Genomic DNA, 144179 nt, shown 5'->3' on the forward strand with positions numbered 1-144179 from the left:
ACCTCCACCATCTACTCCTGAGGAAATGATGGAATACAGCTGAATCAAATGGCATGCATTTAGGGAGATAGTGGTCAGGAGAAGAAAGTCAGTGTAGAAAGAAAACACCAACTGCAGGTCTTTGCAGGTGTGTGGTGGGGCTGAGGAAATTCAACGTACATGTCTCCAGTTGGGAAGCCACTTAACTGTGTGGCTGACAAAGGCAAGCAGGTTTGTCATTTGAGCCAACCCCCTTTGTCCTGCCTGGGACTGGTGAGGAAGATTTGCTTTCCACAGTGGCAATCTGGAGAAACCCAGAATTTTGTGTAGGGGCCTGTTCTTTATTAGCAGAGGCAATCAGTGCTCTCCATCAGTTCCCCCTGTTGCTGTCCTTATTCTGTGACATTCAGCCCCGAGGATGATGTTTTGTTTGTAACATTGCCAGCAGGGATTTTGGCTGGTGAGGACAACAGCTGCCATAACGCTAAGGTAAGTATAAATTTGGAACAAGAACACACTGACCCCCTGCTTATTCTGTGTGCCTTGGCTGCAGATTGCTCTCTCCTGCATTAGGGGTTTTATTATTGTCTCCTTGACAGCAAGGGTGATTGCCTGCAAGTGTCCTCAAACACACCTGCTGCTGGACACTTTGGTATTCCAAGAAAATGAGGTCCTTGGCAGCCATTTATCAATCCAGATGAGACTACTTGTGTGCACTGAGGACGCGACCTTGTGTTGCAATCCCCCTGCTTCTCTTGGAGCTTCCTAGGAGCAGTGCCTCTCTGGGCAGTGTGCCAAGCTCTCCCTGATGCAGTTTGTGGTAGAACTGGTGGCTGGCAGATATCTCTTTTGCCCCTTGCCAGAGACCTCTGCTCATAAGTCCTGGATCTTGAATTCTGTGGCTTCAGTTGCTTCAGCCAATCTACAACAGATGCCAGAGCAACATTATGCCAATAATATCTTTTCTACTTCCTTTCTGTAAGCCAGGACTGACAAGTTCACCAAGGCAGGTTAAACAGTGAGTGCATGTAAACTAGTGTCACCTTCCTCCTGGTACCCAGAATTTGGCACAAACCCACTGTGAAATGAATGAGGACACGAACAGAGCAATAGCAGTGCCAGTTTCTCTCTTTTCCTTCCATGACACCAGGTGATGATAGCAGAGCTAACCCTCACCTCTGTACTTTCATCTGCTAACTGCTACCAAGGACAGATAAAAGTAGCACGAATTGTGCTGCCAGGTGTGCAAACTGGCCTTGTCTGGAGGACAGCAGTGCCTGCAGTGCACCTGGAGGAGTATTGTGTTGGCATCAGTCCCCTACTCTGCTCTTTCCTGTAAGCAAAACTACGCTTCTCCTTGGGGTCCAATAGAATACAAAAGCACAGGTGGCCTGAGATACTAATTAAGCTGAAAAAGTCTGAAACTCTGAAGTTTAAATAAAACAAACCTTCAACCTGAGAATCTGAGTTGCACTGTTACATGCCCGTTTGTCCAGGACTGTGGGTTTAGTTCTAGGTGAGGGTCCTTCCCACTGCCTGAGTCTTAAACAAGACCTAAGACCCTCATGCTCTGGGCATTGCCTGCCTTTGATCACGGGGTACCCTTTTGTGACAGCATTTATTTTAGGTACTGGGCAGTGTGGGGAGCAGAGATGGGAGAGGTGTGGATAGGCCTAGAGCAGTAGAAATGGGGCTGAAGACAGGGCAGGCTTGGCTCCACTGTGTTTGTTCTTGCCTTTCCCAAGACAACAACCTATCACATTTAAATAGACTTTTTTTTTTTTTTCCCTACTTCTCTCCAGTGATCTAATGGAAAATGAGTTTACTGACACTTCTGATAGAGCCACAAACACTGAACCATTCAGCATGTTACCCTAGATGGACACAAGTTTTCCGATAGCAAAACTAATTCTTCTGAAGAGTCTTGCATGTTGTGAGGTCCATCAGTCAAGCTCATTAGAGCTAGTTTTGGCTGGCAGCCTCTCCTCGCTACAAAGGATCACACTACAATCCCTGAAACAAGAAAATGCAGACACCAAATCAGTGAGAGTTGGTCACTGCCATGGGAGCCAAAATCCACCCTGCAATATGGCATGGTATCAGGGCAAGTAGATGGTAAAAGATGTCACGTGTAGGTGCAGATGTTCACAGGGAGTTAGAAAATTCTGGGAGCTGTTTTCCCTCAACCTAGTTAATAACCAAGAATATGAAATAAGCATGTGAGGTCTGTGTTTTTTGCTCTCACCAAACTGATAGCTGTACTGTCATTTTACCATACAATTAAACCAGTCTGCAGCGGGACAGGAAGGAAAGCAGTCTAACAAGAGTAATTCTAGAAATAAATTATAACTGATAACTTTCTTATCAGTTTTCCTCATACTTCCCCTCCCTGCCCACCTGCCCTGTTCTCTTCTCTATTCCTGGAACACAGCATCAAACGTTATGTTCAGCGCTGTGGCCTGTTGTCCCTGGCAATACACCTCAGACTGCAAGCCAGGCCTCCTCCAAGGCTCAGACCAGCTCCACTGCAGGCACTCACCCATTACAGAGGAACAAGCATGTCCCATTTTGTACATCTAATGCAGTTGTCTGGGGAAAGCTGTAGTGGAGGGCTTGTATTTGCACACATTTACACACATTGTTGTGTGTGGACAGGTGAAACATGGCTGCAGGTACCCCAGAGCTCTGGGGGTAACTCTGGTTCATTCAAAGAACTTTGTCAGTCTATTACTGAAATGCCTAACTTGGTGCCACAAAGCTGGGGGCTTCTCAGCTTGTGACCCTTAGTGTGCAAGAAGAAGTTTGGTTTGCTTTTGAAGCTTTGGGGAGAATTGCTGCAGGTTTAAGGCCTAATCACTGGCACCTCAAGGCCCCAAAAAAACCCTTGCCCACAAAAAGTGAAAGTCATACAAAACACTGATAAGGAAATTTGCATAAATAGGAGATGACAAGATAATTCAAACATCCTGTAGAGCGATAATCTGTATCTCTTTATTCTGTACAAGCGTTTGGCACAAATATTTATTTCTCTGAAAGAGGTGCTGACAGAAATGGAATTCCGTGTTTTAAAGAGAAGCTCTGAAGCCTTCTCAAGAGAAGGGATCAAATACTCAGTTTTAACAGCACACATCACTTTTCTCTTTGTCAATGACCACTCCAAATAAAAGTCCTCGTCAGCGAAACAGCAATAGTGAATGAGCAGAGGTTTGTTTTTACTAGGCATGGTGGATGAGACAGTGAAGTACTTGCCCGCAGAAGAGGAAACATAAGGCAAGGAAACTTTCCATCATTCTCCTGGAGAGGATGGGGAAGGTGATTTAACATTTTTTTCTCCCTCCCCTACACCGTCAAGGCCTGCTGTGGTGATGGAGGATTTGAAACCTTCTGCCTCCTTTCAGGAGCAGTGACAGCTGAGGCAGGGAGCAGATGCTGGCACTGCTTGAGCATACTGCAGCTTTGATTTTTGTAGGATGTGTTTCACTTTGTTTTTTTTTCCCATTTGGCAGGCATGAATACTTCAGGACACCATTCTCAGTGCATATTGTATCTGTAAACTTCTCATGTTTTTTCCATTCAAAATTTTTAAAGTCTTGGTTAAAGATGAATTAAAGACCTCTATCGTGAGCCCCAGAACTTTAAGGATTACACAATACTTTATTAAAAACGTCTTGACTCACTGTGAAGGAATACCTCCTGGGCTACTATGGGACAGTAAGTAATAAGGTTTTTTTGATCAAATAAAATTGTAGAGTGCCCTGTATAACTTGTGATGTCCTCTTCGCTGGAAAGTGTGCTTGACTATAGGAAATTTTTAACGTTGCTGATTTTCTTTTGCTGCTATTTATTAAAGAAGGTTCTTTTGTTTAAAAGCATCGCTCATCCAGCCACAGACAAAAAAAATAAAGAAGCCAAATATCCTAGTTTGCAAGGATGTAAGGCTGAGCAGTAAACAACAAGGTGTAAAACTAAAGAGGTGCTTTTAAAAGAACCTGCAAGCAAATGTGTCGGTGAAGAACTGTAGGGAAACTCAGCCCAAGTGGGGCTACAGGACAACAGACAAGCTCCAGGAAGTTGTTGTCTGGTGGATTCACACTGGACTGCTAGTGAAAAATCCTTGTTTAACTAAATTTTAAGATCACTCAAACACAAATGTTCTCCTTGCTCCATGTATGCGCAGCAGGTTGGACAGCGCCACTGCAAGAGGCAGTGAGTGATGCTTTAATACTTACAATTAAGAGTAGCCATGCAGATCCTCATTCAGCAAGCAGTTAAGTCTATTTTCACAGCCATACTGAGTCCAAGAAAATTAAGACAGAAAATGCTGAGCAAAGTGACACTGTCAAGCCTTTTTATTATTATTTATTGTTGTTATTGTTATTCACACTCAGACAACTTAATTACATAAAGTGATTTAGATGAAGAGCTGTATCAATATCATAAGGTTCACGTATTTATGTGGAAAAGTGTACACAAGACAGTGAAACATTCTGTAGATACGGTGAAGTAGGACCGTTGATAGAAGGGATTATTTCCGAGAGCCTATGTACAAATAAATATAACTTTCATACTATTTACAAACTTATACTCACAGAGAATACAATGATTCAAAGATAAGAGAATTTCATATAGTGAGTAATGATCCACACACATAAACGCAAGAGAAAAACTGGAATTTTCTGGGGCTTGCTTGGACCAGCTTCCATGGTAACAGATTTTTTTTTTATGTTCGAAAGGAATAAGGTGGGGGACATCAGGTTTTTATCACAATAAGTTGAAAATGAGAGATGGAAAAGTATGAAAACTACAAAGTGAAACAAGCTAAAAAATCTGTATTACAAAAATAGCATCTGATTGTCAGTTATAGCATGCTACGGTTACTTTCACATGACAACACAGAGGCCTGATCTGACCACCTTTAATGACAGAAATAATTCCCACTCACGGGAATCAATTCCCCAGAGTCAGGACTGCAAAATTAGGACTGTGTAACAGAGATCTTGGTAATGGAAATGAACACAAAACCAAACAAATTCCCTTTGGCATTATCTAATTTTGACAGTGGATTAAAAGAAGTGTTTGATTTGTGTTGGATAGCCGGATCATAAAATACTTACCTTTTTTTTTTTTTTAGAAAAGATGTGACAGAAATAACCTGGGATTTTACGTGCTTTCTAAAGTATGAGGGCCTTTCTTTACAGTGCTCTTGGTGGGACAAAGTGTTGGAGTAACAGGAGGATTTAATTGCATCTTTGGGCCTGACTCTGCGAGCATTGTATTCCATCTTCTGGGGTGAACAAGGATGGCAGGATTGAGCTCCTGCTGCAAAGGCAGTGTGCAGCGTTTTGTACAGTCTCACAGGGAATCTCAAGAGTATGAGCAAACTCCCTCTGTCTTACTCACAGCTCCACTAAGGCAAAACCAGATCCTGCTTTACTGTACATTTGTTTGATGGTAATTTACATCATACCTTAAACAAAGATGTGAAATGGATTCTTCACTTTAAAATTATTTATCCCCTTATTTAGAAACCCGAAGCTAGTCTTCTGGGCTTTTATGGCTTCTCTTTGCATTAAGACAACTATGTGACATAAAATAAAAGTAAAAAAAGTAGTAAAGTGCAAGATCTTTAAAAACGCATACAAATTTCATTGTTTAGATTGGTTTTGTGTTTGATGAGGGGTGAATTTGCAATTAATCTACATGAATGTAAAGCTCACTTACCATTTTCTACTTACATCATTTCTTACTCAGTCTTGTCCTTGGCCACTTATGGCTTATTTGCAAAAGAGTGCCCAGCTGCACATCTCTTCTACACATGCTCTAAGTGGTTACATGGCTTCTAGGCTGGGGCTGACTTGTATCTGGCTGACCAGGAGCAAGGGCTCAGGTGACTACATGGCTTCTGGAGAAGAGATGGCTAATGTCCAGCCAGGCTGGCTCATGGGCTAGGAGAAAGCGTGAGCTGCCTGCACACATCCAGGTGGACAAGTCCTGAGATGCCATATACTGACAATTAGCAACACACAGCAGGTCCACATTACTTGTCTGGACTATGGGACTGTGATCCATATATGACTTCTGTATCCGATGGTGCAACAACTTCAGGCTGGAAGTTAATGTACCCAGCCCAAAAAGAAATTACTAATATCTCAATAATGATCTTCCCGTGAATAGCAGGAGATCCAAGAAGAAACAATCTTAACATCACCCAGGAGTGAAGCCCACATTTGCTGGACTCTGCTCCATGCCACTCAGTGCAAATTATCCCATCTGCAAATCTGGAAATCACCTTCTGCTGATGTATCTTCAGCTACAGTTTGACGCAAGAACTGCATCAAACTTTTCAGGAAAATAAGAATCACCTGCTCAAAGGAACTAACCATGCCTCTTCCTCAGTTAGTTGTGTCATTGTTATTTAGAAGAGGTAAAATGGTTTCCAAGAATACAAGGGAATGCCTTTTTTCTCCTTGAATACAGCTCCCAGGACAACTTAGTGTGTTGCAGGAGTGCATTTATGAAATACAGGATCCTAGGATAAAAACCTGTCTCTTGTGCAAGTAATTGGCAGAAATCTTCTGGATTTCAGTGGGCTGGTTGGTGGAGAAGGGATTATTTCTTTGTTATAAGTTAAACAAACCCACTTGATACAGACTCATATTTGATTCAGAACATAAGTTATATGGATCCCAAGATGCTATCTTAAGGAATTGCTGCTGAAAGGAGAATCATTAAAAAAAATCGTCTTTCTGCTATTTCTCAAAATACATAAAGAAATAAAAGACAACCAGAGAAATAATCCCTTAAAAAACGCCCAAAAGGTACAGATATTTCTAAGCATCTAGTTCTTATAGTACTTGGATTAACCACACATTTAATCTATCTCCTTATGGACTTTCATCTCCACACACAATGGTACCATGAGTGACAGTTACCATAAACTACTTCAGAGTAGCATATAAGGAAATTACACGGCAGGTTCATTGCCAGTACAAACATCGAATGACAGTTAGATAAGTTTCTTTGTCACTCACTGTGCTTCATGTTTCGTGAGGATTACTCAGACACCAACATCTATTGAATAAATAGGCATAGGCATACAAGCACAGAGAGCCTGTCTGCACTACACAAAAGAACTACATCTCAGTAAAGTAGATATCTAAAAAATGCCCAGACATTTGCTGAAAGCTTTTTCCATGCCTATATGTAGCTCTTGAAGAGATCATCTTCAGATCACACTTCTTATTACACTTCTACCCTACATCTACCCTACTGGCTCTACAACAGTATCTTCTGCAAATAGAAGCTGGCTTTTTTTTCTTTATTCCTCTTTCTCTGTGTGTGTGTAAAATAGCAAATTCTCACAGGACTTTAATGGTATTTTGCATTCTCTTCTTTAATTCCAATGAAGTCAGTGCTAAAAATGCTCACAACAGGTTATAATCTGATTCACAGTCTTACTCGAATGTTACTGGAAATCCCTTCCAAAAATCGCGTCCAACACCAGCTCTGCTCAGATGTGGTGATGCCACTGAGAGCTGGCTACTCAACCTGAAGCCTTATTGTGTACTCTGACCTTACTGCACTGCCAACCTGGGGTTGGCCAGAAAACACTAAGTAATAACAAGATTTTCATTTTAATGCCAATTTTGATATTAATTACACTTTTATGCCTCGAGAGGTTATGCAGGTATCAACTGAATAAATAAGCTCTGGCATATGAGCGCGTGAACATCAGACTTCCATGTGGAGTAACTCAATGCAGGATTCAGGCAGTCTGTGGGACCAGTTCCCTAATGAAGTCATTCAGACCTTTTTCTGATTGAAAATAGCAATTTGATTTCTAGGCGTACAACATTGAGAAATGTTCACACATCCAAGAGTGAAATGGTTATGAACAGTGGGAAACACCTTCTGCTGGGAAAACAGTGATTTCTGAGAGAAAAGGGTGAAGTTTAACTATGACAATTCACCCCTGGGTAAATCTGCTGTCACCGTGAAACAGGGGTGTCCTAGCAACTGGTGTGCTCTGGGCCTCCAGTGACTGCTGCAGCAGCTCTCAGCTTCTTCCCTTTCAGCTCCCCACTTCACAGCTTTCAAATTCCTCCTGTATGGGAAGAGGGGTCACCATTCTCCCCCTCTTTACCCTACCACAACAGCTACTGCCTTATAACCAAAGAGTATGCTGTTGTCCTGCAAGTTTGTTCCAGCAATTACACAAGTGGCTTTCAGAGCCAGCCTCTCCTGGAATCACCACAGACCTGAAATCCCCCCTATCTCCGGAGCTGAGCTGCCGCAGCAGCAGTTATCCTGCTGCTTGAATAACGACCTGCCCAGCAGATGCAAGGCAGTGGGAGCTGTGAGCTGTCTCCTTCCCGAGGGGAGGAAAATTACGTCTAATATCTTCCAAGATAAATGTGTTGATAGGGGCAAGCAGACAAAGACAGCGTCCTCCAGGAAAGAAATGAGTCAGATATTTTAACAGTGTATGGATGCCATTACAGAACAGCGGCCTTAGCCCTCCACGCAGTTACCTCCAGTGTGTAATCATGCCATCTTTGGAATGGTATGCTCGCAGTGCACAGGGCTTTCAACCCTTACTCCTTACTCCCTGCCCACCCTCAGTGGGGCAGCACTTCACTGTTGCTGCCTGAGCTTTGCAGAGCACAACAGTGTGCTCTTACAGCTCCCAGTAGGGGAGCTCCTTTTCATTCCAGGGATTACACTGCGATGGCCATGTATGTGCAGGAGGAAGAAAAAAACCAAACAACTACAAAAAAACAGATGCACTGAACAGAGATCATACTGTTGGCATTCCTTGGTTTGTTGATCTGAAATGTAGACAAGTGCATCTGAGCATTTTGTATATTGTAAGTGGCTATGTACACTGCACAGACAAATCTCAATCCTGCACATGCTCTTGTAGGTCACACTGCCTTACTCTGCTCACCTGAGAAAGAATCACTTGGGTCACACCAAAAGCTGCCATGAGCACTGTCATCAGAAACAGAAAGCATCTGGTGACTCTCCCGGGACAGGCTATACTGCAGAGTCAGCTTTGTATTTTGGGACACCAGCTCCATTTGAGCTCATAATTTGGGTCACAGATTTTCTTTTGCAGAACTGCTGTTCTTTTCAGCAGAGGGCACTGTAGGTATGTCTGTACCTATCTTCCCGTTGTGTACACACATACATAGAAGCAAATGTTAAGAGGTCCGTAGCACTACGGTTAATACAGGTAAGGATTCTGGAGCAATGAAGGATTAAATGCACCTACAGTGTTTTGCTCCCAGTGAGAGAAGCTTGCACCAAAGCGCACTAAGGAGCAAGAGATGTTGCAAGTGTATGCTTAAGATCCAATGCTGATTCTGAGTGTAATTCTTTAAATAGGACTTAATATCTTAGAATAAGACATGAAGAGCAGACATTGTAGCTCCTAGCTTTCTTGCTTTTGTTCAGTAGTATCTCACTTTTTTCATAATATCTCACAATATTAATATTTCAGTAGTTTTTAATATGTATTTCTTAATGTTTTCTCTACCATTGTTTTCTCTCAAGTCCTTGTTCTTTAGCCAGCTACTGTTATATACAAACACGTAACAGGAATACGGTAACGACAAAGGGATGAGTGAAAAGCAAACAGCAAGGAACACAGGCAGGAAAGCATGATGACAGCATCAGAAAAACAGATGAGACAAAATGCGCTGAGCCTTCTGTTACACAGCTGTGAGCATTACAATGTCATTGTGAGCACAATACGAATACAGAACAATGCTGAAACGGGTCACAGATATATACTGAAATTTCATGAACCCTAACTGCAAAGAAAGACTTAAAGAAACAAATACTGATTATCTGAAATAATTTCTTAACACCTGTTCCAGTTCTCCCATTTTTTAATCATCCAGGAAACATGAACACTGCATTGCTTTCTCTCTCCTTACTGTTACTATGATTATATTTTTTGTTCTAGCTTTGGACCTCCTCTCCTCCTCCTCTCAGGATTTCTGTAAAAGAATACTGCATTTTCACTCCTTCCCAGGCTTCTCTGGACATTCACACTTCCAGCGATAATGAAGAATTTTCATGTAGGTTTTCTGCAATTCTACTATATTTAAACTATTTTTTCATACCTACTATAGAGACTTACATGAGCAAAATGAACTGCCTCAGCTCTGTATACCAGCTGAGTATTTCTTCCAGTAATGACTATCTGTAGCTGTGAAGGTCCTTACACTTCAAGTAATGGAGAAAAATAGCTTGTAAAGTATATATCCACTTCAGCAATTAGGCTGCAATTTTACAACTATCTCTATTTTCTGTATGAAATACTATGCATAAGCAAATTAGCATTTTACTTCTGGCATCAAAAGGCAAACTCATCATGGTAACAGCATCTGAAAGCCATTGGTACTGTTGGTAGTATTGCATTAGAAAAAAAAAAGCTGTGTTCACATATCAGTTGTATCATCTCTTTGCATGCTGCATTGGTATTAGAGAAAACAGCAAATCCCCAGTCAGAAATCCCCAGACAGGCCTCGCCTGTGAATAGAGCGGAAGTCTGCATCAGTCACACAATGGCCAGCCAACACAGTCCCTTCAGTGCTAGCGCTGGGGTTTCAGCAGTCTGAAGAGCTTTGCAAGATGTAATAAATCATCACTGACATCCTGCTGATGGCCTCTGTAGCCCTGTGATGCAGAAGACCAAACCACCAGTAAATCCCTGGCTCTGCTGAAATCACAACATGTGAGTCTACCTCAACGAAGAGATGTGCAAGATCTTCCCTCTCTGTGACTCATGTACTCAGCGAATGCTTTCCACTCAGCAGCATCAGGAGATCATCAGATAAATCCCATACCATGGTGTGTGGGACGTGGTGCCTCCCCAGAGTCAGTATTAGCATTCCCCTTTAGAAGATTATAACTTCAAGAAATCAGTACTCTATATCTGTGTGTGCTATGATAAAGAAGTCTGTGGACATGTACCATAGGCATTGGAGAAAGAGTAGCTTTCACCCTCTCGGTGCGTGTGCAGCATCCCCAGTGCTGAGTGGCGAGGTTGCTCTGCAGCCAGCGAAGAACACCTCGGCACAGCTGGCCTCAGCTCCATGTGCCATCGCACTGCTCTGCAGCAATCAGTCTTCACTCCAAGTTCCACTCTTTGTAACATTTTCTTTCTTTCTCTCTTTTAAAATTGAATGACAGGAGATTTACAAATTTTTCCATTGTGGCTTTTTTTTTTTTTTTTCCCGTTTCATTTTGATATATATATACTGAATAAATAAACATCTATAATTTTGTTTCTCAAGAATCAGCACTTTCCACTAGATGGAGACAGGACACTGGATCACTTTGTCCTCCAGCAGGACGCTGACAATCAGGAACACGAAATAAAGCCCAAACATGAGAAAGCCCAGGAATTTGTTCATCCTCCACTTGCAGAAAGCGATGGAGAGGATGACAAAGAGCAGCATGATGAAGAGGAGGACAATCGCGCAGAACAGACCGTTGCTGCTGACAGTTACTGGGGAAAAGTTGTTAATCACAGCATACAGGAGCCACGGGAGAGGAAGGCTGTTAAAAAGACGAAAAAAAAAATACAGAAAAAAAAAATAGAGAAATTGGAAACACTGCAGAGATCCAGAAAAGGGAAATAGAAAGTTTCTGGAGGCACTTCACAATGCAACCAGAAGCTCATGTATAAAATGAGGCATGAAATCTTCTAATGTGTGCATAAATCTGATTTATCAACATGCTTGTGATTGCATGGGATTCAGGCTCCCCACTTTCCTTCCACCATTACAATAGTGGATGGTATTCCCCCCAGCTGGCAGAAATCATCGGACATCTGCCTGTGAGTAGGGAGACTCTTTTGTTTGTTTCTGGATTTCACACCATCTGCACAAGAACCTACTTCCAGTGCCTTTCCAAGAGCCCACCAGCAGAAGGGTGGCTCACCTGATGTGTCCTCCCCATAAAGAACCAGCACTCCGCAAGGCACTACCCCTGAAGTTCAGCCCTTCAAAGTCATGATCCACATTTTCTATATAAACCTGTGCAAAAATGTGAACTTCAACTGAACCTTAGCTTAATTTCTATTTCTGTGTTTACTGTCATTACATTTCTCATCTCTGATGCCACAGAATGAGGCAACATCCCTCAGGAAGATGTCAAGCTGAAATAAATATTTAAGCCTACGATCGGAGCTTAGCAGGCTTAGAATGCATGAAGAGAGCTGTCAGAAGCTCACAACATTCAAGCTTTGAATAAGCAGCTCAGGAGAGAATAATTCACTACAGCCTCAGTGCTAACTAAACCAAACTGCAGCTACACTGTGCCATTTCAATTGTTCAGGCGTTAAGTCTAGCAGACTGTGCTACAGGACAACAACACTTGTGCTGCCAGGAAGACTGAAAATGTATTACAGAAATGAAGTACTGCAAAAGAGAAAAGTTCTGCCATGCACCTTACATGCTCTAGATTGCAAAACTCTGTAATGAAAAAGGTTTTCAAAAGTCTGGCAGGTCTGTTGCTAAAAGAAATTATTTCAAACACTTCATGTTTCTGGATTAACAGAAAAAAGATGGCCCATTTTTTTATGCAGTTTCCAAAGGTACTGCATTAGCAAAGAGACAGATAGAAAAGCTGTTTACTTAAACTTTAGGATCTCATTTTGTATCAGTGCAACTGCTGGTATATTTTCAGCAGCTCACACTATGATCTGTTCTACAGCTGTACCATTTTTCTCACTGGACTCTGACCACAGAGAAGCCCGCTCTTCTGCTGGAAAAACAGAGCATGGACATGATTCGCAGTGGCTGTACCTATGCTGAAGATGGGAAGCTAGGAATAGAGACAGTTCTGTTTTTACATCTTGTGCACAATTTTGAAGTACTCAGGCATAGATTATAACATGGGATGGACCAAGTCTAGCTTGATCTCGATGGGTCAAATAGGAACTTGAATTCCAACTGCATGCCTCACATCATTTCCCTAGGGCTGCTGTGAAGCAGTAAAGATTTCCACAGAATTCTGCATTGCTTCACATTGTTAGAGCTATCCAAAGCATCTTGGTGTTAAAGAGAATTGGTTAGTAATTTTTTTTTAACAACAAACACACTGAATACTGCAGAGACAGTGAATTATTTGTTGATCAGTGGTCAGAAGCCCTAGCTGACCAGTTGTTCAGAAGTAGCTCTTTGTTGACCAGTTGATCAGAAGCCCTAGTACAAGTTCAGTGCATAGTAACTCAAGAGTACGACCAGACAAAAGCATAAAAAGCTTCAAAAATTCTATCTTGGAACAAAGCCTTTGGATTTTTTAAAGTGTAATTTACTTGCCTGGGCAGCTTTGCAATGCATGAGTCAGGCATCAAGTTTGTAATAAGTCCATCATTCAGATGTCTATAGACTTCTGAAAACTTAAAATTGTAACATCCATTGCCTATTTTCATCACTTTCTTTTTAAAACACCAATAGCAGAAAACTGTTACAGGTAACACCTTCACAAATCTAAGGCAACAATGCTAAGAACAAAAATTTTTCTAAAACACAGTTTTCTTGCTATAGGACTTACCCCACTGTGATGTCAAATATGTTGCTTCCAACAGAACTGGATACAGCCATGTCCCCCAGACCTTTGCGTGCTACAATAACACTGGTAATAAGGTCAGGAATGGATGTGCCAGCAGCTAAAATGGTCAAGCCCATGATTTCTTCACTAATACCAATGGTTTCTCCAACCTAAAAAGGTTTGAGCAAAAACAGAAAGAAACATGAGTTGCAGTCCTGTGGTGGAGAAATGTTTTCTGCTGTAAAGCTGCTTACTAGGGAATATTATCCTGGAGCTTCCTGACTATCTTGGAGAATACAGTCAGGATTGGAGAATTACTGTTTTCACAGAAAATCAGTAGGCATTGACAAGCAGCTGCTGATGGTTCATGTGTTACCGGAATGATCAAATCCTGTGGTCAGGACAACCACAGCTCTCTCAACTACTTTCCATTTACTGAGTAGTGATTTAGTTCGTCCACTATTGCAGCTCCTGAAATAGAGGGCTACCCAGCATGAGAGACAAGATGGACTCTGATTCTAAATGGTTTCTCACCATGCAGAACACAATGCAGGGCTTGTATTTTGTACCAGCATCACTCTCTTACCTGATGTGCCCACCAGACCATCAAGTAAGAAAAAAATGCAATCCAACTGATTGAGCCAAAAAACGTGATAGGAAAAAACTTTCTTGACCTCTGCAAAAGAGACAAAGAGGAACAGTGAACACCTATGTTAAAGGCTGTTTTGCTGAACTCTTACTTATTCTCTAAGTGACTTCTTATTTCTTCTGATCACCTGTTCTATCTATTCTGATCAACATCAGATCATCAAGATAAAAGTCAAGAATGTTAGGAAACTAATTTTCCTCACTGGTGTGTGTTTACCTGTACCTCATTCTTGTATTGGCTTCTGTTGCAAAGTAGTCTATGACAAGATTCATCTCCAAATAACAGCTTTCATAATGAATGGCAGATTTTCTGTTGTCTATTTCTATCACATGCTGTTACACTACAGTTTGCTAATGTTGAGCTGAATGGAGGTTTAGAATCTAAATTTATTAATAACTTCATGCCTATTGGGAAAGAATGTTTTCAAATTTACAAGTACACATACACTTCATTCACACATTAATAACTTCCTGCAACATCACTCACAGCCACTGTAACAAATGTTGTCATATGGTGGAGTTAGAAAAATACATCTCCAAAATTTATTAGGGTATTAACATTTCTTGGGAAAACAACCCTCTTTTTCAATTAGAACAGAAGGTACATTAAGGATACATTTGCAGCACTTTGCTTTATAGAGAATTTTGTTGTAAAAAAATTATAAAATGCTCCCTGAGGCCCCTCATTGAATTCCAAAATCTGTATCACACCAGAGAAACCTCATTTTCATTTTCATTGTCTCCTTTACTAATATCAAGCTTTGAATAAATAGTATGACTGCAGCCAGTTAATAGGTTGTATTCAGATTAATGATTTATTTTGGTTTTTGTTCTTTCCAGTCTTTTTCATCTTCCATTTCCCACTGGCTTGCTAGATCTATGTAACAAAAATAGATAACTACTAAAAGAAGGAAACATGACTGCAGTTAAGCAGCAGATTATCATTGTCTAAACCGAATTACTGTTTAAAATGAAATATATACTGTGAATGAATGCTAGTGATCTTGAATGAAACCAATTATTTATGGCATTCCCCAGCTGAAGAAAGATCTGCACTGCAGAAGACTTCTGATGTGCTGTTAGCAGAGTCCTACAAATTTTCTTCAGTAACTAGTGGGACTGCCAGATGAGGTCAGTTATACCAACCTGACCACTTGTTTGAGCTGTTTCTTGACCCTATGCTACCTACTCCTGATAAGCTCTTGGTCCACTTCTTGCTGTGCATACGGATCTCCATAGAACTGCACCTTGCCTGCATTGCAGGATGTGCCCCTGCAGCACCACCAGACCCTGCTGGGTCCTATGGGCTCTTCCTGGGTGTTCTGGGAACAGACAGGACTGAAAAGCTTTTCATCAACACAATTTCTGGAGGAAAATGCTATTTGAATCTCTCTCAAACTGTGACAAAGCAATGGAAGCATGCACATCCACCTACAGGAAGGGACAATTAAGACATCTACATCAGCTTAACAGCAGGTGCCCTTATAGGTTGTACTGTAGAACACTTCCTCACTCCCTGTAGTACTTCGCATAAAGCTAAATGTCCTCCTGAGAGGTGGGTTGCAAACGTTGACTGGCATGTCCAACATAATCCTGAAATTGAATATTCACAGCAACACACATTTATGATGAAAATTTAACAATGCTCCCCAAAAACATGCAGAAATACTTATTATAAACAAGAAACCAAACTTTAGTTAGAGTAAGAAAATCATTCCAGCAAACTGTTTTTCATGAATTATGTTTAAATTCAGGGATAAATAACCACAATAGCACCTGAAAACTTATTTTTAATATATATTTCACTATTGTCACAAGCACTGTTTCTAATCCAAACAAATTTGGTTGATCTGCTTCTTAACTCTTTATGGAGCAGAGTGACTTTTTTGAAACAGAATTCTGAACTTTTATTAATTTAGAAAATCTGGCAATGAACGAACTTCCAAGGTTTAAACTCATTCAGAAATCTTATGCACTTCTGATTTTAAAATAAAAATTTTAAATATACTGGGGGACAAAGGACCTTAGTCTGAGAAGGAACACATATTTAAAGGAACAAAAGGGTGGCTGATAAGCAGTAATCTGACACCAGAGAGAGCAGAATCAAGTCCAGAAGGGATACATGAATCTAAACAGCACTTTCATTTTTTTAACTTAAAGACTAGCAGTTCTTTTTCAGCATTGCTAGCAGTCACGTCTTTCAACAAGCAACATTTTTTATCTTCTATGTAAAATGGGGATTTTTTTTTGCTGTATATGTGGTGAGTGTGTTGGTAACCTTCTTGCAGCTGGTCACAAAATCTAAACAAGAGCACATCATAGCAGGGGAAATTCAATGATCAATATACAGCACTCCAGAAATAGGCACACATTGGCTTACACAAATTCAATACAGCAATAGCTGTACTGGCCAGTAATAGCTGTCGGTCTAATGAGAGTATGGGATCATATATACCACGCTCTTGCAAAATAACTGGGCATTGCATGAATCTCATATCTGCATAACATGGAAAACTGGATGGCTGAAGATTATCAGCCACTAACTTTGCAGCGTGTGTATTCCTAGTCCCAGTCTTCCCCCAGTAAAATTAACTGACAGGCAGCTGTTCAAGATTATGAGTATTTTGACAGACTTAACAGTTTCATTACCTACTTTAAGAGAGGGGACATTTAAACTCAGAAAGGGAAATATATGAAACTTGTGCACACTATAAGTAATGAAATCAGGAATGGATTGCATAAATGCTGCTACATTAATTTGCATATAGATGAAATTTTTAAAAAGAAGCAATAGGAGTTCTATTTTTTTTTTTTTTTTATTTTCCTAAAAGAATTAGTCAGAGAAAACTGAGAGGAACACTGCTCTCCACTTTTTTTCTGGTAACCATTGTGATGGTTGCCTTACAAAGAGAGAGAGTCCTGATTGTTACCAATTGGTTCTGTTGTGGTCATGATAACCGAGAAAGGAGAAAAGTCATAGTTGATTCAGTTTGCATGCTATTTTCTTTTAATAAAAGAGAAGGAACTTTATAGCTTTGCTGTAAATTGGTTGATTTGGTACTTTTCCTGTCTGTTAGTAACCTTAAGGACATTTTTCTTGGTACGTTTCTGTACTGAATTCATGTTAGTCTCTGAAAAACGGGTACTGAGAACAAGTAGCAAGAATGATAAAAGTATGCTAAAAAGTGAAGATTTTTCTTCTAAAAGTTTGATCCTGAAAGATAGTGAGTCCTTAGTAATTTGCAAAGTATCTGTATTAATTTTAGACAGCATTATTACCAATATCTTTACTTTAACCTGAATGAAGCATGTGTTTGTCTCATTTATCCGTATTGCCAGCTTTGATTTTCCTTCCATACTTGACAGCGCTTAAATCTGATTATTCAGAACCTGTTCCTGTAACTGGATCTGTGAAGGAACATCTTGTCCTTGTCCCCTTGGTAACAGTGCATCTCTGTGTGGCAACAAGAGTTCATGTAAGTTCTTGGTTGGTGATGGGAATTTGCAGAGATACAATGAACCATATGGGTCAAGTGACGAGAGGGCTGGACTACTGATAGCCATTTTTTTGGCCTGTAGCATGAAGGGGTAGACAGCTCAGTATGGATGTAACAAATGAGATGGTGCTCAATATCTGCCACTGGACCAGTGGGTCAGCTGGGTCATGTCACTGTCCCTTCACTGTTTCAATATCCCTAACTTTACAAGGTGGACAGTCACATTTGCGATCTTTGTAGAGTCACTGGGAAGATGTGTTACTAGTACAGGAGAAAGACTTGATTTCTTTTTAAAACACCTGAAACAAGCAACCAAAAAATTTCCCAAAGGCACACCTACTTCTGCCAGTAACACGTTGATGTTACAGTGAGGCTTTTCATGTATACTTGTATTATGTGAACAGGTATAGTTAAGGCACTACGTGCACATTTAAGCAGGTCAGCTGAGGAGTTAGTTGAACTAATACATAATCCGCTCTGGGTATATATAGATCTGCACATCTGCATGACAGAGGGTAACAAGGCAGTGACGATTTTGCAGACTTCAAAACTGGAGTTCTTGCAAATGAAACAATTTCGCTAGAGCTTCTGGGTCTCAAGTAGAGAAGTACAGCTTGGTCTAATACTAGTAAATGCAATCAACCCCTCTCCACCAAGTGGAGATAAAATATATTTTAGAAAAAAAACTCTAGGAGGAAAGAAGAACTCATTTTTGAAAAGTGGACACCCACAGAGGATGTCAAAGGCTCCATACGGCCTCTCAAAGCAGCATTTAGAAGACTAGTGCTCATTTTGTACAGCCACATGCTAATCTGAGCATCCTGATGCAGAATTTGGATTTCCGACTAAAATTACCACACTTGCAAATTGAGCCCCTGACAGTAGGCCTACCTACAAAATCTATTTAAATATTGTTTTAGTGTTTCAACTTTTGCCTCACAGGTTTCATGGAAACTTGTTTTCTGATGTACATGCAGAGCAGTGAAATTGTGTTTTCTTTTTGTTAGGAAGGGAAGAGAGGGGATGACACACAGGCATATGTGAGAATATTTTAGAGACAAACACTCTAATGAAGTGTCTTTGAAAAGTTAGACAGCTGGGCACAGAGAGTTTATGCAACCATCTGGTTAATTCTTTGACAGTAATATTCAAAGAAAGCAGCTTGTCTTACTGATACAGCCTGTTACCTCTTTTGCTATTATAACATGTAATTACAAGTTGCATTCGTCTTGCTTCTGTATAAAAGCCTGCACCTTTCATTGAATTAATTTTTAAACTGTTGTTGCTCATTGACATAGCTGGCATATAAGCTGTTCTTACTTTTTATGTTACAGGATGTTATTTTAGTTGCAGAATGTCAGCATGTCCTCCCTGTTGTGAGCAGTATGAGTGTAAATATTCACACACATTACACGCAAGTTGCACAAGAGCTCATAAGATATTCGCTTTCCAAAACCATTGTTGTAACAACTATTCTGATTTGTACTGCATAGAATAATGGGTATGTCAGTCTACATGTTCAAAGGGAAGAAACAAAACTCATACCACAGGTGAGCATAAGTAAAGAAACAAACAATCTAGAAATTCATGTAGATGTTTTTCTGTGTTACCGAACAAAAAGACCTTACCAGAGTTGCTTGAAAACTTGGAGAAAATAAAGCTTGAAGACTGGAAGCAAAAATGTCAGTTTGTATCCTTTGAGAAACTTTTATCTAAATACAAATCCAAGGTCTTCTTTTAGCTTTTGTCTTCTACTGAATTGAAGTCTTTGAGTGTGTGGGATGGGGAATATGATAAGGAAGAAAGAAGAATTCAGGGTGTTGATTTATAACCTTATAATCTGTGTATCCTTCTCTTAAAGCACTTTTAAATCTATTTTTGATCCAGAAAGGAAAAGAGATTAAAGCACTATGAAAAGATTTTTCCATCTTTTTTTTTTCTTTTTCTTTTACTTTCTATGAGTACTGGTGTTATATGGATAGGTGAACGTAAAAGTGGTAAGACTTGACAGCTTGTCATTTTAAGTCTATTTCTATTAAGAAGCAGTCTCACATGGCTTCAAGACAGGCTGGCGATAAAACTAAAAAGTGTTTCAAACATGGAATGGCTTTGGATCTTGTGCTAGTTTGAAAATAAAAAGATGATGAGTAGAAGGCAGAGTTCTAGCAGAAAATACATTTAGGATAAATGCATATTGTTATATATAAATTACAGAGAAAATCTAAAATCTTTCCAGTCTCACTCTTCAGGGCACTGAAGATGGGCAGAATTCCTCAGTACTGACATAATCTTCAGCAGAGATCTAGAAACACATATGTGAAGACCCAGAAGAAGTTTTTTAAGCTTTCATTCTTTTTCATAAAACATTAATGAATAAGAATGACAATATTTATGGAGCTATTACCAGTCAGTTGCCCTTCAGCACCTATCTGAAGATATGAAGATCAATGGTGTTACCTCCTCAAAGAAGCAATTATAATAATAAATCACAATTTCTATTTAAAAAAAAAAAACAACGTCACAACAGTTTCTTTCTGGAGACATCCAGGCGTTTAGCTAGAGAACCCCCCAGCTGTGCAGGACACCCTGACTTGTAACAGCAGGTACTCACAGGATTTCTGACATCTGGGAGGGAAACCCACAAAGGAAAAACAATGGGCAGTACAAGAAGATAGGTGAGCTGCTTGCGTGGGGTGTCAGGCCAGGCCAGGCTGAGCGGCTGGTCCTCGTCCTCTTCGTTCTGTACAAAAAAAACGCAGGGTGCAGAATATGTAAGTGGGTAAATGAGGCTAGGGATTGTTTAAAGGGAGTCCTTAGGAGTGCACTGTATTTCAGTAGGAACCCATGGGGGCTGAAAACATCATATTAACACCATACTCAGCAACATTAGGTAGGACACAGTAAAACAGTTTTGGCCAGACTATGCGGTACCTTCCAGAATAGGCTGCCCAAGGACATCAGACTGTGGCTATGCTGACAGTGATGCTGGTCCCTTGGGATGCATGGAGCAGTGTTGCACCTTCTTCCTGGAAGGGAATTTCGCCTTTTCTGTGCCTCTGACACACCTCCATGTTCTCACAGAGGGAACATACCCTGGGATGTGGGCTTTTCTAATCATTAAAACTGTCTGCACTGTTCTGCATAGCCCCAAGCCTGGCCAAACAGATTGATATATATATAAATATATGTGTGGTGATAGACAAACACAGATATACAAGTATATGCAAAGATATATGCATTATAAGCATGCAAACTAACTATATATATGTGCATATATAAATATATGCATATATATAGCTTTTTAAGCTCTTGTGAGCTCTCTTTCCCTAGTGTGCCTCTGCCAACAAAATGGAGCCCTTTAGACTGCCACAGAAAGAATGCAAAGAAAGATTGATTCAGCCTTTTGGATTTATACATAAAAATAATCTTTCAACTTTTATTACAGGTATGCAATGTCTCCAGAATTGCACATAGATCTATATTATACCATAGAACAAGGCAAGAGGAAAAAAATGTCCTAAATGGTTCTTTCAGACAGGTGTGTGCAATGGAAACCCTACTGAGGCTGTGGAAAGATTTTCTAGGAGTATTCCATGAAAGCTAAAAAAGTCCAAAACAGAGTAACTTGAGGAATGAGCAGTAACTTAGAGACATGCACACCTACAGGGCTACAATCTTATTGCAATCATGGAGCCATAGTGGGATGTAAATTAGTGGGAGGGTTGTAAATTATTCAACAATTAATTGTTGAATACTGTTCAACTCTTCAGTTGCCATGAACCTAGAGAAGCAAGACCAGCTCTGAGCTTATGCTCTTCTGACATAGAACAGTATGACTGTGACAGACCTGACACCAACAGACTGAGGTAAGCTCCTATTTTTCCCTTGACACATCAGTGGACTGCAGCTATTTTGTGGACTATGTGTTGATGTCAAGAGAAGACCGTGTTTTGTTACCCCTACATTTTGTGGAACTCATCTCATGTGATTCTAAGATGACAGTTAAGTGACTAGGTCATAACTGCTACTGTCATTAAAAGATTTAAAACAAAATATGCAGACACAATTTGTAACACTCCACAAAGCACTTAAGGGGCTCCTGAGCAGCTTAAGAGGCTAGCCTTTGCCTTCTGCTTTTAGCTTTTTACCAAAGCCAGCAGATGACTTTTAACTCACAGCCATAAATCACTGAATTCTGACCTTTGGGGGACTGTGTTAGTGCAAGAGTTTATGGGGTTACTTTTCCATAAATTAATCCATTCCTTTTCCTTTCTGGTAGATGTTGCTGAGGTGGGAAAATCAAACTGAGCTAGATGTTCAGCTTTGAAATTTGATGACTGAGGTAAAATTTCAGAACAAAAAGGGCCAATGAAGGGTTGATAGGCAACTTTTTCTAAGTGGCACATCTCTGTGCACTGGGGTAGCATGAGCACGGTGGAAATATGAATGACAGTAGCAAAGCAGCACAAAGAATTATGTCTGGAGGTCTGCCAGATGTGTCCTGCGAAACCTTGCTCCACCTGTTAAGACCTTTCAGGTTGTACTGCCTTATCCATTTTCCCAAGACAACTATACTCAAAGTCTAAGTCCAAATTCAAACTCAAGAGTGGAGTAGGGCAAAACCATTTTCCCTGCTACTGTAACTGAAAGATACGTTACAGGTGCTAGAGACTGCATCTCCAGTTCCTATTTCATAAATTAGAATCAACATTTGGCTTTCAAATGCTGACCTTCCAAATACCAGTGGAAGGAAGTATGTTAAACACAGTTGTAAATATAGCTTGTGTGGAATTCAAAGCATCCATTGAGGATGAAGAAATGAAAGAGAAATAATTTTCACAGCTATAAAGCTGTGAAAATGTGGATGTCATGATCTGGACTAAGCAGCAGTGATACGAAATGACTTAGCATGGATTTATGGTGGAGATTGCTTGCTCTATCTGTGGTTTCAGTCTATCTGCAATATGCATACTGAATACGTATACTACTCACAGTTTGTAGGAACTAATACTGAAACCACATTTTTTATTACTTTTAGATGGTATGACAAAAGCTCAACACTTAGAATATTATGTACAATTCCCTTTTTCAGTGCTAAGAAGACAAACATAATGATAATATCATGAACAGGGTGGAATTCAGCTATCTACAAATGGATATGCTGCTGTCATTTTGGATGCTTTCTGGCATTCCACTTGACCTCCAGATGCTCAATCAGAAGCTTAGAATATTCTGCTAGTTTACAACGTACCTTCCACCACTTTGCAAGAATCTGTTTCTCAGGCCAGCTCAGGCGCCGGTAGCCAATTCTATGTAGGCAAATAAAACCTACCCTAAAACTCACTCCCTTGGTATTTACACTGCAGCTAAATAGGTTTAAAGATACTAAAGATATATAAAGATAAAGATATATTTCCCATATAGTGACTATATGGGAAAGTTGCATTAGTTGGCATTATGAACTCTGAAATTACTCAACTGGGTACACAAAGTTTCATTTTAACCTAAATTTAACTGCTGTCACAAAAAAAACCCAGATTGCATTATAGTCAAGAAAAACCTGAAGCTGTATGAGTTCTCCTACAGTTCAATTTCGTTTCCTTTTTTCAGTTCCCTAAGTTCATTTTGGTATCTGTAAGGATGGTCTGGAATATGCAAATGAACGTGCAATTGTATCCTTATATGTACAGATATAAGTTTATTTATATTACAAATTGCAAGAATTCTAAGTGTTCTAGATAGTCATCGAACACATTAATTCTTGGAGAAACAACTGGCAACAGTTTTCCTTTTCTCTCAATCAGTATGATCACCTGAAAACCTTTTCCCAAGCCACATTTAAAGGTTGATCTCTGGTAGACAGTAAGTGCTTTGGAGGAAGTAGGAGAAGATAAAGTAATGTAACATTTCTGGTTTTTGATGATATGGTAACACTGACTGGACTAGGAAGATAGAAATAGCCAAGGGCCCTCTGTGGTCAGTACCTCGCTTCTGGCAATAGCCACACATGGGCACTCAAGGAAGAAGTACTGGATTTTGTGGTACATTTTCATCTTCCACAAATTAAAAGCCAAGCCAAAAGCTGCATTTGATCTTCATTTATAAGAGTTATTAGTGTGCTTCCATGAAATTCTCATTAGCTGTTGCAATTCTTTACAGTCTTTGTTTACTGTATCCTAGTTTTTTAGTGCTTGTGCTTGGGACTTCTTGTTATGTATACACTTCAGTGTTTAATATTATATGTATATTCATGCCTGGATGGGATACATATGGTGCCCTAGTAAGAATTAATCAATAACTATCAAATTTATTCTCTAATGGGCAAACACTCCCCTTGCATATACAACTGTCCCGATTCCCTATTTTGAAGAAATGAAGCAAGAAGTGTCATTCCGTTATATGCTGTCTTTCAGTATCTGTAACAAATATTCTTTCAACATTTGTTTCTAAACTAACATACACATATTTATAATCTTATTTTTGCTACTTCAGTTCTTATTCTAACTCAAATGGTAAAAAGGGCACCAAATCTCCTGAATGTACATCTTTCACACTTTCTTCAACCAAGAATATCATCTAAAATTTATCTGTAATCCCACAGATGAAATCTCTTACTGGTTTGCTCAGGATTGATCTGACGATTTCTGCCAATCCCCCAAGAAAATCTTTCCAAAGACAGGAAGATACAATGTGTTTCAATTGATACAAGCAACACGAACATAAGGAGATCTTTCACCAATAGCTATTTTGTTTGTAAACAACAGCTTATAGCAAACTCCACCTACTGAAGTCACAGTGTAAGACACTGCTTCTTGCAGACATCAGAATGTTGTTTCCTTGGATGCTCACATTCAAAATTTATCATCTTCCTAAAAACAGTTGCTTATCTGGAACCACATCAAACTGCATTTTTTATATATATTTTTAACTGGTTGTAGTAAAACATGGAAAACAAGTACAACAAACCTCCTCAAACTTATCTGAAATCTTGAATCTGCCACTATATACCAATTAGTCTATATGTTACAAAAGATAGAGCATTTGAATTACAAATATTACACTCTAGGGATTCGTTTCTTAAACCAATTCAGCCAAAGAGCTTAGCTAGAAATTTGCCAAATTGTACATTTACTGTGCATTTTGACTTCTGATATCACCAATCAGCAAACAGTTAGCATCAGGTTTTCAACAGAAAGGAAACTATAGACAGAGACTATTTACAACTTCAATTTCCTCATACAAGTATAGATACAGCACAACCTAAAAAAATGCAATTTATTTTTTTGCCTGATAGCGATGTAAAGGACTGTTGAACTATATTATTTCCTGAGAGTGAGGAGTTCCGTACAATCAAACGCCTTACAAAGTGTGAATCAATAAAAAATTATGTAGTCTCAAAATGTTATCTGTCTCAGATGCAGTACTGACTTTCAGTACTGAAACTGATGGTTGTTTTTTTTCTTTAGAATAGAAATTCTCATATTCATTTATTTCACCAGAAAGGCAAAGGACAAAGGCTACCGGAGCCCTACTGTGAATACTGCAACAGCCTCAACTCTTTCCTGTGTTTATTTTCTATTCCATCTCATTTGGAAATACATGAGAAGGAAAGTGAGATACCAAGGTAATATGATAGCATGCAATTTCTAATGAGTAGCTAAGTCAAAAAACAATGGCTTTCCTCTCCCATCCTGGAGGAAAATTCAAGAAGGGAGTAAAATTAAATCCCTGAGCTTTTAAAATATGTTTAGTACATATGGACTGACATCTTAATGTAGTCAATTTTTATTAATCATCTCTGCACTGTGAACTCACTGAAAATAACTACACTTCAAGTGAAGCCTGTGGGAACAAGTAAGGCACAGGTAGGTATTTGCTCCACATTCTGTTATTGCAGAATTGCAGCCTTTGCCCTCCTGGGCTCTTCTGCAGATAGCTTAAAGCACAGTTCCCAGAGCTTATATGCAGTTTTCTACGCCCACGTAACTACTGCAACTCTTTGGGAAAATTGAAAAGGTATAGTTAGTCTGAAATAGTGAAAAGCCAGCCCACCAGCTGAAGTAACAGCTATAGTGCTATGGAGATACAGCCTTTGTGTGTGTCACTCCATTTTCCCCTGCCCTAGTTTTAATGTAAATCAAATGGCATTCAGCAGAAAAAAAAACAACATGGAATATGTAACTAAGTAGCCTTAGGTAATTAAAGAACAATCCATTTTGATGGCAGTGTAATGCAATGTTACAAAGAGTTATATTGGCAAACAAGATGCTGACATTTATTTTAGGCTGAATGTGGCAACTGAAAAGAGTTTTTTTTTGCATTAGAAAAACATATTTTTAATGATGATACAAATGCCAGGCATGCTGGAATATATCACTGTCTTCCAACAAAGGCTGCTCTCATCTTCTCTACCATCTCTCAACTAAATGGAAACGCTTTATATAGCACAAGAATTATAGCCTATGACAGAGAAGGCAATGCTGCTTGGATTCAAATCATCCTAATTTGATGCGAAGGGAATGAGGCCTCCATGGTAGGGGACAGCTGCCTCCTTCAGAGACTCTGTCCTGTAATGCAGTACTCTGTGCTGCTGCTCTTTGATGGGGAAAGTAAAATACACCTTACCACCTAGTATCTCAGGTAAGTGTCGTGGTTGGCATGTAAACATTTTCCAGCAGTTACCATGGAAACAGGTAAAAGTGTGCGTATGTGTATGTGTGTGCGTGTGTGTGTATGTGTGTAGGTGGGAGGAAGAGGTGTTATCTTCAGCCAGTGAGCTATTTTTAGGAAAGCCACTGGCTAAAACGACTATGACTGAGCACACTTTATCAAATGCTTGTTAAGAAGGTGGCAGTGGGTGGAGGGGAGGCAACTGGACTTCTCAAAAAGATCATTTCTCTGAAGGACACCCTATAAAACATTTAATGAGACACTGCCAGTGTCCTTTTAGTCTTCTTTCATTTCATCACGCACACTCACTACTGCTGTATGAAGTTTAATATAACAGAGTTTTCTCCTTTGTGGCAATCTGCTAAAGGTTAAAAGAAAGAATGCAGCAAGTAGAACAAAATCCCCAAGGAAGATGGAATATTCAGCAGGAGGGAAGGCAATTTCTGACAGCAAATGAAGCAGGAATGTCTTGCAGACTGTATGATGGAAGGAGGTACTGTTCCCTGATGGTCTGGGAAAGAAACCACAGATGTCTGTTCCCCCTGTCCCAAGGGGTGATCTAGGTTTTGTCAAAGTATAGAAGATCAGCTGCTGCTTTAATGGGAGTGTTATGAGTATTGCTGTCTGGGACTGATGGCTGAATTTCTGGAGACGTTTTCTGAAAAGCCATTCTGAATTCCTGAAAGCAGCAACAAAACAGAGTTCACCTTGTTGAGCAACGGCTTGGGCTATCCAGAGGAGAAATGAGGTTTCTGGATATCGGTGGACTGGGGCTGTACTTGTTTGCAAGAGAGAAAAGGATGAAGACCATTACAGAGCCTGACAGTGGGGGAAAAATTATTAGATCTCTATATAAATCTTCTGGATCCTCAGTGCAAACATGTTTTAGGAATACTCGACGACATGCTGTGTGGAAACACCCATATCCTAACCCACAGTTTTCAGGACAGTATTTTTTCCCCAGAGGCATATTTGCAGCCTGGTTCTTCTATATGGACAGCATCTCTAATCTTCTTAGTTCTAAATGAACATCTCTGGGACATGGAGTTACTTATGTTTTCAGTGATTTAGAAGTCTGTCTAAACAAACTTATGAACCTCTTATGAATCATAATACAATGTATTTGGACATACACAAATGGCAGATTGCAGAGAAGTAAATTTTATATTGCATTTCCAAATTCTGAAACCACAGAATTTCCTTTAGCTTCAAAAAATTCACACCACAAGAATAAATTCTACTCCCAAATCAGAAGAAAAACGACATTCTCAGGATAAAATGGTGAATACTTGTACTAAAAAAGATCAAAATTCAAGAGTATTTGTTGGTCAGGACTGAACTGCAATGAGCTAGTTCTTGTGGAAGAAAGAGAAGAAACTACTTTTAAGGTCCAGCTGGCATATTATAATGTATTTCTTATTACTTCCAGTAATTAATTCCCTGATCAAAGCTGCTCTTAGCACTGATATCATTGTCTCCGGAGATATGCCACTTCCTAGCATTACACTGTGTCTGCATAAGATCAGAGAAGGTAGAAGAAAGTCACAACAGAGCAATGACTTATTTCCCCCCCTGTAATTCTAATCTTCATCAAATAACAAGGTCTTGTGAATGCTGTTGCGTGTGATTCCATTGTTGTCTACAGTTCTATAACCACTAGTAATCCTGTTAGTTTCTATGAGGTCAATATACTAAACAGAAAGAAAGGGAGTTTGTCCTTCTCTTTTATTCTCCTTCATGCTTCCTGAGGAGATGAACAGCTATAAAAGCAGCCAGAGGATGAAAATGTGTTAGGAACACACAAACTTCACCTTTCACCAAGCTGAATGTTTTCTCTCTACAGGAAGCACACTTTCCTTAGATATCAGTGGGAGTAGATGAGGATCTTGTTTTTCTTTGCTTTTGTGCCTCTTGACCTTTACTCTTCTTATTGTCTGAAACCTTTTTTTTCTTTTCTCTCTCCCTTTCTGTTTCTAAACTGCTTGCTTAAGATCCACCGTATTTTGTTAACTTCAGGTATCTCAGCAAGGCCAGTGTTAGCTTCAGGGTGATGCCACAGCTTGGGAAGGTGTACCAGGAAACTGTGCACAAAAAGCTAAGCAATGAATTGAGGAAAGCTCCCTGTACAGGAGGGAATAGGCAGGGAGCTTCATAGGGAAGTAGGGTCCTAAGTATCACAGAGATCTATTTGTTTGTTACCTCCATAGCATGAATGAGTAGAACATTTTTATTACAACTTTTTCAAAATTCCAACATATATTTTTAAATTACAAAATAAGTCCCAACATATCAGTAAGTGAAGCAGCCTGAGATAGAAGCAACTGTCAGGTTATCACTGCAAGAGGGCAAAATTAGAAAGGCCACTTGGGAGGGAGCCAGCATGAGCCATCTCAGAATGTTATTAGGAGAATGCTATTTTCTTCTGTGACAGCAGACACTTAAAATCCTTTCTTTCAGATTGATGGAGCTAAAAATGCAGAATCACCCCTCCATCAGTTACAAGCTTCACCATTTGCTCCATCTTGTCATTTTGACAATGATAAACAACGTATCCCACCTCTGATACAGCACAGTACTTTTTCAGAGCAACCTGAAACTTGCTGCAATTAACAAAAAAGTTCCAAAGCCTCTCTCATCAAAAGTTTAAAATATCTAGATGGAGATGGGAGGAAAAGGAAGAAAACATTGCTGAGTAATGTATTCCTGCAACAATTTTCCCTCTTTATCCTGACATTGTTTGAGACTGAAAACTTTGTCTTGAAGGATGAGGCTGCTTGACCTTGCTGATTTCTGAACAAGCTCAGAAACCACTTCATTACAATGCAAAATGATAGCATAAGGACATTGCTGTGAAATATGATTGCTTAAGATTACTCTTCCTTCTTTGTTTTCACTGAGCAGTTTCGGTACAAAAAATGTGGCAGAGCAAGATTAATTTCCTTGTTAAGCTACTGAGTGCTCTTAGAGTCTATTAGAGTTATCATACATCCCACAGACTATTTTGCCAAACTGGCTACACCAGGCTATGCTATCCTTTACTGACCTTTGTGAACAGAAGTTGGAAAACCACACTGCTTTGGATTTTATTACTTATTTTACTGAAGTTAAAGGATGTAGTTTACCTTAAAATGATGAGTATTAATGTGGAATATAAGCAGAGTGCTGAGATTCTTTATTCCATAGATTTTATTCAACTCTTAATTAAGAGTAGTGTTCTGTTGGGATAACAAGGATCTTTTAACTGGTATGTCAGTCTGTACAGCTTATATCAACAAAAACTGTAATGTAATGTTCTACTAAGCTCTCCTATCCACGGCAGACTCATTATCATTACTTGATTACTCAGGAAATTGAAAACTATCCATCTCTATTGACAGATACTGATTCTCCATTTCTATTCTCAAAGACCAAAGTTATCTTCAGTGAGGAACTAAAAAGCCTTCTTCCCTCAGTGGTGCACTAATCCCTCTTGTTGGCCATAACCATCATGCCATTACTCCACCAGTAGCTTTGTAAAGAAAACACTTTTCCCAAAGTCTCATTCTAGGTTTTTTTTTCCTCAGTCTTGTAGACAGAGGCACAAAATCGGATAATACAACACAGATATATTTATGTTCCAGTTAAATTATACTGTTTGTAAAGGATAGTAGTGTTTAGGAAGCAGACAACAGAAATAAACACTGTTACTTATAAATCATTTTTCATTTTTCTTCTATGTCTTGCAGAACCTTTCTAGGAAAGAATTTTACCTACAGTGATATTCCAGCCATGAACAAGGCAAGACGATCTCTAATTTGGACTAGAAATTTTGTTAAACAAAAAGCAAGTGAAAACAGGCAAAATGTTGAAATCTAAGCCTTGCATGATTCAAAACAAAACACAGGCACTGCATTTTTTGCATGATTTTTCTGTATGTAAATGCAAGACAGTTCACTTCATTTTTAGTATTGGGAAGTTCACGTTATGGAATAAACCTCTTTTCAGCCACCTCTAGAAGCAGCTTTCTTGTGTCAGTACATACAAACAAAATCATTATAAAAAATTGCATGTCATGGACTATTTTTAAGAAGGCTTTCTTCCTCTATGCAGGTTTTGCTGCTTCAGCCTAAAAGGAGTGCCCAAGTTTAGCAAAATCAATTCACCACTTTTTTCCACTTGTTTGCCTGCTTGGGTTGAAGGTCAGATTAATAGCATGTTAAAAAGTAAAGTCATTATAAAAGGCCTCGGGAAAGCCTAATTTGTCAGTCAGCTACCCTTGAAAATTACAGCTCACTTCAGAGAGAAACTAGCTAATTTGTATAGCCATTTCAGTCATGGTGAGAGTTACACAGAGTTATGGTGTTACTTCAAAATGTACATGCTAAAATAACTCAATTTAAGTGTTTAATTTCTTCTTTTGTAGATCTTAACCATACAGAAGAAGAGCCATAGAAACACTAACATAGTATATTGTAACTTATTTTTTTATGCCTCAGGATAACAGAAGGCAGAGTTGAAAAGTTTGCACACAGCTCCTCCTTTCCACCTACTTTTAACTATCCCACAAAGCACCACGTGACAAGCTGCCCTCTTAAGAGAACAGGTTTTGTGTGATATCATGATAATCAGACAAGCAATTTCCATTAGCTGTGCTCAGGGCTTTGAACATCCTATCTGATGAGCACAAATGCATTTCCTAAAAGAATACATTCTAGACTACTATCTTACATTGAAGAGCATTGGGCACAAGAGATATATGTGCAAACAGACTTCAGTTTTTATATACAGCAAACCATATTATAATATATTGTGTTAAGTAATAAAGGAAGATAATATTTATTGTAGACTTCCTATTCACAACTTCTTGCTTTTAAGAGGCATGCATTCAGTGAAAAGCAAAATCAAGCATGCAATATATTTAGTAATACGGAAATAAAAATCAGAATTAAAAAAAACACTAACCTCTTCATCAACATTATGGGCGATTCCATTCTGCACTGGTCCTGAATCACTCGGTGGTGTTACTGCAACTTCCACTTTTGCACCTTTCTCTGGTATTATCCATAAATAAGAGCAAGAAAACAACACAGTTTTAAAAAACAAATCTATTAGTGAAACTGCAGTCATATATTCAGTCTGTTTAAGTCATCAGATACTGATGGTGGACAAACATCTGCCTTAAAAAGAGAGAGACCAAAATTCTGGCTTTCATTTGACCATATTTTGAATAAAATTCTTATAAGTTGCAAGCTTGTATTTGAAGAAACCATTGTACCAGCATTCATGTTCTAAGAAAATGTACATCCTTTGCAATACCGCATGCTCTTTGTGCTAAACTGAGCCTAACATTTCAGGTAAAACACAAGATATAATGTTCTACACAGACACTAAAGAATGCAAGCGAGGGCTTACTTTCAATAAGAAATAACTTCTGTAACACACTAACTTCTGCAGTTTGTAAAGTTACTTCCAAACTGTAATAATTTTCCTTCTTCTGCAAAAACATGGGAGAAGAATAAATGGAAGATCTTTAAAACAGAATCCTATTGCCCTTGTGCAAAACTCGAAAGGGATTAAAAGAATAAAGTTGGGCCTTCAGTTTCTGACACTACATTTATTCAAATTTATTCTTACTTTGTCTATCTTGGAATTCTCTAAACAGCAGTCACCTCTTTCAGCACGTACTGGATGAAAATGTCAATGACCAAAAATCCTTTGGACAATTTGAAGTTATGGGGAACAGCAATAAGAAATGTCTTGTACAAGTTCAGTATGCATTACGGTATGCTCTTGTGAATGTAAGTAAATACAGCTGTCAAGTTACAGCACTGCTATCCTGAGATTCTTCTAAATTAAAAATCTGAGATCACAGCCAAAGCGAAGTGCCAGAATGTCTTTAATTATTTCCGTGCATGTGTATTGTCTCTTAACCCCACACTCAGCATTATGGCTTATTAACACTGTCCCATTCAATTGCTTGACTGGGGAAGTAAATTTTGTCTAAACATAGCACAAAGTCAGAAAAAGTATCATCTGAGAAAATGATTCAGCTTTTATCAGACACATTTGCATATGGTTATCTAATGCAGAGAATATGCCATGGTAGACAAAGGATAATATGGATAATGGTAGACAAAGGATAATTTCCTTTTGGTATGGGAACTTTTGAACTGAAAGATAAATTCTTGCCCTCTCTGAAAAGCCACTGCAAGCTAATTCTGCACAATTAGTACAGATGGGCTTAAATAACTTTCAGCAACTAGTAGATACAAAAATCAAATCTTAAATATGAAGGTTGTTTCTTTTTGTGGCAGAGGCTGTACTACATAGAACACTTAGAATCCTAGAGCAGTGGTTCTTGATTTAGAGAGACTACACCCATCCCTCTATAACATAGAAGCTACTTTCATGAAATTTTGGAGAGGTTCCACTTAGAAAACTCACTGGGCTTCATGAAATGAGAACTGGTGAACACTGTTTCTTTAGGATAGGTTAAACATGCATGTATGGCTGGGTTCAGTACACAGAACAACAGGGCAAAGCACCATCAGGAAATGAGCTGGCAATGCTATAAATCAGCTGAGACTACCTCAGCTATCTGTTTGGATTGTGGGGATGGTGTTTATTTTGCAGAACTGATTAACAAAATGTTTCCTTTAACAACACTGCATTGAGACTGAGCTAACAGCAATTCTGTTCCATCTTCTGCTTGTGCAAGTAGTTCAGTAACACAGACACGGAGAAACCATAGAGCTTAGTAATGCTGTTCAGTGCTCTCTTTATACCTGTGGGTTGAACAGGTAGATTACAGGGAAAAACTACAGCAGTCTGCCCCTGCATCAACCTTTCACAACTCAACAAACTCACTGCATTTTGACATGCAAGCTGCAGGTAAGTTTTGTGCCCTAATTTCTCCCAGTTCCTCACTTGTCCAAAATCAGCTCTGCCTTTATCTCTTCAGCCCTTCTGGGAGACTTTCAACTCCCTCATCAGACCTTCTCATCTTGCACTTAACTCCTGTCCTGTATTTGGATTTCATCTCCTTTTCTACAGGGAATCAGAATATGTTTAACAAGACAGTAAAAATGAAGCAGAAGGAGGAATTAACCTCTAAGGATTTGCAAGCAAAATAAAACAGCGAAAAAGAGTATCGAGAACAAGTGATAGATCTGTACAGCTGCACTCACCATGATTAGCAGCTCCATTCTGTCTTTCACTGTCTTCTACCTGGCACTTCTTTTTGGCGATCTTATGCAGAATTGAGGCCCTCTCCTTGAATTTTCCTAAAAGGAAGCGTTGTCATTATTCAGATGCAGATATTTTGAGAGACGGTTTCTTTGCTGTAGCTTAGGATTCAAAAGTCAGTGCTAATAATCAATTTCCACCCCTCCCCAAACAGCAAACGTTATTAAACGCTATCTGATATTCTTACTATTGCTTTTTTTTTTTTTTTCTGTTTTGAGAACACTGCAAGAAGTAGAACAAGAAATGGAAACCAACTTTTCTTCTTTAGCTGTCAGTAAAGTTCCACCTAAAAAAGCACTGGTGTAGGATCTGAGACTAAAGAGAAGATGAACACAGATATTACAAACAAATGCACACAGTTTCAGGTCTCAACTAGTAGCACAGTAAAACAGAATTTAAGATGAACCCATATATAGCATCATGGTGGGTGTGGTCAACCTTGTCACTTTGCACTCAGCTATGTCCCCATAGATTCTACAGATACTTCTGATGGGAAAGAAGAAATCTTCAGAATAAACGATTTCCATGGCAGCTTCTCAAAGGAAAATTTCCTTTTCACCATGCCAAGGAGGTTTTGTCTCTCATGAGAGTAACTGTACAGCTCGTCATATAGACTGCCTTCAAGGCAACTCTCCTCCTCCTAAAAGAAAATCCCAAGTCCTATCACTCTTCGTTGATCACTGTTTCCAAATGATACATTCAAACTAGGCAATGTCAAAGTTGGCAAACTTAAGCAAAACAAATTCACTCCTTGCTCTACTTTAGTTGATCTGACTATGTAAGAGCTCTTTGGATAGCTTATGACAGCATATGTGTTGTAGATGGATGCTGTATGTGCCCTTCTCTATTGCATCTTCATTGATTTTGCTTTTTAGGACTTTTTTTCTCTCTTTCAAAGTATAAGTTGTTGACTACAGTATATACCATTATTAGGCAGTGGTCTTGCATGTTTTAGCTATTCGTCTCCAGTTTAAAATTCCACTGAAAACAACTGAAACACTGAAAATCAACACTGAAATAAAAAAAAGAGAGCAGGCTTAAGGTCAAAAGATGTTTCAGTGGAATCACATAATTGATTAGCAATGGGAAATACTATTGGTCATGGATGAACTCAGGTAGCTAGATAACAGAGTCAGTGTTTCCAGATTAAAAGTCATACAAGAAACAACTGTTGGTTAAGAAAGAAATCCTCTCTTCCTTTCACACAAATGGAAGATTATCAGAAACTACACCATCACAAGAAATCGGTTCAAATCCATGTATTAGAGCTTTCATATGTGCAGAAACATACACACAGCACATAGGGACTAGCAGTTACCATTCGCTTGTAAGTTTCAAACAAACCAAATCAGAACTTGTCCAGCAAAGGGGAAGGACAGAATCACACAGAAGAACCACCCCAGGAAATTTCAGAAAGTCCCAAAGATTTCAGTTTAGGCACAGACTTTGCATGCCTTTTTTCTCTTGACTTTTGGTGGCATTACTAAAATAACCCACAGGAATTTTATGTTACTCTTCTTGTTTCTCGGAGAAGCTAGAAGTGTGTATTCCTATGTGTGGTGGGCTTGACTACCCAAGCATAGTTTTCACGGCAACCAGTACCACGAGAGTTTAGATCAGTGAAAACATTTGACTCCGCAGACCCAAAATAGGATATTTGTTCCAGAAAATACTTAATAAATCTAGATTTGCTGAACTCTGACAGATGTTGCAGTTCATTTTAGTCCAAAAAGAATAGCTCAGAAGGAACAAGAGATCAAGGCCAGATGACTAGCGAAGAAGGTAGCTTAAAACTAAGTTGGTTATATTTGAATATATGCAAACAAATCAGTATTGTATAATACATACACCTTGATCTGCATGAGTAACTCCAGCTGGCATCAGCAGGAAGAGATTCTCTTGCTGATCATGGATTTATTAAAAAATGCAATCCTTTGACTACAATCTAAATTACAGACTACAGGTTCCTAAGGTCAGAAGCCTCTGATTTTACAGAAAAGTAATTTATCTTTAGAAATTCACCAGTTTAAAAAAATTAAGACTTGACAATTTGTCTACTTCTTGGTCTCTCATCAAACACAATTTACTACATCTATGCACCATCAGCAGTAGAGCCAAGCTTTCACGAGTCAGAAGACATCAAATCCATGGCTGCTGAGCAGTCTGAACTGCACGTTCCAGTCCTGCTGGTGCCCAGTTGTGTAACACAGCTAAGGGGTGGCAATTGATCAATTGTGGAAATTCATCTCATGTGATTTCAGCTTGAACTGTAAAATGCTGCAGAAGTGTCACCTGAAAACAAATGTAGTTTTGTCGTGTTCTAGGCTGTTGGTTGAGATTACTTGACAGTACAGGACTACTGCAAGTGTTTGTTCCCATCTGGTATGGTATATTTCTTCTTTGAGTCGGGCGATTGATTAATCAGCAATTAATATAAAGTCAATTTCTGACCAAACCAAAGCAAATAAAATGGAGATCAGTTTCAAAGATGTGGAGCCCAAAGGCCCTCTGGCTGTATCTGCTGTTGTCACCTGTCACATTTTGTCTCTGCTTATGCTGATTCTTAAGCAGAAATGCATGTGCCTGTGCTTCTCCACCAGAGGACAAAAGATCTGCTGCCTATTTCCACTCAGGGCTTGGGGGCTCAGGGTGAGGTTGAATGACATTAGAAAAACCTAGAGATCTGTAACTGATTTTACATGTTTCTGTGGCTAACTTACTCCAGAAGATATATAAAAACCTAATTCAAGGGGAAAATAAAGAAAAGAAAGAGTGAAAGGGATGATGAAAATAAGTGTGATGTGGAGTGATAGAGATTATACCTCTGAATATTCAAATAGAGAGCTGAAAATACAGTGCACTTTGATCTAACTACAGCTTCTGGGGTACTCTATTCATTATTGCTTTATCAAAGACATGAAAATGATGATGACAGTTGTATTTAAGAAGCAGAAGCTAAACTGTATCATAGACTCTTGTCATTGTTAATACTCCTTTAGACAAGGAGCTTCGTTCCTTCTTTTTGTTACTGGAAGATTTTTGCTACTAGATTTTAGCTACTGCTACAGCATGGTCTTTGATTGTTTATTCATGAGGAGGACTTTCTGAGGTGACATTGAATATTAATAGCATTACTTCAGGCACAGTAATAATAAGTACATATATTATACATAGCATACTTGCAAGGATATTTTCCCACAAGTAGCTATATTTAACTACTATAATAGGATTTATACAAATCTGAAGACTACTTACGCAGAAATTGCTTTTGAAATGATAGGTTTAATACTATGGAATAGAACATAGGAACTTTAACATATCCAACTCTGAGGCTAGAACAAGAAATGACATTTACAGCTTGATTTGAAAAAACACTTGAGATGAGACATACTGCAAAATCTTTATTTCTGGTAGCCTTATCTTAATTGCTTCAGTTGACTACTCATTTTGGGTGCTTCATGGTCCTTCAGAAGTGTATTTAAACAACACAGACACCAATGTTTGCCAGGTTGAATGTCCTCTCAAGCATTATCTCTTACCACCCCTGTGAATCAGACAGTGAATCTGTGCAACTAAGGGTGGTGCTCCTAGGCTGCCCTACAAGTTGATAGTCATGCCTGCTCCAGAAGAAACCTGCATCTGCCAGTGATGGAAAGAACCATCTCCTGTAGATGGCCCCAGAATAGTATGGGTTTATTTGAGTAACAGCAGCACATACAGAAAATGTGAAACAGTCAAAAGTTACCACTCATGGTCAGGAATAAATCACATAATGAAAGTTTTCTTAAAACATTTTTAACATCAACCTAAACTAGAAAGTAATCTAAACTTGAATATCACCATGTTTATAAATACAGAGAATATAAACTCTTCACCTTTTATCTCCAGCATTAAAAGTAAGTAGGAATAGGCGGTTAACTTTTCAACAGGCCTCAACCTTAACTCTCTCCTCAGATAGCCCACTAACTACTTAGCTGAACACTCAGAACCATCTGTCTGGCATCATAGCCAGTGAGCAGGACAATGGCCTTGATCTTATAGACACTCAGGACTTAGGTCTGGGAACTTCTGAATTACAGAAATGCTGATGTACTTGGACTGAAAATGCAGGGGAAACTAAGGAACTGCACTCCTGAATCAATATAGTAAACTGCAATGCTTTTTAATTAGCAGAAATATTCTCCAAGATTTCAGTGAGCTCTGATTTAGGCCCTAATTATTTCCTTCTTATATTGTTACAGTCAGGATTTTAAGCTGAATAGTTTTTGCATTGCAATTAAGCATACAATTAATTTTCCATGAATAGTCATGCCTAGTTTTTCATTCATTACTTTTTAATAATACAGTAAACTGAAGTCACTAAATAATTTTTCTTAAGATGAGTGATTTAGCGAAGTGATTTCAACACCCATAAATTATCTTCTTGAATGCATTGTAAAATACGACAAAATGAGCATTTACAATTCATACTATACTGCACTACGTAACTTATGATTGTGGTTTTGCATGTACATTCTTCTTTAACTGTATTTCCTTATCTGAAAGCAGCAAAAGTGAAATATTGAAAATAAAAACCTGAAAAAAACAACCATAGCTGATCGCACTGTCAATGAGGTCATGCAAAAAGGAGTCATTCAAAAATGGAGAAATTGAAAACAGGACAAAGAAAAAGGAAAGAAAAAGTAAACACAGAAAAGGCTTCAAAAAAAGCTGAAACAAACAATTCTAAAGTATTTCTTACCTTCTTCAGTCATTGTGTCATAATATTTTAGGTTTCCATATGATCCAAGCTCTACAACATCACAGTAAAAGACACAAAGATAAGGAACCAGCAGACATTCAAGAAATGTACATGTTTTTGCATGTGGTTCATAAACTTCAACAGTGATTAATGCAAAAAATTCTGAAGGACAGTGACACATAGATTACAGAAATGGAATTGCCTTTACACCCCTCTGAAATTTTGCAAGTCACTGATTTTAGAAGAGTAACTTGCTAGAGTGTAGGAGAAACACAGGAATCTAGAATTCGACCTTGTCAAGGTGATTACCAGTTTGGTGTCCCTATATTTGTGAATACACAATAAACCTTGACAGGACTTGACCAGCAGGAGCTTTGGAAACTAAACTATTTAACAGGTCTCAGGCCATGCATCCAAATACTTACATGTCCTAAACACAGAAAACATATGATGTCAGGAATTATGCATAATACTGTCTCACACTTGTTATTTGTGAAGTCAGAAAAAATGTATTTACTCACTTTACTGGGGGTTATGAGTCCTAAATTCATTAAACTATTAACTAGATCTTAATATAATGAATTATTACAGTTTATCAGGGCAGAGAAAAGAACGCAATGCAGAGATCTTTGGATCTTTAGGGCTATGTTTTTTTTTTCTGTGTGATATAGTTATTTTTTTTAATGCAAATTTTGCTTTACACCACATTTCTGTGTGAAAATATTATTTTTTCTTAAGGTTTTGCATACATATAAATTCAATAGTTAGTATTGGTCTCAACATTCTGCAAAGAGGACTGAAAAAATAAGCACAAGGAAGAGTTTTAAAGCAATCTGTTGAGGAATTTGTGGATGATTTCAGTTGCTAATTTCGTGTAAAATTTTATAGTTGAGATTCTGAAAATCCAAACTTTTGATAGAGGGTAATCATACAAAACGAATACTAACCAGCATGACAGTGATGTTTTCTTTGGAAATACTCTCTCTTCATTTTTATGAAACTGCTTAAGAAATTAACTACAAAATGCTGGCCCATTATTTTGCTTTTAGCTGATGGACCTCATGATCTTTCAGTATTTTTCCACATAAGTGAATTCACTGGAGGTCTGGCCATTAGTTCTTAACTGTAAAATACCATGATGATACATAAGGCTGATGCTTCCAAAGATCCTAATTTTTAATCTATTCTTGGATACCTAAATTTTCCAAAAGAAATTCCTGGGGTAAGGTGTCTGCTGGAGGAGAACGAGAGTGGAAGACAGATGCCAAAAGGAGCCCAAGAGTCATCAGAGAAATGGGAGTACGTGCAGGAGACAACACTGCCAGAGAGGGACTGCAGAAACTCATGGAGAAATGAATAGTAAGAATGCAGGTGAGGATGGACAAAGTTGAGACGAGGGTTGTACCATGGCAACAAAATGAAGAATGAACAGAACAATAGCATGAGGTCTTTTATTTAATGGCTGAAGCAGAACAGGTTTCCGAGGATGGCAACAATAATTGTGAATTACACCACACTTCCAGAAGGAATAAAAGCAGCAGCAGAAGGGCAGGGCACCTGACATACTGGCAATCTGGTTTAGATCTGTTTGGTTCCCATCTGAACTGAGAAATACAAGACAAATAGGAAAGTAAAACAGAGTCTCTGACATTACAAAAACAGAGAAATGAAACAGAGAGGCATGAGTGCACGATGCTGACAATAATCACGTTCGAAGCAATATTCAACACAACAAGGATTAAACTAGGCTAATTCTTGCAGTTGAGAAAATTATTTCCAGGAAAAATCTAATCTTGCTGGTGAGATTACGCTCTTCAGAGCTTTTTAGTCCTCTGCCCAGAGAAGAACATTTTATATGATCAACAGCCCCCGGCTGCAACGCACACAGTAATGATGCTGCGAACTGTCAGCTGCATATTTGCATGGATTATTATGTGGATTTCAAGATTGCTTGGGTTGGTGATGCTCAGCAACACCAGACATCTGCCTTTACAAGTCAGCATCTAATGTACCTGCTTCTGCTATAAAACAAATTTTGCTGCTGTAATAAGATTCTATCCAATATGGCTGTAAGTAAGCTCAAACTCAATTGAAGTACTTTAAAAAAATGTTGGATTTGGGAAAGTTTTCTTCCTTTAAAGTAAACTGATTTTAAATGGTCTTGAAAATCTGAAATACTAGGATAAAAAGTGTTTGAAAAGATAAAAAAGAATCCAATATTACTAAAATTGAAGTACAGCTTCATGAACATGCTATGTGGTTCCCACAGGGAGAACACAGCAGACAGACTGGCTGCCAGCCAGTACCAGAATCCCCACTGGCTGCATAAAACAAAAAGGATGCAGGGATGCAGATTAACAGCTGATCCTTGACAGTGTCAGAGTCAATGAATTAATTTGTTCCTTTCTGCATATTTTTACACTGGGAGAGAACAGAGGGTTCCTGGTAAACCTGTCTGACATTCCTGAGGGATTATGACAACATGTGCCTTATTACATACTGTTCCCTACTGCATATAGTATGACTACTGCAGTGGTTCTACCGTAGCCACCATACAATATCAAAGTAAACAGAAGAATATTGTTACTCAATGGTACAGCACTGATTGCAATTTCAAACAGTACACCTAATTACGTTCTTTTTGATGCTCATAAATACCACCTGTGGTGAAATACTCATTTCTGCTATTGTATTGCAATGCCACAGGCTCCCACGGAGGGAAAGACAATATTTCCAGAGCTCTTTGATCTCCTGCCACAAAAATCTCAGATACTACAGGTGTCCCTAGTTACGTCTGAAATTAGCCCAGCCTAGAGATTCTCAGAATACTCAGAAGACAGAGAGCTACTCTAAAGTCAGCAACCTAGAGATGCGTACCCCTTCATGAAAAATATGAATTCAAATTGTCAGAACAAAGTGATGCACTGTGAGTTTCTTAATCAAGCATAAGACTTGCATTTCCCATAAAAATACACATTTGCATAAAAATTCATTTCATGCTTCTTCAAGGTAATTACAATGACTCAAAATTGACATTTCTTCATCATTCTTCAACATCAGTGGCAACTTGGCTTAAAAGAAATTTGTAGGCTACTGGAACAAACACAGGAAAAGCACAGATTTTGCCAGAATTTTCAAACACAAACTCATAAATTCAATAGGCTGAATACAGAAGACAGAGGGAGGAGTGAAATGAGAGAGTAAGGGCTAAAGACTGATAATGATATCAAGAATGAGCTTGTGGCCAAGAACTGCAACTTAAAAGCAAGCAAATGATTATTAAAAGTGTTGTAAACATGAAGTCTAACCAACTACTGGAGACAGAAGTAAATTTTTGTACAAGAGTTGCACATTTGGTTCTGAAGGTGAGTCAGCAAGTTCCCGAGAGCCCATCTGAGGATGCAACAAGAACTTTAGTTTGGTCATCCACTCTCATTCTTCTGTGTTCTACTGTGTACAAGTGGGCACACGGAAAAGCCAAATAGTATATGAAATCAATATGCCACTAGTTGGACCATGCCAGATTTTCTTCTTACATACTCAAAATCTCATTAGGATAAAGGGGTTATGTCTGCCCCCCAAAAAACCCATGAATTTTTGCTGATCTCTTTCATTGAGACTTAAACCTCATGTGGGATTGTCTTCTCTTTCTGAGTGGGACAGGATGGACAAGAAAGAAAACCAAAGAACCAGGGTCCAAGTGAGAGATACTACAGAGGATCCACAACTGGTGATTACTGCTCCCTGCCTGCTTCAGCACTGCAGGTTCTGAACATCATTGACTGATGGGCTTCATGGACCACATGAAGATGGCTTTTGTTTAATTTCATGTTTAGAAGCAATTTTAAGGATGTCTTTTTTGGCTGTGGTATTGTTTTTTATTAAGTCTTTTGCATTTATCATAATGATTTTTTCCTTAGTTACATTTTGGATGGATTTTTGTGATCAGCCATCTTAGGAATTTCCTTTTTGAAGGATATTCTTCCCCTTTAAACCTCCCTGATAAGACTTCTGATTTGTGCTTGCTGTTGTCACATTTTATAGCATCTTCTTTTATTATATAGGTTTTTTTTTTAAAGAAAGCTGAGGAGCTAGGCTAGAGGGCTTAAAGAAATTCATGTTATGACATCAAGTAGGTTTTCTTTCCCTGACCTTTTCTGTTACTTCTTCTAGCTGTCATAGTCTTGAAAATTCAGTCTAGAAAATTCAATTAGATAACAAGAGAGCCAGCCATAAACATAAGAAGGCCGCTTCGAAAGTATTGCTAAATAAATTGCAGTGGCTATGCAATCTAAATTTAAATCTTTTCATCAGTGATGTTACACTAGGAACAAAGAAGTTATGATACTATAAGCATGTGAAGGATCTAGTGGAGATTAACATTACACATTGTGATTTTTAGATTTCCTTTAAAAAAATTACATTCACTGAATCTCAGTTTAAATTTGACTCCCATCTTCTGTCTACTACACAAACATCTTAACTTTCTTATAGACTATTCATATCCTATGCAGGACAGAGTGGAACTGCTGTAGAAGTTAGTATGTATTATCACCGCAGTATGCTGAATAGAGAAAGCGGATGTTGTAAAAGGTAAAAAAAAATGTTTCAAACTGCCTCCAGATAATCTAAACTATGCTGTTTATAATTCAGTGTTGTAGCCTACATTTTTACTTGTAGGTTTTCAAGCTGTAAGTTCTTGTAAAAATGGAAGCCTTGCCATTGAGATGGCGCGGTGTTAAATATAAGTGGATCTCTTCCAGATCTGAGTAATACAGTAAATAATAATAATTGCACACATTTTAGAATTATATCTATTAGTTGCTTTATTAACACTCCTAAGCAAATAAATATTTTAAATGAAGATTATGAGGCAAAATCTTTTGTTGATACTTCTAGCTGATGTTCAGTTTCTTGAGCAGTAGGCAGCACATTGGGCAATAACAAAATTAAGTAGTACTGGCCCTGGGCTCCATAAGGAAATGTAATCAACTTTCATCTTGTCTGTTGATTATGAGTCTTTATTCCTTTTTCATCTCTTTACATGTCCTTACCTTGTTTTTTCCTGTAGGTGTTTTTGCCCTGAAAATAATCTTATTGAAGATGTCTATTTTTATTACAATTAGTTTACTACAATTGTATGTAACTGCAGTGTGAGGAGAAACATAAATAAAAATGTATACATTCATATCAATAGAGCTCTGAGCAGCTCAGAAGCATGCCCCAAAACAAAATCTGTCTGTTCCTTTACTCCTAGTGCACCATTTAAAATGAAGGCTGAAAACTCACAGCTCTTACACACTGTACTATCCAATAGATCTTATGGTGCCAAAAGGAAGTTTGTCAAAGGATCGATGGAGTTTTGTGACCAGTGGCCTCTTAATAACACAAGTAACAGAAAGTCTTTTCAATGTATACTGTGTGTCAGAATGTGCTTCTGACACTTCTAGGTGACTATTTTTTTATTTAAAAAAGGCATCAAGAGGCTTGTTCCTGATGGCTTTGTTTCCTTTCCCACCTTCTTTCATTCATGTGTTGTCTTTGTAGCACCTGCCATCACACTCAATGGAGACAGGTGCCATACATTCTGGAGAACATAGTAATGCTCTAAGGACAACCAGTAAACCAACAATGCTGCCGCTGCCTGGGCCAGATACAACCCCCCACTATTTCCTTTGAATGAATTTTCTAATATTAATGCAAATGCACTTCTAAAATGTAGACATGAAAACTTTATCCTACTAATGATGTTGGGAGCTTTACCAATGATTCTGAAGGTGAGAGGGTTTTACCTCTTGTCCCTGATGCTCAGCACTGTGGCGTGCTGGACACATTCGACTCCAGCTGCAATGAATGGCTCTTCTCATTTTCAGGATTTCTGAAGAGAATACTGCAAGGGCAGTGTATGCTCCTCTCACAATCTCGTTAAAAAATCCAGGCTTCTTGTTGTTGTTGTTGTTGAGGATGAAGTAATCTGCCATAAGCAAACTGGACTAAAGGAAAACTTCCATCCTCCCCCTCAAGAGAAACTCCCTTTTAGCTACTATTACACCCTGATCTATATAGACTTATAAATTATTCATGTTCTTCGTTGTTAATATTTTTAACAAGAAAATTCAGAGTTAGGAAGAAACTTAAAATGAAGCTAATGCTATTAAGCATGGAATTGCATAGACAGGACAGCTGTACCCTGCGCTGGGATAATGCCTGCACTTTAATATTCATGCCTTCTTTTCATGCTCTGTAGGGACTCCCATGAAGAATACGCTTCCTGAAGAACAGAGCCTTACTGGAAAATATCATGGGAGGTGAGACAAGAATGTTGCCTGCAGCAAGCAGCTTGAGTAGATTTTAGTTAAAAGAATAAAACATGACATATAGAAATAAATTGTTGAGAAAACTAACATTTACCATAAAATAAATACAAGGGATACAGTTCAAATTTTCAAAAATAAATTATATAAAGGCACCAGAAAACTTCCATTATGCAGACTTTGCTACTGACCCAGAAGTATATGGATTTTAAATGTGACCTATGGTCCTCATGATAGAAATTCAGGATGTTTATATGATTAGAGCCTTTGCCAGTATAGAAATAGTAACTTAATAAAAACAGGGAAAACAAGGATATTAGAAAGGAAAGACGTGTTCATCTGAAGTTAAATCTTGTGATTTCCTAGGGGAAACAGCTACTTATCTCTCAACATTCTGACAGGTATTAACAAGGCTATCTAGGATACCGTATATAGCATCTCTGTTTATTCACATAGACCTGCCCTTAGCTATTCATAATTCATGATTTCAGCTTTACTTACGAGGTTAATTGCACTGGCAGTGTGGCGAGTTCTACCCACAGCTTCTGAAATCAGTTTGATGTTGGAAATATCTGTGCAAATACTAATCTCATCAACATTTCCCATGTAACCTCATCATGTACCCAAATTAGGAACAGAATTTCTGTGGTCTCTGTCATAGCTGAAAACTAGAGAAAATGGAAAGAAGGCCACACTAGAGAGAGATCTTACTCATCACTAATAGCTGTGCTGAGAACCATGCCACTGAAATCTGAGCTAGCAATATGAGCTTGCAGCAAAGAAGACTAATATCTTGCTGGGCTGCATTTGTTCGAGCACTGTAGCAGGCTGAGGGAGGTAACTTTTCCCCTCTACTCAACACCGGTGAGGCACATCTGCATGCTGGGTCCAAACCTGGGCTCTCCAGTGTAGGAGGGTCACTAGAGCGAGTCCAGCACTTGTCTACAAAGATGATGAAGTACTTAGCTGCTTAGCCTGGAGGAGACAAGGCTCAAAGATCTTATCCATGTGCCTAAGTCCCAGGTGGGAGGGAAAGAAGGGAGACGGAATCAGAATCTTTTCAGAAGAACCCACTGATAGCGAAAGAGTCAAATGGCACAAATTGAAAATGAGAAAATTCCATTTGAACACAAGATTTGATGCTGGTCAAACACTGCAATGCGTAACCCAGAATCCTGGACGGGACTCAGTCCTGGGTAACCAGCTCTGGACAATCCTATTTGAGCAGAGTGCTGGCCTAGGTGAATTAAAGAGCTCCACTCCAAACAAAATGAAATAATAATATAAAAAAGATTTTGTAGGTAGCTGCAAAAAGGGGTTGAGTATCTGCCTTTGTAAGATATTAAACTCTACTGTGAAGGTAAGCCTCGTTGCCCTATATATTGTTTTCCTTTTATCAAATCAGACTGAGTTTCCACAAGATGGAGATAAACTAGATTATAACTAAGAGCTATTAATTTGTGTGTGAGCCTGGCAGGGAGCCCCCATCTTCTTTGGCAGAAATCCCTTGCAAACACTTCAGCCTTCAGCAGAAGGGAAAGCCAGAAAGCTCGTTTTCCTGCTCGGAGGGCTGTCTTTCTATGGCATGCCAGAAGAGGAAGCAAGAGCTTTTCCAAGCTGGGTGAGAACAAGTGTGCAAGAGGGATATTGAGCTCCTTTTGAAGCACACAGCTATGACTAAAGGACACTCAAGAATGATGAAGTATCTAAAGTAGAGAATCATACATAGCAATTTTTGTTAATTTTGTCCTTATTAGCCTTATTTTTTACATTAGATAAAATGCTGTTGTGGTTAGAAGCCACAAAAAAATTAATTCTTTCATCTCTGGCACAGTAGTAAGAAGTGCACTGCAGTCCTGGAACATTTACGTGCTGGAACTGAGGAGACTGGAAGTACTCGGGTCACTTCAAGAAGTTGAGAAGAGCCCACAGGCAGGTGGAAGATGTGCTGCCTGGCCTTTTTCTTTTGAGGACATAACAAATAAACATCTTTAGCTATAAAAGAGGTACCCAATTGGGTACCTAGACCAATGGAAGAACTACAACGCAAGGTTTTTGCAAAAGGAGGACAAAACTGGAGTTCTGCTGGGTGACTCGTCAAGTGAGAAATTACCCAACCTTTGACAGTTGTCTTTGAGGTAACATGACATTTTTCATCACATCTCAGGAAAGAACACGGGTAACAGCAGCAAATTAAGCAAAATAGCTTGAGGTGAATGGAAAAGCTGAGAAATTGGATATAATTAGTAATAATTTACTACTGCGTCAAAAATTTTGAGAATCATTTTTTTTATTTTCCTGAGAAGTATGAATGCAGGTTGCAGCTTTTCCTTTGTCTAAGCAGACAGTGACAGTAGTGTGTTTTTCTGCATTCACTGATGGAAGTGACAGGTATGTCAGTTTTATGCAACAAAAGGTTACTTCTCTCGCCAGTAACATGCATCATATTTATGTTTTAAAAAGTAAAGTATATAAGATAAACAAAAACTTTTCTGCAGAAGTACATCCTGTAGTTTACCATTTTGGAAGTATGGCTAGAGAAGGGAATAGGAGAGAACTGCCAAAGACGTGTATCTATGACTGGGGACTGAGCTGTGACAGAGATTTATATCACACTCATTTTCATGCAGAGAATGCAATTTGCATATAAGTTATACGCTTGTCACACAGTGGCAAGGGAGTCAGTACCTAGCTAAATCCTCCCTTGTCAAGGAAGACATTTTGTTGGCCTGTGGCAGCCTATAAGAAGACAGAAAAGTGGCATGGTAAGCTTGTCGTTTGCTAAAGCTGTGCAAGAAAAGCAACATAGCCTCAGGTTGCACTGGAACTCTGAATCCCCACTTCACCAACTACACCTTCCCTTTTTAACAGACCACTTGTAGCAGCTTCCACGGTCCTGAAGGTATAGGTCTTTAAAGCAACAGCAGTAAGAGCCAGAGGTTCCACAAATGCAGAAAGATCCCAGTCTTCCCCAGACCTCTCTGTGTTGAGCAAGCTGTGTAAGCTACAGGCTGTAGGGAGATGTAGGGAGACGGTAGGCTTTCTATTCATAGTAGAATAATATGGAAGCCACTTTCACAGAAAAATCATAGAATCATAGAATGGTTTGGGTTCGATGGGAACTTAACGACCCTTCAGTCTCAACCCCACTGCTGTGGGCAGAGCTGCCACCCATCAGATCAGGCTGCCCAGGACTCTATCCAACCTGGTCTTGAATGTCTCCGGGGTGAGACACACAAAACTTCTCTGGGCAGCGTGTGTCAATGCCTTGGCACTGTCTGAATAAAAGATTCCCTCCTAATATCTAACCTAAATCTCCCCTCTTTTAGTTTAATCCACAAGAACCCCCAAGTCCTTCTCTGTAGGGCTGCTCTCAGTGAGTTCTTCCCAGAATCTGTACACATGTCCAAGATTCCCCCGACCCAAGCGCAGCACCTTGCACTTGGCCTTGTTGAACCTCATTTGATTCATGTGGGCCCACATCTCAAGTTTGTCGAGGCTCCTTTGGATGGCATCCCTTCCTTCCATCATATCAACTGCACTGCTTAGCTTGGTAACATCTGCAAACTTGCTGACCATGCACACAATCTCACTATCCAAGTCATTGATAAAGATGTTAAAGAGCACTTGTTCCACAATGGATCCCCTGGGGCACTGCTCTGCACCTTGACATTGAGTCATTGACCACAAAATACTTTCCAGGATTTTCCTTCATGCAAAACAAAAGCCCTCTTCTATTAAGAAAAAAAAAAAAAGATGGAAATCTTAGTAAATCCTACCCGTTCATAACCCAAGAACGTCCAACTCAGTACCAAGACTCAGACAGAGGTACCTCAGGACTCAGAAGAAAAAGATCCACAAATGATAAAGGACTGTTCTGGTTTATGATTGAGTTGCTTGGATTTTGGACTGGGGTTTGACCAACACAGCAGGTCTGATGATGCAATCCTAATTCGTGTGAGTAATGCTGCTATGAACAGTCCAGGTTGCTGCTGGGTGAATAAAGGACTGCCAGACCAGCACTTAAGCAGAAGCAAATTTGGCACAGGATTTCCTGGGGATTATTGACTGGCTAGGAGTAGATGATAGCCCGATGCATAGGCAATCATTAATCTTAATCTCCAGGAAATGATCTCTACCAAGGTCATTATATCTGTAACAAGATAAAAGCAAACAAAAATGAATGTCATATGGATATTTATATTTGTAATGAACAATGAGGTTTCAACTGTAAAGTTTATGTGCAGCTAACAAATAACCTACACATACACCTGTTCAAGCAGTTGATCTCTTATCTTCTTAGAAGCTTTAAATTGAGACCAAGATATCAAGAAGAGAAGCCTTTCTTGTCTTAGATTGTTAAGTCTGCAGCGTGTCTGCACATCTGCCTGAATGCAATGTTCCAAACATCCAGTGACTCCCACTGACCTCAGATCTTATTCATCTGTTACAGGCGGGGTGAACAATTTGCAACCCACTGCTCTCCCAGTTTTAATAAGCTGCCTTCAGCAAGACTTGCACAAGTCATGGTAAAGGCACACTTGAGGGGAACAGACTGAAGAACAAGTTCACAACGTGGAATTTTTTATCCTGATCACTGTTTCTCTATCATATCATATTCTCCATCTTACAATCACATTCATTTTCCAGAGGCTCTCAGTTAAAGCAGAATACACAAATGAATTATTCAGAAGTAAATAGAATGAATTGGTTTTCCATTATATAATAATACATAATACAGTGCATGATAATGTAAAAATAACACTGTAGGCCAAGCTGACCTTAAATAATCATGTCATCTGTTTATACATCCTATAACACTTATGCTACCACTAAGAGGGCTTTGATGATACTTCTGCTCTGTCAGCTTTACAAAAGCATAGGAATGACAAAATATTTTGTCCTTGCAGTTATTAAAGAGAAAGTAATAGTTTGTTTTATTAATGACTGAAAGAAAAGCTGGATATTCCAGCAGCATGGTGAGAACAAATTTTAGCTCTGATGGCAACATTCGACCTGGAAGTTGTGAAGGGTCAAGCACATTAGTGACAGACTTCACAAGAGCTTTTCTGGAGATCAAACATCTGGTTTGTTTGGCTGGACCTGCTGAAGGGCTGCCGGTGTCCACTTGGGAAGTGTTTTGACTGAAGGAAACAGCAGGACAGAAGGAATGCAATTGCTGAGGAAGTCATCCTAATGAAATAGGGTGAAAGGAAGCAGGTGCAGATGAGAGAAAACAGTATGAGGGGGAAAAAGGGAAAAAATAAAGAAACTAAATGGTAGCAAAACAGGGAAAGAGAAAGCACAGAAGAAGAAGAGAGTAATAATGAATGACAGAGGAAATGAGACAGGAAGGATGACAGGAGAATGCCCAAATGTAGTGAATGCTGGTGTGCTTACATATGCTTGTACTTTAATTTACACCTTTCATACTTTCTTCCTGTGAGAATGGCACTTCAAAATGTTTTCACATACTGCACTTTTGCTGCAAATCCAAAAAATATGATCAATGACATAAGGACTTTTTGACACATTAATCTAAGTCATCATCTGGTAGAAATATTGTGGGGATCTATGTCGATTATGTGTGGAAAAAAAATGCTCAGAATCTCCTTCTGCTATTCTCTTTAATCTGATGCGTACTTGCCTTAAGTAATTTGGAAGAAATCTTTTGCCCTCACAGGTTGTACACCAGGCCTACTGTCTTTCATTACAAGTGCAACAGAATTGGTTTCATTCAGCTTACGCAAAACTCTGAAATAACACAAACTACTTGATTATTTGTTCATTATGTACTGTTTTCTGATGCAGGAAAGTGCTTGTGAAGTGGAGAGTGTAGTATGGGCTAACGAAGACACCAGAAAACCCTTTACACTTCTATATCCCCTGAAATGATGGGATTGTGTAATAAAAGTTTGTACTTCTCAGGTGGTTCTGGTAAATGTTAACCCTTCTTTTAGTTTCTAACAATGAAATGCAATCAGTTTTAAAAATTACTCAGCACGGCAGAGAGCTATTAAAGTAAGCACAGTTTGTATTTGATGGTTTTTATACACAGGAAGATTAAAACAGAAGAACATGTTGATCGTTTGGTATAAAACTTATACAAAGCCAAAGAGATAATCAACATCGTATGCAACAGTTATCACATATATTTTTAAATTGAATACAGGATTCAAGTACAGTGTCATCTATATTTGTTAACTAGTCTTACCTACCTGGGGTAGCCACTGTATTTACACCCAACAATCAAATTAAACTACATTTTCTCTTATGGATGGCTGCAGAATTCTCTGACTACAGATTAATTAATTTGGCCACTTAAAAGCTCAAAAGTTCAAAATTTCAAGAAACAATATCCACTCAGTGGAGATATCCAGCAATCATAGAAAGATAAATGGTTTGGGTTGGAAGGGACCTTTAGAGATCATCTATTTCCAAATCCCTTGCCATGGGCAGGGAAACCTACCACTCAGCATTTCATCCAAATTGATCTTAAACACTTCCAGTAATTGGGCATCCACAACATCTTTGGACACGTACCTGCATCTGACCCTGCTGATATCAAATAATTTCATCATCCTATGTAATCTGTTGTCTCCTATTTTAAAATTGTCTTTTGTATTATCATTACACATCCAGATAAAAAGTCCTTCCCCAGCTTTATCGTAAGCCCTTTTTAAGTAATGAAAGGCTGCTCTAAAGTCTCCGCAGGGCTATAAAATCTCTTCTTCAGGCTGAACAAGCTCAACTCCCTTAGCCTTTCTTCACAGGAGAGGTGCTCCAGCACTTTGATCTTCCTCATGGGCTTCTTCTGGACTCACTCCAACACATCCAAATTCCTCTTGTGCCAGGTGCCCCAGAACTAAACATAGTATCCAAGATGGGTTCTCAAGAGAGTAGAGGAGGAGAATCTCCTCCCTTGGCTTACTGGCCACGCTTCTTTTGATGCAGGATATAACTGTCTTTCCAGGTTGCAAGCATATTTCTTGCTCACATCAAGTATTTCATCCATTAATTTAGCCAACCCCTTGTACAGTGGGCTCTCTCAATCCATTCATCATCCAGTCAGTACCGATGTTTGGGACTGCCCAGACCCAAGTACAAAACCTTTCACTTGGTCTTGTTGAAATTCATGAAGTTTGCATAGGTCCACCTAGCAAAACTGTCAAAGTCACTCAAAGATATGACATCCCTTCCTTCTCTTGTATCAACAGCACCAGTCAGCTTGGTGTCATCTGCAAGCTTGCTGAGTGTGTACTCAATCCCTCTGTCCATGTCACCAATGAAAATATTAGCCAGCACCAAACCCAAGATGGACCCATGAGGGACACCCCTTTCACCTGGACATTGAACCATTGATTGCAGCTCTTTAGACACAGCCATCCAGACAATTCCTTATCCACTGAACAGCCCATCCATCAAACACGTTTATCTCCGATTTAGAGATAAGAATGTTGTGTGGAACCATATGAAAGACTTTGAATGAGTCAAAGTAGGTAACATCGGTTACTCTTCACTTAACCACAAATACTGTCACTCTGTTGTAGAATGCTACCCAAGTAGTCAGGCATGATTTACCCTTTGTGAATGCCTGCTGGCTGTCTATAATCACCTCCCTGTCTTCTATACACCTTGACACAGTTTCTTGGAGGATCTCCTCCATTATCTTAATGGGCACAGGAGTTGTGTTTTTTTGGCCTTTGTAAATTCAAACTCAGAATGTCAGTTTTAGCAAAACATACGGGTTTTATATCAGTGCCTTGTACTCCTGTAAGAACCACAAGAACTTTAGATTCTGATTTTTGAAGAAGATCAGCTCTAGGACAAATATAAGAGTTAGGACATGGGTGAAAAAAAAAAAAAAGCGAACTAAGGTATTACAAGCAAGCAAACCATGAAGATATTTGTTTCTGTAAATAAGATTTATCCTTTGCAATCATTTCTATCAATCCATATTGACTCAAGAGTTTTACTGACATAATAAGTAATTGCACTGACTGACTTACTTGATATACTTAGTTACAATAATTGATTTTCAAAAGTGCTAGGCTTCTATGTCTCCCAGAACAGATTTCACATTTTGAAAACCTTTTTTCCTGTGCTATCACGAAGGGGGAAGACTCTGGATCACACTGTATGGTAAAAGCTTGCTAGAGGGGAAAGGCACTGGGAGAAAGTCTGAATGCTAAACAACCTGTATTTGGGAAACAAGTGAAATAAGCTTGAGTGGTGAAGAAATGCATACTAGGTGAGAGCTGATCTTAATTGTGGAACCTTTGTTAAGCCCAAATTAAACTCCAGTAAGCACTTCCAATTTTCAGCCTAGATCTTCAATCTGTCTCTGCTGAAGGGTTCTTCCCAACCTACTTTTGGAAATGATTTGAAGATTTCTATTCATTGTTTCTCTTAGCACTTAGTGCTACTTGACGTATCTGGCATATCTTCAGCCCAAGAGCATTGCTTTCAGGGAAAAGAGGAGTGAGAGGGATTGTTAGATTTTTTTTTCTTAAGCAAGTTCTGACTGGAAGTCTGTTCTTCTTCTAGCAGAGCAAAAAGCTTGACTAACAGGTGGGTAAGGATGAGACTTGAAAGGAAAGTTTGCAGCAGTAAGAAAGCCAACTCACCTGCTACAGCGATAGAAATAAAGGAGGCCAAATGTTTATCTCCAATAAATTACATAGTCCTTTTTCAGTATTTATGAGAATAGACAGAGCATAGTCTGTTGATGGCTCCACTCTAACAGACAACAGGCTTTGGCAGTGAAAAGTGCAGCACTAACCAAAGCAAAATGCGTACTCCATTTTCTTGCAGCAGTAGATCATGATCAGAGTAGAAATAATGGTGTGGAGAATGCAAGAGCTAAAATTGCCCTTTTGTTGACAATATAAACATCAGCTTCATCGTTTGAAGAAGGAAATGGAAAAGTAGGGTTGCCTTGTCTGGGACATGGAGAGCAACTTAAAAAGCTGTGTGCAATGTTGCAACGAGAAACATAAATGGAACTTAAATGAAAGAAAGTGCTACATGTAATTTATGATTGGCAATATTTGGAATTTATCACTGTCAGTAATGTGTCTCTCACACATTTTTTGCAATTGCTATTTCTCACAACAATTATTACTCCAGCAAGAAGTGTCATAGACACATATGCACCTAACATATGTCTGGCCTTGAATTTTATTGGAAGTCTACCAAAAGTGGAGATTCAAATCACCCCAAAATTGCAAAGCAGTTATGGTTTCCCTGACACTTTTTCAGACCAAGGCAATCATTGTTTTCCTGCTAACTCCTCACAGAACAAAAATTACACCAAACTTGTACAAAGCAACCAAATTGTTAATACGCGTGTTACATCAAGGAATGTTTGTTGCATTTTCTCTGTTCTCAATGTTAATCCACCCAAAGTCAAACCAGTACAGGCTCATCCTTTTCTATAATTCCATGACAAATTACTCACCGGTTTGGCTTTTATTTTTTTTTAAATTTTAACCCTGGCGTAATAAAATCAAGATTAGGAAAGAAACAAAAACAAACAAACAACTCTACAGAAAAACAAAATGATTGAAGTTTGGTAACTTTTAAGTCGCTGCTGAAAACAGAGGAGGAGGAAAACAGTAATTATGATATGTATAAATCAAGAGATTTATAGTTAATACCACAATGAACAAATTTCCTAAGTTGCAGGTCTTGGTGGGAGTAAGCATATCATGCCATTAGAATGCAAAACACCCAGAAAATGTATACACATTCAGAAAATACGTGTGAAAAGTAAAGAAATATAGAAAATAGCTTAACGAGGAGAAAAAAAAGAAAATTAATAGGCATACCTTCCGCAAGTGGGTCAAGTGTGTGAATCATGAGCTGGAAGATGCTGTTCCTCATCAGACTGTTGTGGAGAGATGCAGAACTTCCTCCCCGCTGGAGACGCGGCTTGGTCTAAGTTGAGAAATAAGGGACAGAAGTTAGGTTTTATTTGTTCTTTGTACAGTAGTTGGCCTGAAACAATGAATTAATCTCACATCTTGCCATACAGTGAAAGATTTTCAAACATCATCTATAGCATATTATTTTGGACCACACACTCTATTATACACTGTCATATGCATAGCCAATTTCTCTGGAGGAGATAGTTCATTAAATTAATTGTTAGTCTCACAATGCTTAGGAAAAGAGCAATGAAAACGAATTCTTCTCTGTGAAAACTCTTAAAATATTAAGAAAATTACAGCCTTATCACGTCATCAGGAGGAACTCATAATCTACTTCTTTGGAGAATCTCGTGGTTGAATCTCAAAAGTAAGTCTAATTTTAAATGCCTCTAGTGCATTGTAAATATGCAGAGTCTTGATACCATTTTCTAAGACTAAAATCCTAAAGTTCAGTCAAACATATGCCTCACTTTGGTTCAATTCAGTAAATAACGATTACAAAAACAGATTGCAAGAGTGGTAAGGCAGTGAAGGCACCATGCAGCCTATGTTCAAGCATCTTCCACATGATTTAAGGAATTTTGAAACATATCCTGAGGTTCTTCTCCCCAAGCCATTGTCTCATACCGTAAGTGGTGTATTTAGCATACCAAGTTGACTAAGACTGCATTGTGGAGAGCTGTTTTCTCAACTGGATAAAGACAATAGTCAGAACCAATGGACTACTGGATAACAAAGTCCTGAAACCCAATCATAGGAAGAAAAAAAATCCAAACTTCACTAAAATAAGGCATTGTTTGTTTTGTAATAAAAACAGAATATTTGCATTAATCTTTGGTATCATACAAATACTAAATGCAAAATGATAGAAAATGAACAAGGGAATTAATTCACAGTTTTGTCATTGGAAATTAAATACTTAAATTCTACAGTAGCACAGGAGGGGAGAAAGAAAGCCCAGTGATACAGACAATTGCTGATGTATGCCAAATCAAAGTAATGTTTGCCTTACCGCTCTCTTGAGAAATAAATGCTCAGATAACTACTAACTGCTGCCTACCGTCAGTGTTTGGTCATCCTTGTCGCCAGCAGTAGGTGACTGCATGAATGGGAGAAAGAACAGAAAGAAGTGTCAGATGGAGCAGACATAAAGTGGAAAGGCAGTAAAAGACCACAGATGTATGATTATCTGAATTCTGTTGTGGCAAGTTTTTGAACCACTTGAATTAAAGCATCCCAATGATCAGGTAAATCACAGTCAATTCACAGTGCAGCGCTGCAGGAGTCCTTCATTCTTGCCAGCTGCTTGGACAGGAGCTGCCACAGTTTCATGGTCTGGTGTACAGCAGCCATGCTACCAATTGTGGTGTTCATTTCATACAAATTACACAGAGAGGCAAACTCCCAGTGTACCAGCCACTATGTGAGAATGAGGACTAAAAAACTAATGTGGTAAGAAACTTGAAGCTGACCAAGGAACTGTTCAATAAAACCTAAAAAGGAATAGAATTACATTGGTATTTTGCAGGAAGGGACTACATGAGGAAACGAAGTCTCAATCTCTAGCTCTGTGCAAATGGCCATGTATCCTAAGCTGGAAGCAACAGTTAAGGAGGGACGAGATGGCACACAGTGCTCTGCCATGAAGGCAAAGGAGATGGTGGCTGAATTTAAAGGCAGTGAATGCTGCTAGGTAAGTGCTGTATCCTGGAAATGATTTGTGATTCCTACATCTCATCCCTCAGATAATAGCAGTAAAGCACAGACATATTTGTATTGAAATCAAGTAGATCCAGTTTGTAGGCCTGAGTTTTGGTTGTATCTTTAATGAAACTAGCACTCGCATTTAATGGGGATACAGAACTTCTTTCATGAAGTTTAGTTTCAACAACATACTGTGATAATGTCATTTTCCTAGTCATTCTGATTAGCTCTGTTGAAAAGCCAACACATGAATTAAGAAACTCCAGTTGTTAAGTACCAGTTACAGAAGGACACAATGCCAACTCCAGCTGTCTCACGTTCATCCTTATTTGATCATAGCTCCTTCCCACAAGCTGACATATAAGTCATTTCCTCCATACCAAGATTCACGGTTGGTGCATCACTCAGAAAACAAATTATGTTGCAACAGTTCTGCGTTACACTTCCCTGTGCAGTGAAACTCTTTTTTTGACATACATGAGCTTTAACTGGCAGAATATGCCTTCTGAGTTAGTGAATTAACCCTGAAGGTTAGTGGAAGACAAGCAATTATCTGCAAACAGTGATAACAGAGAAGGTCTGTTCTGCTCCACAATGAGGAAAAGAATAACCTGAATGAACTCTTTGCGTCAAAAATGTTCCACCAGCTGTCAATACTAACTTGCACATGATGAGCCAGAGAAAAGGGATCTGTGTTCTGATAAAGGTACTGTCACCTCTGAAATTAGACTGCCTTTCTGTTAGAAACAGTGGAAAAAAAAATATGTTCTGTGCATCTATTGATGACAGTCATCAGGGAAAAAAGCTTTTAATGGAGTGGAAAGAAAAGGAAAGAAGAAGAAAGTGCAAAATCTGTGCTCTAAAATGTCAACAGAAGAGTGAAGGCACTGTAGAAATTTTTGACATAATGCATATATATGCAATACAAATACACATAATCCTTTAGAAACAAATTGATATGTATTTTGCTTGTGCATACTTTGAGGGGCCTTCATGGGAGGGAAACATTTTCTTGCAGTAAAATTCACAGGAAAGTAAAAAGAACTGTCCAGGATGAGCGTCTCTTGTCTCTAAAGAAAAGATTTTGGTCTCATAGTTCTAAAGATCAGTGGTTATACACAAGTAAAGTCTGCAATAACGTGAATGAGTGTCAAGAACTAGAACTATTATAAAGCTATAAAAAATATTATTTGGACACAGGAAATTTTGGAGATGATGGTGAGGCACTGGCACAGGCTGCCCAGAGAAGCTGTGGGTGCTCCATCCCTGGAGGTGTTCAAGGCCAGGTTGGATGGGGCCCTGGGAAGCCTGAGCTGGTGGGTGGGAGCCCTACCCATGGCAGGGGGAATGGGACTTGGTGATCTTTAAGGTGTCTTCCAAACCAAACCATTCTGTGATTCTGTGGAATTTGTTTTTAATTTTAATAGTGGAAGATATGAGAATACATTCCTCATATATTTCAGGTTACACGTGAAAAAAGGCTGAAGAGCATCACTTTCTTTAAGGTCAAGAGATGCTGAGAATGTTCAGCATTCCTCAAAAATATTGAGTATACTAGGCTTGAGATGAAGGCATTCCTGAAGAAAGACGTTCAAGTTACAAGGAACACTGTCACTCACTTGAAAGGGAACTGGCTGAAGTTGCATGAGTGTATAAAAACTAAATGATAATTTGTAACATATAATTTAATTTGTGTAAAAGTATTACGTTATAAAGAGAAAGAATAATGAATTACATTTTGCATATTTATAAAGGAAATAAACAAAAAGTGAAAAATACATCTGAAATAATTTAATTTGCTCTCGCAGTACATAACGGGTTATAATACCATGAAAGAGATCTTTTAAATTGTTTTTTTCCACGATTAGTAATGTAATTGTATCTGAGCTTGCCAGTCAAGTTACATCCTAGAAGAGATGTTCAAGACTAAAACATAAGCAGAGTTTTAAGGCAGAAATTTCTCCATAGTTTTAAAAGTAGGAATGTAAACAATGCATGATATTTCAGTGATACTAAATGCCTGTAATGCCTGGATTATCTCCTGGGTTAACAATAGCACCTTAAAATAGTGTTAACTATTTCACTAAGCAGTGAAAAATTAATTTGTAGTGTGTTTACATGAGATATTTGATGACATTTTTTTTCTGCTAGGAGGGAGCAAATCAAACTGTTTTCATATTGATAACGGTGAATTTTGCATTTACAATTTTAGTGCTATGTAATTTGGATATCACACACTGCATGGCTAAGTATGTTAAAGTGCCATTTTTCTCTTGTAGAAACTATCAGACACTTCAATCAACTTTTTCATTTAAGGTCACACTGAAAAACTGATCCAAGGTTAAAATTGTTATATTTTCTTACACTGAGAGTAAAAAATGTATTTTTTTAATATATTGGATCCTGTCTCTTTAAAGACATATCTTCGGTAAAGGTAAGCTTGCTCTTAAATCTTGGCATCTACTGCACTTAGGATCGGGAAGCAGTGGAAATTGAATGTCATCTGTCCATTGTATTCCTGATTAGATTAGTAGCAGAAAAAATCACAAATTCAAGTTATAATTTCTGCAGAATTATCCATTTACTATAGCTATGCAAAATGAAAACAATGCATTCTAGTATGCTTTTTTGCAAAAGTATCTGAAGCACAACTCTGTGTTATGCTTTTATGAGAATTACAGAAAGATTAATCATGAGACACTTTACTATTTTCTTAGAGAATTTACCAAAACATTTGTGGGTTCTCCTATATGCCACGGCAGCACATGAGAATTTGCCCATCCTCCTACCTATGTCAGTGATCATGTCTTCCTCACTCCACGTGTTTTAAAACCCTTAAAACATTTTGTTTCAGAAAGAACACGAAAAAAAATCTACTTGCTAAGAAAAAATGATCTTCAGTTTCTTTCCACACACCCCTTTTTTTCACCGACATAAGTCTATTACTGATAAATCTTCCTTGCCAATGTTTTTATCTTCTGGCCTCTAAAAAGCTAAATACTATTGCTCAAAAGTGCTACAAATATCTTTAATGCACTGCAACACTCAACTGTTTTTCATTTGACAATACTCAGTAAAGATACATTTGATCACTTTTGAGAGAAATTTTTCCAAATTTTTCAAATGAGTATATCTCATCACACAATGGTGACACCAAAGAAATTGGTTCACATGAAATAAATAATAAGTAATATTTCCACAGAAATGTAAGATAATGCCATTCCCACAGCTAAACAGAACATAACTCTAAGGAAGATCCTATATCAGCATCAAAGGCCACGCAATTCTTCACAGTCCTTGATGGCTGCAAGGGTAAGGAAGATATTTTTTCTTTTTCTTTTAACAAGGTCATTCCCATGAGCTGTATGATGACCTGCAATTTATGAAAGAAGTAGCCTGTGTTACACTTGAACAAGGTACTTATTTCTCCCTGAAAATTTTCAGGGCCAAAGTTTTAAAAATGCTAAAGATCATCTACATCTCTTGTAAGACAAATGCAACTGTAGAAATATTACCTAGGGGATAAGAGAATGATTATATTACCAGGACCTCTCAGATGGTTCTGTCTGATCTTGGAAAGTGTTTAATGTTCGGCAATGGTTTGGGAATTCATGTTCTTGAAGAACAGGTTCCTAATTCATGCCTCATTATGTGGCAGGTATCCTCCCACTTTCCTTTAAAATAAAGGGCTACAGAATATTCTTGCTAATAAAACATGGCTAGTGACTTTAACTATATCTTAGATTGTAAGACGTGGTATTGCAAAATCTGGGAAATGACGATCTGCAGCTATACAGATTCCTGCTCTCATTGAAGAGTCACCATTTCACTGGTCCAACAGTCTGAGGCAGTCAGCAAACCCTCCTCCTAGTGCGGGAAAGCAGGCATTTGACTTCAGCTCCACAAGCATCAGAAGACAGCATCAAACAACAGCAGGTAAACATATAAATAGATTTCAGTACTCAACCTACAGTGTGTGTTGACATCTGTTTCCTGTTTGTTAAATATTTTCCCACTATAATAATTACAAAGCTAATTTTATTTATTTATCTTTCTATTTTAATCAGCTTTTATGGGAATAATGAAAGTTCATGATGTTCAGTGGCTGGCAGAGCATGGTGCCAAACGCAATATGGTTTCTCTTCTTATTGTAGAATATGGGCCCAAATAGGATTTTGTTAAAATTACTCAACCATGCATTACAGTGAAGGACATCTGCTAATCTCTCTTATGCCTGTTTTCAAAAGCTGTATCTGCACTCTACAATTTTGTACATATCAGTGAGGCACTGCTTGACAGTCCTGAAGTAAATTACAGGTAGTAGTTTTCTTTGTGTGCACAGGGCTCTCTAATCTTTGCAAGACACTTTTAAGATTTAGGGTTTAAGGATGTCTCTATTTTTTTGCTAGGCTGAACTGCAAAGAAATTAAATGCATTTCAAAGGCAGTCACTGAAGTCAATCTAGTTGACTTACTAGGGCCTGGATCCACTTTAAAAATCAGTATCTACAGAGTGCTACTAATGGACCTGAAACAGAGATGTTATGCATTTATTGGAAAATATAGACAGATTAATGCATTAAGCAGCATCCAAAGAAATCAACTCAGACAAATTAAACCTAATGAGCTTTTTGAAGGAAAGCAAAACAACGAAGAAAGTTATTATTTTATCTAGTTCTCTTACTAAGCAAATGTTAGAGTTTTACCAAATTAGAGTTGATTCTTAGCTGATTCACACAGTGATAAATGGTAGCTTAAGGAATCAGTTGTAAAATTATATGCTAATGACAGGCCAGCTGATTTAAGTCCAGATTTTTATATGTAGTATTATATGAAGAAACACCTAACTCTTACGGTCAGCCAGTAGGACCAATCACATGTTACGTGCAAGAAAATCAGAGTCTGCCCTGTGTCTCTTACCTTTTCTGAACTTACTTAAAAGCAGGTATCTCTGGCTTAGGATGGCAATCTAATAGCCCAAGCTTAAAGACTTGATGAGTTCTTAATCACCTTAGTGTCAGAAGTAATCATGCAGTTTTAAGTTGTCCTCTTATCCTTGTTTCAAGATTTGGCAAAGAAGTCACCTCTTCCTATTTTTTTTTAAATTATATAAATTAACATAATAGTTCCGTATTTCTATGTAACCTTCAGGGGACACGAAAGAATCTTTTGAAAAAAAAAAAAAAGAAAACTAACGTAAGGTACCCACAGCAGACACACACATGCATGCAAAACATTTGCTCACAAGTGACCGCTTAAGTACATCAACATGGCTTTACGTAGGAAGCTTTAAAATACCTGGACTTAAAGTATTTAATATTCTACAACTTCATCAGTAATATTACATGGAAGCATTATTAAATGTTCCAAGATTAAATTCTCAAAATTTAGAGAAGGCCTGAATTAAAATCACCCACAAAACAAAATGGAGGTTTTGGGCAGAGGGTTGGGAGGGTTTTCAGCCAAACTCCAACTACGCTATAAAAGCTACCGACTGCTCTTCATTCCTTACAACTCAATCAAACCCGCATGGCTTATCAAGAGGACAGCAGAAAATCATTTCCTAGGACTCCTGCAAATGTACCTCTTCCAAACACTTTGTTACCTAACAAATATAAAACATCCTTTATTTTCGGTCTGTGGTTCAAAAGATCTGAGATTATTGGTTTAAGGGATTATATGACAATCAATGAAATCAAAGCACATAAAACATCTGTACTTTTTACCTCCAGTAGGAAGTTAGGATGATTCTTCAACATTGTAAAAGGAAAGCAGATGAAATAGTTATTTTTACTTAATTCACACGTGAGCTGGATTCTATTACACTTTTTCAGTTTTAAAATAAGAAACTAGATGTTAAATTTGAGACAAAACGAAGGATTGCTGAAAGCAAAAATTTAATTTTGCATCTTTGACTCAACAGTATTTCAGGATCCCTGTCTTTGTAACTGATGTTGAATGCATTCTGCCTCCAAATTCATCCTTCAGAAAATCATTCTCATGTATTTTCACCACTGTCTCCTAAGTATTTTTTATTACTTGAAACATACTAATGCCATCCCAAGGTTTCTCTTGTACTTGGGGAAGGACTATGAAATGGTCAGGAGAAAAATATTGACAGGAAATAGAAATTTTACCAAACAATTTGCAGGTAAGACATCAGCACTGTACCACTGGCAAGTCTGATAGAACAGTGGACAGAAATGCAATCCAAAATGCCTAATCTGATCTACATCTATGAAGTCAAATAAGCTTGTGTTTTCCTCACACTAAGTGAAGAAAAATGGAAGACATCAGCTTCTGTCTTCCTTGGATTCCTTCTACCTTCTATTTTTTTATAGTGCTCTGCTTTGCATTAAAGTTAAATCAGGAATATCTGTGTAAATTGGGCTTCTGGAGACCACAAGGGACGTGCTATGGAAAATGTGCAGCATGCACAACCTAACTTACTTTCAACTTCTTTGGAAGTAAAACAGGCAGAAAATAACTGAATAGCACTGCTTCTAAATTCTGGGCTACAACATTAAAAAACGCTTTTTGTCTCTTAGTGTTTTGGACACCTCAGTTGGGAAATTATGTCTAGTGCAATGTAGCAAAGGACAGAAAGCTTTGTGCTTATCTTCCCTCATCAATCTGCTATGCCACACTGCTTGTTACACTATTGATTTGTCTCTGCAGATATGAACCAGATGCCTGCAGGCAATCCACTGACACAAAGCCAAAGAGCAGTGCCTCTGTTGGTCTCCTCTGTTAACTAAAATTTTTGGTTCTCCCAAACCAACTTTCTAAAATTTAAGGTAGCCCTGCAGCTCCAAGCACAACACCTGTTGTGAATATAGGAATACCATAAGTCATTAGAGGAGTTAGGGAAGACTGAATCATGGCAGGGAACAGCAGGAGAGTACAGGTATAAGAAGGTATGAGGAGGTTTGTGAAGTAGTGAGGGTGGTAGCCAAGGCAGGTAGCAGGCCTAGCTCAGGCTCAGATCTTTCTTCCAGCTTTCTTTCCCACTTTCAGACTCAAGGCAAAAGCATTTCTTTACCTCCAAGCAGCCAGGTGAGCTTCACTGCAAATCATACAATTTCTCAGAGACTTTTGCTGAGCAATGTTGTATTGGACACCAGCCAAACTTACAGTCTGCAAGGTCTTTCAATTAGAGAAACTCCAGGCAACCCTATCCATCTCTTATGTAATGCCATCCTATCACACACAGCCTTAGAATCTGTTTTCTCTAGGCACTGCAGGAATTATAAGCAGGAGACAGTTAACTTTCTGCAGCTGTAAGCCTCCTTTTAGCTAGCAGTTGCTCCACAAATGCTCAGTCTCTGATTTTTTTCTCTCTCTCATTTTTTTTTTTTTGCCTTCCAGAACCTGTCCTTTGTCATCTCTTGGAATTTCTTGCTGCCCTTTGTTCTCCCGTCTCTTCAGGGGGTACAACACTCAACACCCATGGAAACCTGGCCCACCATACATACCTTTCTTCCTGGGGCTGTAAAACACTTTTATCTGAGGTGGACACTCCTATTGTTTCAGCTGCCTGCCTCCATAAAGAAGAACAACCACGTTTATCTGAATTTACCAAGGAGAGGGTTGTTACACACCACCAATTTCCACCCTGTGCAACCCCGCACAGGCTGTTTTCAGTATAAGAAAAGGAAGGATCAGTAGAAGCCTTTAACACACACAAAAAAAGTCCTTGCATTCAGTGCAGTCACCATGGTGAACAAGAATTGGACTTGTAAATTGCATTAAAATAAAAATGAATACTTTTAGATCTTCAGTATAAGTATGCAAACTATTTGTCAATTTTTTAACACTTCAACCCAGATCCTGTGGCTAGGTTCCAGGTTGGCACGCCTTTGGCTTTAATGACATCCCAATGTAAATCTGTGTTTCCAAGTAATGCTGTCCCAGATATACAAATAATCTTGGTTGTTCCAAGATGGAAGGATACATCTCTAGTACGAGTAAATAAACCATATAAAGAAAACTGTAAGATAAGTAGTAAAAAATAATTATGTTCTATGTAGTTGTAACCAGGCTGGTAAAAATCCGTAAGGTGGTTTTAGATTTTAAAGGAAATTCCCACTGCCATGAATTTACACATTTCTGTTTCCCCACGACTGCAATCACTCTGCAAGCACGTGAAAACTTCAGTAAACAATGAACTTATGTCCAGGTGAACATATCCACTTGAACTTTGGGAAGCTGCAGTTTTTGTCAAGCTGAACTGTCAGGAAACATGACTCCCTCATGCTGGAGGTTGTGAGGCTCTGATCAAGATCTGATGAAATTCAACCCCTTTTTTATAATATGGTGTTTCTATACATGATGTTTTATGCTAACTGACTTTTGTGCTTAGAACACTGATTAAGGGAGTCAGAGAGAACAAAGCGATTCTTGGAATAATATTGTCTTTCCATTGTAAAACAGCACATGGCCAGAATGAGAAGAAAAGCAGATTAAATCTCCTTTAGTTTGCGTCATGTTTGTTTTACCATCAGTTTTACTGAAGGTATCTCTGTGCATGTGAGGTTTTAAAATGCTTCATACAGAGAATTCTTGCAGTCCTGCTGTGGAAGTCTATGCCAATATCTGGAAGGTGCCATTTATACCAGTTCTTCTTTTAATCCAAAACTGTGCTTACTGGATGGGAAAGAATCATTAGGACTGTTACTGAGAAATTCCTGTAAATTTTGTCCCATCTCCCAGACACAATCATAGAAACTTCCTCTCAAACCATTCTCATTTTTCAATATTCTAGTTAGATCTTAATTATCAAAACCTTTTCTTTCTGACTCACAGACTTTTATCAATTAGCTGAAAAAAAAAAAAAGGTAAAATCAAGATCTTAAAACAAATGAAGAAATAACAAAGACAGGGGACACTGGTATGGAAAACCTCCAACAAATCTGGCTCCAAGTCTGATTTCACATACCACAGAAGTAATTCCATGGAATTAGCATTAAGATAGAGGAAATAAGAGGAGGATCCAGTTGAGTCTGCAAGTGAGGAGGTGATACTTATTCCATAGCACTTTGAAGCAAGGTGTCAGTCAGAACTAGTCACATATAAAGCAACACACAGTGAAAAATTTGCTTTGCAAGATGAATGTTTTCTACCCTCAGGGGTCTCCTAACAGATTGTACTGCATTTGCATCTGGAAGAATTGCTAAAGTACTAGCTATCATATGCTACTAAATAAAAAGTCTCTCTCTCTGGATGTTACTGACTGCTGATTAAGCTGTGGTTTTATTTACATTCATCTTTACAAGGTGCTTCTATCTCACATCTTCTCCCAGATCTTCGCAAGGGCTTCGTCAATCACGCAGGCAGGCTCTCTCCACCCTGCTGGCTGTCAGGACTTTGCTGGCTCATCCTGGAGCCTGACCCAGCAGATAACAGATGGAAGAACTTTGAGACCTTGACATAATTTAAAGTCATATATCCCATCTGTGCAGCACTGAAACAACCAGAGCTGAGAAAACCGAAGGCTCTAGATCTAGCTGCTTTCTCTGATGAGCCAGGCCAGACTTGGTTGTGGGTCAGAAGTCAACTGCACTAGCAAGTTCAACTGATAGAATATTTTTGGAAAAACTAACTTTTAGGGTTGGCATTTATGATATCAAACTCTAACAGCAATAACAAACAAACAAACAAAAAAACCCACCACTTTGTCTTTCTTAGTGGTATGGTTGCCCCTGGAGAGCTGCGTCTCTGATTCTCCCAGCAAAGTAATGCCCAGACATTCCATCAGCACACCCGGAGTGGCCACACACAGCGCCAGGCAGTCGCTCTGGGGCCCAGCCACCCCCTGCAACCCTAGCTGCTTTCACTCCTGGCCTCTGCCGCTGCCATCACAGGCGAGTAGGGACAATGTTATAAACCAACCCCCAAGTTCATTAATGGATGGCAAAGCAGGAACTATAACAGGATGCAAACCCTTCATGTCTCACTTCTGGCTGAAAGCTTGTTCGGGTTGGTGATAAACATGAGCTGCACCAGTCTGCTGGATTAATAGTGCCATCTGTGAAACAAGAACTGCAGAATAGATCTGGGTGACAGCAGATTTCAGTGCATTAACAAAATTTACTGCAAGATCATCAATGCCTAGCAACCTCCTGGGCACAGCCAGAGAAGAGCAACATACAGATTCGTGTAGAGTTGGTGTCAGAGGTATTGCACTGCCTTTGGAAAAAGTGCTCTCCAGACTCTGCCTGTCCTGTAGGAGAGTCCTGTATTTGCAATTCTCTGATGGAAAAAAGGTTAGATAACATGACTGTCCAAGTCTTATTTACAATTACATTAATATGTAAAAGGCTCATCCTCTGGTTTAGACCACTGAGAATGACCCCAAATGCTGGCTGAAAACAAGTCAAGAGATAATAAACTAAAAGAAAAAAAGTACTCCACAGAAAACACAGAACACAAACATTTCTGCAAGCATGGGGAAAGCAAGTGTTCTACCCACAGAAGCAGAGGTGCATTTTTTATATATCCTGCTATTAAATAAGGACATGCTCTGCTGACAGCCAGAAAATTCCATCTTAAGAAGTTTTTATTTTATGCTCAAGAATAAATTGTGGACACATCTGTACCTTGAATTCTAACCATTATTTTTTGGGGGGGGGTACTCAACAAACTTGTACTTTATAGCTCTTTGAAACACGGGATAGAAATCTTCCAGAAAAATGTTGACATGTTGGCTAAATCTTTCCAACCATGACTCAGCAGGGAGAATTAATCCTGGCTTTTGAGACTACATATTTTTGAATGAAAATTCTAGTGATTATGAAATACTTGTGGAGCAAGCTAACTATGCCTTCCTCAACCATGAAAAAATACCCAAGAAATGGACCTTCACAGGCCTCTGTTATGAAAGTTATGAAACAGAAAGATATTGCACCCTCTATATCTAAAGACAACACAGTAAAACAATACCATGAAGAGCCATAAGCAGGAATGTCCCAAACAAAAAAAGCCCTCTCACTTGCACTGCAAGAAGAAACTTGCCACTCTGCCAAAAGAAGTTGGGTTACGCACAGAGCTGTGAAAGATTCTGCTCTGGCAATTTGGATTTCAATTACATAAAATTTATTTAGACAGAAAAATTTCTCTACTCTCAACACTACCCTATGATTTTCCTGTAATAATACACTGCTTGCAATTGAATTCAAATAGAGTATTTTAAAACCTTTGCAACATCTTTTTATTATCGATTTTCATTTAATTCATCCTGCTGGAAATTGCTGTACAGCTTTGTTTAATTATTGCAGGCATTTTATCTCTCATAATGTGAACATTAGAGTTTGCACTTTATTTTCTGGCATCTAGAAACTCAGAGTTCATAGTGATATGCGTGTGCCCACCTTCTTCAGAAAAATATATTCACTTTTTCTTAAATCATTTGCAACCTTCTTATACATGATCATAGAATCATAGAATCTTTACAGTTGGACAGGACCTTTAAAGGTCATCTGGTCCAACTTCACTGCAATGAGCAGGGATGTGCACAGCTCAGTCAGGTTGCCCAGGGCCTGATCTTGCCTCACCTTGAAAGTCTCCAGGGACAGGGCATCAACATCTCTGGGCAAGCTGTTCCAGTCCTTCACGATATCCTTATACATTATACAGCATATTCTTACACATCATATCTCATATGTTTTGTATTTTCTCTTGGACAAAAATTCTCCCCTAATAATTTATCTTCCCCCTGGAATCAGCAATAATTTTCACGATCAAGTGTTTCTTAAAAAAAAACAACAAAGACAGTGGGATCCTTTATAGCTGCTGCTTCTTACCTTCTTCTCAGTAAAACCTCTACGAAGCAGGTGACTCACTCTTGTAAGGAATTCAGAACAACAACAGAGAACTTTTCCTATGCCTTTTAAGAATCTTTTCTAGCTAATTCTAGCTAATTTCAGAACCTTAAGCAGAAATGATCCTACTCCACACATTTGATGACTGAGTTTCACAATCTTTTGTAGAAAAGGTTTGATGCAGGATTCTTAGCAAGCTTTCAGTCTTGCCTTCAGACTGACATTCTCAAGAGAAGATTTGATTTTCTTTTGTTTTTTTCTCAACAGTTTCTGAATTTGAATTTCTGTTTTGGTTTAGTTTCGTGGTTTGCTTTCTTTTGATAATGTCTACTAGCATAATCATATTTTTTGACATATTTTGACTTTTTCTTCAGAACTGCCTGTAAGGACTATAAGGACTGTCAGGGACTTCAGGACTAAAAGTTACATACAACCTTTGCAATGGTGAGAAACATCTGACAGAACTTTTAATATTAAATGGAAAATGCAGTGCAAATTTCACATCTTCACAGAGATCGACTGAACTATTAAAAAACAACACATCCCTGATAGTAATTATTTCATTTCCTGCAGATTAAACAGATTCATTTTTGATTAAATGTCACGAAGAGATGCAATTATGATTCCTGTCTGTTCACTCCAAATGTACACATTTATTCCACTCCAGCCAGAAAAGTTTGCAGCAATATTCAGTAATATTCCCTTCACTGGACTACACAACTGAAGGCAAGAAACATTAGGAGGAAAAGCCTGAGGAAATATCCAAATAACAGATATTTCTCAGTGTTAAAACAAATAAACAAAAAACACAGCAGAGCTTTTCAACTGGAGAGTTCTAGACCCTAAGGAATCATGAAGTTGCGTATTGTTTTCATAAGTAACTCTTCATTACATCTTTTTAAATAACTTCAGAGATGGTTTCTGGGCTACAGCTATAGTAGTCCCAGCCAGAAATGTAGTTAAAAGGCAAATCTCCCATCAGCGTTCATTTTCAACATTGGATGAGGAAGTATAAATGATGAGCTCAAGGAGCTCAGCTCCTCAGGTCAAGGAGACTTAGTCTAACATGGCAAAGGTCATCACAACGGGGCATAACAAAAAGCTAGGCTAGAAGACTAGCTACAGCATGAATGCAAGTAGGACAAATATCCTTGGAAAGAGACTGAGTGGAGTGGGACATGATAGTTTTATAGAGTACTCGGCTCCCCTTGGGAATTTCTTGCACCTTCCAGTTTTCTGTAGTGTTTTTGCCAGCACAAGATAGTGATCATGCAGACCCTTAATGTTCAATGGCATTAAATCAGGCAATTCATTGAGGGGCTCATGGAAGTAAGAGTTTTTGGGACTGAGCTCATAATTTCTAAAAGCAAATACATTAGGATTTTGTAAGCTCAAAAAGGCTTGTGAAACTAATAATCCTTAAAGCTTATTAAGCTATTAAGGTAACCAAATAAAGCGTCTGCATTTTGATCGGTCTCCAATCTAAATGCTCAGCATGCAGCTTTCTTAGTGATACAAAGAAGGAGGAAGAAATCATTCTCCATAAGGCAATTTTCTGTATTTCAGTCTCTGTTAGGAAAGGATATAAATCCCATGAACTTATTCCACTTTTACAAGAACTTATATCAGTGCTACGCTTTCAATATTTTAAAAGTCTTCTACATCTTCCTTGTTGAACTGATTTCTCATTCCTTAAGACAGATGACAGAACACAGTAGTTTCTCCAACCTATATATATTTTTACTTATTTGCAATGTCATACAAGCTGCAAAATCTGTCAGGACAGGACTCATTTCTTAGGTTGTCACATTACTCCCAAGGTCAGTACAGCTTCATTTACTACTTGTTATTATTGGGTAATAGTTACTATTGGGTAGGTGTTCTCCACAAGCATTTGTTCCTTCTTCAATTTCATCACTTTCATTTGGAATCTGCTGCACTGATAGTAACAGGCATGTTTGTGACCTAAAAAACCTTGAAATAGTTGTAATGAAATGTGAGCAAAAAGTTAATGAATCGCAGAGTCACAGAATGGCTGAAGTGGGAAGGAACCTATGGGTCCATCTGGTCCAACCCCATTGTTCAAGCAGGACACCCAGAGCAATCTGCCCAGGACCGTGTTCAGGCACCTTTTGGAGATATCCAAGGAGGAGACTCTGTAACCTCTCTGGGCAGCCTGTGCCAGTGCTCCATCACCAGCACAGCACAGAAGAGCTGCCTGGTGTTAAGACAGAACCTCCTGTGTACCAGTTTGTGCCTAGTTTGGTCACTGTGTACCACTGGTGATAGCGTGACTCCATCCTCTTTGCGCCCTCCCTTTAGGTATTTATACACACTGATAAAATCTCTCCTGAGACTCCTTCAGGCTGAGCAGCCCCAGCTCTCTCAGACTCTCCTGAGAAGAGAGGTGCTCCAGTCCCTTGATCATCTTGGCAGCTCTTCACTGAACTCTGAAGTCCACGGCTCTTGTAACGGGGGGCCCAGAACTGGACACAGCACTCCAGGTGTAGGCTCACCAGTGCTGAGTAGAAGGGAGGGACTACCTCTCTTAACCTTCTGCTCATACTTGGCCTAATGCAGCCAAGAATACTGTTAGCCTTCTTAGCAGCAAGGGCACACTGCTGACTTATGGCCAACACAATGTCCACCAGGACTCCCAGGTGCTTTTCTGAAAGGCTGCTTTCCAACTGAGTGGCCCCCAGCATATACTGGTGTTTGGGATTGCTCCTCCCCAGGTGTAGGCCTCTGCACTCCCAATTCATCGATCAGGCAGCAGCATTTGTCACCACATCTACTGTCTGCTGGAGAAATGCATTTAATGTTTCTCACATCCAAAAATTTACTATTTCAGTTACAGAAACGTTATTTTCGTGTCTTCCTGGTAAATGTGGTTAAACTGAAGCCACTCAATCACAAGATAATGTACTGTTTTTTCTCCCTTAACTGCAAAGATAGACATGGGCACTGCAGCAGTAAAGACAACAAAAGAAGATGTCTTCTGCCTGAGGCCAATACCAGGACACAGCTGGTCTACAGTAATGCTAATTTTATTTTTGTTCCCCTTTCCTTTTTTTCACATGCCAGGCGATATTTAATTACCACACACCACACCTTACACATGTGTGTAAGGACAACTCGGATGATAAAACTGTGAGAAGTTTATTTGGAGGACAAATTGAGAGGACAGAGAAATATTGCCTTCACCATGTTTATCATTTTTATTCTCACAGGATAGTGCTCACCATGACAATGGCTGGATACTGTTCAAAATGAGTGAGCACAGCAAGTTTGGATTTCTAAGAATATAAGTACTTGTTAGGGGTATATTTAGATAGGTTTCACATTTTTTCCCACTTTATTCAGATATAGATCCTGCAAATTCATTCCCAACAACACAAAATTTCTAGTAAGATTTTTACAGTGTAAGCTAAAAAAATGTACCCTTATCCCAACACCAAGCCCTAGCTTTGATCATTCTGATGGTTTGCTGAAGGAAAGATTGTAACATTGAAATTTTAAGTAAATTTCAGTTACTCTTAAGTTTCATGCTAATAACTTTGACTGTGCAATTACTTTACAAAGGGTTTTTCAAAAAGTAAAACTAGATTGAAAACCACTAGGCCTTTTTATGTGTTTAAAACAAACTTCAACTGACTTTAATGCCTGTAATTCTCCCTGTCCATCAAAGAAAATCTGTTTACCATTGAAATATCTCTGGCTGAGAGGAAGCTACAATTCACTGCAAAACCATACAATAATTTGAGATAGGGAGAGGCCAAGCAAAAATTTGGGAAAACTGAGTGATTTGGGAAAAATGGGTGTATTAAATATTTATTGAACAATATATTATTTTTCTTCATTTATTTTAGTACTGTTGCTGCATACCTGCTGTACTGGACAGGTCAAGTGCATCTATGTCCAAAGGCAGGGGTTTCATCTTTCCTGGGGGCTTCTCATTGTTTTCTCCTATCCCACATCTTTGTATAGTGAAAGATTATACAAGTCAGCAGATTAGGCTAATGTATTAGAAATTTTATTTAGGCACTTGTACTGCAGATTACCATAAACCACTGAAGTGAGCCCAAGAGCAGTCCCCTAGGCAAATGACAAGCACTGAAAGGGAAGAGCAGCTGAAAACTGTCCCTCCAGTTCTGTGAAGAATCCAGAGAAACACTGAGGAAATTGCACTTCTATCTCTTCAGAATTTGCAGTGTCAGACAAGTCAGACAAATAAATTCTAAGTCATTTTGCATAAATACACTTGCTTCAAACACTACAAAATTAGTTGCAGACATAAGTTCTATTAAATGGAAAATCATGAGGCTCCAAATCACCCTTGCCAGAAGTGCTTTGCAGTCAGCTTAGAGCAGCTGTGCTGTCCCTGTGCAAATGGAAAAGATAAGCAGGATCTGGTATTTGATCAGACTAATTTCTGACATCTCATTCTTCCCTGCAAGCTGTTGAGATACAGCTGGGACAGCTTTCCCTGGGAGGAGAGAGGGAACGAGTCCTTGATAGCTTTTCCTCTACAAGAACAAGCATTTGATTCATCCCTGAACACTTCCTGGTTGCACTATTGCACCTTTCTGGGTACACTGTCAATTTTCTCTTAAAAGCCTCAGAAATCTTCTATGTAGCCTTTATAGATGAAAAGCTATTCCCACACTATAGGTATGACTATCTGTTACAGACTCATGGATCTAGACTTCTGCCATGATGGAATATAAGGGAGCCTAATCCTAGCTCCCCAGTAAGAAAGGTCCTCTCAGTGAATCCACATATCTGTTTATTTGTTTGTTTCCCAGGTTTATTTAGATGTCAGAAAATCGGGCACCCAGAGGAACTCCACCTTGGAAATGCAGCTCCAGATTTCCTATGTCATTGTTAGAAATACAGTTTGGCTCAGTACTCCATATCTTATTAAAATTTTCTTTAATGACGGTTTACTTACTTGCCAATGTATATATTTTGTTCAAAGCTGTTTCTGAGTGAAGGCTGAGTTCCAGATTCATAATGTATGGGTGTCAAAGCAAAGCCCTAGGGAGGCTGCAAGGTGTACAGCAAGTAGCAGTTCCTACCAGTGCTCATATAAACAGCTCTACAGGACTAGATGTAATCTTTGACATTCTCAGTGCCTGCTTTCTTTTGGTCAGCTATGTGGACTGAGTGACGAGCTAGAAGGAGGAGCTAAAGATAACACAAGACCAAAGAAAGAAGAAGATAAATTCCTGAGTTAGATTAAGTCCAGTTTTCCTTTTTCCTGCTAGAAAATGGAACTGGGTGCTTTATAGTAATGCTGAATTTTTTGTTTAAACACCAGTACAGACCATATTACACCACCTAGTGCTGCTGAATCTCATACATCCTATCACCTCTCAATTTTGATCATCAAAGAGGTTGTCAGAAACTTCTCTTACAAGGCTGAGGATAGGAAATGGTCTTGCAAGCTACTGAAATCTCCCATCTTTAGATTTGGAAGTAGATGAGCAGACACTTTAGTGGAATTTGCAGATTAATTTATTTAATTCTTTAAAATTTTTTAAAGATTAAAGTTACAGTGATGAGGATTACTATGTGTAGTAATGCTTACATTCCTCTATAATGATTTAATCAGCAGGAGCTGATCTAAACCCTTCTTAATTTCCCAGTAAGGCAGGTGAAAAATTGTTTCGAAGGTTCTAGTACTTGCAAGGATAATGGTGACTTTAAGTAGGAGAATCTTTATTGAGAGCTTCATTGTTTATCAAGACAGATAAGTTTAAGATGACTTTGGCAGTCCTCACAGTGATTGAGGATGAAAGAGTACAGATGCTTGTGAGCACTTCTTATGAAATGTCTAGCAAAAGCCAGTAAAATATTAGAGCTGAGGAGATACTGCTAATATGGGTTGAAGCTAAGAACCAATTCACTTTCTGCAGGTTCTGCTTTTTCTTTTCTGCCTGTATTTGCTTTTCTCTGGATACTGAAAACTGCAGGGTCTATTCTGAAATTGAAAATCTGATTGTGACTGTGATCCCACTAAAATGCGTGTGGTTAACAATCTTTGTGAAGCAGGTCCTTAATGAGTATTGTGCATTTTGATTAGTCACACAGAATACGAAAGCAAGAGCAACATGCCTTAACTTGAGAACTTAAATTTATATTTTCTATGATCATCTCCCTTCCAAGAGAGGGCTGCACCATCGCTGTACATTTACAGTGAGCTACAGTCTTAAAATCCTACAAATGAGCACTACTGCCTCAAGCCAAAACGTCAAATGATTGAGATATACACTTGGTCCCTTCTTTGATGTACTGTATCTCTGTTAATTTCCCCATCTGCAAAACTAAGATAATGATACTGACTTTCTGTAAAGTGCTTTGACAGTCACACATGGAAAATTCAATGAATGAACTAAATATTTGGTTCAATCATAATACAGTACCTTCAGTATTCCCTTGTCAACTGATATTTCTATTTCCATCTGTTTCTAGTTAAATCCCATGCACCTTGGGCAATATTTTTGGTCAGTGATGAAAAACACTTCAAGAGCTACTCTTTCTAGCAGATGCTCAGAATCCATTTTATTGTAGAAATGCATACATGAATTCAAACGTAAGATTCAAAGTACATCTCAGTCTGACCCTAAATCCCACATAATAGATATATCTGCCTTTGATTCTATGAAATTTACAAAAACAAAACAATGTTTCAATAGTGTACTGGAAGTATGCCTACCAATAAACATGTACCAACAGGTTAAGCCATTATCTGCAGGACATAATTGGTGTAACCAGAATCATTGGCAGAGTAGGAAAATAAATGTGTAAAGCCTTTCTTTCAGATTCTCTTGGGTTCTACTGCTATGTCTGATAAACTTTGAGAAGCAAGTCCTTAATGAATACCTGTTCCATAAAGAAACAAGCAGGCCCCCTTCCAGTCAAAATGAAAACATGAACTCGCTTTCTCTGAAATAACCAGTAAAACATCTACCAATTGCAGCAGGAGCCCATACCTAGAGTTGATATTGCTCTGTAACCTTTTGAGAGTCCTGTGGAAAAGCACGAGCCTGCTCTTTGGCTGTGCTCTTGCCAGTGCCATCTCAGAAATCTTGTAATAAAACAAAAATAAATTCCAAATTAGATCTTACTAATAAAACATAACAATGAGTTCTGAATTCTAACAGCTTAGGAGGACTGATTAGCATTTTTGAAGTTTGTATATCTCAGATTCAGTACAAGTCTCACATCAATTCCTTTAAAATTCTTGGTCTTAGTTGCTTATGCGATTAATAATTATCAGTGAAATTACACCAGAGTAAATATCCTGGCTTAACTCAGCTACCACGATTACTGAAACTGTGTGGCATCATCTGATTTCATCATCTGGTTTCATCATCATCTGTGTGGCATCATCAACACAAAAGCAGTTTTTGTATGGACCTATCTCTTTTGAGAGGCTGAGATATGTGGTAGGAATGTGAATGCTGCATTAACCTTGGCACGGATGGCATAAATTTTCATAGCTGTAAATTTATGGGCCAACCATTAAACGAGCAGCTTCTATTGATTTCAGTCAAAGATCAGCCCTGCTATTCCTTTAGTTAAACATTTCTCCTAGATCTGATGTTGCTCTAACACATTTTTTTTATGTTTATTATTAAACATTTAAAATGCATGTACATTACCACACATACTTCTTGCTTTAAAGAAAACAGCTCTACTGACAGGTGCATACATACTGCATCTTCTAATTGTGGTTCTCAGATTTATTTATTTCACTCAAGAAGGCTCAAAAATACAGTGTCAGGAAAAAGTGAAACCTTACCGTAGGCCTCAAATTTTCTTATTCCTATCAAATCAACAGGGAAAGATTTGTTCAAGAGAGTCATTTCCTTGTCATTTTTATGTAGACAATCCACCCACGTTTCTTCTCGTTTCCAGACCCACTTGGTGGAATTTTAATTGATGCAATGGTTTCCATATTTAAATGAGAAATAATGGAGAATGAGGGTTGTTGATTATTTTTTTAATTGTTTTGTTTGTGTATATACTTTCTGCCTTCTCCTGAAATAGTATAAGGCAGGGTGGTTTCTAGCTTTTTCACCTGTCTCCTACCACCTGGTGATTTGCTGGATGTAATGAAGAATACTGAGGATAAATACTATGGTTAGCAATAGAGGTCATTTAACTGAGGAGTTCTTTGTACAAATGAGGCACTGGAAATCAGCCCATGTCCTTCTCTGCATGTGTCATAGTATGGCTCTTACTGGGCAGATAAGGCAGCCAGCCTGACAACACTGACTGCAGTCTGTTCTCGTTTGATGAAAACAGTGCAGTTGTTCTCCACTGGACATGAAAAGGTCAAAGAAAGAAACAGAATTTCCTCTTAGAAAAGGCATACTTGAGTATCTGTATTTTGTACTTATTATTTTGTGACGTAAAGAAAAAATGAATGAATGCATTAACAGATGAATTCAGCTTCCTTTTTCCTTCTCATTTTTAAAGCTTCTGAAGTATTTCACAGGATCTAATTTACAACCTCACATAAAGTGTCTTTGAATTAATATATAAGAAATATACATTACCAACAACAGTAGACAAAAAAAAAAAAAACAAAAAAAACCCCGCCATTCTGTGCATGTCATCTGCCTTTATTCACCTACTGGGACAGAAAACTGTAAATCAAAGCATATTGTCCCTTTCTGACTTCCTAAGCATTTTTACTTCCCTTCAGTACTGATCTAGATAAACGTGATGGCTGTTCAAATCTGTGACCTCAGTATTGTTTTGCTAAGACATTTAAGAAGATTTTGGAATGCTTTCTCATGATTTCTAGTGAGTTTCTGGTCAACGGATGAGCTTCCTTGCTTTTACCAGCTTGTTCTTAATTCAGGGACATCCATCAGTTTTCAGAGGTGGCCTTCCATACAGTAACAATCACCGAAAATATATTGTTCTATAGATAATATAGCATGTGTATTTTGAATGGTTATCTACAATTATGTCTGTATACAGAAGGGAATTTTCTAGAGACATTCTATTACATCCGTGACATTAGAATTTGTCAAAACTTAGAGGATCACACTTCTGTAAGCAACAATTTTCCACAGTTTCTTCTATCAGCAAAGAGCTTATCAGTAAGAAATGCTGGAAAAAGAGAAAGGTCATATTCTGTCACAGGAGGAGGATGAGTCATCTACATGTTTTCATTATGGAAAAGCTAAATGCTAGGATATAAAAGGTTTATCCAATACAGATTGGCACCTATTCGAAAAGGTACTGAAGAAAGTTCACCTGCAAGATGGTGAACAGTTCTAGTCATCTGCCAAAAGGAAATATAGGTTCTGACTATCACACTGCTGGGAAGGACACACAGATGAAGAGGAGACAAGAAGAGACTGTGGAGCTTGATTCCTCTGTATGTGAGTGCTTTCAGCCCAGAAGGCCAATAGTATTCTGGGCTGCAGCAAAAAAGGGGTATACAGAAGGGCAAGGAAGAGGACTGTACCCTCTGCTCTCCCCTTGTGAGGCCCCACCTGGAGTACCGTGCCATGGGGCCTCCAGCACAAGAAAGATGTGGAGCTGATGAAGTGGGTCCAGAGAAGGGCTATGAAGGTAATCAAAGGGCTGGAGTACTTCTCTTTTGAAGAAAGGCTGAGGTTAGTGAGCTTGTCCAGGCTGGAGAAGAGAAAGGTCCAGAGAGATCTCACTGCGGCCTTCCAGTACTTGAAGGAAGCTTATAAACAGGAAGGGAACCGACTTTTTACATGGTCTAATAGAGATAGTACAAGGGGGAATGGTTTAAAACTAAAAGAGAGGAAGTTTGGAGTAGAGGTTAGGAGGAAATTTTTTACTCAGAGGGCAGTGAGGCACTGGCACAGGCTGCCCAGAGTAGCTGTGGGTGCCCCATCCCTGGAGGTGTTCAAGGCCTGGTTGGACGGGGCCCTGGGCAGCCTGAGCTGGTGGATGGCAGCCCTACCCTCTAACGGGAATGGAACTGGGTGGTATTTAAGGTGCCTTCCAACCTAAGCCATTCTATGATTCTATACAGAAAAGAAACAAGACAAGGAACACAAAGGCATTTTAAAAATGTGTAGGTGAAAGATGGACAGAACAAACTAATATAAGCTGTCCTCAGAAATGATTAGAGATGGAAATGGTTTCCATATGTGGAAATGCTGGAATTCTGAGCACCAAGCAGTTCAGTCTGCCTTTTTTCTGGAACTTGAAAAGTGCATATGAAAGATGACATAGTGTCCTTATCTCTGATTACAAACAAGACACAATAGCCCAGCCCAGTGCCATGTTGTCATGTTTTGCTCTCAGTACTGGCAGTATATCCAGTTGAAAATCTATAATAAGATTTGAATTTTAGTAGGATTCTTAGAAGAGATTTAGAAGAGACTTAGAAGAGTTCAGTAATTATGCAGAATGAACCAGATTCCCCTTTATTACAAAATGGGAAGTTCAAAACACTCCCATGAAAAAACTTCATAATGAAGGAGAATTTGTTTTTATTTACTTAGTCATTTTATTTTAATAAGCAAAATGTACTATTTTTTTTCTGATGTGGCTTCTAGTCAACATAATTCACTGGTGATTCATCACTTCAGCAGTCATTGAAAGACTTCTATGGAGTCGTGGCAGGACAGGTTCTCATCAGCTCTGTTTCCCCTCTTAGAATGTAGGAGTGTATTTATGACAGAGAAGATTAAATATCTGGGCTGAATGGTTCCCTCTTAACGAACTCTGAGCACAAAGGATGCTCTGAAGTTTTTTATTCTTATCTAAAAACATAAAGCTTCACAAAAAGTGAAGAAATTTTTGTACTTCAATGATATGTATCACTCTGGGAAATCTGCTTATTTTTAGGATGGAATAGCAAGAAGATGCATACTGTTTTGTTCTCTCTGTACACTAAATGCAAATTTTGAAACAAGCACTTCTTCCTGATGTAGGCTTTGACCACAGTCAGAACTATTACAAGTGAACAAGAATAGCACGCGGAGTGACAATCACAGAGAATTCAAGTTACAACCTATTTCATCACTATTCAAAAATCTTGTTCGTTCTTATAGTTCCTAGATGAGATATTTGATGCATAAACCACTGAAGACAGCAGTTACTTTGTAGGACTCATTGGGGGACTATTTTTAAATCATTGCCTTTGGAACCCTCCCATCCTAGCAACTGTGAAAGGCCATCTTTATTGTGCTAAAATTGCACATAAAATTGAGGGCAATATATATGTTCCTAGATACAAAATCGTTAATTCCCTCGGAAATCATGTGGCCAATTAAGTCTAGGATGTAAATGTAATACTATATTTAATTTATCAGAACCTATAACCATTAATTAGCCATATTAATAAAATATTAACTACTCACATGAAGAATTAAACGAGAAATCTGCTTTACTTTAAAATGATACTTTGATGACATAGTACTGAATTATCATCTTCATATAATAAACTTATTTCATACTCTTTACAAAATAAGCTGATGTGGCAGAACTAAAAGTTATGTGACAGGAAATAAGAATAAATGATACTCTAATGCTTGTATTTAAAGCCGACTTATTCAATTATAATTTTATAACAGAATTTACTTTGTGTAATACTAAATTGGATGCAAAATGACTATACTGATGAACAGTAATACCTTCAAATGCAAATCAAAATGAAAACATTACATTAAAATAGCAGGAGGGGTCACTGCCTTGAATATGCATTTGTATGAGGATATTTTTGTAACGGTTCCAGGAGTTGGATGTAGCACTCCTGTCTCTCTCCCACAGCCTAACATCTGCACGTACGTGAGCACAAACACACGCATACCATGTTCACACATGCATACACTACTGTCCATTGCTCTGAAACACGACAGCAAGCAAAAAAAAAAAAAAAATTAGTCCAGATGAGTACGTTTTCTCAGATTTTATGATGGACCCTTCAAAAACATTAATATTTAAGTATGTAAGAGCCTCCTTATGCTTAGATATAAAGGTGCTCAGATTTGAGTCAGTGAGACTGAGAAATCCTTAAAACAGTACTGAAAAATAGAGCTGTCATAATTTCTTTGATCCTGTCTTTATTAAAACAAGCAACCGTCCCACCTGGATTTCCTATTTCGAAGCAAGCATTGAATGCACCATTCTGAGTAATGTCACAGGAGCCTGGCCAACATCAAGCTCTGGAAAACAGAAGACTTTTTATACTTCAGAGTTCAGGTTCCTCTAGGAGTCTGGGTGACTAGAGACACTTTAACAATCCATTGTACTACGGCATTTTACTACGGGCTGCAGACATTTTAAACTCCTCCATAGCCACTTACATAGACTAATCCAAGAGGGCACAAGACCTGAGGCCTAGACAGGCCAGGAAAATGATTTAGAAACCGTCCTATCTCCCCCCACATTTATTCAATTTCCACTGAAACTTCTGATAAGGGAAAAGCTTAAAACTTTGGAAGTGGCCTTATGAAAGTTAAAGCAGATGCAGTTTTGTGAAGAGCTGAACATGTAATAATAAATTGCAGAAGAGAATATTCCCTTTGTCATTGGCCAAATGTTCTTTTCTCCTGTTTTCCCCACTCCTCTTCTGCAGAAGCTGTTCTCTTAGGTCTCGTCATCTCAGAGAAAATCTAGGGGTGAAGTTTTATCAGGAAAACCTTTAAGACTAAAACTCTATTTTTTACTTTTTTTTTCTCTCTCCCTTCTCTTCCTTTCAGAAGGGAGGAAAAGTTTAACCGCTGCAGATCAGGGATTCTGTGATGCAAGGCTTCACTCTGTAGTAGCGTCTGCCTCTTTTATTCCAGTTTTTGTGGCTGTTTTTCAAATGAAGGGGGCTACTTGTTAGTGAAATAGCTTTTTGTGATGTTGGAATGTACTCATTTGTTCATTGCATTCCAATGGAGTTACTCCAATGTATTATTAGTTCCTTTTTACTCTTTGTCTGAAAATTACTTGAGGAAAGAATAGGAGCTAAATCTCTCAGAATTTGCAGTCTTGTGAGAGAAGCATAGCCAATTTATTTCTTACACTATCTCTGCCTTGAAATCCTGATTTCGTATTTTTTGAGTTTAGGTATAACTACATTCAGATATTGTACAATGGCAGCTTTCTGATCATGTTTGCCCTGCTGCTTTCAATGGACCCTCCATGGGACCAGGTAAAGAACCATTCTGCTGACTCAGTCCCATCTGTAACAACCTCCTAATATGGTTATTCTGCAGAAACCACAGGAACATTTCATCACTGGAACAAATTCTTCATTAGTGTTACTTCACAAAAGGGCTATAACATGCACTAATGAAATCTCTTGCATATTGATGAATCTGAATGTAGGAAAGAATGATCTGAGTTAAAATATGATCATTTTGAAGAACTACCTGCACAGACTTGGCTTAATCACATGGGAAATCATTTCCTCTCCTATGGCATCAGGATTTTCCTTTAAAGCCTAAGGCTTCAAATAATCCTCAGCATGAATGTCTGAGTGCTAAAAAGACACATAATGTGAGCAGAAAGTGGACAGATCCTTTCATGTGGATCTTCAAAGATTATTTCAGCTTGCTGGCAAACACAAGAAAAAGCAAATCACTGCACCAGGATAACTGCCAGTGATGCACTCTGCAGTGAATGGTAGCTCACTATGTCCACTGGGTGCACAGTGGTCCCACAGAGATCTCCATCACAAGGGGATGCACCCTGTCAGGCAGTCCTGTCCCTGTGGAATGGTACTGCTTCCTTTGCCAAATGGGCCTGTGCAGCTGCAGGGAATTACTTGTTTAGTAGGACTACTCAGTAACTTAAAAGTGAGGGAATAAATCATTTCAAAATGTACTCTGGTCACTCGACAGTTGGAGCATAGTGTTAATTATTTATGGCAACATCTCAGAAAGCACTAACTGTATGTAGCAGACATTATAAACAATAATGGCTTAGGAAGCCTGGCTACAGAAATCTGCTGTTAACTCTTTTCTGCGAAGAGGGGAGAATGTTTTGTGCAGATTCGCAATATGTGGATTATGGTGGTTCTGCTATATTCTCATTTTGAAATCACACTATCAGTTTTGATTCTTTTAAAACTAATTCCCTGGTAAACACTTAATTTAGAAAAAAAAAAAGATCATAAATTCATTTTCAAAAATTAAATAGCTTACCCATTATGAGCAGCTGACTCATTTAGAATCAATTTGCTGTTGTGACATTAAAATCTTCATTAAGAACGCAGTTTATAAAAGTCAAACCCTAATCAGCTGTATTGTTGCCGCCTATTGTCTAGTATAATAGACTGTAATCTTATTAATAGGAGAATATTTTATGGAAAGTGTTTCAATAGCAGGACCAAATTCATTACTTGAAAAAAATCTACCAGAGACGATAAAAGTAAATTGGAAGATCACATCAAGTATTCTCTGTAACTTATGGCAAAGTGATTTTACTTTGAATAAACTGTTTGACATAACACCTAGAATATTCTGTAGATAAAAAATATGTACATGCAAAATATCATTAGATATCTGGAAACTTTTCATTTGCAGAGTTCAGGAAAAACAGGTGGCACTTTAAAGACCCAGGAAGTAAAATAAAAATCATAAAAAATATATAATTGTTAATAATAAGTGCTATACAAGCCCAGCTTTTTTCCTGTCTTACAATGAATTCTGCATATACTTTGTCCATACAGAAATTACTTATAAATACATATATTACTAATTCTTTTCATAGTTTGGGAAATCTTCGGTTAAAAGAGTACTCCACTGGTGATGCAAGAACTCCTGGAGTTAAGTATGTCAGCTTGCTCTTTTCTTAGTATGGGAATATTAATCTAAACTATCCTGTGCTGAACTAATTTGCTAGCAGCTGTGTGGCAGAAAATACCATTGTGAGCTATTTTAGGCATGATTCAACCAATTTATTGCATTTAATGAGGAATTAAAAAAAAAAAAATTGGTTCATCTGGCTCCTATTCTGCCTGTTTATTAGCTACAGAAAGTAACATCACAAAACTAATGTCTGTTTTTTCATCTTCCCTTGCAGTCACATCAATAGTTGTTAGCAAGACAGTGTCTGCATAGCAAGAGAGCTGTATTCTAACATATGCTGAGCAAAAACACAGCGGAGACTGCATGCACTTGGGGACAGCTCCAAGAAAAGGCACGTTAGATACCTGAACCTGGAGCAAAATTTCTAAGTGAGGCCCATAGGCTTCCTATTCAGCGCATCAGTACTTCAAAAAGGAGTCCTGCTGATTCCAGGATCTTGAGAGTTTGAGCCTACAGGCTGGTGGTTCCAGTGCTGTCCTGGGAGCCAAGTGAAACAGCTTTGATCTGTCTGAACTGCAATTAAATCTCCAGCTTGCTTGAGGACACAGAATTGTAAAGGTGTTACGGAGTGATTCAGGCTGGAAGGGATCTAGGTAGGCCTCTAGACCAAGCCATGTTTAGTCATGGTCATAAGCCCATGATGCTCAGGCAACGTCCAGCTGGATCTTGAAAATCTCTGAGTTGTTTTGTTTTGTGAGTGCTCTTGTGTGTGTGTGTATTGTCTAGCTGATAAGACACTCCCATAAGGACATGCTTCAGGCCCTATTTCACAGGGTGGCTGAGTTTCTGCATTGTGACTAGGCATGTGTGCTAACAGCTCAGCCACGAACACTACCAAGAAAGTAGTTACAAACCTGTGCAGAACCACAGTTCAATAACACTGCCACTAGGTACTTCCAAGATTAACAAACACTTTAAAAATTGCCAAATTCTAGACTTAGGCACCTAAACTCTATTCAGTGAAATGTAACCATTTCTACCTAATTAACTCTCTTAACAATAGACTCTTATCATTCAAAAATTCATTCTAAGTAGTCAAGCACTATTTACCTAAATATGATGGGAAAGATCAGCTTATGAATATAAAGGAATCATCACGCTCTTGTTGATTTACAACTCAGAGTATCTGATGGCTAAAACCACTGTGGGATCCAAATGAAATACTGATCATTTCAACTATAACAAGAGTAACATGATAATTAAGAACTTCACTGTTTCTATTGAGAGGCTCAATAGCAATTCAACCGTTGATTGACTTTGTCAAAAAACGACCCACGCCAAACATAGACTTATGCTTAAAACCAAGGAGCTGTTCCTCTTGGTGCAACAATTCCATTCCAAGTTATAATGATACTATGCTGTCACTGCGAGCGTTACAACACCTGGAAACGAGGCTTCAAGTTGCGTAACCAAGCTCCACTCAGCTAAATGGGTATAACACAATTTACATAAAAGCACTGCTGAATGTTAGGTCTGTGTAAGATCACAATCATTGCCTAAAGTGAAGAAAAAATAATACTAAACAAAGTATTTATGTTTCCCTCTGGATGGCTGAAAGAAGTGGTGTTTCTACAGGAAGACATGGACATCATTTGAAAGACATCTTAGACCTGAATTACCAAGACCTAGTGATCTGCTCAGAACTGAACACTTCATGAAATGTGATTTTCTCTCCCTTTGCCATGCTGAATTGTTTTCTTAACCAGCAGGTACCTGATAGATATGTAGATACTTGCTGGTTAATAAAACTGTGCTACTCTAATTTCTAGCTGACATGCAGACACTTCAACTAATGACTAGGCTTTCTAAACTTTTAATGTGACAAAAGAAGCATTATCACTGGTGGCTAGCTTCCTTAAAGTTATTTATCTGCTATGCATCATAGTTTCTTAATTTTTTCAATAGAATAAGATGGCATTACATCTGAGGACTAATTAAAATATTGGTGGCTGGGCTGAACCCCCAGCCTGTGAGCAAAGGCACTGTGGAAGTACTACCCTTCATTCAGTAAAACTTCAAAGATAAGTAACTTTGAATCAGGAATAGGCTTATCCCACTTCTTTCTTGCTTGAAAGGATTCATAGAATAAAACATCAACATCCAGTGCTATTCTTGAGTTCAGAGGTTCCAGTTCCCTTGTCTAGCGCTTTCTCAAAAAACACACAGCTTTAGTGATGTGCTTTACAGAACAACTTCCGTAAAACTAATCCTCTAAATTCCCACACAAGAACTAGCATTCTGAGAAATCTTCTATTTATAAGTAAGGGAAGTCTAGCTTCATTTATTATGTTGTTTACTACAGAATATGACTCTGAGGAAGTTCATGTGCTCCATGCCCTCACTATTTATTCACTCTTGATTTCAGGATTCAAATACATTCTCTTTGGAAACAATGTGCTTTTTTTTTTTTTTTTTTTTTTTTGTTTTGGGTTGGTTTTTTTCTTTTTGTTTTTTTTTTTTTTTTTTTTTTTATTAAGGGAGGTGGATTCCCTGCGAACCTCGAAAAATAAAGTTGGCTTTGCTGTTACACTTTTCTTCACACTGAGCCTTAGCTATCATATACAAGTCTTAATAGCTTACTATAAGAACCCAAAAAGATTAAAGTTTAGGAGTGACTGTGAGTGATAGGGTCATAAATGAAAGGATCTGTAGTATTACTTTGAATTTCTCTGTTTGCTTATCAGATCTCTGTATGCAGGATGAGAGACCACTCTTTGCCTGTGAGGACAGAAGGACTATCTGCCACTCAAAGAACCATCAGATAGTCAGTGGGATTTGTAAGAGCCTTCTTCACAGATTTTTGAACGCTTTCATGAAAGAAGAAATAAACTCCTAACACAGCAGTATTTACTTCTTGTCCAGGAATGCATTTTCCCTAAATATTTTCAGTCAGATACTACTTAGACATAGCTCAATGAAGCTCACTGAAGAAGCATTCTTCTACAGCAGAAATGACTCAGTTTAATAACCCCATACTACCCATCAGCATGAAGCAACCTGCCTTCGGCTGTGCAGTCCAGCAAAGTAGAAGGGATTGGTCTTACAAACATCAAGCAGGCCTAGTTGCAAAGTGCTCTTTCTCCACAGTCCATAATATGACAGTGTGTGGTAGAAAAGCTGTGTTTCTCTGCTATTGTTGAATAACAACCCCACACAGCCCTACCAAGTCCCACTATACTTTAAGCAGAGTGCCTAGTAAATTGCCATTCAGTGAGGACTCTCACACAGATAAATCTCCTCACAAGAAAAAAATCTAAATCTCAGCACATTTAAACTAGCCAGCTGCTTTAAAACTTCCCCTTGATTACTGAATGCAAACAATACTTCAGTGCCGCAGTAGCCACTGCAGATCCCTAATGCCGCTACAGCACATTGTATGTTGTGCGACAGACATGAGAGAACTACAGCTTTCACTGCCCTCTGTGCCATGTCCTAAAGGTAAGGGAGCATGCTGTGATTCCTAAGGAAGTTTTAGTGCTGCTGTATCTTAAGAGGATTTATCATAAATACTTCTATGTTTAGCACATGGGCATAAAGCAGTTAGTAGAAAAAGCTGAAATAAGTAAACTGTGTGTCTATTTCAGCCAAGCCCACAGTAGCCATTGCCTGTTTCTCCCTATTTCTATGTAACCCACTGAAAACTGTAATTAACCCTTTTTCTTGTCAATAGCAATACATCTTGTTTAACTCTTTGGCAAACTATCCCTATTTTTCTAAAGATTTAGGATATTTTCTATCATCTGTTAATTGTAGATAGAAAACAGCAATACTGCATTGTCTGCTAACTCTTCTCTACTTTCTCTCCTTCCCCTTTTGATAATTTACAGTACATTTGGCAGTCACTCATTATAATTCAGTTGTTTTAAGCTCTTCTATTCCTCCTGATGTGGTGATGTGCTTTCTGTTGCAGAATGGAGGGAGTAGCATTTGAAGTGCTTGTAACTCTGAATGCTGGATACTGAAGATAATCACCAGTTCCTTGAAATAACTGAAATTCAGCATGCTCTAAGGCTTCATATCAGTGTCCTCCTCATACTTGCCATATATTAGGTAGAAGACTACATTTTACCTATCCAACCTTGTTGCTAGCTAAAGGCTTACAGGCAAAGGTCAATCTCATATTAGCAAAATTGATCATTCACCTGAGGACTATTTGTACTGCCATATGCAATGAGTCTTACTGGAATAGTGAACAAATCAAAAAGGTGGGTTGCTGCTCAGGGAAGTGGTGTACTTGCCATCCCTGGAGGTATGTATATTTAGAGATGTGGACATGGCACAAACAGACATGGTTTACTGATGGAGTCAAGAGGCCAGGTTGGTTGCTAGACCTGATAATAATCTTGAAGGTATTTTCCAACATCAGTGGTGCTATGACTCTAAAAGCTCTTCATGTTTATAATCTAAGTCATACATAGCCTAATAATTGAAAGGAAAGCATTTGATGCTGAGGCTGCTTAACTGATTACTTTGCTTTAGCCAATTCCTGGTGAATTTGTTGGGAAACTATCAGAAATTGATTGAAATCTCATTCTTTACAGGAAGTTAAGCATTTAAAATACCTATGATCATTTCACAGAGATGGGCTGCATTTGTCCAAGTATAGCAATTTGCCTCTGATCTAATTTGACAGTTTTCTCCTGCACATAATGAAGGAAGAAAAGCATTACCAGGGCACAAAGCAGAATTTTTTATCTTAGATATCCACAGTAAATTTATTTACTTCTCTCCTTGGACTATAGAGAGAATCTGACGACAATACTTACAGTGTAGGAGTCTTATTTCAGACAAATCTCACCTCATTCTAAGTGCAAGCATGCTGATGTGACCTTTCAAGAATTTCATGACTGCCCACCCTACATCCCATAAATGAAAATGCTACTGTAATTGTAGACAAATGTAAAGGTGGTTGTTTTTTTTTCATTCTGAGAGGAAAAAAAAAAATAAAAATCTGTGAGCCACACAATATATGTTGAGGAAGAAACAGCTGGCAAAGGTGATAATAAACATATTTTCAATTCATGAGAGAAAAAATGAACCAAAAAAAAAGAAGCTCAGAAACAAGCTCTTCTACTAGTAATTCCAGCAAAAAAATAAAAAAATAAAAAAAAATGGAGGAGACAACTGAATTTTAATGCTGTGGAGAGTTCTTTGAAAATCCAAGTTATCAATGAGACATCACTCCTCTGGTAAACGTATCCATTTGTGTATTCCTACTTAGTACTTCAGAGATTGCTCACAGAAAAGGCTTTTGACTTCTGTGGTGACAAGTTAGTGTCATCAGCTCATTATGGCAATGTAAAGCAATAAAAAAAAATATTTTGATTTTCTTTATGTTGCACCTGAACAGAAGCTCAGCAGAGATTGGTGTGTTTCGCTGTAAGAATTCAGAGCAGGAAGAGTAATTAGTAGAAACAATTCCTGGAATCTTAACACACCGTTGTTTCATCTGTTCTCTCCCAGGTAATATGGTACATTTCCAGAAGCAAGATATTAACTATTTTTATTGAGTATAAATATTTCTCACGCAGCTTTAAGTTTTTCTCACAAAATCCTTATTTTCTTATGTTTCATTGGAATAATTGATTTACTGTATTCATATGCGTAAATAAAAATGTTACACAATTTGCTTTTCACCTTGTAAACAAGAAGCTTCATAGAAATCAAGCTACAACAAAACGAATATGCCAAACCTACATGTGCCTACTGCAAAAATCAAGTTCTTAACAGACAACAAGTGACTGAGTGCAGCTGTCTGTTTCTGCTGGCAGATTAAAAACTCTTATTGTGATGTACCTGCCCTGCTAACTAATAGATACCAAAACTCCTCAAAAGACTTTCCATTTGTGTCAGCAGCCTTTAAAAAAATGAGTCTATAATTAAGAAAGCAAAATGTCAGAAATGTTGCTGGGTTTTAGACACAATCAGACATAAAATAAAAGTAGCTTTTGTCCTTATTAACCTTGTTTCTTTATAATCCCAAGGACACTTAATATCAGGTTCGTGCACCGAAAGAAATCAGAGATTAAAGGATTTCTATAATGTATGCCACCTCTCCAGAACTGGGTATTAGCGCTGCTTAAGAACACCTTGCTTACTGCTATCTTGGACAAAATCTTTTCTGGCAGCTTTGCACTACTGACTGCTTCTCCAGCAAGCTCTCCTGAAGGGTCTAGTTTGTTTTGTTAAAAAATGATATATTTTAAGTATTTTCAACGAACTTCCTCTATTTTGTGGCCCATTAAGGAAAGTGCCATATTCCATACTCACTCAAACTTTATGTGCACCAGAAGGAGACCTTGTTCTCCTCTGGTTTATATCACACTCCTCATGGAAATCAGTAAATTAGTTCCTTTATCTCCTCTCCATATGGCCTTTTTATGTGTTTTCTCTAAAGTATTATAAATAGGCAGCTGGGACTCCAGAAGTCCAGTGTTAAAGCAACTCTACATGTCATTCTCTTAAACCTAATGATGTACAAAGCAAGCTTTTTCTTTCTGAACAGTTATTTAAGCTGAAATGCATCAGAAGGAATTTATTCTGCAAAAATCAAAAACATTCTTTTGAGACAAGAATGTTGATAACATGTAATACACAGCAAAAAAAGTACTCATTGCTCATTCTTACTGAAAATAATGGGATCATAGAATGGCTTGGGTTGGAAGGGACCTTAGAGACCATTCATTTCCATCCCCCTGCCATGGGCAGGGCTGCCATGCTCCAGGTCAGGCTGCCCAGGGCCCCATCCAACCTGGCCTTGAACATCTCCAGGCATGGGGCACCCACAGCTTCTCTGGGCAGCCTGTGCCACTGCCTCACTGCCCTCTGAGTAAATAATTTCATCTTAACATTTAACCCGAATATTCTTTTAGTTTAAAGCCATTCTCCCTTGTCCTATCACTATCTGCCCATGCAAAAATTTGGACTCTCTCTGTCTATAATCACCCCTAAAGTACCAAAAAGAAAAAAAGAAGAAAGAAAGAAGAGCAGCTAAAATCTGTCCTCTGAGGTTACCAGCATGAAATTTTACCACCTTGACTGAAGAATTCTACGTGTGACTCAGCTTAATTTTATTTTCTGCTTCCTTTTCATTTGAGGAGCAAAAAAAATGTGGCAGTTTTTTAACTAGTCCCACTCAGCAGGCACAGGACAGGGAACAAGGGTATGTATAAACTTAATTGGGTTCTCAGCCCACAGAATATTCATAATTTGATATGATGAAGTCTCCAATAATGACCTAATACATCAAGCATTATCAGCCTCAGGAAAGAGGCTTCATTCCAGAGTTCATTCATGGGGGAAAAAAAATGCAGCAGCAGCAAGGGCATAGATTGAAATACAATAATTTCTCCTCAGCTTTAGGAATTTTTTTTTTTAATTCTTTTTAATGTGAGGATGGTCAGACAGTGGAACAGTATGGATTCCTCCCCTTTGGCGATATTCAAATCCCGCCAGAAATGGTCCTGTGCATCCTGTGGTAGATGACTCTGACTGAAGCAGACACTCAAGAGGCGCTGTCAGAGATTCAGCCATAGCTTGACCTTAAATGCACAGCCTCATTAGAAGTATTTTAGTTAAAGCTTTTTATTTCAATAAGATTCATTCTGTTGTCTGGGCTCAGAGGGGCAATATATCTGAAGACCCTTAAGATACAAAAGAAAGCTAAAACCTGAAACTACAACAGTCTTGTCTTTCAAGCTCCCAGGACGTAGCTCAGATGCCTGACTTCCAGAATTTAAAGTCTTAAAGTTCAAAACAATTTTATAAGTTTATGCCTGCATTATTTGTTTTTACTACTGTTGAAAACTAAAATCATAGTATTTATGATTATAGTCTGCCTATTAAAATTACCTATTTATTCTTTTATGAAGTGTGTTTGTATCTGCAAATTTGTTAACTTACTGAGAATCATCCCACTTACGTCTGGGCCTTTACATCAACTTTAGCATCACTGTACATGAGGTACAAGATGACTGGTCTCTGCTGGCATTTATTACCTTCTAGCCTGAAGTCTGAATAACTATTAATCTACACAGTCTGGTGAAGTAATCACATTCCCTTCTTGTAAATGGATATAGATACCAGGAAGGAAATGCAATACGATATTTTGCCATAACTACAGTGTATGGCAAAACAACCATACTTCCCTTTCTCCATCTTTAAAAATGAGAAGGCGGAAAAAGTGGGAAACTTATCTGGAGAAAATGTTTAAGATCTTTATTTATCCTCTCTGCTGTTGACAAAGATATATTAGCAGGTTTCTCGACTGTCCTTTGAGTAGGCACAACCAGGACACCAAGACAGACTTCCAAATTCTTCCTGTGCAAGGCTAGGAACCTGGATTTGCATTTGATTGCTCTTCTCAGCAGAGAATCTGAACAGGATCTTAAGCCTCACTAGCTAAGGATCAAGCAGGTGACTGTGTGCTATGGCTTGTAGTAGTGTGGCAAATCTGCTGCTCCCAAGGAGATCAGTCCCTACCACAAGTGTCATGACAAGACAGCTCTAATCAACAGAAGCAAGACTGGAGTGCTACAGCATGTGTCAGCCCACTGGCTGGAGATAGTGTTTTAATAATAACACAAATCTAATTTCATCATGGAATGGTCTGGGTAGTGCTGTTCTCAGCTGAAGCAAGAAGCTGCATATGGCTATCATTATATGTAAAAATTGCTCTATTTTTCTCCAGTGTACCATCAGGAAACCAAACACCCTCCAGCATTTCACATTAGCATAGGAATAGCATACTTTCTGCCACCACAAATGGGTTAAACCATATTATTTCTTAATAGGTCTAAACTTTGAAGAACCTTGTATCTAAAAAAAAAAAAAAAAGATAAAATAAGTTTAAAGGTTTTTTGTGTTTCCAAGCAAAATGTCTGTTGAATCACTTATTTTTACTCCATGTTCTGAAAGAAGGTCACCAGATGGCACTATTACACATTGTCTTTCTGATTTCAGTCTCTTAATACACACAAAAAGTTTTTAATCATGGAAGAACAGGCAGTACTGTTATTGGTGTAGCATTACATTTATTTGGGGGCAAGTGAGATAACTAGTATCTCTGTTGTAGTCTCCCTAACCCTATTAAATTCTTCTAGAGAAGCCATCCACTGAGAAGCTCTTTTGTAGATTCAAATACACGTTAAAAATAAAGGGAAGGGTCTGTTCTGTTATTTATAGCTCTCTTTGCTCAAGAACTAGCATGTACCTGTAATTGGAACACATCACAGCAGGAACGTACACAGATTTGGCTATGCTGATTTCTTCTCTTTGATAAGTGGAAACCCTCTGCTGTCATTACACAGAGGAAACGCTCTAGGAATACTGTAAATATGTACTTTTCTCAGTTATACTGACAGAGATCTTCTATATCCAAGCTGCAACTCTGGCCCAATTTAAATCCATCTGCACACCTATCAGCAAATCACTGCATGTGACAGTGATAGTTGGTATTTGAATCTTTCTCTTGACTGTTCTCAGCTCTTCTTTTAATGACATGAGCAGAAATATAAAGCTTATGTCTCCTAGCAGGCATGATACTTAGAAATGGCCTGGGATCTTGATACCTATATTTCATGTCGTTTATAATATCAGACTACTTCTGATTTCTGTAGCTACTAATTTGTGATCCACTACTAAATCCACAAATTTGTGATAAATGAGTCACCATTAATTCCATTAACTGTTAGAAGAGTAACTTATAGCTGTAACTTAGACTTTCTAATCCTTTAAGCTTGTGTTATTTTTTTTTCTCTGTTCAAATATAACATCCCTGTGAACTACATTTTATACACCAACACACTCAGAAATGGTGAACAGTGAGGAAAATCAAGCCATGAACTTTTAAGAATGTGGTAGGAATAGTTAATTACCACAAAAAGTCCCCAAACGATTGGAACTGCCTTCAGTGAATCACAAACACTGCTCCTACATCATCACTGGCATTTACACGATAGCAGCATTACCGTAAGTCTACTTTATGATAAATGTATCATCAGCATACACGCTGTGCTGGAGATGCTAGTAACCTTTTTAAAGAAAAAGATTGGAAAACATCAGAAAGATGCCTGTTTCTGTTGATAAGGAAGCCTAACTTTTCAGTACCATATCTAATCTTACTTTCTGATCTCAATTAAACCTTTTCGCCACAACTACAGTTTGGAGACTTTGTGCTTCTCTGGACATAGAATGCCCAGGTGGCACGAACCAGGGCCATGAGAGCAACACTGTCAGCACATAGTGCAATCATATTTTTTCCTATATTTCTTTACATTTTTATGCCTTTCACAAGCAGCAAAATCACCCACTAGACATACACCTTTGTCTAAACTAGAACCATATTTTAGATGCACACTGAATAAGCAGAATTTCTCGAAAAGAAGCAGTGCTGCTTTTTATTGAAGATAAAATTCATAAACACATATATATTCTGCACATCTTTCTGTTCACAGAAGTCAGTAATTCTCCTCAACACAGAGGTTTAAAACTCACTCTGTAGCTTCACAATGTTAAGTAAGTTTCTTATATCAAGAGCACAGCCCACATCCTACAGCAATATTTTTGTTTTCAGGTCTAGAATAAAACATGTTACCAGGAGAATTCCCTCTGCTAAGTTGTTGATAAGGAGCAGTACAAGTAATCAGCAAGATACAGGATATCATCAAAAACAATAAAGTCCTGATTCTCTTTTCACAACGTTAAGTGCCAAGCAACATCTTAATGATCATCATTTTCTGCACAGAGAAAGCTGTGACTAGATAAAGTTGTTTTAGCACTCTGAATATATCCAACACTCATCAACAGTGGTGATACACAGCTATCACAAAGAAAGACAGTTCCATGCAGTTGGTCAGCTCTGTGCAACATACAGTCCTTGGCTGATGACTGGAGCTGAAGGAACAGACTCTTTCTTGCTCTTGGTGTCAGACAGTCATTTTCTGTGTGGTCTTTCAGGGGCTACCAGCAAGTGCTTCTTGGACCCTACCTTGGGAGGCAGTGACACAACAGTTTCAACTGCTGACAACTGAACTACATAAAAACTAAAATGTTAAGATGTTGGGAAACAGTTATGATTCCGAGTACACAATCTGCTAGTTTGAGTTATTCTCTGTCTCCTGCCAGGGATTTGGTGACCAAACTGCATCCAGTGACAGCCCTTAAAGAAGTGGAGAGTGCTAACTGAGGCTTAGGCATTTGTTGACCCTCTGCACACCAACACCCTCATCCATCTCAGATGGATGCCTAACAGTAGATTTCAGGTTTTCATGGCAAATGGATAGGGGTATATATGGTTCAAAATTTTTAGTTATGCATAAGGATAACTATACGCAAAAGAATGAGATATGGCATCAAACCCTTTATGTAAAGGGAAGAATTTTGCCTTCTAAAAATACCTGTTTACTCATTACCTACTTCCTACCCTTACACCTTACTCCTATATCCTTATACTGATACATGATGGCACTATAATCACCACCTTGAAAAGCCAGTGATCATGCCAAAAATAACAGGCTGGTGGTCAAGACACTACAACTTTAACACACAGATAATGCACTGATGTCATAACACTGATGATTTTAATGCTTATTACACCCAAGGACATTCAGGTGATTTTTCCAGAAACAAAGAAGACAGGTGTACTGTTTCACAAATCTAAGTAAATCTGAGCCATAGTGAATAAAACAACCTTCTCGTGGTCAACCAGCAAGTCTGAAAGAGTAATGACTGCAGTGCTGTATCCCTTTGTTAAGGGACTGTTTGCACGTGTGATTCTTTATGGGGCTCTAATCCCTCACTATATTGTAACATGTTTGAAAACATCAATTAGCAATTAATTGTGAAGAACAAATTTCCAAAAGCAATGAAAAGCAGATGGAGCAAGAACAATGTAATTGAAATTTTCATAATTAACACTCTTTTTCCCTTTGGAGGCAGGAGTTGCAGAATCCTGCTAACAAGGAGTTTCTTGTTATTTTAGGAGCCATATACAATTTAATTCATTCATTGTAAATGTTCAGTCATCTGCGTTAAAGACTAATGCAAAGCAACAAAAGTGAATTCAACCAATACTGTAATACTCTGAAAGCTAAAATTACATCACATCTTATCGAGAAGATGATCCAGAAAAATCTGCTATGAATCATACATGTTAACAGTCTCTGTGGCTGCAGTGCCAGTGACTTTTCTATAAATAACAGTAAGACTCTCTTAATAGCTTATTTGCCACATGCACCTCCTTGGGACCACATGTGACACCTACATAGAGGCCAGTGTCTAAAGGAGCAAATGAAACATTCATAGAATTAATGAACACCTGTTCAAGCATTTTATTTTGCTTAGTGGCAGAGAAAAACAGTAATTTTGCATAACTCCTATCTGAAAGGTGACCCCGTGCAGAATGACATCAGGCTGTCACCCTCACGAGGAACAGGTGCAACTTCAGGTGTTAAAAAAGGGGACACCCTGGTATGTAGTCAGGCTCTTGCTACAAAATCACAGGATATGACTTTTCAGACTTTACTGGCCTATTGCTGTAGGCAATGTTGCAGATTCATTTACTAAATTTCAGGTCAACAGACGATTAATCCTTGTAATTAAGATCCAAGTCACACTTGTAAAATGCCCAGTTCTCTGCACTGATGACAGAAGTTACCTGAGAAGACTATATTTGTAGATCAGGCAGCAAGAATAAGCGGGATAAATCTGAGAATATTAGCTGGGCCCCACCAGTATCTACTGTCTTGAAATTCTTACTGGCAGTTTTGAATGCAGATAAATAAATCTAAAAATTAGTCTGCATTTTTAATTTTTACATAATATTTCTCTATAGTTTAGAGGACAGTTCCCTTACAGTGTACAGTTCACAAAAAATGTGCTCCATGCATCACACTTAACTAACTGCAGAGCAGAAAGTTTCCATTCATTTCAAAAAGTAAGTAACTGACTTGATGCATACTCAGTCGTCTCACTGAAAAGATGACTCCTAAAAATGATGACAGCAACAGTGGTCTCTAAACCTGAGGTGTTTGAGAAGAGTCTGCAAGTAGGCATATCTGAGCTGATGTGAAGACATCTGTTACAGAGCCTTGCAAGCCCCAGATTTGTCAGCCACTTTGTGTTCAAATACTTACGTAAAAGTAAAGCTAAGCTTTCTCTACTAATGTGGATTTATTAAGAAATCAAAGCACTTAAGCATTTGCAGGTAGAGTTAGGAGATTTCATTTGAAGACCTACCACTAGACAAGCATACTCATAAAAGCACTATTCAAAAATGTAGATATTTGAGGCTAAATTAACTTAGAATATCTAGAAATACAATTCAAAATGAATTTTTGCTTAGTATTTTATACCTTTAGCATCATAATAGGAATTTAAAATATGAGGCAGAAAGACTACAAGAAGCCTACCCCTTGTGCTACATCCAGAATTATATTTTTCATGTCATTATTCTAGAAAACAACTTAAGTGTATAACTTCTTCTGACAGTGTAATCCAATAACAACAATATACAGAAAACATGCACATTCACTTTCAAGTGATGCATATTTGAAACTGATAGAGGCAAATCTGTAGGAAACAATAGTTATTCATAACAGTATTTTTGTATCTCGGAATGTATCTTCATCTTCCAGAATACCATTCCTGGCTGCTAATAAATGAGTGCTTTAAAAATCGGCTTTTTTGAGTTATGTTTCTGCACTGCTTCAAAACAGATGAAGGAGAAATGAGATGAAGAAAACAGCTCCAGATCCTAAGGTATTGCCATTTAACAGCTAGACTATCTTGGCCCAACAGCAATATAATAATTGCTTTGAAATCTTTTGATAATCCAAGAACTACCCACATGATGGGACAGATCAGACTGTGGAACACTGAATGCCCTTTTCCAGTCTAAGTCCAGGGGCACAGAAAGCTGATACAACTTGTTTTCCTTGCTCTGAGCCCAAAAGACATTATTTGTTAGGGATGATTTAATATTGAAGAAAGCAGCTCCGAGGCTTGGAATTATGCAGTGGCACACAGGGATCAGAGAAGCAGTAAGACCATAATTCCCCATGTCCTGACTTTTGGGCTTAATTTTACATCCATCAAAATCAACAGCAAAACTTGCCATTGACTTCAAAAGTATTTTGTACTCAGGATAGCCCTTTCCTTTTCACAAAGGAACAAAAATCCCCCACATCTAGCAGTCATAAAGATCTATACTTACAGGTTTGTTCCAGAGCAATTTCACTTTTTGCCATAATATTTCTTCTAACTTTTTTGAGGGGAGACATCAATGTTAACAACGAGAATTCTCAAGCAAGCAATCAATTATCTTTAAAATTTGGAGAAAAAAAGGCTGCTACTAATTTCATCAATTCTTCAAAAATAGTATACCACTAAAGAAGAGCCTTATATATGCTTTGTTTGCTAGCTTCCACCTCTTCCCAGATGCTCTATGTTCTGCCTTGCCTCAAGACCATTTTGTAGTCAATATGCTGACCATTATTTTTCCTGTAGACAGTAATCCAGTCTAGCAAGCAGAATTCCTACAGCTCACTGCAAAATGTTCTACAAGGCCTGAAAGCCACAGGTTTCTAAGAAGATTAAATGAAAGAAAGATCCACATCTCCACCCTTAAAGCCAAGGGAAAAACATGAGTTTGCAATTCATGCCTCTTACTGAGCCCTTTGCCGTTACTTTAAGATAGGAGCCTGTATTTGTTTATGTGTATCTGCATATGAGATTAAAAATTAGCATTTATTTATCATGGCCCTTGATGTGAAGAAAGAGGTTGCATGATTTCGGAGGCTAAGCAATATAATCAGGAAAATAGTTGCTAATATATTTGTAATGGATGAACTGGATGGAAATTTAAGGTCTCTTCCAACTCAAACCACTCGGTATTTCCATATCTTCAGCCTTGGGCAGGAGTGACTTGCTGCTTGGAAGGAGTCCAAATTTAAGAAGTAAATACAGACATTTCTCTGCATAGCTAATGTGGGGAAGAAAAATGAGAAATGTGCTTCTCAGAAATTTTAAATATCTGAGTTAAGTATTATGGAAATGGGATATCAGGCAGAGAACTAGTGAAATGATGTAAGAAGCACGCAAAACACCATTCTATGGATCTGTATTGTATATCATTGGCCTTTGATGTGGTCTACATAGCATTTCTCATTATATGATTTGAAAATCACTGGAAAGAAACTAGCTGTGCCTGTTTCAAAGTTGCATATGTGTCAAAAGCTCATCCTGAAGGGGAGTACTTAATATCATGGTAATCAATACAGAGAGGAAATAACTTCTTTCTAATCCAAACTTTTCAGAGTACTTCCATAACTATTTACATCACTGTGGCATTCCAACACCCAGCCAAGGTGAAGCCTTCCAACAGGACATGCTTCTGTCCAGAAACATTCTAAATTAAAGCAAAAGTGTAACAGATAAATAAAACAAATATTAAGAATAAAGCAGCACTGAAAGAATATTGAACTAGCAATAAAATCATACAAACATTAGCTTCTGTATAGCACGCTTCCAAACAACTTCAGGCAACCGGTTTAAAAATAGCAACAATGACATGGAATATTTATAACTTCTTTTCTCTACCCATGGACAAAGCAGTTTCTAGAGTTTGTCTTTTAGACAAGCAAAAGCGTAGTGATTTTGCTGGAATCAGCCTTGTAGAAAGAAACAGGATTTGGTAATTTGATAGAAGCTTGCACCACAGATTAATTAAAGAACAAAATTAATACTCTATTAATCCCCAAAGTGGTGCTCATCCTCTATCCTTACAAACCCCCCAGACTTCATCCTCCTCCCTCAGGCAAAAGCCTATATAAGTGGACAGGTCTCAAACAGTGCCCTGCAGGTCACGAAGCACAGGCTGTGACAGCAGACACGCCTCCCCTTAGTGCTCTGTATCTGCTGGAGGAGTTTTACAGCAATGTGAGAGGGTGAAAAGTTAACACTGGCTGGTTATGCAATAAATGTCACTGGTAATACTACTGACTTTGGACTAGACTCTCAGCAGTAAGCAGTTAAGAGGTGATAAAGCAGGATTAATCGCTGAGCAAAATTTATGATTGTCAGCAGAGGATGCAGTATGACTTCCCTGCTATCTTTATTCTTCCTTGAAAAAGAAATTATTTTGCAGCAATCTGTCTTTCCTTTCTGTAGCATGTTATAGGGGAGTTAATACCACCACGCGTACACCTCTAAGCCTATTCTCACACACTTACCCTAAAAAAGTCATGCAAGGTCATTGCTATTTATGGCTATTCATGTAAATGAATACAACTTCACTGACACAGAGGGTAATGAAATAGTAACGGAATACTGCAAAATACAGTAACTGAACAGAAACTACACTTTAAGCTGCCCTGATAAAATTGCCTCTATGAGGGACAGAAAAATTGCCCAAAATGAGGCACGGCTCACAGGGGCAGGGGAGTAGTTAGCCAGGCAAAGCTGCTTTGGATGCAGCATGAGCTCCGAACCTTCTCTTGCTGTTGAAACGAATACATGATCACATATTAAAACTCTCATTGCCCTCCCAAGATGTGGGGCTCAACTACACTGTCAGTCAGACAACGACTGGTTTTCCAAGACTGCATTTTTTCATTTCCTCTCTTCAGATAGGAACGCACGTAAACCAACAAAGAATCAACAGTGATGGCAAATAGTAACTATTTCCTCAAAGTAATGGAGGTTGCATACAAAATAACGAAGTATGTGATAATGTACGGTGATTTTTTTTTTCTGTGAAATGTAATCTTTTAGCCAAAAGTATCCCGTAGTGCTGCTCTAACTCAGGATTTTCAGTTTGTCACTGACAGTGACCTGTGCTTAACAATACAAGCGTTTAACGCACAAGTTCACCACAAAAATAAGTTTAACCCAAACTGTCTGTTCTCCCAAAAATGCAAACAGAACATGAAGCCCACAGTTTTGACTTAGGTCCCAGTATACAAAAGATGCTGCCTTTTATTAGATGCAATTTTGACTGACCCTTGCTAAGATCTATCTCTAGGTCATATAGAACAATAAATCATTTCTTTAAATTGTCCCCTGGACAGGTATATGGAATAACCAGTCAGCAACTCAGTGACAGTTTTGATGATGGGAAAGAATTGTCAGTATGAAATTATATCAAAGGCAAAGCATGTATCAGTGTGCATAAAATTATGTACATGATGAATCATACCCTTCTTGCCAGGCACTTTGAATGGCATTTATCTTTTTCCACCATCAGCTACTGAGAAGAGGAGCCATGATTTCATACAGAAGTCGAAGCACCCAGTGAGATGGAGGCCTGATTATCATTTCAGCGCTTAGATAAATTCTATAGCAGTTGAAGCATTTTGTGTCTGTGCTAGGACAATACAGAGTCAAAGCATTCTGTAAGGATAATTCTCAGGCAAGTATGCTTAACTTTGTGCTGAAAAAGGGAAAATTTTGAAGGGAAGAATTTAAGGAGAGGTTTTAGATTGATATCATAAACACACACACCTTTATTTTTCTAGACCAGCTCTTACCTTGTGACAAGAACAGCTGATCCATGCTTAATCTCTTAATTACAATTACCTCATTTTGCTCTGTCTTGTCATTTTAGGTTCTGAAAGCCCACCAGCTCCAAGAAAGAGCTGGAATCTCTAATTCTGTCCTTAGCACACTTACTGCTGCAAAGCTTACTGAACCCAGACGTTAACTTCAGCAGTATGTAAATAAGAACTGTCTCAAATACAACAGAATATGGCTAATCTAGGCTAAGGCTAAGGAAATACTGCTCTTTATTCTACTGAATTACTAACACCACACTAATGAATACCTTGTAGTTTAACACTGTAGATGACTGTGGAAAAATTAAGAAGTCTTATTCATTATGTTTAAGTGTCATTTATAGATAATAACAAAGGTTGCTAAATAGATATGTGTGCCTTAGTCAGTTGTGACTGGTATTATGTCTGTCTACTTTTTTTCTACTCCTCTCTGACACATCCTCTCATCTGTGATACACCAGTTGTACAAAACGCTTCCAGTATTCATTCAGCTCATATGATCTTTTCAACTGTAAGCTTTCAAACTTTGCTTCTGTATTTCTCTGCCTTCCTGACTAAAATTAGATTTTGAATTTCTGAAAGAACCATGGGAAGTTTTTTGAAATACTTCAAATTTATAGTTTTGAAATCCCAGTGCTCTATTGATTCCTGCTTACCAGAACACACTCGCTTGTTTTATATGTTTGCTGCTTGTAGTTACAGGTTAAAAGTTTGGGAAATGCCCAGATCCCACACTGCTTTACATCATCTTCATAAAATATTCAAATATCCAGCCTGAAGTAACAGAGAACAGGAACCCAGACTGTCCAATTTTGGTTGGAGCTGTCAAAAGCTTTCATTTTTTTTTCCCTCTAATTTTTATGATTAAAAAACCCGACTTTCAACAAGCACCAGACAAGTAGGGCACATATCTGATCCTTACACTTCTCCACTTTCACATCAGCTTTGTTTTATCGCTTTCTTCAATACAAACGTACTTTGTATTATACAGTAACAAATTTAAATTAGTTATAATCTTATTCTAACTTTACAGCAGCAAAATGCCTTAATTCTCAGAAAAAAATCAGAAAGAGAAAGGACTCAAAAAGAGGTTGTTCCCATATCTTTAAAGTTAAGAGTGGAATATTAACTCATGATAAAAAAAAAATACAACAAAACCACAGAAAATTAGCAGAACAGAAGCACTTCATCAACCTTCATTTTTTGGCATCTGGCCCTGACCATGTACTGCTGGCTGCCTTGGGAGTATCACCACTGAGAAAGGCGAAGGCCACTGTAAAGTCACTGGTGTTCAGAACTTATTCTATGCCAGCAACCTCAGTCTTAGTAACAAACTCTCCAGTTTATAAACTTTCCTGAGCTTAAGACTGCAGATTCCTGCCTCTTTGTTCATCTTTCTAGGACAGAAGATTTAGTCACATCTGGAGTTCTTCCAAAACACTCCATGGTGAAGGTTTGCCAAGACAGCTGCTTTTATGCAGCCTCTAAGAAGTATCGTTTGCCTTCCTTTTAATTACATATGCTTTTTTATTTATGATATGTTTTCCTCTTACTGTTAAAGGTGGCAGAGTTTTACTCCTCCTTTTCCCAGCATAAACAAAAAGTGCTGTTCAATCAATCTTTTTGGATTGCCGTAATTTAAAAGCATTTAACCTGTACTGCATTTCCACACTGTCATTTTCTGCTCTTTACCTGGACACATACGTACAAAACCAGGAGATTCAAGTGGTGAAAATCACCATAAGCATTGCTTCATCTTCAATAAGATATTGAGAGGTGTTAAGGTAAACTGAAAATAGTAGCAGTTTCACTGCACTAAGCGTTGCATATATAGCATAGCAAGGTTTGGATTCACCAGTAATAACACTAAACTGCTTCAAGGGCTTACTTTTCAATGCAAGTTAAGAGCTACTACTAACAAACTAACATTCTGTTACCACAGAAGTAACTCCAAATTTTTTAAGATAACAAATAGCAAATAAAAGGTAGCACTCAACTACACTTTTGTCAGAATAAAACAGGTAAAAGAACTCTGTCGATGTTCCATGTACATAAAACAGTTCAACTGTCTTTCATGTATTAGTAGACAAGACGCAGATACTTGTAGCTCTGTATTCATCTATTGCAAGCACGTACATCAGTAGACCAACTGAGAAGTGTCTGTAGAATAAAAATCCAAATTCCCTATGAAACATTGCTTTAAGAAGTAGTTTGTTGGTGGTCAGAGAAGACAGGGTATTCTACAGATACAGTTACAACTAATGGGTCTGAGGTTTCAACAAGAAGTCCTGAAGAAAAAATTAAAAAACAATACCTCTTCAGGAGTTCACATCAACTACAATGAACTCGGATCTTTTGCAGACTCCAGATTTTCCTGCATGCATGCAGGCAGGCACCAATGCAGCCAGTAAGGAGAGAATTGCCTAAAAATAGCTCTAACAGCCTTCCTTTAGAATGCAAACACTGCCACTAAATACATTGTGGCAACACTCGGAATTAGCGTGGATTTTGAAATATCACACACAAGCTATTCAGGTTTCTTAAAACAACGAAAATAGCAATAAAATTAATGTCAAACTTTGTCTTGCTGGTAAAAATATCTCATTTTCCAAAAGTAAATGTAAAAAAAAAAAAGAAAAAAAAAGCCTGTGATGGCTTCTATATACCATAGATTGCTTATTTAAATGGTACACTCAGTGAAACAGATGTCACTGCACAATATCTCTGTTCCACCCACATTCAGTTCTCCTAGTTGCCAAACAGAACTGTTTGAGTTATTTACTGAGTGATCAGATTGAAGTATTTCTGCAATGATCTCCACGCTACATGAAAGGAAAAAAAAAAAGTACTTAAAACCAAAAATGGAATTTCACATGATGTTCTGTTGTGACTTAATTTGCTCAACATGCCTTTGCTAGTAGGGACTACCAAAGCAGACCAAAACCTTTACCACAGGGTCAAGAAGTCTTATTTTTATAACTTAATTTCGTACCTCAGATCTCTCAATTTCCTTCTTCCTGATCCTTACATTGTTTCAACCTTGTGTTTTTAAAGAGCATCACTCAACCAAGGAGAATGTAGAATTATCACCAAAGCTTCCTTCCCAGGAAAGAATTGTATGTTCTTGTGTAGGATAACTACAAGCAACCCTAAATCCGTGCCATAATATAACTTAGGTTGGAAGGGACTTTTGGAGGTGACTGGTGGTGGGACCGTAACTCCAATTATTGGGCAAATTCATCCCACAGAGCTCAGTGACACTCTTCAGAGACACACAGCACGCACCATTCTAAATTGTAGAACATATCTGTCTGATTTTTACCCTGTCCTTTCATGGTGTCTTGCTTTTGAATCTTTCCTCCTTCCTTCTCCCACCCTCGCCACAGTGATCTCTGGATCTCCTTACAGATCGCTGTTGGGCTTCCTCAGTGGGATGGGGCAGGAGACTAACCACAGCTCAGACAAAACCCTGCCAACTGCACCCTGGCGCAGAAAGACCAACACAATGCTAAATGCAAAAAAACAACAACAACAACAAAAAAAAAACAACCACAAAACAAGACAAAACCCAACAAAACAAAGCATACATACTCTGTTCTCATCTGTGTCATCAAACTGTTGTCAGAAATCAAGTTACAAGATTTCTCTAAACTTGTAATCTTTTAAGAACCCAAACTGTATTTGGTTAAAAGTTCGTGCAGGAAAATAGTGAGTACGATGAAATTCACATGCTCTGTCCACATTCACAGGGAACTGACATTCAGAACAAAAGAACATTAAGGAAAGTAGCTAAGCTTGAATACTCACAGAATTCATCAAGAAACAAAACAAACAAACAAAAAAAAACAACACAAACACTTTAATTCTCAAACATAAGAGGAATCTAGAACACATCTAGAGATATGTGTGCATTCTGCAACCCAGTGAACGCATACGTAACAAGTGATAGCTAATCAGAAAAACCATATCTATGACCTTTTCTCACAGTAAGTACTGTCCTTGTTAAAAACGTGAAATTTTCTTCAACCTCTCAAGGAAAGAGGCAATAAAACCACTAATATTAACATCAAAATACATTTTAGTATTCCAAAGGTTTTTCATCTCATCAGATTTTTACTCTTCAGTACTTGTTTGCTATTAAGCCACCTAACCCTTCAACTTTCCAGCTTTATGTTGCCTTATTTAGAACTCTTGATTTTCCTGAGCTGCTTTCAGATTACAGCATAAAGTCTTAAGGATAAATACAGCAAGCACGTTTTTTAGCTGACCACTTGCCAGTTTAGCAACAGCAGAATCGATAGTGGATAGGCAGAAGGAGTATGGTTCTTTAATTTTTCATTCCCACCTAATTTTTTCTGCAGCTGTAATACAAATACACTTTAAGAAAAAGCAGAGAATACCTCAAACCATGAGAGTGCTTCAGAATTGAATGAACTTGACTTTTCTTTAAAAGTCAGAGTACTTAAAGCATTTATTCAGTGTTTAGTGTGGATCTAGTTTTCCATCCATCTGAAAATAACTGAGCACTTACCATGCTCTTCTATGTAGCTATTCCACTCAACCCTGAAGCAGAGAGAGTCCAATGCAATTGATTTGCATTCTGACTTTAGTTTCAGACCAATTATATATTCGCATGTGCTGCAAAGCTAGTTTCTGGATAGATGGTGGTGGTTTAATTGTTTACAGTTGCTTCATACTACATATTCTCTTCCTGTTATTGCTCACATCTAGCACGGACTGTGGAAGTACTTAAAACATACTGTGAAAGAATGCATTTTTCTGGAACCCAACTAATGCAGTTAAAGAAGCACTTCATTCATTAGAGCAAACTGTTGGTGTTCACTCTTCATTTTCTTTTAAAATTCCAATTATGCATTTTGAGAAAGATAAAGATGAGCATGCTGATTTTCAAAAAGAATTGGAACAAAGAGGAAAAGATGAAATTACCAGAAAGTGTACATGTGTTAAATTTGGTTAGAATATATATATATATATATATATATATATATATATATATATATATATATCTTTTTTTAAGACAGAATGTTATGTTTTTATGTTTTGGTGGATTTTTCTGTGGTTTCAGTCCTAGAACTGATAGCACCTGTTTGTTCTGCTCAAATATCAGTACCTCTCTTCAAAGTTGAGCATACATGCAGAATCATCAGCATTCTGTAAGTCACAGGCAGGTAGCCTCTCTCTTTATAGGAATGCAGCCTTTCTGTCATTCTGTTTATATGCCTGTACACTTTTATGGAGTTGTGTCTCTTCAAAAGCACTAATATGCCATTGTGAAAAGAAAGAAATGAGTGAAGTGCTCCCCGATACTCTGAGTAATTACTGGATAATAAAAACTTATCTGATGAATAATTATACTGTCAAATAAAACTAGACAGTTTGATTTCATTATCAAGCATTCAGTTAAGATAGTGTCTACATAAGTACGTAGGGGTTCCACTTCAAGAGTCCTTTAAATAAAGCCTGCTTTAAGAAGAGATCTTTTTAAGAGATGATGATAATTTCTGAACATTCACTGATCACTACTGCACAAAAACCTCCTTTTTTCTTTTTTTTTTTTTTAAACTTATGTCAAAGTCTGAAGACAAGAATTAGCTTGCTTAGTTGAAACACTGTGAGAGGAAAACCATCCCAATTAAACAGAGGACCTCTGGGTTTTGCCAGTGTGATCACTGTTTTTCCAGAGAAATTTTTTCATATGATGTCACTAATTACAACAGGATGTTGATATACGATATGAATGTCAGTAAATGAAAAACATCTATAAAAATATTATATATTGCTCAGTGCAATTGCTTTTTTTGAAGAAGGAAGTGCATTAACAGCCTTTAAAAAGCCAAATTTTGTCATGAGATTCCCCACAGCTATTGTTACTGCTGAACCGAAAAGCTTAGGGAAAACAAAAACTATTCTATCTCAGACCTCATCAATGTTGCAAAATGCTGAACAAAGGTTTATGTCATTCCACTGGCATTTTGTCTTGCTCTCTGTGCAATTTGGATCATTCTGGAGCTAAAAGCTATTGATTTACTAGAAAGCAGCTTCATGTTTTGTATTTTCAATCCTATTTGTCTGATTAAACAAAAAGGTCTTTCAGCAAAACATAGAACCTTTTATATTACTGTACTGTACTCAAGTCCTTTACAATAAAGAAGGACTCGGCACTGATAACAGCAGTATTACACTTATGATCATTAAAAATTGACCAACCTTTCCTTCAGCATCTCCTGTAGTAGCCTTCTCAACCTTGTTCCTGTTTAAAATTTTTTTCACCCATTCTTCTACTTGAACATTGAACTTCATGAAAGTCACATAGCAAAAGTATGCTGTCAGGAGCGTTAAGCTTTCCCACCACATGATTAAGTTATCCAGAAAAAAGATGATTAGCAAGATCAAGTCAATGATGTAAAAGGACACATCTCGAAAGAGTGGCCACCAAGTAAGATTCAAGATTTCTCTAGAAAATAAAGCACACATTCCAATCACGAAGAGGATATTAAACACAGCAGATCCCACTATTGTTCCAATGCCGACATTGCTGTGGGATATAAACACTCCTATTAAAGAAGTGAAGAGTTCTGGGGCCGAGCCACCAGCAGCCATGAACGTTGCCCCTGCCACATCATCAGATATGCTCAGCTTTTCAGTGATGACAGTCAAGGAAGGAACAAAGAACTCATCACAGACTATGGCTAAGGCTATGAACATGTAAATCATTCCAGTTACATGGAGTATCACTGCACCCTTTCTTCTTTCTTCAAGAGAGAAAAGGTCCTCTGGGTACTCTCCCTTGGAATGCTCTTCTGTTGCATTGTCATGTTCAGCTTCATGTTTCATAGAAGTAGGTGAACCTGGAGTGCTGCCTTCATTCTGTTCCATGAAATCCAACAGAGTTCTTTGGTGCCCATGCACCAGCTTTTGGCTATCTAGGCTGCTGGCCAACACCTTGCCATGTGTTTCCATCTTGAAAAAGGCACTAATTGAAAGAGAGAAAGTACTAATGGCCACTACACTGACAAGAAGCCCTATTATCCTTATCAGTCTCAGTTTTTTCCTAACATTCTGGTGCCGTTTGCAACCAAACAGTGGTTCCTTCAAACACCACTCTTCCAATACACTACCAACAGTTTTTTTGCAAAGAGCCATTGTGAGTCCTGTGTGGGACACTGAGGGAGTCAGATGGATTGTTCCTTCATACTTTTCTCCAGCTTTGAAGGTAAAGGTGCTTTAAGGGTTCTTCCACCAAGTACTTCTATTCTTCATAGGAAGTATTTTCTTCATTCGTACTAAAAAGGGCAAACAGGTATTATTAACATTAGTAAAAAAAAAAATACATGAAAAAAAGCTTTTATAGACTTGGTTAAATTTAGAATTTAAAGCAGAATATTACTGACTGTAACATAGCACCCTGCCTCATCCCCTCAGACACAGCAACAGTGTGTTTGTTTCAGAATTAACCCTGAGGATAAAAGTCTGTCAGTGCTCAGATCATTTTATGCCACTGCTCAGTGTTAGGACTCAGTTGATGACAAAAAAAAAAAAAAAAAAATCTAGTGGAAAGGAAGAACTGTCTCTAGATGCACAAAAATGAAGAAACCACTATTTTAATTGCTACACCAAAGGTTATCACCTTCAGTAATTACTTTCTTCCATGATCACATAATGCCCAATTCCCCAAACGCAGAGGCAGTAATGTATGAAAAAGCAATCAATGTGTAACAAGCATCTCATCAGGCTTCTATGCAGCTGAAGTAGTATTAATTGAAATGTTACACGCGCATAGAGCAAGTCATTAATGTGTAGGTAACACACCAAATTGTTGGAATGGGATCAAAATGAAGATCTGAGATACACACAGCTTCTTTAACTCTTCTGCAAAATCAACTCAAGTTCACACAAAGAATTCAGCTTACTTCTGACCAGACCTAGGACATTAGTTCAGACTAGATAACGCAAGAGTTTCATTCACCTCTGATTTTCTTTTGATTAATCTCACGCATTCAGCTATCAAAATAGGAAGCTGAACACTTTTTGGCATGCATTTTTTAAGAGCGCCCATCGTACAGATTCTGCTAAACAAAACAGTCTAAGTTTGTGCCAGAGTTGATGCTGAAACTTTGAGAATAGGAGAAGGACTATTCATGTATGTCAGAGTGGAGGATAGTGGAAAGACAACATTTTTGATACAGGAAAGAAAAAAGAAGATATTATGTAACAGGTACTGTGATTACCTAATTCGAAGAATATAATGTAGAAATTAGTTACATACACATTATGCATAGCAAATTGCATTTTCTACAGCACGAAATACAAAATTGACTATCGTTAACTTCTGATTACAGTGTAAAACCACTGTGTTGTGCCACATACTCAAGGCGTTCACCGTAAAAGCTGAATATTGAAGAATATACAAAATGCTGACTTTGTATTCTCAAAGTGAGAGTTAGAACTGCAACACAGAGATTCCGACATAAAAGTTCCTAAGTTCCTGCAGCTTTTTTCTGATTTTACAAACAGCACCCGCGCTAAGATGTCATAGAAACACTCTCCATCCGCAAAAGAAAGCACCACGGTGGATATATTCTATTTTCCACCTGAGAGTTACGCTCACCAGCCTGCCACACAAACATCAAACAGCGAAGGCAGCGGAACGGCATCATCGCATCGCATCGTGCGCCACTCGTGCCGGAGGGCCGACCCCCGACCCAGCTGCCCCATGCCCAGCCTGGCCCCATCACCCCGCCAGCCGCTGCCCGCGTCCCGCTCCATCCCCGCGCCCCGCGGAGATGCCGCACCGCCGCGCCGAACTCAGCCCAAGTTCGCCCCGCGCTGCTCCGCTCCGGACCGCACCGCTCAAACTTTTCTCCTCTCCTCCTAGCGAGCCGGTCCAGCCGGTCGGTCCGTGCCGCAGCCGCTGAGGCACTGACCCGCCCGTCTGCGCGCTGCTGCTTGGGGCACAGGGCGCCCCGCAGCAGCTGGGTACCACCCACGGGGGCGGGCAGACCCGCCCGGGGAAGGCAGCCCCGCTCCGCCGCAGCCCAAGCCCCGCCCGCCCGAGCCCGGCGTCGGTCACCCGCAGGTGCTCTGCTCGGCTCAGGCTTCCGCTGGGGCTCGGGCACCCGCGGCCGCCGCGACTGCCCCTCGCCGTGCTGATTGCGGCGGGCGGCGGCCGCGGGTCCGCACCGCCCCGCACAGGCGGGGCAAGAGGCGGCCTGCTCCCGCCCAGGGCCGCCGGGGGATCTGGCAGCCCCGCCGCACCCACGGCGGGTACGGGAGTGCGGGTAGCGGTAAGGGAGCGGCGGCCGGGGCTGCGCGTTTCCCTGCGTCTTGGGTTGCCGGTTCACGAAGGTAAGTACCATTCACTACCTCCGAAGGCAACGATGAGCTTCGAGGAGAGGGGCAATTTTAAAAAAGAAATGACTTCTCATCAGCGTGTCTTTTATTCCAAATGTTTACTGAAGGGAAATCAGAAAATGAAAGAAAAGAACGTTGCATTTTGGTTCTGACTTTAAGGAAGGAGACATGTCCACCAGTAGTTATGAATCATCAGTAATTTACTTAGAAATGTACGTGTTTTTAAACTGTGTTTCAAAGTTGGCACAGAGAACAATGAACTGTGCTCCCTAGAAAACAGGGGAAGTTCAGATCCAGAGCTTTCCCTTCCTTCATCCTTCAGTACAGGTATATCCCCAGTAAATTGTGGTTTGTTGGGCAATAAACTGAAGATTCAAATGCAGTAGAACTGCTGCAGTGCCTCAGCATCACAGCTGACTCCATGTGCTGAGTGCTGCAGATCCACTAGGGCATACAGGCGCTGCTCTGCTAAAATAAATAACACTTGTGGTCCCTACTTTATGCCTTTGTTACAGAAAGCTGTACAGCAATCTGTGGGTACACTGAGGTAACCTGATGTAGGCAGGCCAGCCCCACAGGAAGATGTTCACTGAGCGAGGGGAGCTGGGAAAGACCTTCATGCAGAAATACCTGAAAAGTGCAGAGATCAGGTGAGAGCACGCAGATGCAGCCTGGTTGAATGGGGGTGGGCAGTACAGCCTTGTAGCTGTGATCTAGGATATGCTTGGTCGCAGCTCACTAACATTATTCTGTCCTGAAGAAGTCTACTGCAAGCAGCGAGCAGATAGTACTCTTGGCCACTTTGGGCTAGAGAATAACTTTGATGTTTCCAGCCTCTGCTGCCTTCATTTCTGAACTCTGATTTCACCAGATAGAGAACAACATAACTGTATTGATGAGGAATACAAGGATGAAAGTATTTTGATTAAGTGGGGGGGAAAAAAAGCAACAAATGTCTTCACCGCTATTATTGGGGTATTGTAGGAAAGATATTGGATGTCCAAGTAGGTCTGAAGCATATCATCTATTTCCATCTTCATGCCTGCAATTTTCAATGCCTAGGCCTTTTCAGTTGCCTCGGCAATGACTAGAAACCCTTAAGTTCCAGAGAGTTAGGAGATGGCAAAAACTTATGCTCAGGGACTTCGTGGACATGCAAGAGATACAAAACGTTCACAAAGTATTTCCAGAATTTCAGAATTTTCCACCAAGGGCAATGTCTTTTAAGCACCCAAAGAAGACAGAGTTGGCACAGGTGGTTTAGTTGCATTTCGCACTGGGAGGTTCTCATTTTAGTGTCCAACAGCTAATGGAAGATGCCTCTTTATTGTCCACAATTGTCCACATTTTTCAGGTGCAGAACAATATAAAAACGTACATGGAAACTGCTTTGACCATCCACCTAGAGCCACGACATACAGAAGAATTTATCAAAATGCAGGTTTGTGGTCTGTATCCACATACGCAAAGCACAGGTGGAGGAGCAGCCTCTCAAATATCCAACTGTGCTGCTACTGAGCAATGGCAGGGGTTAGAGGTAAGTGTGCTTGTGTGAGTTCTTGTGGTTGGTGCATTGTGGGCATGCAGTGTGTGAAAAATGGCCTTGAAAAAGATGTCCAGATGTTCTTGCAGCTTTGCAGATGGCCAGAGGCAGGCTGGGATGTGTGTGTGTAGCATCCCAATATCCATCAGCTTCTGAAATACAAGTGAAAGCAGCTGAGTCTTGTGAATGACCACAGCGAGAGAAGATCCTCTGTAATAACATTATATATATTATAATGCAAAGACTTGAATTGCAGTATCCATATTTTTTTCTGTATTTGTGGCAGTTTTGCTCCCAGTAACAAATGTGTATTGCAGGCCAAGGAAAATAAAAGCCACGACAACAAAAATGATACGGTACCAAGATAGATATCTCTGCCTTAACCTGACCTGTTCTCGCCTATGTGTTGCATAATAAAGATGACAGAAACAAAAAAAAAAAGCTCTGTTAAATTAGTGTTAGGAAATAACTAACAGTAAAGTAGATTCTATATTATTCTCTCAAAATTAAATGCCAGGGCATATCCTAGCTAAATGCAGGATAATTGGATAGTTGAGTGAGCCTGTCTTTGGCCTACACCTGGCTCTGTGTTTCTCCGAAGAGAAAAGACATCTACTAGCTAAATGCATTCTGCACCTATGCGTTTGTGCATATGACTAGGTGTTCATTCGTTCATTTTTATATAAGCAGGACACATAAATCATTTTTAATTTACTATGTCGGATGTACTCTCTGAAACAGTAAAGTGTTCTTCTTTATTCTTTTGCAGTATTTCTCTTGCTGTTTTACATCCTAGACTTGGTATGAGCAAGCACAGATGTGTCTTTTGTGCAGGAAAGGAAAGGAAGAGAGAGCCAAATGAAAAATCCTGAATGACAGCATCTCCAAGTATCACAGCAGTACCTTCTAAAGCTGGAAGATAAAGCTGATGAGGTGGTTACCATGGCTACGGAAGCGGCATATTTGAATGAAAATTGATTTTAAGCTTTTAAATGCTAATTGCATCTGTGAACAGGTGACATTTGAAATATCTTTTTCTTTTTTTTCCCCTCATGTTTTGCAATGTATAATGGGTGGAAGAAGAGGGTGACAGAGGTGACAGTATAGAGGTAAATTAAAACACTGATACGGTCTTCATCACTGAAGTATATCACACCATTTACTTGTATAGTAATAACAGTAATAAGCAAACATGTATACAGAACACAGTGCCTGAGGGGCAGAAACTGTGTGTATAACCCAAGTAGTATACTTTTGATGACTATATTGTGAAAAATTAAACAGCCTTATTTAAATTAATCACCTCAACAACTGTTTCCAGTAGCAATTAATAAAGAGGCTATTAAAACTTTGCATTCAGAAACTACCGTAAATTCTCAGTGATGAGGAAATTTCACAAATGCCTGAAATTAGAAGCATTTCTTATTTTCACTCCATACATCAGGAAATAAAATTGAACTTCTACACAGTGGTAGACTCGCGCTAGAGAACAAAGGGGATGTGTAGACCAGTATCACTAGGTAACTGCTGCAAATTGCTGTCACACCACTGTCTGACCACACTTAGGCCTTTAGTTGTAGAAGACGTAGAAGGTGTAATTTACCTAACTGTAAGCATGGTTTTAAATATGATCTCAAAGCTTTGTAACTTATATGGGTTAAATTCCCCTTGTTAGCACTTGCTTTTTGAAACACTCCTGATATGATTACTGTGTAAGATATGATCATTTGTAATGCAAATTTATATTTTGTTACAAAAAGATATCTTTGGGAAGTTTTGGATTACTTTCGGCTTTTTGTTCTTTTTGGTTTTTAATATACAGCATGAGAAATCTAGTGGTTTTGTCTGTGTTCTGCTTAGTTAACAATGAGCACTGTAACGACCTTCAGTAAGGAGGCTAAATTTTTGATTCAGAGTTAGTGCTAATGATCACAATGAAAGAAATGTAGAAATACTTCCAAAGGACAAAGGCTTTTTTCTGCCATATTTTCAGGAAACTAAATAAAGTGTTTTTCATATATAACATTCAAAATAATGACTAGGCAATCATAAACGAGTATGGTAGTCTCCACAAAGGGCAGCCTTGGTAGAATCACAGCATATTCTGAGTTGAAAGGGATCTGTAAAAGGGTCATCAAGTCCAACTCCTTGGCCTGAGACAGCCATATCAGAGCAGAACCACCACAGCATAACATCTAGTGACATGACAGAAAATATACTGCGTCTTTCTTGAAATCCACTTTTCTAGATATATAATATCCATGTGATTGTTTTTACTTAAACGTTAATAGAAATTGCCAGTGAGTGGGGAATGAGGCAATATGACTTTCTCCTTCAGATGCCTTTCTCTTCCAGACATGCTAATTTGCTCCTATGATATTCCATGTATGTTAGTGCCATTATTTAACCTCCGCGAGGAGCCGTGAAGTCAAAGGGAATGCTTATTTCATTATAACCTGTCGCCTGCCAGGCTTGTTTATGAGAAAAGGCTCCTGAGAGCTGGCAATTCAGGCAGCCTTAGAAATGCTTGCTGGTTTGGTGGATGAACTCCAACATCCTTGCCAGTTTCCCAGCAGTTTCATGTATCTTGCTGCTTGGAGCCTCAACTTGAAATCTCCTGCTCCCTGTGTTTTGAAACACATAGGAGTGCCTCAGTCTCCCCTTTCCCAGTAGGAGGGGGGAGAAAATTGGGAAGAAAACAAAGTGGAACTTGTGGGTTGAGATGAAAAGTATTTACTAAGACAAAAAAGGAAAGGAAAAATAATAATTATTATATTATGTATTTACAAAACTGCTTATCACCCACTGACCTACACCCAGCCACTGCCAGAGCAGCACCTCCATCCCAGACCAACTCCCTCCAGTTTTACTGTTCAGAATGACGTTGTATGGTACAGAACATTCTTTTGGTCAGTTGGGTCTGCTGTCCTTGTTCTGTCCCCTCCCAGCTCCTTGTGCCTCCTCAGTCCAAGAAGCTGAAAAACTGAAATGCCCTTGGCTCTGTGCAGCTCTGCTCAGCAACAACTTAGACATTCATGTGTTATCAATATTGTTATTCTCCTAAAGCCAAAACATAGCATTGTACCACGCACTATGAAGAGAATCAACTCTGTCCCAGCTGAAACCAGGGCAAGGTCAAGCTTGATACAAGCTATAACTGATTACTTACACAATCTATTTTTGCCTAGACCATAATCAAGGCAGAGCTGGAGGCAAACATCTCCCACTGGCCATACCATTCTCACAAATTAAACTATCTTTTCTGCTATGCCATCATGCTGTAATTACCCTTTTCTTTCTTTTCTTCTGTCCATATGTTCAACCTTCTCCTATTTCTTGCGCTTGATGAGTTACAAGCTATTTATCTGCATCTCTGCAGTAATCTGGTTTTCAAGTAAACTCTAACCTTGTGGAACATTTCAGGGAAATAACTCTAAGGTAAAAATTGTCCTTGAATAGTGAGATGTGAAATGGTGAGCATTTATGAAATAATCAACTGACTAACCCACTATGCATGTAGCTGGTGTGAAAAAATACAGAATTAAAGATAAAATGACAACAACAGCATCTTAGGACTGAAGTCTGTGCTAGCTCCCAGATAATTATGAGGAGGAGGGGAAGGGAAAGGGAAGAGGGGAGAGAAAGGAAAGGGAAGGAAAGATGTCAGTTCCCTTGCACAGTTAGGTCCTTGTGTGCATAGTATCAATTAGCACTGCTTGGTTAATGCAACAGGGTAAAACATGTTGAGGCCAAAAAAACAGAGACCCCACCTGTCAGAGGAGTTTCAAAATTTTTGATGGATGAATAGAAACAAAAATATTTCAAAGAATAGATGACATATTAGGCTTTGCGTTTGGTAGTGGTCACAGCATTGACTCATGCTGTATTGAATTTTAGAATCAGATCAAAAGAGTGGTTTAAAGCAGCACTACAAAATTAGTCCCATCAGCTGAAAAAAAACCAGACCTTTCAAACTAATGAGAGAATCTGGAATCACAACATAAAAGGAAAGATGGAACTGAAGTAAATGGATACTCTGAGAAGCTTTCTGAAGATAAGCTTTTTTAAAAGTGGAAGGCTCGATCCTAGACTGACTGAACAATTCAACTATGAACAATTTTTCTACATTCATTACAGCTCTTTGTGGATATTCTTCTCAAAACCTAGCTGTGTTTCCCAAGTTTACAAACTTGTGTTCCTTGGAATAATTCTGAACTTTTTGGGGCACTGTAGTAGTTTTTTAAAAATCAGATAAATGAAAGATTCCAACAGAGTAGTTTGAGGGAAGCAGCTAAGAATTACTTCCACAATTGAAATTCAAGAGAAAATACAATAATGGGATCTGGAATCAACTGTATTTTTGTTTTAAAATCCATCTTGATTACAATACATTTTAATGTGGAAGCTAAGATTGGGATAAACAAATGATAGATAATTTGGAAGATGGCTTAAATATTCAAAAAGCTCAAATGTGTTGCCAGTTAGATATTCTGAAGGTCACTGTAACTTGTTCATTACATTAAGGACAATTTAAGAAGACGGAACACAATTACTTGATCTGGGGCTAGTCCAGATATGTGATCCTTAATGATGAGATTCTCTGCTCTGTGTCAGATCTGAAAGATGTTGACTTTTTGCAGCTGCCTCCAGTTGGAACACTTCCTGCAGAGTTTGAATGTCTTCCTCAAAGTACTAAATGCCTATTGCCACTTAGGATGTCAGAAAAGCTGGGAAGGTGCTGCCTGTGTTGTTTCAAATGTATCAAAGGAAAAGAGTTTGGGACTGGCCTTTATTATGCAAAAGCTATGTCTTACTCAAGTGATGCTTTGGACAGGAGTGATAGAAGTGGGAAATAAGTTTGTGTTGGACAAATACAGAGTTGAAAGTCACTTGGGTCCGTGTGTTTACACAGTAAATCAAGAATTTGGTTTTCACGTGCCTGCAGGAGCGGGACATCTCCACTAAAGTGGCCTGTATGGGCTCGCAAAGCATAAAAGCCAAATGTACTTTGGCAAAATTGTTCCCTTTGTGAATGATTTCTACCACTTCCTAGACAGCACAGAAGATGTGTGTTATTTTATTTAATCTATGGCCTGCTTAGTCCAAGAGTTTAAATTGGAAGAATTAGTTAGGGAAATTACCTCAATTATATGATATTTTGTGGCAGTGGGAGGATGGTGTGGTCTACCTGTTAAGTTACTTTCAAAACAGAGGACTTCGCAGGCAATAGAAACTGGACGTGTTATATGAGACCTGTTCTGTCACTAATTGTCTTAAGCTGCTGATGCATACATTTCAAAAATCAAAACTAAATATGTGCAAATGTTATATTCATGTAAGTATGCTACACCCATTTCTGAAGTTTATCATCTGAAACTTTATTATGGACAGAAGGTGATGATTTCTCATAATAAGTCTTCCTGGTTTCAGATCAGACAGAGCTGATTTTCGTAACGGTGTGATATGATGCTATATTTTGGCTTTAGGAGGGAAAGCAATATTGATAACTGTCATGGTTTTATGATTTTCGGTTATTGGTACTCCACATCATACCATCATGTAGTGAATGTACCTGGTTCTCAGAAGAGAAGAACTACTACATCCCCCATGGTACTTTGCTCCTCTGTTACCATTTTCCAGCCAGAGGGAAAAGATAAAAGCTCGCAGTATAAAAACTTGCTGATCACAAGACCTCGCCTCTTTTTCCGCCGTCTCTCATCTTGGCAGCACCTCGCTCTCCAGCCGTCTTATCGTTGGTAGTAGAGTAAGGCCTACCTTGATTTTGGGACATTCTCTCTCTCTGTATTGGATTTATCAGCTTAAATTGTAATTATATTGTATTATAGTGTATTGTTTTGCATTCCGATATCTTATTTAGTAAATTAGTTTGTTTCTCCTCAGATTGTTGCTGCTGTTCTTTGCTCTCAGGGCCATCTCCTTACCCTTTTCCCCTTTTCCCGGGGCGTGGGCCCGTGGGTCCCCCGTCCCCTTCGTCACGGAACCGGGCCAAACGCCCGTAAACCATTGACAATAACACACTGATGTTGCTGCTGAGCAGAGCTGTACAGAGACCTAAACTGGCTAAAAGGATGTTCCATACTACATGACATTGTGCGGAAAAACCATAAAACTGAAGGGAGTTAGTGCAAAAGACTAATTAAAACGTCCCTCCACTTAGGAGAAACCAAAACATATCATCATACCAGACAATACAAAGAAAATCCACTCTGTCCCAGCTGAAACCAGGACACAAATCAACACAATTTAATACCAAACAGCCTATCTTCTCTCCAGCAAATGTTTTAGCAGAGCGCAGAGGCCATGAGTCTCAATGGGAGTAGAATAAGCAAATGTTCTAGTGAGCTTCTGGACTGTCCTTTGCAGGTAGTCTTGGGGCAGTCTTTTCAGACAGGGCTCCTGGATGAAGCTGGGAGGAACCAAGGGAGGGCAAATGGCCATGCTTTGCTGCATCCCATGCCCTGCAGAGAGGAGGCAAGAGGCAGGGAGGAGCCCTGCTACCAGGTGCTACCTGTGGGCATGAAGGAGCTAACTGGCCTGTGGATGCTACCCAGGACACTGGGGCCACCATTTGGAGTGTAATGCAGTTTTCCCCATACTGTCCAACCTGCTGCTGTGAAGACCTGGGGGAAGCTGTATGCTTTCAAACATCAGTGACCGCAAATTGTTGCAAATCCCAAAGCTACTGATGAATGTCTTTTCCATGCAATAGTTCAACCACTGTAGCAGGCTAGCTCAAGATTTCCTGGGTTTTTTACAGCTCCAGCTCCAGATATCATACCTGATTTTTCCAAAGCATATTTTATTCTCCTACTGATTTATAACAGGCATTGTCAAATTCCTATAGTTAATCTTATTAAGCTTTATGACCATTTTCATTTTATCTATTTATCAACATTTTACTGTTGCTAAAACTTTCAGAAAGTAGTGGTTTTGTTTTTTTCCAATAGCAGATGATGTCCTGATATATCTTGATAGGGATGTAGCTGAATGTGAGTCTCTCACATGCAACATTTTCTTCACATCTCTTCTCCCTCTTCCTTCTAAGAGCAAAGGTATCAGAGATTCTTTTGGTTAGTCAGCATGACATCCTCCACCCTCACACCCTTCCATGAATTCAATCACTGCTCATTTCCGTCCTAAACAGATCACCTTGAATGCAATCACATAGGATGTGCAGAACAAGCAGGGGATCAGACCCAGCCAGCATGGATTCATTAATGGAAGATCTTGCTTGATCAGCCTGATCTGCTTTTATGACCAGGTAACTCGCCTGGTGGATCAGGGAAAGGCTGAGTACCTAGGCTTTAGTCTAGACTTTAGACTGAAGTCTAGACCCTACCTAGATTTTAGTAAATCCTTTGATGCTGTCTCCCACAGTATTCTCCCAGAGAACCTGGCAGCCCATGACTTGGACAACTGTAGTCTTCTCTGGGCAAAAATCTGGGCCCAGAGAATGGTGATGAATGAGGTTAAATCCAGCTGGAGAATGGTCATGAGCGTTGTTCCCAGGGATCAGTAGTGGGGCATGTCCTGTTTAATATCCTTATTGATGATCTGGTTGAAGGGATTGAGAGCACCCTCAGTAAGTTTGCAGATGACAACAAGCTGGGAGGAACTGCTGATCCGCCTGAGGGTAGGAAGGCCCTACAGAGGGCTCTGGACAGCCTGGATTGATGGGCTGAGGCCAAGTGTATGAGCTTTAACAAGACCAAGTGCCAAGTCCTGCTCTTTGGTCACAACAACACCATGCAGCGCTATGGGCCTGAGGCAGAGTGGCTAGAAAGCTGTGTGGAGGAAAAGGACCTGGAGGTGTTAGCGGACAGCCAGCTGAACATGAGCCAGCAGTGTGCCCAGGTGGCCAAGAAGGCAGATGAGTCTGGTTTGTGTCAGAAATAGGGTAGCCAGTGTAAGGAAGTGTTCACCCCCTTCTTAAGCAGCATTGGTGAGGTCACAATTTGAGCGATGTGTTCAGTTTTGAACTCATTACAAGAAAGACACTGAGGTGCTGGAGCATGTCCAGAGAAAGGAAACAAAGCTGGTGGAGGGTCTGGAGCAGAAGTCTTATGAGGAGCGGCTGGGAGAACTGGGATTTTGTGGAGAAGAGGAGGCTCAGAGGAGACAGTATCACTCTCTACGACTCCCTGAAGGGAGGCTGTATTAAGGTGAGGTTCTCCTGTGTTGCCAGGTAACTACTGACAGGATGAGAAGTAACGGCCTCAAGTTGTACCAAAAGAGCTTCTGTTGAAAATTAGGAAAAATACGTTCTCTGAAAAAGTGGTTAGGCATTGGAACAGGGTGCCCAGGATAGTGGTTGAGTCCCTGGAAGAGTTCAAGAAACATGGAGATGTGGCCCTGAGTGACGTCGTTTAGTGGGCAGGGTAGTGAGGGGCTGACAACTGGACTAGATGATCTTAGAGGTCTTTTCCAACATTAATGAGTCTATGAGTCTATGATTCTAAATATGTATGCATATTAAATCTCCTGGAACTGCAAACAGTGTTGGTGTTTTTTTGGTGTTTCTTTTCTTTTTCCTTTTTTTTTTTTCCATCTTGAATACAGCTTTGCATGTTTTTGCATAATTGTACCAACCAAGAGATTTCACCCCTTAGTTTAACAACGCATTCTCATTTTCAAGTTGTTGTCACCAGAAACCTCTGTAGTGGCAAGCCATAATTTAGTTATGCCATCTTATCCTTTAACAATGCGAACTATTATTAAAATCTGACATCAAATACCATTTTTAGTTGGCTGCTGTAATCATTTTATATCATTTTCCACTAACCTGATGAATTGACTTAATTAAGATACATCAATTACAAAATCCACCCTCCATGCCATTTCCTCAACTTATGCCTATTACGCAACATCCCACTGTCAGGCATTATCAGTTGTGTAGTATCTGGCAAGAAAGACTGATGAAATGTAGCACACTGTGTTCTGTTTTCTAGCAAAGCAATCTCTGAGGTGTTAGAAGATGAATTCCTAGTCAACAAAATGGAAGTTCTTTAAAGTGCTAGATTTTTTATGAGATTCAGTTTAAGCATTTTGGTGTTGGCTTTGCACATTTTTCTGCCTCAAAATATACATTTCAATCTATTTATTAGAAACACAGAGACAGTGGATGAGACCTTCTACTTTAGAAACAGTTATACTACATCAACTGTGTGTCGACCCAGAAAAAAAAAAAAAAAGGACCATATTTGCTAAGAAAAGCAGAAAGTTTATTTTAAACTCCTGACCAACAAAACTGTATTGCTCTAAGCAGAATATAGGAATGAGAAAAAAAATGAAAACAACACTTACAGAATAATTTTAGAGAATATGTCCAACACAGAATACATCTTCTATCATAATGCTGATGGCTTCTTTGGCCCCTTTAAAAGTATTTTCCCTGCAAGCATACACTGGTCCAATGCTCATGTGCTCTTCTGTCCTTGTGATGAGGAAATCAAATGAGGTCTTTCCAGGATGAGCACAGACAACAAGAAGATGAGCTTGGATTTTCCTATCATACATAATATCATATGAATTTAAAGGGAAAAATACAAAGAAACCACAATATTTCTCAAGAATCCCATGAGAGCTGTGACATGAATTGGATAATATGAAAGTTTAGGAACAAAATTACCTTTAACAATTTACAATTCAATTTTCAGCCATTAAGATGAATTGAGAACCAATCATTCTACTAAGCAATTTAGGACTGAAGGTAATGTATTATTATATGAAATTATAGTCAGGCAGAAATTGGAGTATGTTAGCTATATAGCCTGCAAATTATGTTTTACAAAATGATCATAGTTGGGCACCATGACCTCAAATGCTGTTTGCTACTCAGTAACTAGATTTTCCCTTATTACACTAACCATTGTAGATCAGTGGTTCCAATCTGATGGAATAAGTGAATATTTCTGAGTAGTGGTAATTCTTTTCTATGACATGTTGAACAAAGTAACTTTGCAGGTTCTTGTGACTTTTCAAAATCAGTCAAAAGCAGATTTCTACATTATTCACCACACTAAAATTTCAGAATAGTTACAAGTGACTCTACCAAGCTTTCGAAAAGAAACTTACAGGCACTATAGTCATAAAAAAGAATTTAGTCATGCTGTCATGCAAGGAGGGAACGCTATGTAACTTCTCAGAGAATGATGGCAAATTATTGCAACGTGTTGATAACAGCAATAACTGCTTTTTTCATCTTTATGTATTCACTCAGTAGCACAATCTGTTAAGGTGACAACTGATTGATCTTGTAGATAAAAGATTCTGTATTTTATGTACTGATATGATATCCTCACACATTCTCATTTGGTGCGATGTTTGATACTTTCAATGGACGTATTGTCTTCACAAGTAAAAGTATGGGGTAGCTGATCTCATATGATTAAGAAAATGTAATTGTCCCTGTTATTAAAAGCACCTTTTGCAGCTTCCTCTGAAAATTTTTAGCAACTCAGTCAACTCTCTTGCAGGCACATTGGCGTTTCAAGAGGGCTGGCCTTTGCTTCAACATCCAAACAGAGCCAAAGACAAACTCTAATGGCTAAAGTCGTGGGCCTCTAACTACAAGAAAGACATTGAGGCCTTGGAGCATGTCCAGAGAAAGACAACAAATCCAGGAAAGGGTCTAGAGCACTGGAGTCTTATAGGGAGTAACTGAGGGAACTGGGATTGTTTAGTCTGGAGAAGAGGCTCAGGGGAGACATTATTGCTCTCTACAATGATCTGAAAGGAGGTTGTTGCAAGGTGGAGGTCAGTTTCCCTGGTAGCAATCATAGGATGAGAAGTAATGGACTTAAGCTGAGCGAGGGGAGGTTCAGTTTTAATATTAGAAAAAATTATTCTCAGAAAGAGTGGTGAGGAATTGGAATAGGCTATGCGTGGTAGTGGTGGAGTCACTGTCCCTGGAGGCTTTCAAGAAACATGTAAATGTGACACAGTGACGTGGTTTAGTGGTCATGGTGGTGATGGGTTGACAGTTGGACAAATGATCTTAGACGTCTTTTCCAACCTTAATGATTCTTTGAAAGAAGGTTAGGATCTAACTTTGATTGCTGAATGATTCCAACTCTGCTACCAGGAAATAATTTCACCTGAAAAACAACCCCTGCATGAGTGGGGTGAAATGGCTAAGGATCACTCCAAAGCAGAGAAATGCTGAAATCGTCTTGCAGCACAGTCTGGTATTGGCAGTGCTATAACCTAGGGCAAAATATCTGTTTTTCTTCTCAGTCATTCTTGTTCTGAACCTCAGTGCTGTTACTTCAGGTTTATACTGAGCTGGAAGGATTGACCTTGTTAATTACTTTAGCTACAGCCACAGCATGACCTCATCCAGAGCAGGCTGAAATCCAGGACAGCAGCCAAGCAGTCTGTCTGTACAAAAATAGCACTTTCAGAACTCTCTGCATATTGAGCTTTTTAGTGCAATTTACCAGTGATATTTTACATCATCCTCATCATTGAAAGCTGTATTATTTTTGGATTTCATAGAATCTGGATAGTGAGAATACATTGATCAAATATCTTTGTTCATTTTACTTCCACTGCTAGCTTCACACTGCAGTCTTAAACTTTGATGTACAAGTAATGTGTTGAGATGGAACATACTGCAGAAGAATAGCTATACTCAAAACACAGGGAAAAGAAACCTGTGGCGGACTACTATTATCTTAGTTTGGGTTTTTTTTTTTTGGCAATCCTGCGTGTCTTTGTCACAAATTAATTTTGAGGCATATCATTTGGAACATATAGACCTGTTTGTTCTGGAATATCTATAATGTATATATAATATATGTATATAATATCTAAAATTAAAAACATCTCTGTTCATCATAATCAGTACTAACATTTTAAAAAGAGAAAACAGTTTTAGAATAAAGCTGGCTAACAAAACATAAGAAATTTTAAACACTTTATTAAATGCATATCTTGGAAACTTCCCATTATTTAAATTCACTTAAGTTTCACTGCTGTAGTAAATTTAAAATGCATAGAGATGAATGAGGAAAAAAAAACAGGTCTAATATCCCTGTCTATGTATTCCATATGTAGGGTATAAATTTGGATCTAGTTACAAGAAATAAATAATATACTCTTTTTTCAAAACTTCCCATGGGGGCCAAAAAGTCAACAAGTGCTGTATGTATACTGATGTATAGGGCCCAGGGCCACTGCAAGACACTATTTCCACCTAGTGGTGTTTGCAAAAGAACAGTATAAGAGTTCATCTGAAGACGCTGCTCTCCCCATCAGATGAACTCTAATCCCATTTTAATCTCAGAGGGCTATATTAAACAAAAGCAGAACGTCTGGATTTTAGAAGAGATTAGCCTTGACCTCATAGAGATCAGACTGACTAAGTAATTAGGTATACTTAAATTGCCACCAACCAGTTCTTCTAATGATGCATTCTGAGTAGCAAATGCATGAAGAAAGTAAAAATTCTGTGCACTACAAAGCAAGAGAGAAAAATACATTAGTCACTGCATGGCTAGGTCATGTGGAAGTTCATATCATTTACAGTAAGGTTCCCCCTCCATATCAAATATTTTACCTATTTTTAAGGAAGAAAATTCAGTTTCCGCATGTATTAGGAAAGAATGAGAAAAAATAAGTGGGAGCTGCACAAGTCAAAGCATCTAGTTTGAGAAGACTTCAATACAATTAGTAAAACATAAATATGTTGCATGAGGGATAATACTTTTTAAAACCTCATTGGACTGAATATGACATTCAGTACAAACACTCCCAACCTACCACCCATCATCTGATTTTCTTTTATATCTTTATTGCTGTAAAACCTGCTACCTATGACTGAATCTCAGGAGTTACGTGTCCCAGTTCCTGGCTATACAATCTATTTATGCACATTGCATTGTATTACAGGCTTCATAAAATGTGTGCTCCCAGGACTTCTACCAGTTCTTCTTTGCCTTAAAAACAGAAAACTTAAGGTACTCTTAAACAAAGGTGACGAGTTTTTATTAAACTTACAACTTGTACAACTGGTTTGTGGTTTGTTCCATTTGCCTCCAAATTTTAACTACTGTCTTCTTCAGAATTAGCTCTGAAAACTTATGTGATACTAAAGTTATTTTACACAATAGACATGGTATGGTAAGTCCACTTTCAGAGGATCAAATACTGGTTTAAAAACTCCATAAATACTGGTTTAAAAACTCCAACTGCAAAGTACCAGATTGTTATTAAATTTCTTTACCAATTCAATTCATTTTTTTGGAAGGATGGAGCTTGGCAGATTTTATTCTAATGTTATCTATTCAAGTATTATCTGTCTTCCTGCAGCTAGTGTAAACATGACACTACATGATATGTTGTCAAATTCAACAGATATGGGAATCACACAGTCCCTCTGTTCCAGTTCAGCTTTCCACTGCCAGATGATCTGTTACTGCGCAAATATGACCTTAATCATCATGTAACTACAGCCTGGATTGGCTTTTTGCTTTTCTTTGGTACAAACACTATTCACACCACTTTGTAGGCACACAGTATCAACTTCTAAAGTGTATTAAATCCTCTGTTACTTGGGCTGTGATTTTCCCTTCCATACTGTCATTCTCATTAGCCATTCCTTCTCTTTATCCATGTTCAGTGTCATTATCTTTATCACACATCGAGTTAAAATACTCATTTTATTTTTGTACATACGTAGATTCAGCTTAATAATCACATCAGCCTCCCACAGATAATTTTTTTTTTCTTTCTGCAGGTAGCACTGATAAATCCAAATACAATTTGCTTCAGAACTTCAATCTTAATTTGAATTTTGGCAATTCTAATTTTATTCCTAAAAGCAGAGGCATAGCTTTATTGGCTGGCAGATCCCTCTTACTTTCCTTGCATTCCTCCCAAAGACTTTTCTATGTGTCTATTTGTTCAGTAAGTTCCCAAGCCCCTTCCTAGAGGCTCACACTTTTTCTGTGTTCAAGTCCTTCAGTGTTGCTGACATTACTAACCAGTCCCTTTCACTTTTTGTGCTAAAGCTGTCTCTGCACATGGACATGGAATTTTATGAAGCAGTGTTTACAGTGATAACACTTTTGAGAACCATATTATTTCCTACAAAGCAAGAGAGAGATAGAGAACAAAGGGTGACTAAGCTGGCCTGAAACAAATTTTACTTTGGTACCTGTGAACAGAATATTGTTTCCCATTTTCTTCATCACATAATACATTAAAATAATTGTTTTCTCATCCTCCTGCTTCTGAAGGCACTCCAGGCAGATACCGTTTAATCTTCTCATTGACCTGTCTGTTCATATACTTGTCTGACCTTTTACTCAACAGACTGAAGCCACTGCCTTGTGATTTTATGCGGTGATCTTCTCCCGGATTGCTAGCAGCTGTCCCAGCCTCAGCATGCTTGCTGTGAATGGTGGGCTAAGAGCTATAGTTATAGTAGGAATCCAAATCTTCTGGTTCTTCTCTGAGCCTTGCGGAAGCTCAGAACTCTTCATGCTTTACTTATCATTCCAGGTACCCTTTTCAGAATGATATTTCTTCTTCGCATGCAACTGTGTTTTTCCGTGTTGAGCAGTGTCCTGGGTACACTTTCCCGTGCTTGCCTTGGGAGTGGATGGGATTCCTCACTCTAGGATGTGAGGTACCAGCTCCGTGCTCGGCACTCCTGAACTCTTGCTATTGGGAATGGCTCTGCTGACTGTATGTCTACCAGCAGTGCAATAGGCAGGGAGACTTTGCAGGCTGGGATTATCTGGGTCTATGACTGTAGGGAAACAATGGCAAGGAAAAGGATCACACAGCTTTTTCTCATCCTTCCAGAGTTTCTTAGAAATGTGAAGAACAAGCAGTGAAGCTCCTACCCATGGTCTCCTACCAGATTCTTACTTCTTCTGGTAGACTTCCTCTGATGTTAGGATCTTATTGAGCCAGTTATGTTGTTATGATAATAGTTGTCATGTTTGTGAGATAAGTATAAAAAAGAAATGAAGATATTATGACAGAAACAAGACCCAGGGCCAGAGGTCATCCTTCACTGTATTTTTTGAATCAGGACAATCTGATCTCAACAATGATATTTCTGTTGTAATTTTTATCATTGTTGGCTCTTTCTTTCTAACACGCAAACATGTAAGAAGAAAGTTGTGTCTTCCCAGATATGAAATACAAACAGACGGCTGTACAACCCACATGTGCTACACTATCAGTTGCTGAAATCCATCTGCAACAAGACACAGGCAGTGGAAATATCTCCAGTGAATTCTTTAAATTGCAGTGGAAATAAACAACAAAATCTTATTTCTTGCCAGCTTGATTCAGAAAATGGCAGAAGAGTTGCAGCAGGTTTAACAGGGCATTCTGCTATAGAAGGAGGCAGAAAATGGCAGTGGCTGGCACAGTGGTTTTGTGTAGGAAACTTTTAAGTAGCACCTGGAACTTTTATGTTGATATTTTCTCTTGTCACTTAGGTAACAGTAAAAGTATACATAGAGAGATGTATTTATATGGAAGAAGAATATCCTGGAACAGGCTAGCACGCTTTACTGTGGGTAATCTGCTAATAAACAGCATGTAGTTATTGCAGTCTGAGGGGTGAACAGGAATTTCTGTAGCTACCTTTCTTGGCTCAGAGATAACCCTGTTTCCACTGTAATCTCTGGGAATGGTGTCTTCCTTCTCTCCTTCCAATGTTTAGCAGAAACCTCAGGAGAAGATTTAAACTCTCAATCTGTTTAGAGCTTCGTGATGCAAATAAGGAAAAATGCCTGTGCCCACCACTAACCATAAGGCATCAGCAACTGCACTGCTGATGGTGCACCATGAAGCACTCACAGAAATGCTCCTTGTACTGGAAGTGCTTTTTTGCCCTTGACCTCTTCCTTCTCAGACAAATCTTGCTTCATCTGTGGCTGTGGGAAGCTCTGCAGCTAACAGCACCAAAATGTTTCTCCTGCAAGTGTCCAGCATAGGAACTGTGGATCCCCAGTCCGACAGCCATTGAGGGTTGTAAAATACCCACCAGAATGGAAAAAAGGGTGGGAATCTCCAGCTAAGTGTGTCTCTTTTTAGGATTTCTTGTATTCAAAGGAAAGCATTGGCTGCACATCTTGCAGGAGCCCCAAAGCTGCAGTGATTTTCAAAGTTCTCCTTTGCCTGTTTAGATCTTATGCCTAGAAGCTGGCTTAGCCAAGCTTGACACAAGACCTAGGAGTTGGGAAATCCTTCTGGGAAATTTTGAAGAGTCACAGGAAAAATCACCAATAGGTTTTATGTGTGTTTGTTCAAGGAAGATTGACAGTGCTCTCCTGTACGGCACTGTTCCCGCCTGAACTACGCTGAATAAAGACAAGACATTGAAGAAAGCACTTCACTCTCTGTCAGGAAGAGGAGGTTGTATAACTCCTCCTCGCTGTTTGCATAAGTGCATTCAAAAAGCCTTGTATAATTATTTCATCCTCTCTCATGCACAGCTCAGCACAGACACGACACAGCATTTCTAGAAGTGCTGTGGAAGCTGCTGCAGGTTAGTTGTCTGGATGGCCAGGTTGAATTTTGAGCTGCCACCATCCCTCACCCAGCTCTAAATCCGCACAGGCAGCAGCGGTATGAAATGCCTATGCTTTTGTAGGAACTACTCCATGATTTCTGTGCTCTTTTCGCTGCCTTTTGCTGCATGCAGGTGGGACGGGCAGGAGGTAGTGCAGAGCAAATGCTGCTGCAGCACTGCCAGTGCAGCTGTGCTGCGGTGCCATACTGTGCTGTGAAATTGTTAGCACTCTCTAGTTTGTGGCCTATTTTCCCTTCTCTTAGCCCAACATGACTTAAGATCATGAGTTCACTAATACTGCTAGCGATACTGCACATGAAGATGTTATTGCAATTTATGTAGATGTACGTTTACTGAGTGTTTTGTAGACCACTGGCAGCAGAATCATGGAGGTTTTAGTTTCTGACTAACTACTGCTGTAGCTCTAGTGCTTTCCAAGCGAGGCAGATCCTTCCATGAGCAGCAGTCATGCCTTGGATCTGCAGTGCAGACACCTCTCATGTGAGAGGCATCGGAACTATCAGCATTTCCATGCACTGTGTGAATTAAACTTACATACTAGAAGAGCCTCTTAGGATAAAGAGAGAAAGCTTATAAAAAGGAAACTGACTTTCATGATGTATGCCATTTCCCTACTCAGAAATGGATGCCCATAGGATGAAAAAGCTCTTATTTTTAAAACAACAATGTAACTGTTCTCCACCTGGAAGAAAAAAAAAAAAAAGGAAAGAAAGAAAACCTTTTTCTAAAACCTTTTCTAAAAACTGCATGGCTATCCTGTTCTTTAATATGTGCAAGTCTTTTTCTTAACCACATTTTCTGTTTGTTAATGGCCTGGTATAGTGTATATTCAATAATTTAAGATTGAACTAAAATTGGGGCTGGTCTACTTTCTTAGAATATCCTCTGGGAAAAAGCAGAAGAGAATGGGGGAAGCGATGATTTGCTTCCCACAGCTGTCTATGTAACTGCTTGCTTTCTCATAAAAGTGGCATCTTGTACTTTCACAGCCGAGGTAATGGAGAAATGTGGGACACTTAAGTGCATCAGCGAGTCCTGGGAGGCAGTTAGCACGGCAGCTTGGAACTCATCTCCTTTTATGTCAAGCAGTTCTTTGTGGGGAACTTGTCTGGTGAAAGCCCTCATCAGTCAGCCTTTGACATACATTGTCATCTGTCCCCTCGGCGTTTGATTACAATTGTAATTAATTAGTCAATTGATGATAATCCTGCCCATACTTTTTTTTGACCCGGTGTGCAAGAAGGTGAATAATGCTGAAACTGGGTTAGTCTAGTGCTTACTTCTGTTCTGAGGGACCAGAGGCTGCAGTATGGTTTGCCTGGCTTCTGTATCATATTTATACTGAATGAAAATAGCATAGGCGTTGTCACAAGTTGTTGCTTCCAGCTGATCTGTTCTCAGGCTGTCACCATCTCATCTAGGGAACCAAGAAATGACTCAGATCATTTTTTGCCTCCTCAGCACCAGTCTTTGCCTCCCCACTGCTACAGGCTGGCTCAGCAGAAATGACTGAGCAAAATTCTAGCAGTACAAACAAGAAGCAAGGTGAAGGATGCAGAAGGCGATGGATGAAGAAGGCACTGCTAGCCTGATAGTACCCTGCCTCGTATACGTAAAGAAAATAATTTTCCTTTTTATAAGCATTTTTATCCCAAGAGGTTCTGCTAGAATGTAATGTTAATTCATGCAGTGCATGGAAATGCTAATAGCTCTGATGCCTCTCACACAAGAGGCACATCTGGACTGCAGATCTAAGAGTGTTGTTAGCAAGGCCTGGGCTGGCAATTCTGCTGCTCACATCTGAACATGAGGACAAGAGAATAGGAAGCTCCGCTGTCCTACACTGCCACACAGAGCTTCAGGAGGACACTTTATCAGTAGATGAGTCAGTTAATGAAAGCAAACTCGTAATGCATTAAAGCCCATGACTGCTCTGAGGTCCTGAATCCTCTGGGACCTATATATTCAGTACAGAACGGTTTTATGTCAGTGCCACCTAAGGAACAGTATCAGACCAGTACAACTCTCTTGGAGCCTCTACTGCAAACAGCACACACATTTTTCAAGACAGCCAGCCCTGCACTGTGCAAGAGATAGGTAGAACAGGCCCACTACAAGGGGATGGTCTTAGAAAATGTGACCGCTGTGGAATAGTTTTAAGGTAGCTTACGAAATTCTAACGTCAAAGGAATACAGAAAAATGCAGAGTCTTCATAGTACTTTTTCTCCCCAAGTCACCTTCAGTTTGCATTGACACACAAGCTCTTTGTAGAAATATAAGTGAGAAAAATATTTGCAGGTGTAAGGGTGATGTTTATCACCTTTGCCTCTCCTAAGTTTTCCAGTAGAGCGCTGGTGGGGAAACTATTTTTCAGTGCTAGGCAACTGAACTCAGAGGGCTGAGTTCTCCCTCTCTAGCAGGCAACATAATGCTTTAAATTTCGCAAATTACTTTTTTATGATCATTGTTAATAAATAATGCTGCAGAGACATTGCAGGTGGCATACACTGCATCTGGGCTTTTAAACTATTATGAATGCTACAGAGACTCCATCTCCTGTATCTTATTCAGCACCTTAGGTTTGCCTGGCGAAACATCATATTTTCTGTCACAGTCTTGTGCTGCTCTTTCAAGCTTCAACCACTACAGCATGAAGGAAGAGAGGTTCATAGAGCCCAGCAGCTGTCTGAGGCAGCAGCTGAAGGAAGAGCTCACAGCAGCATTTCTCTAGAACACCCTCCCAGATTCCCTCAGTGCTCTAGGACTTAACCAGAGGTGCTTTTTTATTCCTTCCTATTTAAGGGCCTTTCTGGATTACTCTTCCATGAGCTTATGCAGTGTTCCCTGATACTCACTGAAAACAACTCATGGCAGTGAGCTCCACAGTGTGGAAAAAAACTGCTGAGCAAAGCATCATTTTCATAGAATCATAGAATGGCCTGGGTTGAAAAGGACCTCAAAGATCATCAAGTTTCAAACCCCTGCTGAGTGCAGGGTCACCAACCACTAGACCAGGCTGCCCAGAGCCACGTCCAGCCTGGCCTTTTTTTGCCTCCTCTTTCACTGCGTCCTTTGATAGAAGTAGGTTCCTTCCTGCCTCTTCACATCAGCCACAATGATATGGACTCTACTGTGGTGTACGCATTTGTTTCTTTTTCTAGCAGAAGCACTCCTTCTACAGCCAAGCAGAGTGAAAACTACTCTTCATCCAGTGAGAGGATAAAGTGGAAGATGCTGGACAAAGTTGTCCCAAGTATCTACTCCATTTTGTTTTGAAAGGACAAAGTCCAGAAGCCAGATGGCAGTTCCTTTTCTGTAAAGCTTCAGCTAAACAGTGCCAGATGGGTTTGCACTTCCTGAGGCACAGCAAGGACATGCTCTGTCCTCTCAGCCAGCAGAGGCCCTATGCTGCCTGCAGACTACAGCGACTCAGTCTGTACTATTGATCTGGAAGTGTCAGTTACCATGCTAGGACAAACCATTTTATCCCAGGGATATAAATAACAGTCTGAGCATATGGGGAGGAGAGTGCTCTTGATCTAGAACCAGCTTCTTCTTTACAAGTTTAATCACTAACATCTGGTCCAGCTCACAGCAACCTGCAGAATATCCTGGCACTTAAATATTGTTCCTTCTTACGTTATCCTTCAGTCTCGTTCAGCTTTGATCTTGTACTCTCACTTAGGGCAATGGCCAGACTTGTGCTGATGCAGCTAAGTGCCTGTTAGAAAACATGCCCCTTAGCTAACTTATTTGTAGTACTAAGTTGCCTTGAGAAAAGGCAGAACAAATCTGGCCACTGAGCTCAACTGCATTTATAAATGTTGCCATTTCAAAGTATTTCTTTTTATTTGTCAGCTGCAATTCAGGAAGTAACCGGGCTAGCAACAAAACCTGCCTCCAGCATTCAGCTGCCCCACAGGGAGAGGGGTAGAGAGAATAAACAAGGCATATGCAAGTCTATGTCTGAAACTGCAAAATTTCAGACACAAACTGCAGGGTGCACTCCCTAGAAACATTAGAAGTACTTCGTGTCTCAAGCAAATATATAGTTGAAATTTAAATGTTGACTCAACACATTGGCTGTGTTTTCTGACTGTGCCTGTGCATCAATGTGCTGCCTACTTCGAGCTTTACCGTTTCTTTGGATGCAAGGTAATGTTCAGTGAGTGAGATACTGTTGCTGTTGATGTGCTGTTTGGCTTGGTCCATTTGCGCTTGCGTGTGTATTATTACAAGCATTCAACTCACACTCCAGTTCCTATTGAATAATCAATTTCTTGGCATAGCACAACAGTTCACATTCCCAGGGAGATCTGAAGAATCCAGGAAGATGAAAATTTGGGAACGAGGTGAGAGAGGATGAAATAAAAGTATGTTTTATGCATCTTTAGATCTTAAGGTTTTGGTTAAAGTTGCTGAGAAAATCACACTGTGTCAAATACAGGTTGAATAATCTTTGTAACAACCTGAGCTAGATCTAGGTAATAACTTCTCTGCTTCTCAGACTTCAGGGAATCTTTTGTTCATATCCCCAGTTTTAGGCCCAAAAGGCATAGTGAGTTAGAATAAAGCTGTGCATTTGAATAATTGTTATGTATCTTACATTATACTTCATCTAATCCTTTAATGATAAATGCAATGAGAGTATGCTACTATGCCAAACCGTGTTCCTAATGCTACACAATTTCCATGCATGCACAGACTGCCCAGACGTGTCTGTTTCCTTTGGCTGGAGGACACTAGTTTGTTTAGTCCTCAGTGTGACCTGAAGGTCTTTTCTTCCCACTATTCTTTCCACTTGGTGGGTATGCATGCTCTGGGGTAGGTTATGAGGACGGAAGCAGTGCCAATCTGTAAATCCCTTCTGTGCTCCCCATTTTGTACCTTCATTTTGCTGGAGGAGCCTGCAGATGTGTCCAGAAAGTGTCCTACACAGGGATCTCTCTGGGTACAGAGAGAACAGCTCCTGTAGACATCAGGGTCCTTAAGTGTTAGGGAGATTAATGGATTCAGGGTCTTATCAACTCTAGAGAACTAGTGTTGGACTAGATGATCTCCAGAGGTCCCTTCCAACCCTTCTGTCATTTGGTCAACCCTTACAGTTTACGAAGCCTGGAAGGTTTTCTCCTTTCCAGCCAGACCCTGGGCAGTCGCACCTGTGCCTCGTCAATACCGGGATGTGGCAAATGTCCACAGTGTTTTACTACCACCCAGTGGGGAGAGCTGGGAAAGCCCTGAAGGAGGGAGCACTAGGAGATACACATTTGTACTCAGAAGATAATGGGGCTCATATATTTATTAACTTCTTTCCCCAAAATATTTTTTTTTGTGTGTACAGTAGCTGATTGTGCAAGACCTGATTGTGGCTTTTGGTTTTTGCTTCTAGTTGCTGTTTTGCTTTGTTTTTAATGTGCTTATTCATATAAAATATAACAGGCCTTCAGAATTTCACACAATGGATTGACCAGATTTCTGAAAATTTCAGTTATTTGGCACTGAATTACTACCTGGAAGCAATGTGTACTTAATGCAAGTACAGTACTATACAGTACTATATTTTATCAGTGGCTGCAGTCTTTCTGTGTGACTGCTCACTTGGCCCAGCAAACAGTGAAAAACAGTGATGAGGCTGGAGCACCCTGCGCACAGCCCCCACAGCACTACGTCTGCACAAAGCTGTCCCTCCAGTGAAGCACCTCTACTTAGATTGCAGGAGGTATACTGCCTTGCAATAGGCTACACCAAAGACAGTCCACTGGTTTGTATGTAAAGCCTAGTAGCCTTGGTAATAAGAATGATGTATTAGCCAGATTTCTCCCAACTTCCTAAAATTAAGTGAACAGATACCCAACTGACCAGATGTTCTATAAACATATGGGGACCATAAGGAAAATAAGAATGGCCTTGTCACATCAGATCAAAGGTCTATCCGTAATTATGTTTACAAGCATAACCAATAGCATATGGCTCAAGAAGAATTTAGAAAAGCAAGCATGTAGTGCTACTTTCCCAGACTGCTCACTACTGTTTCACAGATTTGGGGCTTACAGACCCCTGAACTTGTTGCGACATATTGGCATTTCATAGTTCTCTGTGCTTTAGTTTTTCTTCCTTATCATGAACAAACTTTTAATGCCCATTGCAATCTGAGGCAAGGAATTCATTTGATTGTATTCTGTTCACTTTGAAGCCATTATTTCCTACTTTCATTTGATGCTCTCTCTACTGCATTGTTAAAAGAGACATTTAATAAGCTCCTTCTCCAGCCATAGATGAGATTACAGATTTCTTTGATTTTTTTTTCTGCTTTCATCTCCTTTTATACTCCCCCTTTCCTTTAAAGAGCAAAGTGCTTTAGCAAAGAATTTCCCATATGTAGAAACCATCATAGCTAGGATAAACTTTGCAATGCTCTTAGCTCTGCATTTTTTATTTTTTTTTTTGAGTTGGGATCAATCCAGACCAGACCAAAAATTTCATTAAAATTGTGACAGAATGAACAAACAGTATGAAATGAATTTTATGGAGGGACTTGTTGGGCTTAGAAAAAATAATGAAGCATATGGTGGGAATACAATCATCCAGATATTGAATCAGAATCAAAAGGAAGTTAAAAACGTGAAAAGTGCAGAAATGGCTTAAAATCTCACAAGTTTCACAAGTGTAAGAGAAACACAGAATACAGACAGGCTTTTTACATTGGCTTCTATGTTGAAATAGGAAGATAAAGCACACAAGAGAAATATTTCCTGGGATAAAATGGATAATTAGGATCCTAGAATCAGAGAATCATAGAATCAAAGAATCATTACATTTGGAAAAGACCTCTAAGATCACCACGTCCAATCATTAACTCATCACCACCATGCCCACTAAGCCATGTCACTCAGGGCCACATCTCCACATTTCTTGAAAACCTCCAGGGACAGTGACTCCACCACTTCCCCGGGCAGCCTGTTCCAATACCTTACCACTCTTTATGACAAGAAATTTCTCCTAATATTCAACCTGAATCTCCTTTGGCACAACTTAAGGCCATTACCTCTTGTCCTATCAGGAGTTACCTGGGAACACAGACCCCTTTCCTACGATCTCCCTTCACTGAGTTGCAGGGAGAAATATGGCCTCCTCTGAGCCTCCTCTTCTCCACAAAATCCCAGTTCTCCCAGCCGCTCCTCGTAAGACTTCTGCTCCAGTCCCTCCACCAGCTTTGTTTCCTTTCTCTGGACATGCTCCAGCACCTCAGTGTCTTTCTTGTAAAGAGTTCAAAGCTGAACACAGTACTCAAATTATGGCCTCACCAGAACTGAGTACAGAGGGACAATCACCTCCCTGCTCCTGCTGGCTATGCTATTTCTGATACAACCCAGGATGCCACTGGCCTTCTTGGCCACCTGGGCACACTGCTGGCTCATGTTCAGCTGGCTGTCTGCTAACACCTCCAGGTCCTTTTCCTCCACGCAGCTTTCCAGCCACTCTGCTTCAGGCCTGTAGCTTTGCATGGTGTTATTGTGACCAAAGAGCAGGACTTGGCACTTGGTCTTGTTAAAGCTCATGCACTTGGCCTCAGCCCATCAATCCCGGCTGTCCAGAGCCCTCTGTAGGGCCTTCCTACCCTCAGGCAGATCAATAGTTCCTCCCAGCTTGTTGTCATCTGCAAACTTACTGAGGGTGCTCTCAATCCCTTCAACCAGATCATCAACAAGGACATGAAACAGGACATGCCCCACTACTGATCCCTGGGAACAACGCTCATGACCATTCTCCAGCTGGATCTAACTCCATTCACCACCATTTTTTGTGCCTGGCCATCTAACAAGTTTTTTGCCCAGAGAAGACTACAGTTGTCCAAGCCATGGGCTGCCAGGTTCTCTGGGAGAATACTGTGGGAGACAGTGTCAAAGGCTTTACTAAAGTCTACACAGAGTACATACACAGCCCTTCCCTTACCAAGCAGGTGGGTCACGTAGTCATAGAAGGAGATCAGGCTGGTCAGGCAGAACCTGCCTTCCTTGAACTCATGCTAGCTGGACCTGATCCCCTGGCTGTCCCGCACGTGCTATGTGATTGTATTCAAGATGATTTACTACGTGATATTCCCCACTGCAGAGGTCAGCCTGATAGGCTTGTAGCTTCCCAGATCCTCCTTGCAACCCTTATTGTAGATGGGCATCACACTGGCATGTCTCCAGTTGTCTGGGACCTTCTCAAATGACAAGGACTGCTGATAAATGAAGGAAAGAGTCTTGGTGAGCACCTCTGGCAGCTTCCTCATTACCACTGGGTGGATCCCATCTTTATGTTTCAAGCCTCCACTGTAACAACATTTCGGGTACAGCAGGCTATCACAGCTGCAAAACTATTTGATACACTCAGACCCACTGCATCTGACAGAAAATTATTACAGATGGTGAAGCATGGGAGTTACTTATTTGCTATACATAGTGGTCCAAATGTTCTTTCTAGTTAAGGTAAATTTTTGTCTTTAAATTGAACACCACTATGCTGAGTTTTTCTGTGCCTCAATAGAAACCATTTCCCTGTAAGTACTGGCATTTTCCAAAGATGGTCTTTTTTCTTCTCGGCAAGGACCAAGGCACCCAGCGATACCACACCGTGAAACTCAAAATTACTGGCGTAGTTTCATTTATATTTACTCATTTACTTCCTTTTACTTAATAAAAGATGAATCAGCTGCTACTCTGTTCTAAAAAAAAGAAAATAAAAATCAGACTTCAGTGATATAGGGAGAACAGACATTTCCTTGGACTGAAACCTAAGAGAAGTGCTTTGTACGTCTTACTTTTTGCTTCAGAAACCTGCTTAAAATTAAGTCAAGACATAAATGCTGTGCTACATAATTAAGCCTTTTGGAGGCAATTTGCCAATCCTGGCCCAGTTCCTAGCTGCAAGGAAAACATCTCATTCCTACAGTCATATGTCCAATGTTGGGGACTTCAAGGAAGGCTGTTATAATAACATGCAAACAGCAGGATCTTCCCTCCTCTACTGTCTCTTGAGAAACATTTGATACTAGAAAATATTAGCTTTCTCTCTTAAGTCTTACAGAACAAATAGCTGCAAGTTTATTCAAAACATCTCACCATGAGTTGCCACTCAGAAAGAAGATATTTGAGCTCATGGAGAGTTAATAAAGGAGTGTAGCTGAAGTAAGGCAGTAAAGACCAGAAGGAGAAGGCATAGCTTTCTCAGCTATGGGATTCAAGGCAGTGTGGAAGAGATCTGAAATATAAATACCACTGGAAAAATATATATAAAATAGAAAAATCAGAACACTGCATCAGAAAAGAGTCATGGCACCTTCTAGAAAAACCTAGTTCACTGAAGTAATTTGGAGAGATGAGACAAATATAAAAACTGCCTTAATACCATGGGCAAGGTCAAGGCTAGCTCATGTCTAATACTTAGAGTCACAATTTCAACTACTAGCAAATTCATAGTGATAGTAATAATTTTTCAGAATTTTCATCTTGCAGCAGACTCAGTGTACCTTGGAAAACAACTGGAGGTAGAGAGATGGGAGAAAGAATGTCTTTCATTCCCAAACAAATACGGTAATAAAAAGAACAGAGATATAAATGAGAAAGTGATATCACTTCCTGCATATCTTTGCCTCACAGCTTTTCCGCTGAATTCCCTTAATGAAGTAAGTTTATTTGAAGAAGACCACGCTACCAAATTTCTGTGAGCCTAGTACAGCCCAGGGAACGCAAGCGGAGAAGAGAAGGCACACAGTGTGGAGAGTACCAAAAGGTGGTACTTATTATGGAGTTTGTATCATCTGTGATCAGCTGCTGGCCTGGGAATAGAAACATTTGTTTTGCAAGCTCTGTGGGTACAGTCAAAATTTAGGAAGTTGAAACAGATCTTTTCTGAAACTGGGAACAGAATTCAAAACTCCAAAATGCATTTGTCTTCATCACATGGAATTGTGGCATTATTAATACGGCACTTAATACAGTTGATAAGTTAAATGTTTTGGGGGTAATATCACTTGCATGTTTAACTCATTAACTACTTTATGTTGAAAGCTGACTCTCAAATAAGTAAATATCTTACACCAAACCAGACTGCTCTGTATAAAAGAAATATCAGTACAGGCAAGGCATATACTTCACCATTTTGAACTTAAGAGGTTAAGAGGCTGTTGGATCTCAAGCACTGGATAAAAGGAATGTCAGACTAGCCCAGGTACAAGAGCAATTGTGCTGTGTGACTTCCCTGCCCCACATCTTATCCTGTGTTTAGAGAAGACTCCGAACATTTGAGAAGGGAAGAGGAAGGAAGAAGAAACAGCATTTATGCTCTCTGAGAATCTATAGCCAAACAAATGTACATCCGGACTGACTTAAAAGGTAATTTAGTTCAGAGCTTTTCACTCAGCACCTGCCAAAAGATAAACCAGGATAAGACATTAAAGAAAGTTTACCATGAGCATTCCAAACCTCTCCTCCCTTCCTATGCTGTCTTCCTCTAAGATCTTTTGTATAATAGATGTCTTCATTTTCATCCTTAGGGAGTTCCAGAAATGTGATTCTACACGACTAAGACACAAACAACATTTCTAGGGGTTTGCGAATGGCAGTTGCTAGCTGAAGAATAAGACACAAACTCCATGATAAGTCAATGACTTGGCCCTATAGATCTGCTAGCACTGTTTTTTTCACTGATATGGACATGTGTAGTGGTGTAGAGGACAGGTGAACCCTGGTGTCTGAATAACACAGACTGCTCTGGGGCTATGTAGATTTGTACTGAAGTCCTCTTCCAGTGTAGGACATTTCTATTGACCTTGACAGCACAGAAGCAGCATATTACAAACAAAGGGCATGTACGTGTATCAGCTGTGTTTCTCAGTGCATCCTACTAGGAAGCATATCTGTAGCATAGCACAGTGAAGACATGCAGAGGCAGAGGAGTCTCACGTCACTGCTGCTGGCTCCTGTGCAGGCTATTCTGAATGGAAGAAGGCAGGATAAGAAGCTGAGCTGTTAATGCCAGCTAAGGTTCTCCAGTGGCATGTTTGCTGCGTGAGAACAGAGCAGGACAGAGGGATCTGCATCTGACATGGCTGTCACTGAAATAGCTGGTGCCTCGGCTGCTGTTAACACTGCCACACTATCTTCTCACACACAGGCACACTGATTACAGCGTGCTGCCTCGGGAAGGCTCCAAAAGCAGCTCTGGGCCACACAGAGGTATGCAGACCAGGCTAGACAAAAGTGCAGGGGTTAATGGCTTTGCTGATTATAGCAGCTGCAATCAAGTTAAGGACCACACTTGTTATTCACTTAGGGCTGCGCTTGACTTGAATTAGTCAGTGTATGCCTCAAGTCAGTGTGTGGCTCTGGCCTTATCTCTGTCAGAGGAACGGTAAAAAGCTCCCGTTACCTTATGAGCTCTTGTGAATATCTTCCTGTTGTGAGCCATGTGAGTGCTTTGGGGCCACCAGAATCCTCTGCCAGAACCACTTCAAAAAACTTTCTTCAGATGTCTGCGGGGAAAGTGTCAAGGCTAACACAAACACACATAAAATGGGCGCTCACAGGGGACGTGTGATCCCTCAGCTAAAGAGGGGAGCAGGCAGGGTGGCTGCAGAGAGCGTTGTTAAAATGTCTAATGAGCAATGGTTTCTTCAGGAAAGAGGAAGAGGGGCAGAAAAAATGTTGCTGGCAGCCAGACAATCCCTTGATGCAATTACAGCCATGAACCTGAAACTATGGGATGGAAGTAACAAAAGGAGATGTAACATACTGCACCCATTGTGCCTGACGCTGCCGGTTCCTGCATGTCTCACTGTTCATGCAACTGCGACTGCAAAAACAGATTTTCCTTACTGTTGATATGGGTACTAATAATGAAATTAGATTTGTAATTTAAAAAAAAGAACAAAAATACACATTTTCTTCTAAGTTTTCCCTGTTTTGCTATTAACTTGACTTTGATAGTAGTTGGAAATCCATGTTCTATAAACAAATCTAGCTTTTTTTTGGTTGTTGAAGTGGTGATTTCGTCCTTTTATTGTGCATGAGCTATCATTCTGTGTGTGTTAATGTTTTAGGCATAAAGAGAGAATTAAGCTTCCCTTATCTGTACATAAACACAGAGATCCCTACAAATACTGAAAGGCAGAGTCGGACTCACTTTGGAGATGTGTGGCAACCAGAGATCTAAGGGTGATTTTGGATTTAAACGAAAATGGAAAATCATTTCTATACATAGAAATACACAGATACAGAAACACATACAGACCCATATCTCTGTCTAAATATGTGTAGTCAATGTTAGCAAGATTAACATATGTATATTTCAATTTAAAAAAAAAAATTCCTTTTTTCTTTTATGCACTTTTAGATGATTATTCTCATTCTTTTAAGTTTTTCTTTGGCATTAAGGCACACAATCTTGCCAGCTTTCTGTTAGATTAGCAAATCAATTCTTAAATGATGCTTTTTTCCAGCAAAATTTAGGAATAATACCCTTACGGCTAACTTTCTCCATTCTTTTCTGCCAGTTGCTTAGAACATGCAATATGTATTCCACTGATCCATCCATGTTGTTTTCTGTTCTCAGCTGTAGTGATTTCGTAAATAAAAGATGAAAGTGACAGAGCTGTTCCTTTTTGAAGACACCTGATGACTATAGCTCTGTCCACCCTGAAGGATGAATGCAAATCCTCCTTGAGAAAGCAAAGATGGAAGCTGGCTGGTAATATTTTGTCTAACGGTATTGAAAAAGTAGTAACATGTGTAGGGCTCCATCTGTTTCAGACTTGTTTTAGAAAATCTCTGCAGCAAATCTTGTAAATGGCTTTTTTGGTGATCTGCATGTTACTGCTGCCTACAATATGGTTTTATGATATGGATTATTCTTGAAGAGTACTGTTCGTTGTAGTAATATGCAAGTTACAAACACTACAAGTGCTGTTAATATTTAGACAGATCTTCAAGAAAGCAATGACTGTCTAATCAAGTAGTTCAAAGCACGCATTTATGAGTATGTTGATCCCTAATATTATCTTCCTGCAAAGCCCATCAATGCAAGAGAAACTAGGAAACTAGCTCCAGGTTTTATTGTGCTCCTGGTCATTCTAAGAGTCATTTCCTTCACTTCCAGGGATATAAAAAGGCACATATTTTGTGGGTCAAAGATTCTGTGTTCTGGTCAATAACACAGGCCACAGAGGTCAATGGCATTCAGGCAAGCCTGCCTGAAAGCCCCTATAAATTTTCAGAGGTGAGGGAAGAAGATTTAGAGACTGGATGTGTTCTGCCTGTGCAGTAGGAAAGATAAAATGCCGCTCTTGTAAAGGAGAACAGAATATTAAGTCTCATAAAAACTTAAAGAGGCTATACAGTTTCCTCAATGGGGGAAAGATTTTGCCCACCCAGGTTTTATTTTACTGCAGAGACAGTAAAAGGGTGCTTGAAATAAATGCTTAGTCCATAACTGATCTACCATGGCAAAAGCTAAAGCTTTCTTTCAGTCCTCTCTTCTGTCTCCACTCCTCTTTTGTCACCATCTATTTTGATGCACCTTCAGAAGAGGCAGTTTGTCACTGACACAGTGATGAAAACTCCCTCCTTTTCAGATGTTTCTCTCTTTCTGCTTCCAAGCCAAGGTTGGGCTCAAGTCCAAATAAATATGCATATTCAGACTCTGATTAGGAATATATGTACTATTTTATGAGCTACATCATCCAGCTTAAATAATTCTCTACACTTCATAAACATTATTCCTGTCATAAAACTCTCTGGGACACTCATTCAGGGTTATGGTATCTTTAATAATACAGTAAAATAGGTCATGAAACACTGTGAGCATCAGAGTAGGGTGTAAAAGGAGTAAAATATACCTCTTTTTCCTATATATAAAATCTTACTGTATATGTAAAATCAATTTACGTATGTATATTTAATAATATAAATATTGAAGCAGTACAGTGAAAAGAGAAGTGTTTTTTACGACTGGAAATGGAGAGCAACTTTTTGACTTTCTTGACTATGCTTTGCAGTGAGCCAGTGCAGTTTTCATCCATATATCTTGAGGTACAAGCTGCCAGAACAGTTTTGTAGCCATTTTTCACGATGAAACTGAGTTTGAGAGAAAAAGCAAGAGATGTTCTGAAAGCTGATTCCAGCCATGCACAGAACAGGAAACTGAATTCAGACTTTCACATTCCCAAACAATTTAATCCTACCAGACACTGCACTGCATTCTGATAATTATGGACTTCCTCTGATTCCTGTTGTCTCCATAAAGAACATCTAAGTCAGTACCTACTCTTAGGCCAGTCCTGCAATTCTGCGCAAAAGCCTCCTTCTAATCAGTTAACAGCCAAATAAACAATCAGCAAATCTTGGGACCTCCTCAGGATCTTTTGTAGGGTCCACTATTTGTATAACAGAAGATTCACTGCATTGATCTAAACTAGTCTATATATTTTTCTGTATTTCTTTAGGAATCTGCCAAGTGTAAAGTTTTCATCATTAGCAATAGCAGAAGCATTTTTTTGCAAAGAAACATTCAAGCCATTCTGTATTCACTAAATATACTGACTTTTTTTCTTTACTTCTTTTGTTTACTTCTCAAAACATAGAGGAACCAGCACTTATTGCTTCCTGAACAGCCAGAAAAAGGCTTAAAAAGCTTGTAACAAGGTAAAGCAGGAGCTGCAGAGATACTAGAAGAGTGAAGGAATGAGGGAGAAAGGGCAAGTCACAGAATGCCAGACAGAATACTTACAGCACTTCTAAAAATCCATAGTTTTCAAGACATTGTTGGGAAACAAAGGTGAGGAGTTTTCAATCAAAAGGGAAGTGAATCTGCACATGGTGCTTTTCTGCTGTATGTCTAGACAGTTCTTACAGATTTTTGCTGGGTAAAATTAGGACCATTTGAAGACGGCTGATGTTTTGTTTTCTCCTGGCACTGTGGCACAGAGAGGTTAGACTATTTGAACACAACTGGCTTGAATCTTCAACTTCAGTCCCACTTATGAAGCACTGATGGAATGAAGCTATGTCAAAACTGAAGGAGTTTGCTGACTTAGCAAGAGAGACTTAGGGAGAAAAGTAGGATTGCAGACCAAGAGGAACCTTTCCACCCATGCTGTGCTATACTGGTTGATGTATCTATACCTCGCTAGACTAAATAACACACAGGATCACTTTCTGTTGACAAACCATTATATGTCTGGAAGCAGATGTCCACAGAGAGTTGCAAGCAAGAAAAAAAATGAGGAATAGAGAATCAGGATCAGAGGAAACAGCAGTGTAAGCAAAAGACACATGGATCTTCATATTTGTAATACATTATGAATAAATATTAATGTATATTAATTGTACTATAAATATTGATATGTATATAATTATATAAATCATTAAATTATTAAATAATTATTTATTATTTATATAATTATATATTTGATGTTATATATTAACATATATTATAAATATTAACTTATATTAATATAAATTTTCCTCAGGGAGGTGGTTGAGTCACCATCCCTGAATGTGTTTAAAAACTGTTTGGATGTGGTGCTCAGGGACATGATTATTGGTGGGTTGTTAGAGTAGTATGTTTAGGTTGCGGTTGGACTTGATGATCTTGAAGGTCTTTTCCAACCTGAGCAATTCCATGATTCTATGATTCTAAAATATTTTATAATGGTAAATGTCCCCAACAAAAATATATGTATCATAGAGTAACTACAAGCAGAGTGAACCAGCATATCTTGGCCTAGTTTTTCCACAAGATTTTGCAATATAGTTTAAGGATGTGAAATTAGGATCAATATTTAAGAAATAACAAAGAATCACACTTTGGAAAAGGGAGCCATACAGCTCAGTGCCCTCTCTTCAGTTATTTTTCTTTGACTTAAAGAATCACAACAACACCAGAGAAATATTTTGTTAAGTAGAGCATAAATTTGTCAGACAGTAAATTGCAAAGGCCAGAACACCTTTGCTTCCAGTTTCTCTGGATAGGTAACAGAATATTTTTGTTTTTGTAAAAGAAAAGAGGGAAGGAATCTTTTATTTGAGACTAAAGGTATAGAGAGCGAGGCACAGCAGTATATCTGTAAGGGTGAGTTGATAAAAACCAAGAAGAATGACCCATTCATCTTGCTCTTCAAAGTGTTGAAATATCTGCATAAATTTCAGTTAAGGGAAAGACTCTTAGTTCTCTGTCTTCAGGACATA

General features: G+C 38.9%; 1 protein-coding gene and 1 long non-coding RNA gene across 7 annotated transcripts; one reads left to right on the plus strand and one right to left on the minus strand.

The window, feature by feature from the left end:
• On the minus strand, positions 4311-109576 carry SLC24A2 (solute carrier family 24 member 2). Of its 6 annotated transcripts, none has more exons than XM_021380976.1 (11): positions 109324-109576; positions 106684-107759; positions 55635-55673; positions 54473-54581; positions 38329-38379; positions 33530-33625; positions 31305-31393; positions 20305-20433; positions 14135-14224; positions 13552-13718; positions 4311-11550 (listed from the first exon to the last, which is right to left on the minus strand). In XM_021380976.1, exons 2-11 carry the CDS (start codon positions 107617-107619, stop codon positions 11301-11303), a joined length of 1956 nt encoding a protein of 651 aa, XP_021236651.1. In that variant the 5' UTR covers positions 107620-107759; positions 109324-109576; the 3' UTR covers positions 4311-11300. The 6 variants fall into 6 exon arrangements, with proteins under 6 accessions (XP_021236651.1, XP_021236650.1, XP_021236655.1 ...); XM_021380975.1 differs by having other exon boundaries at positions 109269-109576; XM_021380980.1 differs by having other exon boundaries at positions 4311-11161; positions 109269-109575.
• Positions 109638-113205, plus strand: LOC110389911. The gene is made up of 4 exons (XR_002433443.1): positions 109638-109821; positions 110343-110477; positions 111182-111364; positions 112140-113205. It is a non-coding gene; the product is annotated as an uncharacterized LOC110389911 (long non-coding RNA).

This window comes from Numida meleagris, chromosome Z (assembly GCF_002078875.1).
Source record: "Numida meleagris isolate 19003 breed g44 Domestic line chromosome Z, NumMel1.0, whole genome shotgun sequence".
Lineage (NCBI taxonomy): Eukaryota > Metazoa > Chordata > Aves > Galliformes > Numididae > Numida > Numida meleagris.

Excerpts from the sequence above, each read along its gene's own strand:
- SLC24A2 (XM_021380976.1), bottom strand. The coding sequence starts at position 107,619 with ATGGCTCTTTGCAAAAAAACTGTTGGTAGTGTATTGGAAGAGTGGTGT. Across the intron at positions 55,674-106,683 it reads CAGGAGATGCTGAAGGAAAG|TCACCTACTGCTGGCGACAA; the intron begins GTTGGTCAATTT and ends CCATTCATGCAG. Across the intron at positions 14,225-20,304 it reads TCCCAGATGTCAGAAATCCT|AGGTCAAGAAAGTTTTTTCC; the intron begins GTGAGTACCTGC and ends TCTCTTTTGCAG.